This window comes from Passer montanus, unplaced genomic scaffold, assembly GCF_014805655.1.
Source record: "Passer montanus isolate IOZ18808 unplaced genomic scaffold, ASM1480565v1 scaffold35, whole genome shotgun sequence".
Lineage (NCBI taxonomy): Eukaryota > Metazoa > Chordata > Aves > Passeriformes > Passeridae > Passer > Passer montanus.
This window is the reverse complement of record NW_024368263.1, coordinates 6,807,270-6,915,603: the sequence shown is the minus strand read 5'-3', so window position 1 is coordinate 6,915,603 and position 108,334 is coordinate 6,807,270. Positions and strand designations below refer to the sequence as shown.

The following is a 108,334-nucleotide window of genomic DNA, read 5'->3' as shown; positions in this document are numbered from 1 at the left end:
CCCATCCCATCCCATCCCATCCCATCCCATCCCATCCCATCCCATCCCACACAGCCCGGGCAGGGTCCGGGGATGCCAGTCCCACTCCCGCAGGTGACCGGAGCCCTGACGGGACCGGAGCCATTCCCGGGTCACGAAGAGCCGCCCTTGGGGACCCATCGCCCCCCGTGTCCCTCCCGCCCCCGCCGGGCTCTGGGCTCGCTCCCGGCGCCACCGGGGCGTGGCAGCACAGGGACCGGGGACACGGGGCAGGCCGGGGGAGGTGCCCGTGTCCCCTGCCGTGTCCCCTGTACCTGTCCCCTCCCTGTGTCCCCTCTCTGTGTCCCCTCCCTGTCCCCTCCGTGTCCTCTCCGTGTCCCCTGTCCCATCCCTGTCCCCTGTCCCTGTCCCTGTCCTGTCCCTGTCCCTGTCCCCTGTCCCTGTCCCTGTCCTGTCCCTGTCCCTGTCCCCTGTCCCTGTCCCTGTCCTGTCCCTGTCCCTGTCCCCTGTCCCTGTCCCTGTCCTGTCCCTGTCCCTGTCCCCTGTCCCTGTCCCTGTCCTGTCCCTGTCCCTGTCCCCTGTCCCTGTCCCTGTCCTGTCCCTGTCCCTGTCCCCTGTCCCTGTCCCTGTCCTGTCCCTGTCCCTGTCCCCTGTCCCTGTCCCTGTCCTGTCCCTGTCCCTGTCCCCTGTCCCTGTCCCTGTCCTGTCCCTGTCCCTGTCCCCTGTCCCTGTCCCTGTCCTGTCCCTGTCCCTGTCCCCTGTCCCTGTCCCTGTCCTGTCCCTGTCCCTGTCCCCTGTCCCTGTCCCTGTCCTGTCCCTGTCCCTGTCCCCTGTCCCTGTCCCTGTCCTGTCCCTGTCCCTGTCCCCTGTCCCTGTCCCTGTCCTGTCCCTGTCCCTGTCCCCTGTCCCTGTCCCTGTCCTGTCCCTGTCCCTGTCCCCTGTCCCTGTCCCTGTCCTGTCCCTGTCCCTGTCCCCTGTCCCTGTCCCTGTCCTGTCCCTGTCCCTGTCCCCTGTCCCTGTCCCTGTCCTGTCCCTGTCCCTGTCCCCTGTCCCTGTCCCTGTCCTGTCCCTGTCCCTGTCCCCTGTCCCTGTCCCTGTCCTGTCCCTGTCCCTGTCCCCTGTCCCTGTCCCTGTCCTGTCCCTGTCCCTGTCCCCTGTCCCTGTCCCTGTCCTGTCCCTGTCCCTGTCCCCTGTCCCTGTCCCTGTCCTGTCCCTGTCCCTGTCCCCTGTCCCTGTCCCTGTCCTGTCCCTGTCCCTGTCCCCTGTCCCTGTCCCTGTCCTGTCCCTGTCCCTGTCCCCTGTCCCTGTCCCTGTCCTGTCCCTGTCCCTGTCCCCTGTCCCTGTCCCTGTCCTGTCCCTGTCCCTGTCCCCTGTCCCTGTCCCTGTCCTGTCCCTGTCCCTGTCCCCTGTCCCTGTCCCTGTCCTGTCCCTGTCCCTGTCCCCTGTCCCTGTCCCTGTCCTGTCCCTGTCCCTGTCCCCTGTCCCTGTCCCTGTCCTGTCCCTGTCCCTGTCCCCTGTCCCTGTCCCTGTCCTGTCCCTGTCCCTGTCCCCTGTCCCTGTCCCTGTCCTGTCCCTGTCCCTGTCCCCTGTCCCTGTCCCTGTCCTGTCCCTGTCCCTGTCCCCTGTCCCTGTCCCTGTCCTGTCCCTGTCCCTGTCCCCTGTCCCTGTCCCTGTCCTGTCCCTGTCCCTGTCCCCTGTCCCTGTCCCTGTCCTGTCCCTGTCCCTGTCCCCTGTCCCTGTCCCTGTCCTGTCCCTGTCCCTGTCCCCTGTCCCTGTCCCTGTCCTGTCCCTGTCCCTGTCCCCTGTCCCTGTCCCTGTCCTGTCCCTGTCCCTGTCCCCTGTCCCTGTCCCTGTCCTGTCCCTGTCCCTGTCCCCTGTCCCTGTCCCTGTCCTGTCCCTGTCCCTGTCCCCTGTCCCTGTCCCTGTCCTGTCCCTGTCCCTGTCCCCTGTCCCTGTCCCTGTCCTGTCCCTGTCCCTGTCCCCTGTCCCTGTCCCTGTCCTGTCCCTGTCCCTGTCCCCTGTCCCTGTCCCTGTCCTGTCCCTGTCCCTGTCCCCTGTCCCTGTCCCTGTCCTGTCCCTGTCCCTGTCCCCTGTCCCTGTCCCTGTCCTGTCCCTGTCCCTGTCCCCTGTCCCTGTCCCTGTCCTGTCCCTGTCCCTGTCCCCTGTCCCTGTCCCTGTCCTGTCCCTGTCCCTGTCCCCTGTCCCTGTCCCTGTCCTGTCCCTGTCCCTGTCCCCTGTCCCTGTCCCTGTCCTGTCCCTGTCCCTGTCCCCTGTCCCTGTCCCTGTCCTGTCCCTGTCCCTGTCCCCTGTCCCTGTCCCTGTCCTGTCCCTGTCCCTGTCCCCTGTCCCTGTCCCTGTCCTGTCCCTGTCCCTGTCCCCTGTCCCTGTCCCTGTCCTGTCCCTGTCCCTGTCCCCTGTCCCTGTCCCTGTCCTGTCCCTGTCCCTGTCCCCTGTCCCTGTCCCTGTCCTGTCCCTGTCCCTGTCCCCTGTCCCTGTCCCTGTCCTGTCCCTGTCCCTGTCCCCTGTCCCTGTCCCTGTCCTGTCCCTGTCCCTGTCCCCTGTCCCTGTCCCTGTCCTGTCCCTGTCCCTGTCCCCTGTCCCTGTCCCTGTCCTGTCCCTGTCCCTGTCCCCTCCCGCTGCACCCCCGGCTCCGCGGCCCGCGCGCGCCCCCTGCCGGCCCCCCTGGGGGCTGCGGGACCGACACACGGACATGGGGACACGGGGACAGGGACACACGGACAGGGACAGGGGGACACAGGACATGCCCTGTCCCTGTCCCTGTCCCTGTCCCTGTCCCTGTCCCCTCCCGCTGCACCCCCGGCTCCGCGGCCCGCGCGCGCCCCCTGCCGGCCCCCCTGGGGGCTGCGGGACCGACACACGGACATGGGGACACGGGGACAGGGACACACGGACAGGGACAGGGGGACACAGGACATGGACAGGGGGATATGGGGACAGGAGGAACAGGGACGGGGATAGGCAGGGCATGGGGACAGGAGAGACATGGGGACACAGGACAGGGACAGGCGCAGCATGGGGACAACAAGGACAGCGACAGGGACAGGCAGGGCGGGGACAGGGACACACGGCCAGGGACAGGAGGGACAGGACAGGCGGGACGGGGACACAAAGGACAGCGACAGGCGGGGCGTGGGGACAGACGGGACAGGGACAGGCGGGGCGTGGGGACACACGGGACAGGGACAGGGACAGGGACAGGCGCAGCATGGGGACAACAAGGACAGCGACAGGGACAGGCAGGGCGGGGACAGGGACACACGGCCAGGGACAGGAGGGACAGGACAGGCGGGACGGGGACACAAAGGACAGCGACAGGCGGGACGGGGACAGCGACAGGCGGGGCGTGGGGACACACAGGACAGGGACAGGGACAGGCGGGACGGAAACACAGGGGACAGGGACACACGGACAGGGACAGGCGGGGCATGGGGACAAACGGGACAGGAACAGGGACAGGCGGGGCATGGGGACACACGGGATGGGGACTGGCAGGATGGGACATACAGGATAGAGACATGGGAGATGGGGACAGGCGGGACAGGGACACACACGGGCTGGGGACACGCAGGACAGGGACAGGCGGGGCATGGGGACACACGGGATGGGGACTGGCAGGATGGGACATACAGGATAGAGACATGGGAGATGGGGACAGGTGGGACAGGGACACATACGGGATGGGACACGCAGGACAGGGACAGGCTGGATGGGACACACGGGCTGGGGACACGAGGACTGGGAGTGCTGGGCTGGTTTGCTCCAGCGTGAATCGCCAGCAGGATTGCCATGATTAATTCAGAATGTGGGCACAGGAGACATGGAGCGTATTTTATTAATCCAGCTCATTTAAAAGTTTTAAGAGACCTGCAGAAAGCAGCAGCGAGGGAAGGAGAACCTTGAGGTGTTGGTAATGAGAGCATTGCCCTTTCTGGAGGAGATTTTGGGTAGAATTTGCAAAAAAAAGCATTGTGAGTGGCAGTGCACCCTGCCACACTCTGAACCCGAGCTGAAACCCTTCAGGGAGGTACCTGCCTCCGTGCACTTTCCCAAGGAACATTTTTCCTCTCTTTTCCTTGTGACCAGAGGCACTCTGGTTTACTGCTTTGCACAGGTGTCTCAGGAGCAGCGTTTCCTCAACACACCCAACAGCTCTTTGGGATTTTTATTAAATCCAGACAAATAAAAGCTCCCATATTTACACTCGTGTGATGCTTTTTGTGTTTGGAAGCTTGTACAAGCACTGGTGAGGTTTGCTGGGAGACGGGAGGAGTTTAGCCCATGGTTCCTATGGCCATGTACAAATGTTCTCTTTTCCCCCTGATAATTCCATTACTTCCTCCAAGATTTCAAAGAGACATAAACCAGGGAAAAGAGGGATCCTGGAATTCTCAGGAAGCGTTGCTAATGTGGTGATTGAGGCTGAATTTCACACCTCCCCTTAGGCCTGCTGGGCCCGAAGCTGCTGAGCAAGCACAGCTGCTATGTTTAGTGCTCTGGTGTTCCTGGGATCCATCCTGAGCTCAGATCACAGCACAGAACCACCAACGTGGGTCCTGGTCCTCCCTCTGCCCCTCCAGCTCCTCCACAGAGCTCTGCTCTGAAGCCTCAAACTGACACAGGGCTGAAGCAGAGCCATGATCTTGCCGTGTCAGCCAAGCAAAGATCTGTTTCTCCCACTAATGCCTTCAGCCCTGAAGTATTTCTCACAAACATTGCATCAGGAGCTCTCCCCAAACAGCCTGGCACGAAAGGATGGGGTGACATTCATGTCCCATAAACAGAAATCCCATCTGAGCAGAAGATGGACGAAAAAATCAGCCTGTGCTAAAGAAATGAGATCCAAAGAGCCGTGGAAATGGGAAATTAGGTTCAGTTTTTAGTTTCGTTTCAGGTGTTTTAGTTGTTCTTTTGCTTTACAGGAACTGTAAATATGTGGAGTTATGTCCCACACCACTGCCAAGAGCTATTCAAAGGAGGAGGAGTTATTTTAATGCAAATAAATAGCAGGGAGTTATTTAAATGCAAAGATTTAAATTTAGGTTTAAATGCAAAGGTTTGTGAGTGTTACATGTGAGTGCACATGGAGATGGGGCAGGACAAATCCTGCCACAAATGGGCCTTGGAGAATCCATCCCTGAGACTCCCCTCAGCAAGAACCAGGCTGGACCTTTCCAGTCCCTGCACTCCCACACTCACAGCACCCTGCCCTGCCCGGGGCTGGGGCACAAGGAGAGGGGCAGAAAGAGAGGGGCACAAAGTGGGGCATGAAGGAGTGGGGCAGAAAGGAGAGGGGCAAAAAATGGGGTACAAAACGGGGCACAAAGTGGGGCACAAAGGAGTGGGGCATAAAGCTGTGGGGCACAAAGTGGGGCATGAAGGAGTGGGGCAGAAAGGAGAGGGGCAAAAAATGGGGTACAAAATGGGGCATAAAGCTGTGGGGCACAAAGGAGTGGGGCATAAAGCTGTGGGGCACAAAGTGGGGCACAAATGGGGCACAAGGAGAGGGGCAGAAAGAGAGGGGCACAAAGTGGGGCATGAAGGAGTGGGGCAGAAAGGAGAGGGGCAAAAAATGGGGTACAAAATGGGGCATAAAGCTGTGGGGCACAAAGGAGTGGGGCATAAAGCTGCGGGGCACAAAGTGGGGCACAAATGTGTGGGACACAAAGTGGGGCACAAAGGTGTGGAGCACAAAGGAGAGGGGCACAAAGTGGGGCACAAAGCTGTGGGGTGGAGCTGTCCTCACCTCACTGACAGAGCTGGCAGATGCTGACACATCTGGCAGTGACTCTCACCCCACCGACCTGGGACACCTCTCCAGGCTGAGGATTGCTCTCTGCAGGTGCTGTCTCTCCCTGCTGGTGCCTGGAAGCTGCCAGCTCCCAGGAACATCCCCTGCACGTGGGCAGTGATTCCCACCCCAGGCTCCCCCAGCTGCCCTGGCGGGGAGGGAAGGTGCCAGGCTGTGTTTTCCTCCTCTGCCCTCTTCCCTTGGCAGCACCACAGGTGTTTGTCTTGGTAGGGAGAGGAGGAGTGGGGAGCCTGGCTGCAGAGGAAGGCTGCAGGGCTGCCAGGTGCTCTGCTCTTCCATCCCTGCTGCTGTGCAGGGGGAGAACAAGGATTTCCCTTCCAGCCTGTAAGAGAGGAGCTCCCTCTGGCAATTCATTTGGATAATAAATGTCTAAATACTCTCCATATATCAAACCTTCCAGCTCAGCCAGCTGGGGTTACTTTTCTAAAAGGAGAAATCATGGAATGGGCTGGGTTGGAAGGGACCTAAAAGCCCATCCAGTGCCACCCCTGCCATGGCAGGGACACTTCCACTGTCCCAGGCTGCTCCAAGCTTTTCCAGCCTGCTCTAGGACACTTCCAGGGATCCAGAGGCAGCCACAGCTGCTCTGAGCACCCTCAGGGACTCCCCACCCTCCCAGGGAAGGATTTCTTCCTGATATCCAATCTAAACCTGCTCTCTGTCAGTGTGAAGCCATTCCCCCTTGTCCTGTCACTCCAGGCCCTTGCAAATAGCTTTTTTCCATCTTTCTCTCAGGCTCCCTGCAGGGACTGAGGACCACAATTAGTCCTTGCAGTGGTGTCAGTCAGCTGGACGAGGAGACAGCCGCAGAGCTGCTGCTTTTGCACATGCAGAAATGTTCCTTTCCCCAGTGACATCCCCAAGGAACACCAGAGGTGACTCCCCACTGCTCCATTACAGCACAGCGAAATCCAACTTTTCACTGGAAATGAGAGGAGGATTTAGGATTCGCCACATGCTGGCAGGGAAAAAAAGTGTTTAATAATATTTCACCTTGAGTATTGCAGAGGTGAGAGGAGCAGCAGCAGAAGGGTTTCCTGCTGTGGGAGAAGATGCAATGCCATCAACAGGGTGCTGTTCCTTCCCCAGGCACCTTGTGGAGCCCAGCAGAGGATAAAATGAGAAAAAATAATAAAAAATATAAATATCCCCTTTTTCTCAAGTTTTGTAAGTGGGCATGGGAGACAGAGGGAAGGAGAGTGTGCGTGGGTCGTCTGCAAGAACAAAAGAGGAAGTTTTGCCCTTAATTTTAGACAATTTTTCAGCAAATACCAGACGTGATGTAAGAAGGCTGATGCTGCTGGAGCCTTGCTCAACTTGCACCCCTGCAAATCCTGGTGTTAGTAACACTTTGAAAATGCTGATTTCACTGAAGTTCTTTCATTTGCTTCCCTTTTCTTCAGGGAAGAGGCTACAGCAGGAACCAGGCAGCAATTCCCAGCTGCTCCCACCCTTGGAGTCTGGATCAATAACAGAGAATCAGCTCATACAGAAAAAATGCAAAATATTCTGCCTAGGCAACCCAAGAAAGATCTGTATCACTGATAGATGCTGGCTTGTCTTCCAAGAAAAGCTGAAAACAACAACCAGGAACAGACTGGGGGTGCACAGAGGAGCTGAACCTCCCGGGGGTGGTGCTGGCACTGCAGGGACAGCTGGATGCAGGGAGTTATTGTGTTTGTGGGGCTCCCAGACGAAGGGAGGAACGATAAATCTGACTCAGAAGGCTAATTTATTATTTTATACTATATTATATTAAAGAATGCTATATTAAACTATACTAAAGAATACAGAAAGGACACTTACAGAATGCTAAAAAGATAATAATGAAAACTGGTGACTCTCTCCAGAGTCTGACACAGCCTGGCCCTGATTGGCCAAAGAGTAAAAAACAATTCACATGAATCCAATGAAACAATCACCTGTGGGTGAACAACCTCCAAACACATTCCAAAGGAGCAAAACACAGGAGAAGCAAATCAGATAATTTTAGTTTTCCTTTTCTCTGAAGCTTCTCAGCTTCCCAGGAGCAAAATCCTGGGCGAAGGGATTTTTCAGAAAATGTGACTGTGGCAGGGAGGGCTGCAGGGGTGAGTGACTCACAGCTGCTGCCATCCCCCAGACTGCACTGGCTGCAACATGGTCAGCTTGCAAACAGTCACTCAGCCCCTGAGCAGCACAGAGGCTGGCTGGGGCAATGGGGATGTTAAATGAAATGTCCTTCTCCTTTTCCCCACTCCTGCTTCCCCTCTGGATCTGACAGAGGTGGCTTTTTGCTATGTCAGAGAAGCTGGTTGTGTTCCAGGCTGCAGGTGACAGCAGAGAGGACAGGACAGCACCTGCAGCCTGGCCAAGAGCCACCAAAGTTGGCTGGTGCTGGGTAGGACAGAGATTTGGACATCAGCAGGGATCTGGGCTCTGAGATGCTGCCTGTCAATGGGCAGAATCCTGGCGAGGGCATCAGCATCTTTCATACAGGCAAGATCCACTACTGAATACTGGGAGTGGGAAAAACTCTGGATACTGTTGGATGCACAGGATCTCGTGCTTCCTCCTGCTCTGCAGGTCCTAAATTAATAAAAGCCAGTCTGCACTGATCAGCATCATCTTAGTGGGTCACTACTAAGATGTGTTTCCAGCCATCCAGGCAGAGAAACGGGATTTATTCACGGATCTGCTGACAAACATCTTCCTGCCTTCCCTGCAGTGCTTGGGAGCCCTCCCTGCCCCAGGAGCAGCAAACACGACCTGCTGCTCACAGCTTGGGAGTGCTCAGCCTTTAAATATTAACTCTGAGTGGAGCTGCAAGCAGCCCCAAAGCCAGGTTTGTCACATCCAGTGCTCAGCAATTCATCAAACACAGAGCTGGGCAGGGGCTGCTCTCCCCTGCCTCTCTTTGGGGATGTTCAGATTCCTCATCTCGAGTCATCTGCTGCCTGTTTGCTGAGCCCAGGCTGGGCACTGGCTCTGCCATGGAGCACTCCTCAGCCTGAGCAGGGCTGCCTTGGAAATGGCAGGGGCTGCTCTGAGCAGGGCACTGGGCAAGAGCCCAGAGCCCAGGAAAACGCTGCCTGTGGGAGCTGCTCTCCAGCTGGAAGCAATGTCTTGCTCCTCATGTGCATAAAAGAAAGCAGAGAAAGGCAATCCAAGAGCATCTGAAGTTAGGCACAAATAAAATACTGCAAAGCCTCGTGAGACTCAATCCACCTGGGTCACAGAATCACAGAATTCACAGAATCAGAATTCCCAGAGTCACCAGGTTGGAAGAGACCTTCAAGACCATCGAGTCCAACCCAGCCCCAACCCCTCACCCAAACCCTGGCCCCCAGTGCCACATCCAGGCTTTGTTAAACACACCCAGGGATGGTGACTGCACCACCTCCCCGGGCAGCCATTCCAGAACTTTATCCCCCTTGCTGTAAAACACTTTTTCCTGCTATCCAACCTGCATCTCCCATGGTGCAGCTGCAGGCTGTGTGCTCTGGTTGTGTCAGTGCTGCTGCAGACAGAGCCCAGCCCAGCTGAGCACAGGCCCCTTTCAGGAGCTGTGCAGGGTGAGGAGGTCCTTCTTATCAATTTAACCAAGTAATTCCCATTTCACATACACTGAGAACAGTTCAGCTGGTGTCAACACGAGTGGACAGTCTGAAGTACCTCCCTGCCATCACCTGTCCTGTTTTAGAGGGCAAAGCCAGCAGGAGCTGTGCCAGAGCAGATTCCTGCCCCGTTTCCAGCCTGAGCAGATTCCTGCCCCGTTTCCAGCTGGGTTCCCCAGGGGATCTCTCTCCTCAGCACTTTGCCCTCCATGGTCACCTCTGCTCCCGGAAGGAAAGGGACCAAGGCCAGCTCTGAACCCGGCTCCTGCTGCCAGGGGACAGCCGGGGACACTTTGGGCACAGCCCCAGTGCATTTGTCCTCCCTCCTGTCAGTTATTGTGCAATCACCGAGTTCCTTTAACAGGAAGGAAGAGGCTTGAACACCCAACCTACATCCAGCACTGCAACGAGGTGTTCTGGTAAATCAAAAGTGTTGCAAATGTGAAGAAACTTCACTTCCACCTGGAAATAAATCCTGGAATGTGTTTTTTTCTCCATTCTGCTCTTCCCAGCACTTCAGCCCCCAGCACATCAGTGTGGTGAGGTGATCAGAGCCCAGGATGGTCCAACACCACTGACCCATTCCTAAAAAGAAATTATTAGTTATTTATATGTTATTATTTCATAGAATTATCATGGAATCATGGAATAGTTTCAGTCAGAAGGGACCTTAAAGCTCATGCAGTTCCAGCCCCCTGCCACGGGCAGGGACACCTTCCACTAGATAAATTTGCTCAAGGCTTTAGTTCCCAAAAATCTTCACCAGCAGCCTGGTGAAGCTGAGGCAATTACACCTGTGATATTTGGATTATAAAACCCAGCAAATGAGGGTTAAGCTGAGTTCTAGATGGGCTTGGTTTTACTCCTCAGGTGGCATCTCAGGAAACAGGATGCAAAAAAAAGAAAGAAAAAAAAAAGCTTAAAGAAACCCTGGATTTCAAAGTCAGAGGAACATCACAGCGTCCAGCTGGTGTGACTTTGCCAGAGTGAAAAAGGGACAGGCAGGAGCTGGAATGCAGAGCACGTGGAGCTGAGCTCAGTGCCAGGGCATGCAGCAGGTCTGGAGCTGTTTCAGTGAGCAGAGGTGGCTCTGAGAGCCCCCAGGCCCAGCACCCACTGTGAACCCTGCGGAGCTCCAGCCCCACAAACACGACCTGGGCTGAGCATTTCTGGGGATTCAGGGTCCACAGCATGCCAGCCAAACCCAGGGGCTCTTGTGGAAAATGAAGCATCTCAGGTCTGTAAAAACGGATGAGAAATCAATGTTTTGCTGCAAAATCCTGCTTGGTACTGCAGCCAGTGAGCCTCTTCTCCAGGAGGCAGAGGCTGGCTTAGTCAAAAAGAGCTAAAAAAAAAAAATCAACTCTGCTTATATCAAGATCCATAATTCATAGAGCTTTGTCGCAGAACACACCCGAGTGCCATCAATATTTTAAATATTGAGCACAAAACTGGCTGTCAAGTGCAAGTCAGCAATTTCCTGGTGCCTCCCTGCCGGGGACAAAGTCATCAGGCTGAGCAGGACCTGGAGGAGCCTTCTGAGCAGAGTTTGTTTGACTCTGTTACATATTTTATTTGAAACACAAGATGTGTTTGCAGGAGCAAATCAGCTGGGCTCTGCCAACCAACAAAAGGAGTCAGCTGGCTGCCTGTGCTCGTTAATAAACAGAAAAAATGATTTCATCACACCAACATGAGGCTGTATATGTTTATTCATCAGTAATTTTTTGTACACAAGGCAAATATTAATAGCTGAAAGGCAACACTTTTGGAGAGTATGTACAGAGCAATGTACAAGCAAGTGTAAGAGGTGTGAAACTATGAATTGATGTAACCGTTTTATAAAAAAGAAGTGATGCTTTTTGTTCTAACACCTCCCTTAGAAATAATTTATTGCCAATCTTAAACTAAAGCAAGGAGAGAAAAAAAAAATTTACAATAAAAAGTAGTCCCTGGAAAGTTTATAAAAAGTTAAACATATAAAATTGTAAGCCACAAACATTTATACAAAGCTAATACAAATCTTGGTTTTGTTAAAGATCTATGAGGTTGTTATAAAATATATTTTTACATAAAGGCTTCACATAAGGTAAGCTCTCACTGCTACTGGAAGCGCAGGAAAGCAGTTTTAAATAGTCTGCAATTCAACTTATTTTCAAGTACAACGCAAAGAAATTGCAAAATGGCACTGTATTGCAATGCTGTGTAATTAAAAACTACATTAATGGTACCATCAGAGAGACAAGACCTGTAAAGTGAACTGGTGAACCATTGGCAGGAACTTCCCGAGGGTGTGGAACAGGAGTGGTGCTGGGAAATGAGAATGAACCTTCTGCAAGAGAACTGCCAGGGGTGCTCTGGGTCAGGGATCCACCAGAACCCAGCCCAGGAGAGGAGCACCCACCCAGCCTTCACTGCTGAAAATGCTGAATGTAAAACAAACAGCCTTTGAGATCAACTGGACTTTTTTTTTTTTAAGAGCAGTTATTCTAGAAGAAAGCTGAAGTTTCACACAAACTGATGGCTTATGCTCCCACATACAATATATATAAAAAAGAGTAACATTTTTAAAGCCCTGATCAACAGCCACAGTTTTTAGGTATCAATCATCTCAGCTGAACACTCTGCAGCAGGGAACAGTTGCTAAAACACCAATTTCACCTTCAAGTACAGCTTGTACAGGACAGTGGTTTATCTCCATAGGGTCAGTGATCTTCAGAACACAGCTCACTCCAGCAAAGAGAACTAAGGGATTTTGGGAAACTTGATTTTCTGGGACATTTCACTTTCTATCTGCTTTCCCACCTTCACTAGGAACACATCCCAACCTTGTACCACAGACTGGTTTCCACGAGGAAGCTTCATCTCACCAGCAAACTGCAATTCTGGCTGTTTCAGGACAAAACTCAGCCTGCTCTGAGCATCAACCCTTCAGCTCCTGTACCAGATCTATGTCCTGCTACACACAAATGACCTGCAGGAACAAATCTAACAGGAAATACAACAGCCCAAGGTGTGCTCCACTCAGGGAGGGCATGAAGAGCGAGCCTGAAGATGGGCCAGGGTGTTGATTTGGGGTTTTTGGCTGTAGGGTAACACAGGGACCATGTAAACAGGAGCAGCCGGGTGCAGGCTCACCCCCTCATGCCCTGGGAGTGGGAAACCCGAGGGATTTGACTCAGTTATTTCATTAAAACAATTCATTTCTGCCTGAGATTCATATAGTGCTTTATCTACCAGGGCCCACAAGGGACCCCCTTGCTCTCTTACAGGCCCTGGGGGTCACAGGGAGAGTGATCTGAAAGGATTCAGAACAGGGATTTTCGTGGTGGTTCTGGGGAATTTCCCCCACTTCAGCCAAGGTCAGAAGTGCCCAGAGCCTTGGTGACCCTGGCTACATCCTCACACTGACATCAGTTTCGAGGATCTTCAGTAAATTAACAGGTTCCACTGACAAAAAATTCATCAATACTTTACATAAATTAGTTTAGACAAATCCCTGGTACTCACCCTATCATTCTCTTTAGTCTTTTCTGCAATCATCTGGTCTGACACGCTCCAAAGCACCTACTGCAGACCTCTCCAAATCAACTGTTTGAATCAGATGTAAGTGTCTGTTTTGAAAAGACACTTGTTCAGACAACTGTCAGCAAAGGAAAAACCAACCCAACCCCTCCTCCTGTTGACAACCAAGGGCATGAATTTGTTTTCTGCTTTCCAAGACTGGACTTGGAGGCCACCAGAGGTTTGTGTCTGTTCATGGAGCATTTATAGCCCTAAGGAGAACTTCTGCTCCCATCACAGGTGTGCTGTTCAGTCCTTGAAAGAGCCTTACCTGCCTTTCCTGAGGTCTCTGCTTCATTCTCCTTCCTGAATTGATCACATATAACCTGAACACACCAAATCAGAAATAATCCATGTCCAGTAGAGACAAAATCTACATTAAATATCCCCATCCAAGATTCTATTAACCCTCCTGACATCAGTGCTGCATCCAGACTTCAGGATTATGTTTTGATTCTGCACTGCGACTTCTCCCAAGCTCTTTTCAGAATTCTTTCCTCCCCCAACAGTGCCTGATGGCCAGAATCACAGACTAACTTATGACTATTCACTGGATGATATAAAAAAATAGAGGTCTTTCAAAGCACCTAACTAAATAAAAATACACCATTCCCCTTCTACTGCCAGGAGAACGAGGTACAGAGATGTTAACACAACTTACAATCACAGTAAGCAAAGGCTAAGTTCAGGAGACAGGCAGCTTTCCTATGTCCTGGCAGGGCCACTGCTCCCAGCAGTGACACCACCATGTCACCCCTGGCTCGTGGGATGAGAACAAAAATGCATTCAAGGATTGGCCACCAGCATGATCCACAGGAATTGGCCAATTTCATGGGGCAAAGTGGCAGCTGAACTGCCCACACCACTGCAGCCTGGGGGAAACGTGCTGGGGACACTGATTTCTGTATCACAATCTCACTCTCTTTTTGCAGTGTGCTGTGGGGTACATCAGGATTGCTTTATTTTCACTATTTTTCATTATTATTATTATTATAATTTCTTCTTTTAATCACATGGCAATGCTAACAACTCCCCATAAGAAATGAAACAAAACTGCAAAAGGACTTTGGGTAAAACAGTCACAAGCAGCACTCTGGAAGATGCTGTGCAACATATTTGGCTCAAGTACACTTAGGATTGCTTAGACCCAACTGGAAAGTCTCAGGAAGAACCTCATCAGCTGAAGCACATTCTGCTGGGAATTTTTTTTTAGAAGAAAACATTCATCTGCATGGTGTCAGCTACACAAGGCCTCTGCTGGGAATTCATAAGGCCACTGAAAATGCCAGAGGAGGACAGAACACAGGAGGCACTTAGGTTTGCAAGCCCTTCTCTCCATCAGCAAATGCTCCTGACTCAGAGGAGGCACCTGGGAAGGAGGCAGGGGGTTCAAAGAAACCAGTGCTGAGTTAAAGCGCTTCCAGAACAGGTGACACAGGAACACCTGCTCAGTGAAGATAAAAAACACAAGCTGGGCTTGCTCCCCCTTCCCACAGCAGAACGCCAAGAGGATTGATCAGAGTGCTCTGTGCTTTGCCATGGCTCCAGGACGTGGGGACATCTCTGGAGTGAATCTGTGTACTGTGCCAACCATGAATCCCTCATCACTGGACTCAGCACTTCCTGGGATGTCTGAAACTCCTGGTTTTCCGTATTTTAAAGCATCTCCTATTCCAGCCCAATGCCATGATTTATACTTAGCAGGAAGTACGTTACACCCAGGAAGGTGCTACAAAGAGATGATTCCAGCAAGGGATCTGATGGGATTTCTAACCAAAAACAGACCTGAGAAATCATAAGTCAGCTATGGTGTCACAGTCTTCACAATGAAGTCAGATGTGAGAAGTTTCTCTCTCTCCCCCCCCACATTTAATTACTGCCACAGTCTAATAATTGCAACAATTTCATTGACGTTTTGACTTGGAATTCTGGATTTTCTAGGATAATACACACGTCGGTAAAAGGTCAAATTTACCACTTTACAGGTAACTTAGACATAGGTCTGCTATAAAATGACAACTTGGGTCAACTTGAAGCTACACTGGAAGAGATTAAGCCTGAATTTCTGCAGAAATTGGCAATAATGTGTTCAGCAGCAGCTTTTAGCCACATATCAAGAAGTCTGACAGGATCTGGATTTCTCTACTCCTGCTGTAAACTTCTAGTAAAAAAACAACACACAAGAGTTACTGAAATAAACCAGTCTTTTTGCACATCACTGTAACATCAGCTGCTTGAGGTTGTCGTGCAGGATGGTATCCTTGACATCACGGAAAACTAGCCGGATGTTCTCTGTGTTAATAGCAGTGGTGAAGTGGTGGTACAGGGGCTTCTGCTGCTGGTCCCGGCGTTTCGTGCGAAAACAATCCACCAGGAATTTTTGGACATCTGTTAAGCAGTGGGGATCCCCTTCAAACTCTGGGAAATAGTCTTTGATGCTGACTTTCTGTATTTTTTCCTCGAGCAAGTCCGTCTTGTTTAAGAAGAGGATGATGGAGACGTTGCTGAACACCCGGTTGTTGACTATCGTTTCAAAAATGTTCAGGGACTCCGTGAGGCGATTCGTCTGCCGGTCCTCCATGAGCACTTGGTCAAACTCGCTGGAGGACACGAGGAACAATATTGATGTGACGCTGTCGAAGCACTCGAACCACCGCTTGCGCTCCGACCGCTGCCCGCCCACGTCGACCATCTTGAAAGGGACATTTTTGATTTCAAAGTCGTACTCGTGAATGCCTTTGGTGGGCCTTCGTGCCAGCAGGATATCTTGCTGTGAGGGAAGGTAATCCTAGAAAAATAAGGAGTTTTGTGATTAGGATATGGTGATGGGAATTGGCACAGCTGAGCTGCAGTGAGAGAGCATGGAACAGGACAGGAACAGTGGTTTTCAATGGAAAGACATGGATGTGGATTTCCATGCTAATGTTGGAGCTTTTGGGAAAGAGCTGGAGGCCAAAGCAGGAAACACACCCAATATTAAACCAGAACAGGTACCCCAAAGAACTTAAGCTTTCCCTTTGCCATGTGACAAGGATCCATAACCAACCTCTGAGGTGAACCAGCAATTCCTGATGCCAGCTTCCCTCATTCTGCATCACTTCCTGCTTCCTTCATTCCCTTCCACAACAATGGGTTCTAAACCAGCTTTCTCAAACCAGTAACTGTGGGATGGATATCCCATGCCAGCTGTGGGCTCTCCACTCCTCCCATGCTCTCCTGCAAAGTGCATGACTGCTTTAGAAACAAAGCAGCTGCTCCACTAGGTAACTTTGAAGCAATCAATTATGCCTGCAAACTCAAACCTGAGCAACTTCCTGTGTTTGTGCCTTGCATCCTCGCATCCTGCTGATCAGTGCACACGGGTGAGCTCACACTGCTTGACTTTGCCCAAAATTTACTGTGCAGTGAGAACAGGGGAAGAAACTGAGAGCTGGGGACAGTTCTTTCCAGCCTGGGGGGCACAGACAGCTGTATCCTGAAGTGCTCCAGCCCACCTTTTCCCCAAAATTTAAGAGGAATTCAAGAGACTATTTTTTTTTGGATTGTTATATGAACATCATCGATGGATGCAGATGAATTCTTATTACTCAGCTTTTGACAGCATGAAATTCAGCACTGGGATTGGGGATTTTTTTCATTCCTAGAATTACACTTTGTTCTATGGTCCAAGTCTTCCTGTTATCTGCAAAGTGCATCTCTACCACACAGCTGCCTGTGCTGGACTTTAAAACCTTGTTGTTCACTTGTTATGGAAACTCTTCCTCATATTTTTCCAGCATTTCTCACCCTTTCAGAGAGCACAATTTATTAGGTTTTGGAATTTCAGTCTCTTGTTAAAAAATGAATGATCTATGATCTTCCTTTGACAGCGCCAGTTCCCACACTTGGAGCTTTTACAGACATGTAAGAGCAAGGTTCAGAAAGTCTGATTCAACCAGTCAGCTGGGTGGGGGAACAGGCACACAGCACCATGGCATTTCAGTACTTGTATCCCAAGTTTAAGGCAGCTGAGCAGGCTCAAACCACAAAAATAAAATTTAAAAATCATGAAGTGAGCACAACATTTCAAAAGGATCACTTTGCTTTACCGTGGAAGTTCCAAAGTGAAACTAGAGAGAGAGGGCTTTGTCTGAACTCTGGGTTCCTTTTCCCGAGCTGCCCATGACTAAGGCTCTGATTTTTATCGTGGCACAAATTACAAAGCAGCTCTGAAGCACAGGCTCCCCACCCTGCAGCCTTTGCTGCAGCACTGCACACAGCACCGAAGGCTGGAGGGGAGGAGAATTCCTAAAGCCACATCAAGTTCCCTCCAAACTGACCAAAAGAGGTGCTGTCACCCCCTTGTGTGATTAATGGACAACTTTAAAGGGTGGTAAGACTTTTCCCTATGTTAAATGTATCTTGGGTCTCTTCTACTGAAATTAGAGAGGAGAACAATCAGCAAAAGCAGTGCAGGGACTGTATGAAATGTCACTGGGCACATGTGAAGGGATTTTGAGCAAAGCTGACTGTCAACATGCAGCCAGGAGTGTCACAGGTTCAGCATTCATTCCAGCTTCCAAATGGGAATGTATATTCTTTTGTTTTTCAGGAAGTTGGTCTCAGCTTCTCAGAACAAAAGCAACAAGTCTTAGCAAAGCTCAGGAGTGACTGAAATTATTAAATTATGTAAATAAATAAAAGCAACTAATATAATAGGCAAAGCCACATGCACCTTCAATATTGAAACAAGGGCACAAAACAAACTCTGCTGGGAGTTGGCCTGCAATGTTTATTCAGTAAAGCTTTCAGGAACAAGCTTATCCCCAGAATTCCTGACAAACTCCCTCTCGAGTACTCTTACTCATTGAAAATTCCTTCCACACTTGTAGCCACATAGAGAATCCTTTCCAGTGCTTTCTACTTCTACATTCTGCCATGGAACTGGGTATCTTTAGGGTCCCCTCCATGTTTTACCCTGGATATTGCCTACTCTGATCCAACAGGCAGCACATGAGGGCTCTGGGAGTTCAGTGCTGGTATCCAGGCACCCTGTGCCTGCAGGAGCCCAAACACAACAACTCTCAGGAACTCTCCAAGCATTTTAGCTCTCTTTCTGAAGGACAGTTATGTTTTCTCTCTCATGCCCAGATCACTGGAATACAAGCAGCTTGCCCCTTTCTCAGTGCTGATCCCAGTCTCCATGTGTGAAGACTGCAGCATCAGGTGAGTATTTTCCTTAGATGGCACTGAGTATTATTTTCCAAGTTCTTTCAATGTTTTGCCATTGCCAGTAAGTGTTTTTTCCCCTCAAGCATCCTCACACTGATACTGATTTGGAACATGTGCTTTCTTCCTGATTTTCCTATCTCCTTTCCTCAAATTCACTGCAGTCTGCTTCTTCTAAAGGAGCTCCTTTGGTTATCAGCAGCTCTTTTGGCTATCACATCACTGTTTGCCTAGCTCAAATTACAATTTAAGGCATGACTGAGATCCAATCACAAGATGGAAAGCCAAGTCTCTCTGTGAGGTATTTTGGATACATACAGTCTGCACTGGCAGTTGAAATAGCAACTCCCAGTTGCAAGGAATCCAGGAGATCCCACGCACGTCTGCCTGTCAGATACTCTTATTCTGCTGATCTGATTAAATCTGAACATTAAGTTCTTTTCCCTCAGTGCTGTTATCAGCTCCCTTTTGGCAAGAGGCACGTGAATTGCAGATCTATGTGCTTGTAAGCAATTTAGTTGCAAGTCAGCCCAGTTGCATCAGATAAGAACAAATACTTTTATTTACAATTTGGGGAAACAATCATTAGACAATCTTGCACACAGATAAGAATAAACCAGAAGAATCTATCAAATCTTCCACTAACAAAACTTAGCTGGAGCTTTTTTCCTCATAAATTTGACATTTTTTCAACAGCAGATCCTTATGAGTCCCTCTGATTCTCAACACCATTTGGTCCAACTTGAAGCCAGAAAAGCTGTAATTCACAGCACTGCCATAAAAACATCAGACCTGCATTAAGTGTGTTTATGTATAAAAATATTTTACAAACCCACTGCTGACCAAGTTTCACACTTTAATCAAAGAATGGACCAAAGTTTCTCCACTAAGAACTCTGAAATGGAGCTGTAAAACTCTATCCAATATTGTTGGGGGAAAATCCAAGCCCTCTGACACTGAAAGGCAATGGATTCAAAGACCATGAGAAATCCCCACTGGCAGAATTCAGCTCATTACAGCAAGTGCAGTTCCCCTCCTAAGTACAAGTTTCATATCTCAAGACCAAATCCAAATTTGGAGACCAGGTGCTGGAGTTTTCATACCAGAGGTCTGGGAAGCACAATGCCCACCAGTGCTTTAGTTAGAAAAATGACAGTTCAAAGGAGAAAAACAGTCTGGCTTAAAATTTAATCTGTTAAAAACAAAAATGAAATTATTCATGATGTAACAGGGTTTCACTGAAGTGGTTTGAATTCCTTCATTTGTTACCATCAGCTGGGAATGACCATGGACTGCCTCCCCACAGAGTTCAAGCACCATATTAAAACTCCTGTTTTAAAGGCAATTTTTCCACATGCCATTCCTGCAATCCAAAACTGATGAGCATCAGCAGATACCTTCACTATTCAAGTGCTAATTAACAGTTCTATTAAAAAACTATTCTACAGAAATTTCAGGTTTTTCTCCAGAGAAAACAGACTTTATTCTTTACTGAGTTTGTGTTAAAGTAGATATTCCTGGAAGGTACCACTGATTTGTGACTGATTTAATTCAAGAGTTCCTAACTGGACATGTAACCCCAAACCCAGTCATTTTTAGATGTCACTCAGTCTTGAAAAGCTCCTTTAACAGTCTCCTGCCTGGCCAAGCATTTGTAACTTGTTTTTTGTTCGATTTTGACAGATGGTTTATTTCCAGAAAGTCTCCTGGCCCTTGCATTGCCCTGTGTTTTTGACATGTCAGTGATGAACTGCTGAGATAATGTGACAGTCCGAGTTAACTAAAGATAAAGTTATTGGAGTAGACACTAATTACATTTCATCTATTTAAAACCCAGAGATCACAAAGACTACTTAAAACTCAAGACTGGAAAGAAAAATAAAAAAGGACTTACTTGTTCTCCAAGTTTCTCCAAGTTGTCCAAGAAATACTTTACGGATTCCCCCTAAAAACAAATCAAACAGTTATTTAAATAAGCGACATCCTTGATCCCAATAGTTTACATTCTGAAGTCCAGATAATTTATCAGAAACCTACATTTAAGCATTGTAAGCTTCAATCACTGCCCTTTTTAAAAGCAGCTATCCTAAGAACACAACTGATGATTTATTCTTAGGCCAGTTAATATTTAAGCTTAAAAGCATAAAAGGCACATTTATAATAGTCACATTCTTTCCAAGTTTAGACTTGATAAATAAATCCAAGTGTTATCCACAGGGAGCATCAATGAAGCAGCCACACCTTCATTGTGAAAAGAAACATTCAATTTCTCTGAGGCTTAGCAGAGTGTGCACACACAGGCATTCAGGTGCAGGGATTAATCACCAGAAAAAGTTCATTTCTACTGCAGTGCCACAGGACTCGTGCCCACAGGTACTTCCCTGGAGCACAGTGAGTGATGGGCAGGACAAAGGATGAGAAACCACAGCAAAGTATTTTATTCAAGTTTCCCATCAGACACTAAGCAGAACATCTTACTCTGAGTGATGAGCAGAGCTCCAGTGCATGGTATCATATTTACTATCCAGATTTATCTTCTGGATTCAACTCATCCCTGTCCTGGCAAAGGGTAACTGCAGTTTTTAATCCCTCCAGTAACGTGGAATGAAAGATTTTTTCATGGTAAACCTGAACCACAGTCAATCCTGCAGAACTCCATCAGGGTGCTGGGATTAAGGAGGAATTCTGCCATGGATTTTGTTGCACCTGAGTTCACTTGCAATAGGAATGTACTGATGGAATTCACTGCAGAGGAAAGCATCTTTTTAAGGTTCTCAGCATCCTCACAGAAGCACAAATCATCTTCCTTTAGGAAACTCTTAATTACCAGCTGGAATTCATTTTACAGCAAGTGCAGAAAAGAAACCACCTGTGTTTTCACTCTGCAGGTGGAAGAGCAGGAATTCTGCCTGAGCTTTCTTGATGAGAAAATCAAACAGCATCTGAGACCGGGCTGACTGCACCTAATGCAGACAAGTGAATTAGGACAGGAGCTACACCCTGATAATGACTTCCCCTCGCTCCAATCTGAACTCTGCAAGCTTATCTAGGGAGAATATAAACCTCACTATTCAACTGTGTCATCTAAGCACCTACCCTGAGCAGAGCAGGGTACATAAAGGCCAAAAAGGGGTCTGGCAGACACATCAGCAAGGTACCTTAGCAAGTTTTCCAGGCACTAAAATAAGTTACATAACACAAGCAGATGCCACACCTTTAAGTGTGCAATTTGAACATCAACGTTTAATGAGGCAAAACTGGGGCTCTGGTTGGAACATGCCTCGTGCTCGACACACCTGCAGGGAGAGAGTCCAACACACCTCTACTGCCTTATTTTATCTCCTGTTTGCCTCAGCTGTCCTGCTTTTCTCTGGGGTGACAAACTGCAGCAGAACACCATTTCAGTAGCACACAGCAGCAACTGCTTGTAATGATAGCAGTATTGTATTTTTTCCATCATCTGTTCTAGCCTCAATCCTCTAAGGAAGGTATGCAGGGAAGAGCAGTCCTACTTCAACCCTGATGCATGAATCCATCAAGCTTCCCAAGAAGGAGTAACAGGATCAGAATTGAGGCTTTCCAAGTGCTAAAGCAACTGTCTGTAGCTCAATACTAAGGCAAATTAAAATTTAAGGTCACATTTAATTTCTTTTTCAGGTGCCAACAGGAGCTGGCAACTTTCCCTTCCCCACAGGGCTGGCTACATACCAATCAGGCAGATTTCAGACTCAGTAAGGGCAGGTATTTACTCTGGAATACCTGGGCCTCAGAGGCTGAACTTGTGTGTGTGCATACAAACATGCATTTTAATCTTAGACAGATTTTTATATGACTTACAGCAATACCTGCTCCCTAAAGAAGCATTAACTCCGCAGTTAATGCAGAAATTACTACCTCTCCTTTAAGTCCCAGGCCTTGCAGCTACTGCAATGCACAGAGCAGTTGGAGCAGACAAGCAAACCACAGCCTGGAAAGGTCACAAAACATCCCCACAGGGAGCTTTCCAAAAGAGGGGATTTCCTGAAATCACAAATGCAAAATGCATAGGCCTGCAGTGACAGCAACACTGCACAGCCACCCATCCAGCAGCAAAGTCACTCAGGGAACACTGAGATGCCAGCTCCACTTCTGGGCTGTCACCTACCAGAGTCAATGGCACACAAACATCAAGGTGGCCATGCTGAAACTGAAGAGACTGAACTATGAAATCCATCAGTTACAACATAACACAGCTCATTAAGCAGAGACATTCCAGCTTCCCTCCTCCACACCGTGGGCTCAGCTGCTTGGGTTCTCCCCTCATAAAAATCTGTTCAGACAGCAAGTGCTGCGGACATGACTCAGCTCTGTAACCAAGAACAGAAGCTGTTCATTCACTGTTTTTTACCTGCATACCAATTAAAAACCTAGAGCAGCTTCAAACTCATCATCTCTGCTCCCATCCCACTCCAGCCACCCATCCAAACCACACAGGCACAACCAGGGCCCTGACCAGTGGTAATTTTCTGTCTGCCCTGGACATGTTGCTATCAGCAGGCTGAGCTCTGCTAACTACAGACACTCTTGAACAGCAAACTACCTCACTGAACAGATCTTTATCAGAATGCACTACTGGAGAACCAGAGAGTTTTGACCCATTTAAACAAGCTTCAAAGAGGCAGCATTACAAAGGAGCCAAGCTGCAATCCCTTCCCAAAGCGTGTAGTTTTTTATTTTATCCAATAATGAACAGAAACACATTGAAAAACTCAGCACACAACAACTGAGGAAAGCCTTAATGCCACCTATTTTTAAAAATCAGTTAGAAAAGGACCCCATTCACACCCCTGTACAACAGCCCCAAAACCAGCTTCTGTGTTAGGCTGCTTTTGCTTGGCAGACAGAGAACCAGATCCAGACAGAGAAATCCATGACAGTGTCCATATTTTAAATAGCTGCAGTCAACAGCTATCACCTAAAATTTCCTTTCTGACAAACTGTAAACCCTCTGGTTTACCCAAGATGACTAGAAAAAAGAATCTGGGTTTCCCCCCTCTGTCCCACTAATGCCAGTGTGGCTCACCATGTCCAGCCCCGCCACGAGGCTGCTCAGCAATCAATCTGTGGTGTCACACCACAAAGGAGCCACACTAGGGCAAAATCTACACAGAAATGAGAAACTGAAGGATCTGCCCCCATTAAAACCCCCACAGTTCTCCATTACACTCCTGATCTCTTCACGCCCACGTTCTGTAAGTACATAGGACGGAAATTTAAAGATTAGCTAAAAATACAGTGATGTCCCCAGGACAGGAAGGACCTTGACCTGTTGGAGGCAGTCCAGAGGAGGCCACCAAGTTGATTACAGGGATGGAGCACCTCTCCTATGAGGAAAGGCTGAGAGAATTGGGAATGTTCAGCCTGGAAAAGGAAGACTCTGGGGTCACCTGACTGTGGCCTTCAGTACCCGAAGGAAACACACAGGAAAGGTGGAAAAACTATTTTACAAGGAGTGAGAGGACAATGGGGAATGGCTTCACGCTGACAGAAAGAAGGTTTAGATTGGTTATTAGGAAGAAATTCTCTACTTTGAGGATTCTGTGGCACTGGCACAAGTTGCCCAGAGCTGTGGATGCTGCATCCCTTGGAATGTTCAAGGCCAGGCTGGACAGGACTTGGAGCAACCTGGGACAGTGGCAGGTGTCCCTCCACACCATTCCATGGTTCTGTGTGATCCTCTCAAACCAGCCCCAGATGAACCTTCTTTTTCAAATGCAGATGAACCCTCTGAAGTCAATTGTACAGTTGAGCAGTTTGGAAATGCAAATCTCTGAAGGCTGCAGTGACACTGCAGGAAGCAACCGTGCCAGAGCCCAACTCATCCCCTGCCCACCTCCCTCTCCTGCCCTTCAAGTACAGCCAAAGGTGCCAACACAAGGACAAAACCCAGCACAGGCCTGGGCACACATCTCAAATGAACAGAGGTACTGCAATAAGCAAACTTCTTGAGCACACCCCAATACAGCAGAATGAACAACCCATACATCAGCTGCAAAGACCTTCTGGAGTTACAGGAGGGTGCTCTGACTTAAATTTAAACTTCATTAAATTCTGTCAGGGTATTGGATTCTGATTCCCTTCTGAATGCTTGAGAAAGATGCCCTTTTTTGTTCAGATGGAATATATATGTCTCAGCTGTGGCCCTTCAGCCTCCTCCTGATTCAGAAATGCATGTAAACCACAGGAAGTTGACTGTTAAGTAACTTTATTCATAACTGTCAACTATTCCATTTTCAGAAAGGTTTGAGTCAAACCAGCCTGTGTCTCCTGGAGCCCTCTGATCCTCCCTGAGAGAGCCAAGTCACTTCATCATGAGTGTACAAGAACACACTGAAATCTAACTCCTACCAAGGTGACTGACACAACAACAGCTTCCCCTACAACTCTGCATCTAACTACTTGGTAAATGAAATATCTCCAGTTCTATAATTCATTCTTTTTACTAAGACACTTCACTAATTCATTCTTTTTACAAAGCAGAGGTGGTCATTTATTTGTAAGTTAACACCTGCTGGTGTGGTCATCTGCAGTAAACCAGAGCAAGTATCCTTTCTATGCAAAACACAGCACAGAGATCATTGTCTGGTTACTGCCTAAAGCAAAGCAACCACAAAGAGTTTTGGGGAGGGAAGGAAAAAAAAAAACCCTACATGAAATACACACCACATGAACACATCTTTTAAACCCAGGAAGCACCAATTTATTTGGTTTCCATGAAAACAATGTCAGCAATCTAAATGTGATTTGTTGAAACCTTAGCATAGCCAAATGGCTTTTTAGCTCTTCAAGGGGATCAGGGACACTGCATTTTTTCCACTAGCAATTGCTTAAAAAAGAAAAAAGAGATAGAGAAAAAGCATCAAATAAAGATTTAGTCATCACAAGGTTTAAAGAAAGAAACAATTTATCAAACCATCTAGGTTTGGCTGCAAGTTCAGTGGAACATACTGAACTGACAAGGCTTATTAAGTGTCTGAAATAATAAATGTGATACTTTAAAAAAACAGGAGATATAACTTAGTAGCTCTATCTTAGAACTTTAAGAACCATGTAACATTTTCTCTTCCTGACCTTACTTGAATTTCTTGAAAAAGAGAAACAAGTATTTCCTATTTAATTTCATTAAAAACCCATAAAAACACAAGAAACAAAAACAACACCAAAAATAAGCTTTTTTACAAGCCCAGTTTAGAATAAGAACAGGTAATTGCAGTGTTTTTAGGCTGGTGTGTGCATGCCTAAATATGCAAACCAAACCACCCATAACTCTGGAGAATCAGCTTGAAGGAAAATGATGGAGACATAAACAGAGTCTGAAAATTCTGCATTTTACAGCACCCTAGTAATGCTTAGAGCACACACTTCATTATGTACAGGGTGTTATTCTGTTAGGGGCTTAATTCAGGAAAATCCATATCCGAGGGGTTTGGCAAAGGAAAGAATCTCCAGCAACCTTTTTTTCCTTGCCACCCCACCCTAAGCTGATTTAAAAGAAGACTGAGTACAAATCAATAGTGCTGCCACTGAAGCTTTAGCAGATGTCTTCTGAAATGACAGTAATAAACAGAGGGATAATGAATGGAGAAACATTTCAATCAAATCAATCAATGCAGATTCCCAGAGGAAGGGAGATTAGAGGGCAAAACCTCCTCCACCCAAACAGGGAATATCCACTGCACTGCACAAAGGAGGGAGATGATCCAGATGATACATTTATGTCATGAATGCACATCCTAATTACATTAATGAGCTCAAATCCTCAACTGTCTTGATTGTTAGAGCAGCAGGTTTAACCAAGTCTCATGTCGAGACATTCAACTGGTTTGATCTCTTTTGTCTCACACTTGGAGGTAAATGAAACAATCTTGGGCCCTTCACAGCTGTCAGGTTTCTACAATTTCTCTTTTCAGTCGCTCCTCTCAGTGCTTTTTGAAGAGGATTCCTCTTTCAAACATGCCCCAGTCAACAGACTAGGACAAAACTTCCCCACATTCATACCTATAACCTGTTTACTCAAGGAACTAAACTTAAAAAATATACTTTCCCTGTTTTACAGCAGCAATCCAGACCTGATTGGTCTCTCCTACAGTGAAGGGAAACAATGCTAAACTTAAAAAATATACTTTCCCTGTTTTACAGCAGCAATCCAGCAACCTGACTGGTCTCTCCTACAGTGAAGGGAAACAATTTATTTCTGAATTGCCACTCCATACTCCAACACTTGATTTAACACTCACTCTTCAAGCAGTATCAGCAGCATTCTGGAAGTTTACAAGAAGCATACACAAGAACTAATTCTTGTGCTGAAGGGGTTTGGGGAAAAAGCCCAGGTAAGCAGTAGTATATTTACTTACCAAAGTGCAAATTTGGGTCAAAATATTTGAGCGTGCACTAACACAAAACACATTTCCCTGTGAGAGGTTTCCTTTCTCTGTGTTAATCATGGCCAAATCACAGCAGTCCCCAGTTATGCCCACATGAGCATTACTGTGGCCATGTGCAGAGCAGCCAAGTGTTCCATGAGAAACTAATCCCAAACTGTCCAAAAGCACAGGGCAAATGCTGGAAAATGGCACTGCTGCCTGTGGAAGCATGAATGGAGCAGCCTGACAAGGCTGGTACCAGTCACGATCTGCTGGTACATGCAGGGGTCATGATGGTTTCTAAACTGATCTCAGAGTGCAAAAGGGGAAACTGCTTTTGGTGTATGTGTGAATTTGGACTGTCTGGGAAGGAAGGGACAACTTGAAGTAACTAAGCAGAACCTCCCAGGCAGCTTTTGTCTCTTCACCCGCCCAGAGAAGTGAAGAATACACAGCAGCAGACAGTCTCTGACAGGCTGAAGCAGACAGTGTGTGTCAAGACCAGCCATCTCCCATCTCCCAGCTTCTTTCTCTCCAGCTCAACCATCTGAATAGCCATTTAAACCTGATCTGCCCACTTCCAGAGATAACATTCAGCACACTGGGATTAATTCCTGTTTCTCTGCAAGAACGGCGAGTTCAGACACAGCTGCTGATACAGAGCACAAAATAACGCTGCTCCTCATCAATACCCATCACAAATGCGTCACAGCTCAGGCCAGCTCTCAGAGCTCACACCCATTTCCCCCCTCCAGCAGCTCGAGCTGCCTTTGCCTTCTTTCAGAGCCATCAGAACTGCGTCACGCAGGGCAGAAGTGAAACCTGCCTCGTGTTTGGTCCCACACACAGTATCTGTCCTAAAAAAAGGAAAGGTTCAAGTCCTAACTCACAGAAGCCATCTTTTGTAAAACCTTTTGGTGGCAGAGCAGGATTTGTGTTTGCAACAGGTGGTTGGCTTTGGCTGGAGGGTGCTCAACTCCAAAAGCACCAAAAGAGAAGTCACCCCAAGTTTATTTCATGAGTGACATTTCTATCTTGCATAACAGCATTAACAAAGAAAGGTGAAGGGGTTTAAGAAGGGGTTTAACCCAATAATATCCCCTTAATCTATTATCCCCTATTTACCGCGTAATCCAATTAATCCATAATTCTCAAAATGTGGAAAACAAATGGAGGGAGACAGAGCACGCCATCCTGAGGGCCTGCACTGTGACACCCTGGCAGCACCTGCAAGCTGGGGACATCTGCCATACCCTGAGAGTGACAGAAGGATGTCACCAAGCCAGCCTGGAATTAAATACTCCAACAAGGCTCCAGCATCAGCTGCTGCTCCTTCCTGCACCCAGTACAGCAGTGCTCTCCCTTCAGAGTGCCAGACTCACACAACTCACACTCACATTGTCTCCAGGGCATTTACAGTTTCATATATACCATGCCACTCCAATTAAATTAATTAAAACACGATTGAACCCTAAAAAGCAGTTAATCTGCATACCAGTATACCACAGAGCAAACTGTTCCAGTTTTCAATTACTTTCCTAAGAGGGAAGAAATCCATTTCAGTTTTCTCAGTTACGTACCCCTCCCCTCTGCTGGTGGAATTTAATTGCTGAAAAATATGCAAAGTCACTATAGCTTTTAGTAGGAAGCAACATTGCACTAAAGCCTACAAAACTACAATTTCTCCACACCAGGCATTCTGCTATTATATTTCTAATTCTGAAAGACTGCTTGGAAACCAGGATGTGACATATTCTTGAGACAGCTGAGACTCCTTCCAACAATTAAAAACCCTCAGAGTCCACAGCATTAATCCTGGAGTGAAGAAATTCTTCCCTGTGAGGTCCTGGCACAGGCTGTCAGAGAAGCTGTGGCTGGCCCACCCCTGGAATGTCCAAGGCCAGGTTGGACAGAGCTTGGAGCACGCTGGGATAGTGGAAGGTTGGGAGAGATGAGCTTTAAGCCTCCTCCATCCCAAAGCATTTTGTGATTCCATGATTTTCCTTAGGATCACCATGCCTTCAAACAGGAGGCAAACTCAAGTTTGCTGCAGCCCCTTCTGGAGATCAGAGCCAGCTTGAGGAACACATGAACTGGCACAGGGGACAACCACAGACCCAGGGCATCCAACCAAAAGGCTGCTGCTTGCCAGAACCTGAACAGAAATGAATCCATGAAAGCAAAGATCAGGTGTGCTTTGTTTCTTCACAGGTCTTTTTACTCCCTCCTTAAGTATTTACAATCCAAACTCTTCTTCCACAAAGTTTACTTTAGGAAAGGCACCACTACCTTGCAGAAGATTTTCGAATTTCATTGATGAAACCAATCCTCCAAGCCCCAGGACAGAGAGACCCAGAAACCCCATGAAAACATGCACTGCCCACGGAGAAACTGCCACCTCCCAGTTACTATTTACACTCCGGGCAGCATCTCTATAAACCTCAGATGTTTTGCACACAAAACAGACTGGAACCAGACTGTAAACATTTGCTCTTCTTTCAGAGCACTGACCCACTGGCTCCATGACTTCATGTGTTTGCAACTCCAACTGTATTTAATCTAATGCTGGAGCAGTGGTGAGTCTGCAAATCTGCCATCCATCATTTAGAGCTTTACTTGCTTCCAAGTTGTACGAGACCAGCAAAGGCTCCAAAAACATGACAAATATTTGGCATGTGGAAATGCATCAGCACTAAAACTGGCCATACTGAACTTGAAGATGCTTAAAAAGTCCATTATTGCATAAACTCTGCACTAAATCACAACATTTCAAAATCAGAGCCCTGACCTGGATCCCAATGCATTTCTCTAGGATTCAGTTTTAAAGTACATTTGGTTCCTATTTCAGCCTCATGAGAAATCCAGATGACCAAATGCTTTTTAGTTCCTTCCTCTGTCTCAATTAGAAGAATCCATTTCAATTAAGCTCTGATATTCCTGTTTGCAGCCAGCGATGCACTCATAAACCAGCTCTTGTTCCAAGCTGACAAGATCCTGTGATAATTTACTGGGTCTAGTGAAAGATCTACCATATCATTAGCTGAATATTGGTGTTTTAAAAAACTACTGAAAGTTGTGTCTAAAAGAGCTCAAAGTAACAGCAGCAAGAGGTTGAAAACATTTCATGTCACTTGTAGAATTTCATACTATGAATTAACTAAAAGTAGAAAGAAATATAAATCAATTACTAGAGCAACTATATAACTTTGCTACTGATGCCAATTAAGGGTCCCAATACCACCCACTTGTAAAATTTTAGTAATCACCCTGCATTACTTTTTTCCCCCAAAATTTTGTGTGGATATTTTGAAATACAGCTGGTACCAGTGCACTATTTCCACCTCTGGAAATTCTGCATCCTTTTGATTTGGTCACCAGTGGGTGATAAAATATCATCATGTGCCTAAAGAGAGAAGTGCTCCCAGGCTGGCTGCAGAGATCCCAGCATTTTGTTTAAAATGATTTCCCCAGCATCTTTAAACAAAGAAAAAAGAAACAGAAACTTATGTGGTACTACACATTCCTGTACCCTCGAGCCATAAAAAGAATTTGGGGTCTTTTCAGTTCCTTGGTTAAGTTTCTGAAGAGGAGCATGATATTTCACTTATTAACTGAGGAGACTGAAGGAAAAGAAATTTAAGGCAGGAATGACTATGATGGAGAGGTGTGCAACATGGTACAGTGAATTGAGAGCTGTAAAAGGCAGCTCACCCCTCTTACTGTTCAGAAATTTTCTTTTCTAAAGTAGTTGTTGTCAGTTACTGTGATGACAATTCTGGATGTTTTCTGTATTTAAATTCCTCAACTTTTCCAGCTCTATTACCTGATGTTTCTCAATGCAAACATGCAAGTTAAGAAGATACAAGAAGTAATTTAGGACTTTTTTAGCTGCTGATGTATTCTTAAATCTTTTTTTATCGCTATTTAAATTCAACTCATCGGCAACTCTGGAATGAAATGTGTTAGTCTCCAGGATTATTCAGATTTTTATTTGAATTAAACACATTTTATTTACAGTTTGAGGCTGCTAAGTTAACTAATATCATGTTCTATGACTCATTTATTCACCTTTAAGATATAAATAAAGGCTTCATATTTCAGAGTAATACAAGATACCACTTGGTATCAGGCAGGATCCCTCAGCACTGAGTATACAGCTTGTTATTTTGTAAAAGGGCAGGTTCTGCACCCTCTAAACTTCTCAACTGAATTTGAGAATTCAGATCCTTAGCAAAGGAAAGTGCCAGCAGACACAATGCTGGCACAGAGATTATCTTGCTTTCCCACAACTACAGTTATTCTGTTGCTGTTCTTACGTAGTGAGTGAGGTCAGCTGCACTTGGGTTTTCTCACATTCTCTTAAGCAACTTCCTCAGCTACCACAAGCTGCAGTTCCCTACCCCTTTGCTAGTGCTGTGTAAGAGCTGCAGCCTGAACCCAGAAGATATCAAAGCATTCACCATGAACTGAAGTCTGGGACAACAAAGAGCCAAAACAGTCACCCAGTACAACCTGGGTGTAATGTGTGCTTGGTGAGAGCAGACCTCACCAGCCTCTAAGGCTGAAGCCTGGTTACAGCAAACTCAAATTAGGGAGCAGCAGCACAAACCAACAGTGCCTCTGGCATGGCAGCTGGGTCCTGAAGGATCCCATATTTACACATGAAAAGATCCCTCTGCTCCTTGCTTCAGGTGCAGAACACAGGCATGGAAGATGACAGTGCATTTATCCCACCCCAGATTTGCTGACAGCCACGAGCCTGGGACTGTGCAGGGTTTGTGTTCAGGAAGTCATTTCTAAATGGACCCAGCACGGGTGCAGCACTGCTGTTTAAATTCCAAAGGTTGCAAGGAGACAGCTCTGCAGGTACCAACATGCAACACCTTGCAGGTGAGCAGAGCACGGAAATGAGCTTGCAATGAATGTCTGCACCGAGGGCTCAATTTGCACTGCACAGCAGAAGCAGCAAGAGCTCCTCTAACACATTTGCAGAGATTTAAAACAACCTGCTGAGAAGGGGTTCACACGCTCAAGATGTGAATATTCATATTCAGAAGGGCACTTGAATTTTATATTTATTTAACCACGGCTTGGTTACAGAATTCCCTTTTTTTGCAAGAAGTAGGTCACCTTCTAGTCTTCTACAATAAAATGTTTAGGAAACTAAGGCACATGACTATCAACACAACACAGCTTGTTGGAGATGGCATATGTGTAAGAACACATCCCTCTGCTCCCACACTGCATTGTACAAGTCTGCATTCTAAAAGCAGTGGTTCCCCATAAACAGTCACAGAACCCCAGAATGGTTTGGGTTGGAAGGGACCTTAAAGATCCCCTTGTCCCAACCTGCTGCCATGGGCAGGGACCCCTTCCACCAGACCAGGTTACTCAATATCTGCATTGAGTTTGAATGAAGAATTCCATCCTGAGAGATTGCACTGAAACCATGCAGAAAATACAGGCTTGCACAAGCCAAGGGTAGCACACAGGACTCCAAAGGCATTCCTGCTTGCAAGACAACTCATCCTGCTTCAGTCTGGCACAACATGTCTACATAAGACAGCTCCTACTGAAAGACCTCTCTTTCACAGTCCAGAACCACATTTGTGCTTAACAGCAACAAAAAATAAAAATATAAAAAAAAAAGAAATATAGCAACCTTCTGAAAGAAATACAGTAAAGAGGTTCTCCATTAAAACCAGACCAGCACCAGCTGGAAAAAAGACCAGTCCACTCCCAAACACTTCAATAATTTGCTGCTAACAAGAAAAGTTACCAGGCAGAAAAGGAAAAGTGGTGGAAAGGGAAGAAGGCAGTCCCAGAAACAGCACTTCAGCTCTCAGAGGCTGAAACAGAAATCCTAATCCCAATTTGGAAAAGGATAAAAAATGGCACTTCGTGTTAAGTTAGTATAATTCAGCTGAAGATCACTCAGCTTGACTGAAATATTGCAGTCAATCCCCACTACCAAAGCACTGGCACACACTGAAGGGTTTTGGCCACAAACCTGGAGTGAGGACACTCAACTGCTGGACTCTAGAGTTAATCCCCATAGTCTTGTTAATACCAACTCAAAACCAGCATTATCTTGGCATTGGGGCTGGAGAAACAGCAAATCTTCAAAAATCCTGGTCTCTTTTGAGGATTTGAATGGCTCATTTAAAAGTGTAAATTTTAAAGTATTTTTCTTTCCATAGTTATAGTGACAATCTTTGATAAATCCTTTTCACCTTAACACCATGAGATGGCAAGGAGCCTTTTCCAAGGGCTTTAAGGAGTCATGCTCACTGTACACAGGCCATCCTCAAATCTGATGTTTGGCAGAGTACTGATTAGAGAAAGGGAAAAAAACTGTTCATACTTCAACATATATATATAAAGCAACAGCTTTTTGGGTTTCCACACAGAAATTTAAGCAATACTCAGTGTAATTGCAACACCACATTTCAATAAACTCTGAATTACGTGATTAAATGCTCAAATATTCAATGTTTAGAGAAATGCTGGGTGACTGGATCTCATGTCTGTAATGAAGATTCTCCTGTCAGTCTCAGAAACCTCCTCCCAACAGGTTATGCACTCACGTCCCAACAGAAGTAACTCTGTTGGGAGTTCAAGCAGAGGGGGAGCACTGAACACCCCATCCCAGGTCCAAGAGATCAAGAGATCTGAGGGGAAAGCCATGCCTCCTTCCCAAAGCAGGGGCATGGGGAGGTTAAAGAGATGAACACTGGGAGGAAAACACTGCAGAAGCTGCTGAAAGGCCTCTGAAAGCCACTGGCACAATCACAGTGTGGACACTTCCATGAATGACAGGACACTTTTTCCAGGCTCTACACTTGTGACTCCAGAGGGACTTTGTGCACTCACCTCACAGCTGTCCCATAAGATGGGAATCCTCCTTCCAAAAGAGAAAACCTCAACATCTGGCAACTTAGCCTGGCTGCACACACAACTGACCTCTGCAGGATCAGGCTCTATAATCAGGCACATTTCAAGATGTGTTAAAAGAACAATAAACTTTCCTAATATTCTGCAGTGTCCATTTAAGGACTCATCCTTTCAGCAGAGCTTCATTCATGTTCTTGTGTGTACAACAGCCCCACTAATATTCAGACAGAACCTGAAAAGCCCAAGGAGAAGAAGACAAAATGCAATACAATCTCCCAGTAAACTGACCAATACTTGCCAAAAATACTCGTCTGCAAAAGAAAAATGCTACATGGAAACTGCTGCAAAGCTATCAGTGTAACTTCAAGCAGAACACGCCTTTTCCTGTCTTCTATAATCTGATCTAGCATTTGCAGACATGTCACAGAAAAAGCTGTGATCCAGAGGTGAGTGCATATCCTATAATCCTTACTGTGTCATCTGTGCCTGCAGTTCTGTGCAAATATGGACAAAAATGAAGTGTCATCTCACATGAATCTCACATCTCTGCACTTTCTGGCTTTAAAATACCAAACAACATTCACTTCAACTGCAAGTAGGGCAGTAAGTATCTGTCTGAAGATCAACAACTGCTGGTAGCAAAGATCAAAACCCACCCAAAAGTTACCTTCAGCAAGAACAAACCCTGAACACATTCAAAGCTTATCACACATCTGAGTAACTTGCTCTCATCACACTCTTTCATTCTCAGAGAACAATGAGACTCCTGGAGAATACTTCAAAATGCTTCTCTGTCAACAGCTCTCACAGCAAGTCCAAGAAATGGCTGACATGAGAGGGAAGCACAAGGCTACTCTTACTCACAAGAGCCCTGCTCAGTGTTCCACAGCACCAAACGCTGCTCAGCTGGCAGTGCCCTGGAGCAAAGCTCCAGGAGAGCAGCAAATGCTTACAGCCACACACTGACCAGCTCAGCAGCACAAACAGAACAGCCAGGAAATGCCCAGGTAAATCAGCTTGCATGCTGCAGAGTTCACAGAATAGCTGTCACTTCAGATTTTTTTTACCGGAAACCGAGCATTGACGGAAACGTGAAATGTTAATGAGGCATCAGGTGCTGGGCTGATTCAGACTAAACCTCTAACTCACCCGTGTGAGAGGCCAGAGCAGAAACGAGCCTGGTGGGTGGATGCATGGATGGAGGAGAGGAAGCCTGAGGATGACCAGAATCCCCAGTGTAAGTTACAGAACTGCCTCAGCTCCAGAGCCAGGCCAGCCTGCAGCTACCTGTGCTAGCAGAACAAGCACCTGAGTGAGTCTGGTTTGTAATAAAATGTGAGGGATTAGAACATGAACCACCTGGGAAGCACTGAAGTGGCACATACTGCACTAAGCTGTAATTAGCTCTTTCCAGTTCTAAAGCACTACACAAGCATGACCTAATGAATTTTCATAAATGCTGCTGCTAGTGGCCAGAAGGCCCCTATTTTTATACCAAGGAAAATAAATCATATTGGCTATCCCATGGCCACTTGAGTTAACAAAATGAGGAAGGACACTCCAGTGAACTAGACATGGAAATGCTGATTCCTAATTCCATTAAAATACAACCAAGTTCTTTTTTCTTTTTTTTTTTTTTTTGCTGCTATAAAAAGATCACATTGTTTCCTTAAGCTCCCAACATCATCAGTAAAAGATCCTGGAGAAAAACAAAAAAAAGCAAGAGCAGCTTAACAAGCCCTCACAAATGTACATATGTGTTGAAGTTTTAACCATATTCTTGCAGAAACCTCAATTTTAAACCCTCTTTCTCTGTACTTCCTACCTGCCCAAGCTACAAATGGCATCTACACTAAAGCTACAAATGGCTTCCACACTACAAATTCTTGCTGCCTTTCCTCCAGAATTTACATGTAAATTTTGACATTTTTCACTCCTCGCCCATCACTGCTCCATTTTCCATTTGCTCACCTCTACCTCTGTCCCAAAATGTCCTATTCCCATGGCAAACACTTCCCCACTGTTTCTGCCTGTGCTCTCCTAGTATGAGCCCTGTTTCTCAGTCCAGTGAAAAGTTAAACTCACTCAAGAGTCTGAAAAGAAGTTAGAGCAGACACAGCCCAATAAAGCTCCTCTACCACATCAGTCCCAGAGCTTTACACTATTTTTGTGCCACTTCTCCCTCTCTACTCCTACTCATCTAACCATTGCTGCTATCTCTCATCATATTTTTTTACCACGAGCAGCTAAACTGGAAGCAGAACAGTATTTTCCTCTTTTTCCCCATTCTACAGCGTAACAAATTTTATTAGTCTGGAGCCTTCACTTCAAGAGTCAGTACTTGACACGCCTGAACTGTCTGTGTCTCTCCCAACTTCCCCCTGCTCTACCTCCTGACTGGGACACGCCTGTCCCTCCCTCCTTAACCATTTGTGTCCTCCCCTGTCACAGCAGACCTGAACTCTCTGAACACTCTCCTGCAAAGCTGGAGCAGGTACAGCACGAATCCACACTGCTCCAGGAGCTTCCCTCTGGTCTGCTGCCCACATGGAGCTCAGGCAGAAGTTAAGCTGAAGCTTACTGGGGTAAAACTGAGACTTCATGCTTGGCCAGCACAGATCACAGTGCCTGCACTCAACACAATGACATCATTCAGCTGCCTTTTTTTTTTTCTTTCGTGTTTATAACTTGGCATAAATATGTCCAGCTGAGATTTTGAAAGGATTTAGGAAATAAAGTAATATAAGAATAAATAAAGCAGTTACCTTGCTTTCAAAAATTATTAGGGCAGTACTAACTATTAAGACCACCTAAAAATATTCTAAGTTTTAACTAAAGCACAACATGATAAATATATATTTCTGCACATAATTACACAGATTTAGGGATTTACAGAACAAAGCAACAGCTTTCTTTCTGTAAGGTTCAGAAGAACAAATTCTTCACTACCCTCTTCACAACCCACTCAAAGTGAAACTCTGCACATGTTTCAGTTATGGAAAGAACCCACTTCCCAGAGCCTCAAGATGACAGAACAGTAATTGCTCCCTTCCTTTTGCTACACAGCCTCAAGTCACTAAACATGTTTAATCGAAGACAAAACTGTCTTATTGAACAGATTTTAAAGCAGATCCCTCCAGCACAGCAATCACACCAGCAGAAGTCACATCTGCACCAGAATCCTGACTACAGAAGAGCAATTATTTTATGATCACTTGAAGGTGAAACTCAAGGAGCAACAGGTCTCCTTAGGAACTTATTTACAGAGCTCAGCCCAGGGCTGGGCAGGTGATAGGCCACTGCAGCACCTGCCCACTCTGCAATCTGCAGAAGACATTCCATGATCAGGGCAATACATATTTATAGAATATTTACACAACCTCTTTAAGTCAGGCTATGATTACACAACCATTCATAAGAGCTCAACAGGAGACATCATGAGCTATTGTTTGGATTCACACTAACACAAAGGTTATTTTTAAGACATAAAAACACAAAGCCACTTATGTTTGAGAGACCTACAAGAACAGATTTAATCTATTTTAAGGTTCTCAACCCCCACCTCCACAAAACCCTATGCCACTGGCATACACAAATCTAGGAACCAACAATCAAATTTAACTCAAATTTTTCATTTCCTTTTGCAGCATTTGCATGGGAATGGAGCAAAGGGAGTTCAGCTGTCACAGACAGCTTGAGCTGCTGCTCAAGAATCAAGAGGTTTCTTTTTCCTTTTCAACCCCACTACTGAATTGTGTACTCTGCCTCTACCCCACTATAAAACTGTGTATTCCATCTTTAGCTGAGAACTTTAATGTAACAAAAGTCTCATTACATGAGTATTAACACAGACATTCAAAATTAAACAGGAAGTATACAGAGGGAATGTTTGCTAGATTGCTCAAACTGGAATAGAGAAGGGAGTGGTTTTTAAATTCTTCTCATTAACCCATGCATATCTTTTCTTTAAAAAATCACATTACTATTAAGCCTGTGTTTTCTTGACAAACCATTTTTTTTGCTTGGCTTGGTTTTTTACCTTGATGCACCAGTTAATAAAAGGGTGGTAATAATCATATGGTAAAAACACTGCAGGTACCAGCTTTGTTACAAACTTAAAAGCCCTCAATACCTCAGCTTTCCCACATATGAAATGAGGACGATTACGTCAGAATCTTTTATTATTATTAAAAAAAGAGGGGGGGAAGTAGCTAAATGCAGCTGTGTGCAACACCACAGAGTAAGAGCCAACCACTCAGAAACGCGCACGGAAGCGGCCGGGTCGGCGTTTCACAGAGGAGCCGGGCAGGAACAAAATCACAGGCGGGCAGTTACAGACACCGAAGGGCAAATCTTACCAGCTGGAACTCCCTGCGCCTGTCGTAGGCGTGCTGGATGCCACTGTCTGCCCACAGGGCTCGGATGGCTGGCAGGTAGTCCAAAAAAACCCCGGTCTCCACCATGCCCTGCGCCACGGTGACGGCGCGGGTGTCGAACGCCATCACCTTGTCGCCGTTGCTCTGGTTGGCAGGGTCCCCCCACGGGATATGGAGCTTCTCCCTGGCGTCCACGAGGACGCGCACACCTGCAATGACAAGGAAGGGCACTGTGAGCTGAGTTTCTCAGCATCTCCTGTTTCACCAGATCTGCACAGAGGGACAATGCACCTACCCTGCACAAAGCTCAATAGGAACATCCACCCGTAGGGAATTGGGAAGCGTCCAAAAAACTGACCCAAACCACTACATATACAGGTAATATCAAACCCCAGAACATCATTATCCCCACACTGCAAACTCAAGTCCTGAAAAAGTGTTATTTTTAATTACTAACTTTATCCAACCTGTGCTACCAAATTCTTTCACTTGGCTTGAGTAAAAAGTACACTTAAAAGTTTAATTCAAAATACGTTAAACCACCTCATTTCCTTCTTTAAGGCTCTCTAGGTTATGTGTTCTTATCAACTTGGTATCTAGTTATACCAAATGATACAAAGAATCTCTATCAGTGACAGTATTTCTATCATTGCCTTTAATATTTTCAGAGAGACCAAGACGTACTAAAATGACAGCACTTTCTAAAAGTATGTTTCTATAGCTTAAGTGCAGAGGAACTGTATCACCTAAAGGCTTTCCTGAACTTCTGTATCACCTAAAGGCTTTCCTGAACTTCTGTGGCTGTTTTGGTAAATATTCTCTAGAAGAAAAAGTATTTTAAACTTCTTTTTCAAGTCCTTCTGAAGGATATAAACCCACTGTGCTCATATTGATAAGGTAAATGCAGGGAAATGGTTTCTAGTACTAAATTTACTGATGAAAAAATAAAAAGAAAATTCCAGAAAGAATAAGCAACTGTAAAGGCATGGGAAGAGACATAAGGAAATGTGGCAACAAATGACTGTACAGTAACAAACTCATTCAGTGCCAAGGTGTTTTGTCAAGGTTCACTCCCTTTCCATGTTCTTCCTCTCTGTCAAAGGCAGGTATCTGTCAAATCTATCTCTGACTGCAGGAAAACAGCCTCCCAGACAGATGTGCAGTTCCTTTAGAGCACCAAGGAGCTTTAACAATAAACTTTAACCTGGTTGAGATACAAGTGTGTGATTTCTCCTGCCTTCTACTGCTATCAATAGTTTTTCCAGGCTTGATTCATCAGCAGGTTTGTAAAACAACTCTGAGAATTGCTGGATTTTCAGAGGCTGAGTCTGGCAACACTTTGCTGTTTTGAGAAACCTCATTAAGATTTTGTCCAACTATTACACAGTCCAAACTGAAAATCCAAGGAGCAATTTAGATAAGAGAGAAAATGACTGAGGATGACCAATGAAGTCAGGATGACAGCAGTGAAATCAAGCGTCCACTACTCCCCTAAACCATGTGTGGAGGTTTTGGCAAAGCATCTATGAGAGAGGCTCTGCCTGCGGGCTGCAGTTAATTGATGTGTCAGCCGAGTTTCCAACACAACGGCAGCGATTCTTCCACTGCAGCGAAATGCTGAAAGCACAGGGCTGGGCTCCTCCTCACGCACTTCCAGGTGCATCTCCCCCCCATCCATTACCGCTCATTACTGCACTCTCATTACCAGGAAATCACAGAATCACGGCATCAATTAGATTGGAAAAGACCTCTGAGATCATTCAGTCCAACCTATGACCGAACATCGCCTTGTCAACCAGACTTGCCAGAAGTGCCACGTCCAGTCTTAAACCCCTCCAGCGACAGTGACCCCACCACCTCCCCAGGCAGCCCATTCCCGTGTCTGAAGTGAAGAAATTCTTCCTAAAGTCCAGCATAAAGCTTCTCTGGTGCAGCTTAACACTGTCCCCTCATCCTATCTCTGGTTCCCTGGGAGCAGGGCCCGACCCCCACCTGGCTACCACATCCTTTCAGCGTTTGTAGAGAGCGATAAGATCACCCCTGAGCGTCCTGTTCTTCAGGCTGAGCCCCCGTCAGCCGCCCCCTATGCTCCAGCCCCTTCCCCAGCGCTGCCGTCCTTCTCTGGCCTCGCTCCAGCGCAGCACCAAAAGGCAGAGCCCGGCACCTCCCGGGCTCAAACCGCTGCTCCCGGGGCCGGGCGGCGCGGTGACAACCCCGCGGGCCCGGCGGGGCTGCGCGCCGGCCCCGGGGGAGCGCTGAGGCGCCGAGCCTCTCCCCGCCCCGGCCCGGCCGGGCCCGGCGCTGCGGGGCGGCCCCGCCGCCCTCACCCACCCTTGATCACGTTGCTGTAGATGGTGGCGCGGAACTCCTCGCGGGCCGCGCGGTCCCAGTCCTGCCCGTGGATGATCCGCATCTGCTTGAGGAAGGTGGACTTGCCGCTCTCGCCCGCGCCCAGCAACAGGATCTTGACGAGGCGCTTCACGTAGGTCTTCTCGCGGTTGAGGCACTTGTCGATCTCCTTGGACTTGCGCTGCTGCTCGGCCTCGCCGCTGGTGAGGAGGCAGCCGGGGAAGCAGCCGGACAGCGCGGAGCGGGACGGCAGGAAATCCGCCATCTTAGCGAGCGCTGCCAGCGAGGGAAATGGCGGGAGCGGGGAGTCGCTGAGGGCGAGGCCGGAGCCGCCAGCCTCAGCCCGGCCCTGCACGGCACAACCCGGCACGGCACAGCCCTGCACGGCACAGCCCTGCACGGCACAGCCCGGCCCTGCACGGCACAGCCCGGCCCTGCACGGGACAGCCCGGCCCGGCACAACCCTGCACGGCACAACCCTGCCCTGCACAGCACAACCCGGCCCTGCCCGGCCCGGGACAACCCGGCCCTGCACAGCGCACCCCGGCCGTCCCACCCGGTGCCTCACAGCCCTGTCCGAGCGCTCCTTGAGCTCAGGCAGCCACAGCGCTTTTTAACCAGACTGACAATTTGCTTGTAATACTCTGCCTTTTCCTGAAGAAATCCCCCGAATCGCTTTGAGCTTGAGCTTGAAATTGCGATTTTTCAGCACCGTTCCTGGAGGAGATCCAGGCTGTAGCTCCTGGCAGGTGCCGGCTGCTCACCAGGAAACAGTGAAAGAACGTTCAGGCACAGGGTGCTGCTGTGTAATGGAGTTAAAGGTTTATAGATGCACATGATTATAATTTTAACGTGCTTTGTAATGGAAAATAAAATTAAGGTGGTGAGTGACTTCATGGAGTCGTAAAGGTTTGGAAGAGACCTTTAAGACCAAGTCCAACCATCCACCCAGCATCCACAAAGCCACATCACCCAGCTCCAGGTCTGGATGTTTCTCGAACACCTTCAGGGATGGTGACTCCACCACCTTCCTGGGCAGCCCCTTCCGATGCCAGACCACCCTAACAGTAATTTTATTTTTTGTTTCCTAATCTAATCTGAATCCCCCATGTCTCATCTTGAGGTCATCTCCACTGGTCCGCTCCCTGTAGGCAGGCAGAAGAAACTAAATCATAGAAACACAGAATCAGTTAGGTTGGAAAAGATCTCTGAGATCATCCAGCCCAATCTGTGACTAATCACCTTTGTCAACTGCACCAATTGCCATATTCAGTCTTTCCTTAAGTACTTCCAGGGTGTCTCCACCACATTCCTGGGCAGTCCATTCCAATGTCTAATTACCCTTTCTATGAAGAAATTTTCCATAACATCCAACCCCGACCTCCCCTGGAGCAGCTTGAGGTCGTTTCCTCGTGTTCTGACCCTGTTCCCTGGAGCAGAGCCTGACTCCTACCTGGCTGCACCTCCTGTCAGGAGTTACAGAGTGCGAATGTCCCCCCTGAACCTCCTTTTCTCCAGGCTGAGCCTCCAGAGTTCCTTCAGCAGCTCCTGGTGCTCCAGCTCCATTCCCTTCTCCAGACATGCTCCAGCCCTTCAATCTTCTTTGTGAACTGCAGGGCCCAGAACTGGACACAGGAACTGACACAGCCACTCCTGTCCCTGTCCCTGTCCTTGGCTTGCCATGGGTATGTTTAGGAGAGAAGACTGAGAGGAGATCTCATTAATGCATATAAATATCTCCAGTATCTCCAATGCCAAGAGGGTGGTCCCAGGCTCTTCAGTGGTACCCGGTGACAGGATGAGGAGCAATGGCCATAAACTAAAGCTCAAGAAGTTCCACCTCAACATGAGGAAGAACTTTCCCTGGAGGGGGCAGAGCCTTGGAACAGCTGTCCAGGGAGATTGTGGAGTTTTCCTCTCTGGAGACGTCCCAAACACACCTGGACGTGTTCCTGGATGACCCTGCTGAGGCAGGGGGTCGGACTGGATGATTTTGGGAGGTCCCACTCTAACCAGTCTGGGTTCCATGGAAAGGAGCCCCACCTCAGCCGACCCCTGGCTGCGGGGAAGCTGCCGGGCAGGCGGCCCGGGGAGGTCAGCCCTCGCTCAGGGGGCAGGATGGTGCTTGCCAGCTAAGCAGGTTTTGTTCTCGCTGCAGAAAGAGAGTCGTTTTGTTAAAACACTTGGAAAAATCGGCACGTCCTTCCTCTCTGCCCGGCTGAAGAGAGCTTCCCGCTACTGCAGGGCTGCAGCACCGAGCTCAGCAAACACCTGGGTCCCACCTCCCCGGGGCACAATGGGCAAAAGAGAGCGGGACTCTTTATCTGATACTCAGTTAAAAGGAGCAAAGGCTTTTTAAAATTGTCAACCTTCATGTGAGGGGTAGAAAAACTCTTAGACTGAGAGATCTGCAAGGACTGAAAATCCCAAGTAGTGAAAATCCCACACTTTATTCAACCCAGCCCTAAGCACAGCTGTTCTTTTAGTCATTTGTTTAATAAATTAACTACCATCAGTTACACCATCATAGTGCAAAGATTGCATTAAACATTTGTCTCTCCTTACATCTCCTAGTCTTTGATATCTAGTGAGTTTTCCTCTCAGTTTTTTTCTTTTTGTTGCTTTTTCCCCCAGCATTAATCATAACTTAGAAAAAGGAAGAGATAAATGTGAAAACTGTGACGTGAGTTTAGAACAAGGAAATGGAACTTGGCCCCAACTGGAAGGACCTTCAAAATCTGAAATGGGCATCAGTGTTCTCACCTTTGGTTGGTCCCACACAGAGATAAACTGCATGGGAATTATTTCACAGGACCTTACCAGAAAGAAAAAAAAAAAAAAAAAAAAAGGCATTTCTCATAGGAGAACAGGATGTGGTACAAAATTATTGCAAGGAGCACATCCTGGTGCTCTTGGTACAGATGTGGAAGCCAGTCATTCCAGAGCTCTGGTCTCAGTTTTAAAATGAAGTTTTAAGATATGTGACTCAACTCTCATCTCACCTCGCTAGCTGCAGAGGACTCCTGAGCCTCCACAATCAGATCTGTTAGGTGCTGGGGGGTCCTTGACCTCCCCGTTGCTCTCCCGTTCCCTCGGAGCTCTCCCAGGCTCCGTGCCCAGCAGCCTGGCCGTGCTGCCCTGCGGGAGGGGCTGTTCCTGCCCTGCCGAGCACCAGCACCATCCACCCGGCCAGCTGCATCCTCCCACCCCAGCAGCCAGGCTGCACCTCTGAGGCAGGGTGCAGAAGGTCCTTCTCTGCTTGGCTTTTTTCCTTCCTCTTTGCCACTGCTTTCCTTAGCTTTCCTGGAAAGCCCAGGAATGACGGGAAACAAACGCTGCCCGTTTGCTCTTCCCAAGAGGCTGCTAAGGAAATTTCTCATTTTCGGTGCTTGTGCCCCACCAGGCAGGACAATGGACTCTGGAGATATTCCTTTAACCATTGCCTTGCTGGCAGAGCTGAGCTTAGGTCACGCCTCTCTCTATGCCACAGTTCACACAATTTATTTTCTTTTTTGGGCAAAGTGCTTTGAAATCTTCCTGGAAGGAACTGCGTGCTAAAACCGAGCCCCCACTTGCCACCTGCTTCACTTACGTTCCCCCTTCCTTCCCCTCAGGGCGTCCCCAGCTTCCTTACATAGAAAGGTAGCTTACTCACCACATGCCTTTTGTGTTGGATGATTCAACTTTCTGATGTGTGAAGAAGGGGCAACCACGTAGGAAATGTGACCTTTTAAAGACAAGGGGGATTCCCTTGGCAGTGCTTTCCACAGGAGAAACTCTGGAGAATTGAGAGCGGGTTTGTTGAGAGCAATCACAGCTTGTGGGGCTGCAAAGGAGACCAGAGTGATCAAATCCAGCTTTCAGCAGACCTTTCCCCAGCCTGGACACACTGTGTGAGAGGCTGGCAGGGATCTGTGGGCTCTGCAGAGCCCTTGGACACCCAGCATTGCCCTGTGATGGGATGTGATCAGTGTATTTCCACTACAGCATCATTCACCCTCTGCGTGGGGTAGAACACCCATGGAAACTTGCAGCTACATAAATACCACTGCATTCACCCCACAAAACAGGAGGTTAAGGAGACTCCCCAGTTGAGAGAATGTCTTTCTGCATTATCTGGGGGGCAGAAAGGCCGGGGTGAGCGTGGGGAGTCAGAAATCTGGAGGGAGCCTGCGTGGCTGCTGCTGGTGCTCTCCACCACTCTTCCTGCTGTTCAAGTCCCTTGTTTTCTTGACCAACAAATTCTCACATCAGCCAGGCAGGCTGTGTCAAGGACTGGAGAATTCTTTGCTTTCCACAAGTGTGGGTTTCGTGATTAGAGGCCCAGGAGTGTCTGCCCTAGACAAGCCTCTATAATCTGCTTTAAATGCCTCGTGCTTCATGTGGCAGGTCTGCCAAGAGCATTAACTGCTGGGGTGTTCACCTGGGCACAGGTGAAATCTCAGCTGTCTCTGACCTTGTGTTCGGTGCTGTGGGTCACTCACAGATGTTAATGAAGCTGAATTTACCTTGGACATCTTGTGGAACTTAACGCTAAGTAGCTTTTTAACAGAGGAGTATCCACAAGCTTCATCAAAACCTGTCAGAGAAGACTACAAATAGAAAAAATCCACACCTGACCTGTGAGGGGGTGTTTGGGGGATCGGAAGGATTTAAAATTAATGGAATCTTTAGAGCTCAGTGAGGCTGAAGAGCTCACACCTCAGCGTGAGCTTCTCAGAGCTATTTTTCCTGGATCTGCTGCAAGACTATTTTATTTTTGAACTCACTTGAAGACCCAGATTTCAAATGTTTCTCGTGAATAAGACACTTATATTCCTCAGTGGAACTGTTAAAGTCAGCATTTTGGGATGAAATGACCATTTTTATTCCTTTAAGTATGTGGGACATGAGAAGTTGTTGGTAGTTGATCCTTTACTTAGGCCAGTGGTAGCACCACACCTGGAGTATTTCTGAGTTCTTTTAAGTTGCAAATGGTTCAGAGGAATCATTGTAGACTGCAAGAAGTTTTCCTATTTTGCCTATCAAACCAAGAAAATTAGCTACATCTTTTTATGTGCTCCTTACTCTGATATTGTCTCCCAAAGAATTCCGTGCATGTACTCCTGCCAGTATGTGTCTCTCTAAGAGATGGAAGCACTCTGGTTCACTAGCATCATCAAAATGCCTGCTTGCCTTTGCTATCCTTTCTCTTGCCTCCTAACTCCCCTCTGAACTCCCTTTTGCCTGCAGGACCCTCTGTGCCACTGAGTTTGTCACCCTTGGCCATTCAGAGGGACACCAGGATCTGAGCTGGTTTGGCAGAACAAAACAGCACTTCAGACCCTGAATTATGAGACACTGCAAACATGAGGAGCTCCCTTCCTGCTCCTTTTGGCCATCAGCTGATGCCTTGAAGCATGAGGTAGGACAATGTGGGTACAGTGTGGAATGACAGAGGTTGTTCATCATCTGCATGGAGCAGAGTGTCTGATCAGCTGCTGTGACTTACAGGGGAATTCCACATGGGAAGGGCTAAGCAGACACGGGAAAGGCCTTCCAAAGCACTGGCTTGTCTGGGTGCTGTGAAAGAGCAGGGCTAAAGATAAAACATTTCCACAGGGCAGCAAAGCAATTGGGAAAGCAGCCTGTGCCTTCAGGGCATTACTGTTCATGGAAAAAGCTCTGCTCAGAGCTCAGAGCCAGCCTGCTCCCCTCAAGCGTGAGAACCACAGATCCTAAATCCAGAGCAGCCACAAACACCGTGGTGGGGAAGGCACTGCCCTGAGAAACAGCTGCACACGTGTGGGGAGTGTGAGTGCTCCCCGCGTGACATGGCAACATGGATGTGAAGTGTGTGAGGCACACATGCTGGGGTACAAATGTGCCTGTACAATCTGGACATACACACATGCTGGGGGACAAATGTGCCTGTACAATCTGGACATACACACATGCTGGGGTACAAATGTGCCTGTACAATCTGTACCTGTACATACACACATGGCTGTACACACAATCTGTACACACATGCTGGGGTACAAATGTGCCTGTACAATCTGTACCTGTGTGTCCTGGGCACACAGGGAGAATGCCAACAGTGTTGGGTGGGATCAGCTCACGGAGAGAGAGGTGTGAGTGCCTGCTCAGGATGCGTACAGGCGGCACTCTGGGCACACACAGCTGTGAGCACACACAGCTGTGAGCACACACTCCCCTGTAGGTGTTCTCTAGGGTGTGCAGGAAGGTACTCACACAAAGGGCAGTGCCTTTTGGCTGGCAAGAATCCCTGGGGATGCATCATCCTAGCCCTGGCACAGCCAGGTTCTGTGTGAGTGAGGACTCAGGCTCTCCTCCTGCCCAGCTGTGCTGGCAGCTGAGCTGGGGGCAGCAGAGCAAACTCTGCCACTTCCTGGAGGAAGCAGACAAAATCCTCCTGGAGCTCCTGGTTTCCAGTGCTGCCAGTCGGGTACTGTTCCCACTCCATGGCATGAGGCAGTTCTGTGTGAGGAAGAGCTCTAACCACATGGTCTTCCTCTGGTCACTCTTCATCACAATTTCCCTGTGTGAAGAAGCCACCAACTCCCCAAACCGCCCATCTGGCTCCTGCATCCACAGCTGAGCTGAGGCTGGTGGCATTCGAGGGGCACGTGCCCAAAGCACTGCTCAGCCCTCACACACACACGACACTGCCCATCTGGCTCCTGCATCCACAGCTGAGCTGAGGCTGGTGGCATTCGAGGGGCACGTGCCCTCACACACACACGACACAGCACAGCACCTTGGCCTCAGCTTGTTTAACGAGACTTCACAAATCCCAGAATGACCTTATGCCTTTATTTTCTCCATCACTTCAGCACACGCTGCCCCCAGGCCTGACCCCTGAAGCAGCTGGGGTCTGTAGGGCTCTGCAAAGGTCGTGACCTGAAACTCTGGGGGATGGGGCTGTCACTCCTTGGACCCCCACGCCCTGGGGAGCCGTGGCCGAGCAGGATGCTGTGAGCACAGGTCACCCCCTGAAGTGCTGCAAGAGCACCGCATCACCCCTCAGGGGCAATCAGCCTCCATCGCCTTCTGTGCCGCTCCAAACCAGACCTGAGAACCTGGCTGTTCCATTCCATTCCATTCCATTCCATTCCATTCCATTCCATTCCATTCCATTCCATTCCATTCCATTCCATTCCATTCCATTCCATTCCATTCCATTCCATTCCATTCCATTCCATTCCATTCCATTCCATTCCATTCCATTCCATTCCATTCCATTCCATTCCATTCCATTCCATTCCATTCCATTCCATTCCATTCCACCCCAGCCCCTCCGCGCGCTCCCACGAGCGCCCCCAAGCGGCCTCCCCCCGCCTTCATGCAAATGAGCGCGGGGCGGCTGGCGCTGATTGGCTGCGGCGCGCAGCGGTGGCGCCGCCCCCGGCGTGTGGCGGTGTCCGCAGCCAGGTGCGCGGGGCCGGGGCCGCGCTGCTCCGCTCCGCTCCGCCACCATGACCGTCACACGGCTCGACCAGGGCCAGCGCTACCGCCCGCGGATGGCCTTCCTGAAAAAGGTGAGGGCTCAGCAGCTCCGGGGACACCCGCACATTATGGGCGCGCCGGGGCCGGTCCGGGCGGGGCGATGCGGTGCGGTGCCCGGGGCAGTGCTGGCGGTGCGTGGGGTGATGCGCGTTCACAGCACCTTGCTCGGGCACCGCTCCCCGGGACACCTGTGGGCGTGTGGGGTCCGAGGGGAACAGCCCCTCCCCGGAGTGTGGAGCCGTGACCTGTTGCGGAGCGCCCTGGATCCCAGCTGGCTCGGGGGGCAGCGTGTGCTGAAGTGATGGAGAAAACACAACTGTCATGTTATTTATCGTTTGTAGCTTCTCTCAGGTGAATGGTTGCCCTGACACGTTTTCTCCCTCTTCCATTATTTTTTTTTCAAAGTCCCTCGAAGCTGCGTCCGTTCCCAGGTTAAAACCCATTATCTGCAGCGCCAAGCCACTCAGCGTAGCTCTGCTCCAGTCGGTCCAGTGTGTGTTCCCAGTGCTTTCAGCTGATCTCCACATTCTGAGCGTGTGTTATGTATTACAGCCTGCTCTCTGCCTCCTTCCAGTTCTTCAGACATGAGTGTATTGTGGCCAGAAGCTGTAGAAGGAGTGGGATGATGTGTGCCCACGCTTTTGGGTGTAATGTGTAATTTTGTGCAGCATTTGGTGGGCTTTTCCTGTAGCATTCATTCAAGGCATAGCCAGTTGTAGTGTAGCTGGTACTGCTGATTTTAAAAAGCAGAGTGTTAAGCTAGCTTTTCTCCCACCCACCTCTCCCGAGTGTGGCTTATCCTGTTGGATGGAATTAACTGAATTTCCAGTGACAAGTACAGCCAGCAAGTTGCTGTTTGAATTGTAGTTAGCTTTCCTCAGCGCCCTAAACCTAAGGAGGGTTCCAGGAGTAAAGGGAGTGGAATTTGGGGATATTCAGTGCTAAGGTATAAACCTGGCAGTACCTACTACACCAGAGGAAGTAAAGAGGGTATTTTCTTTGGTGCTATGTCTTGCAGGGTAGATTTGGCTGGGGAGCCCTGCCAAGGGAAATACTCCAGGCCAAATTGTGCACTGAGTAATACTCGGTGGAGTTGTGTGCGGGGGTGCAGAGGAGGAGCTGTGCTTTGAGAAAACAACTGCCTGCAGCTGTGCTTCAGCTGCTCCGTGGGAGTGCAGCAGGCTCTGCAGAGCGCTCGAGTTCCTCAGGTGGGAAGATCAGTCAAAACACGGGCAGTGCTGTTACAGAGTGCTCACACTGAGAGCAGCCGGGGGGCCCAGCACTTCCAGTGCTTTGCGAGCCCAGAACCTGTTAGCAGCAGGAAGGGGAGCTCCTGGTGGTCAGTGAAAGCCCTTGGCTCTCATCTCCACTTTGATTCCTGCTCTGTTTTTTCCTCGGAGAAGCCATGGAGGCTTGGCTGTTGCATGGCAGTGTGGTCTGTGTGCAGACAGCCCCATCCTCAGAGCTGCCTGGGCGCACCAGGCACCTTTACTGGTGCCCATGGCAGGAGCTGAGGATGCTCAGCGAGCACCTTACAGGCTTAGAGCCATGAGGAGCTGAAATCCTCGAAAGAAGCTTTGGTAATTGCCTAAGCCTGTGCTCACGCTCTGCCACCAGCTGACACTCGCTGTGCCTGGGCTGCTGCAGCTGCAGGGAGGGATTCCTGCCATGCTGCCAGCCCCGTGTGCATTCACAGCTGCCAGCACGCCCTGTGCTGCCTCTGCAGCAGCAGGATGGTGGCCACAGCAGCAATCCTGCCATGGGACACGGGAGAGCACCGGGGGTTGCTGTAGGGGTGGTGGGCAGTGCCCTGCTCTTGCTATGAGGCTGCTCTGAACAACTTGGGCTGGATGTGCAGCTTGGTCCTTGTGGCTGAGCTATGAGGGGACCAGAGGCCTCCAGAGCCCTGTAACACCTGCTCTTCATGCCAGCACTTAAGATTGTTTTATTCTGTTTTTTCCTCCCCTTCTAAACCATCTTGGCTGGAGGAAGAATGACCCCAAAGTCTGTGGGGATAGCAGGCAAGCCTCTGAGATGGATTTTGGCTGGATGCTGTGAGAGCTGGAGTGAACCCAAGCTCTTGGTGCCTGTGCCTGCTCCAGCAGCCAGATGTGGCTCTGCTGGGCATCAGCTGCCAGAGCTGGGCTGTGCTCTCAGGAGCTCCTGGGCTGGGTATTTTTCCCTGCTGTGCTGCACGAGCTGCACAGTGACTCACACCTTGTGGGTAGGGCTGATGGATGCCTCCATCCCTGCCTCCTCCTCACTCTGGTCCCTGCTGGCTTCTCCCAGGCTGTGCAGCAGCCAGGGAGGGGCTGTTCCAGGGTCTGCAGCATGGCTGGGGGCTTTTCCAGCCTGGCTTTGCTTCTCCAGGCTGAGACTTCCCAGCAGCTGCTGGGCCTCATCTTCCCGGGCATTTCCAGAAGTGTGTGAGCAGCGGAATTGTGTTTTTGCTGGAATCCAGCAGACTCCTGCTCTCTGAGGCCCTGGGTATGGCTGAAACTGAGCCTTAGGCCAAGCTCAGCCTCATCCCACCCTCCCTTTCCTTGTTCCAGGCTGGGACATGCCAGTGCCACATCTTTCTTTGGAAAAAATCCAAAAAATCTTCGGAAGAGCCAGCTACAGCCCTGCCCTCCCCACTCACAGATTTGCTTCCTTTAGCTGAGGCATCACTCAGTGGGAACAAGCCACTTCCCCTCAGCTTTAATTAAGAAAATGCAGGAAGTTTTAGCTGGTTAACAATGGATTTTTTTCATTTCTTCTTTTTTTCTGCTCATACATCAACATGCAAAGCAAGGCTGGTATGGTTAACAATGGATTTTTTTCATTTCTTCTTTTTTCTGCTCATCCATCAACGTGCAAAGCAAGGCTGGTGGTTGTAGACCTAGAAAACAATTGAATGAGCCTTCAGAGGCCAGAGTGGGGATAAGGACTGTGTTGTTACCTTGGAAATCAGAGCAGGTAGGGCTGATCCTTGCCAACAGCAGCAGGCAGTGAGGGGGGCTAGAACCAGGCAGATAGGATGGAGAGAGCAGCAGATGTTTCATTACAGCACCAGGACTGTGCACTCAGCTGGGAATTGGAAATTCCCACTGGGAAAATTGATCTTTCTTGTGTCTGAAGCAAAGATGCCCCTGTCTGGGTTGATGCTGAGAAGGGCTGAGCTCCTCATCGCTGGTTGGGGGCTATGTACAAATCACAAATGGGACAGGACTGCTGAGGAATGTGTCTTGAGATGTTTTATTTTCCAGCATCAGTCTCATTACATGGTTATGACAATGGAAAGATGCCAGCAGCTCATATCCCAGGCAGCAGACTAAGAACTCAATGTTACAACTTACTTGAAAAGTTTTTTGACCAGTTACACAAAGCAAGAGCATATTGACAGTAGTTCCATCTAATTGCTATAAGCACACGTCCTTTTGGTTGAAACAATGCTTGCTTATTTTGAATATAATACTTGTTTGTAAGCTTTAAAACACAATGCACAGAGCTCCATTATTAAGCTTAGAACTTCCTAATATTTCACTAGATAGACTTTTCTGATCATAGGGAGTTATTCTAGCCAAGTCTTAATACACACACTGTTGTTCTATTTATTCTTACTTTTCTACTTCTTACACATTTTTTTTTTTCTGATTTATCTTATGGCTAGAGCTTAGCTCTAATCACAGCTTTGCTGTCTTTGAGGCTTGTCTTTTGTCGCTTTTTAAAAACTTTGATTTTATGGATTCCCACACTCCTCACCTTGGCAGTGTTTTGCTGTTGCATTTCTGAGTCTCAGCACCTGGAGTTTGTTTTTCCTGCATTGTGGATGCCCTGATCCTGGGGGGCTGGTGGAGCTCAGACAAACAGGGATGGGACCTGCACCCAGGGTAACTCAGCCAAGCAATCCATCACTGCCCCATGGTGCAGGAAGGCATCCATCCTCCTCCTCCAGAACCATGGACACCTCACTGGTGCCCATTTGCCTCTCTCTGGGGCTTCCCACAGGCTCCTGAAATCCAGTGATGGTTTTTCTCACTGTATGGGAGTTTGAGTTGTGCTTTGCACTCAGTGAGCTGAGCCCTGTGAGCTGGTGCAGAGAGGGGACAGACAGTTTTCCTGTTCACCTCCAGGCAGAGATTCCAGCTGATCTGGAGGGAAATCTCCATGGGGCTCCTGCCTTGTGGTGTCTGTGTGTGTGAGATGAGCTCTCCCTGGAGCCTGGCTCCTTCAGCAGTCCTGATATTTGCCTCTGTGTGCATCTCCACCCATCAGCCAGCCAGGAAGTGGCTTCTGGCTCTGCGAAATTCAAACCAGACAGCTCTTTCCTGGCTGAAAGTGTGACAAAATGCACTAGAGCCCTTAGCAAAGCAAGGCAGTTTTCCTGCTGTGTGTGAAGCAGCCCTCCTGGCCTCCTCTGGCAGCCTGGTGCTGACAGCAGCTCCTGATCCTGCAATCCACTGTTCCCTTGGGAGGAGAGACTGAGACAGGCTGAGGTTTGATCAGCAAGGTGGATGCTTTGCAGCTCCTTGCTTTTTAATATATTTGTCATTTCTCCAGTGACAGAGGGAGCGTGAGCACCATGAGAGCTGAAGAGTTGCTGGTTAAAGGAAGGGAATGTGCTGTGCTGGGGGCTGTGGGGGTTTCTGAGCCAATTCCTGCTCTCATCTGGTTGAAGATGTGACTCTGGAGAGCAGCTGGAGCTGCCTGTGCTGTGCTGGAACACAGATCCTGGTGGGATCTGCCAGGTGGTCACTGCACGGGCACAGGGGGATGAGCAGGGCTGTGTTTGCCCCAGCATCTCTGTTCTCTGTGAGGGAACCGTGCAGTCACAGAGGGTGACTTTGCTTTGCTTAGAATCCCGGTTTCCTAAAGAGTGCCCTGCCTGCCTCACCTCATCCCACACAGTTGAACTTTCTGAGGTTGAAATTGTGAGTTCTGTTAAAAGACCTAAAAATGTCTTCATATTCCATCTCTTCTGCTCTGGTTTTGCTGTTTTAAAATATTTTATAAGTATTTATACAAATATTTATGTTAAATTTTACCAGGCTTCTCCATTTTAGCATTAATTTGTCAGTGCCTTTAAAAGCAGTTGAAAATCCATTTTTACTGACAAGCCCAGAGTGTATCCTGTCACTACAGCTTAAATCCTCACAGAACTTGGCAAGACTTGGGACCAAAGTCACTGTGGTGCCTGTGAAGACAATGCCCTCCATTCTGGGTGTGTGTCATCAACTCACACTGTTAAATCCTCTGCTCTCAGTTAAAAAGCTACAGCCTCACCCAAAACAAATGTGTGGAGAGACCAAATTGGTCCTGTTGGACCAGTTTTGATTTAATAGCCCTGGAAGCAGAAGACAAAAAGAAGAACATCTTCCCCAAAGCTCTCATGGCACTCAGATAATCAAAAACGAGATGAGGAGTGTGTCCCAGCACAGATCCCAAGTGACAGCAAAGCTTTGTGCTTTGGGAATGGTGCTGGTAGGAAGACAAAGAGGAGGAAAATACCTTTGAAATCTTTATCGTATAAAAAAAGAAACACAGATAATTGGGAATGAGGAATAAAAGTTGTCTGGCCCGGAGTGTGAGACTCATCCTGTGTTAAAAATGAGTCACCAGGATCCCTGAGGAGTCCTGGGTGGGAGGTGATGTGCATGCAGAGAGGAAGATGTGCCTGCCCATCCCTGGAGGGGCTGGGTCCTGGGTGGGGGAGGAATGGTCAGAGAGCCCCTCACACACCTCCTGTGCACCCCTAACAGAAACACAGGTTTTATTCCCTCCCCATTTTTCTAAGTGTCCAGTGAGCCAGAGAAGAACCTTTCTGGGTGTAGTGGGGCGTGGGCAGCAGAGATTGAATTTATTTTTTTCCCTTATCTCTCATGGCGAGTTCCATCCTGTCCCTCCTGTGCTAGCCTGGCTGTGTGTGTGTCCATGGCAGTGTGAGCTGCCATGGGCTGCAGGTGGAGGGCTCAGAGGGGGCTGTGGCCACTGCAAGCTTTGCTGTGGCACAGCAGTGCCCAGCCTCTGGAGTGCTGGCTCCCCTCCTGCCCACTCCTGCCATCCATCCCATCCCTTCCCCTCCCCTGCTTTGCAGATCGAAGCTCTCATGATGGAGATGCAGAGCCCAGACACAGGAATCAAGACACAGACACAGACAGTGATGGTCACCAGCATCCCCCACGCTGTGACAGGTAAGAGCTTCCCTGGGGGCAGGGACTGGGCCCAGTTCAGCACAGAAAATCTGCCTGTGGGCCCTGGGCAGGGCTGCCAGTGCTGGCTGTGTGCTGGAGCTCTGTTCCAGTAAATATCAGCTGTTCATCATTTGAAATGTACCTGCTCCCTTGATGTCTCTCATTCCTGCTCTTTGGGTCAGACAAAGGTGGATCCCCAGGCACTCTCAGCTCTCTCCTGGGGGTTAACTCCAGTGACCTTGCCTTAGCACAGAGGTGAGGACATGCTGCAGACCTCTCATGCTCCCTGTGAGGCTGCATCACAAATAAAGATAAATATTAAAATCCAATTAAAACAAGCAGCCTGGAGGCAGACTGAAAGATGGTACTTCAGAAATGAGCAATTAACAATTAGTCTTCCTTTTAATGTTTACTGCTAGTAATAATTTTTCTTGAGTAGGCAGGAAAAGAACAAAATATTCAACCCACTTCTGTGCCTGTAAATGACAGCTTTGCCTCCCTCAAGAGGCTGGAGGAGCAGCAGACAGGAGTGTGCTGTGTCATGTGCAGTGTTACAGGCAGCTCTTATCACAGCCTCCTTGTGCCTGCTGCTCCTTTCAGCAGGCACTATCAGTACCTCTGTTCCCTGCTCTCCAAGCCTCCACAAAAGCTCTTGTGAGGAATCCTCTGCTATAAATATTCACACATACTCCATACCCAAGTTTCCTCCTCCTGCTTCTTTCTTCAGCACTTGGAAATTCAGAACAAAAACTCCCACTGAAACAAAGTGAGTTTGCTCCAGGCAAGGCAAGAGAATCCCCCCACTGTGTTTGCAGAGCCTGGTAGGCTCAGTGTGTTGTTTGCCCCAGTTAACAAAAAAAAGAGGCTGCAGAGGTCCTGAAGTCCAGGGGAAGAGGCAGTCAGTGGAAGGCTCAGGAGGTCTGGACACTCTGAAGCCTGCTGTCAGCAGCACCTCCCTGCCTGCAGTGCACACCACATCCTGCCTGTTAGGCAGCTGAGCTGGGTGGAGGCTTTGTCTGCACAAAGGAGCTTCCCAGGGCTGTCAGGGAATGGTGATGGCAGCAAAGAGGAGATTCCCTGTGCTGAGGATGACGTCTCACACAGATCGAGTGCAGGGGAAGGAGAACTTCTCTTGATGTCTGCCCAACGTAAAATCCCACTTCCTAAAAGTTCTTGGGTGTTTGATGTCTTGGCACTGACCCTCATTGTGTGCTGTCTGCTTTACTCTGCTTCCTTAATAAGAATTGTTCCAAGTTCCCTCTTGCACAAGTCATAAATTCTAGTCCACCTCTGAGAGGCAAGTGACTTCCACTCCCCCTGTGTGCTGGTCATCCCTCTCTAAAATGATATTTTTGGTGCTGCATGGTACTGATTGGCTTTTGGGTGTTGCAAAAGAGATTGATTCATTTTGATGAGGGTGTGGTGAAGATATTGGAGCAGGGCACACAGGTCCATTGGAGAGAGCCTGGCTATGCCTGTGCAGGAAGCCAACTAGTTAAATTCAGTGAAAGTCAGCAAAATGGCTCACAAATAAACCTCGATGTTAAATGTGCACCTTTGAGGGAAAGTGCTTACAGAGGGAGCTGTCTAGAAATGAGTGATGAGATAATCCTTTAATTTCATCTATTTCAGGAAGCAGGCAGTAGGATAAGAGCTCTGAGCCCCTATTAGAAAGTTAAGTCATCACTGCAATGTCAAGAAAGGTCAGCACCTCAGTCTGCAGTCCTGGGGGAGGTTTGGAGGAAAAGGCCAGTAACTGGTCAGGGAACAAGTGCCTTTTTGCCCTGTGTAAATGGAAGGAGGTTCATGGAATTTGCCCCCCAGAACGTAAAACTAAAACTGCTGCAGGTTTCTGCTGCCTATGGTGGGTACAACTGCTCCCAGTCCAACAAAGGAACTGGGAGAGAGAAAATGTGTGTGAATTTGATAAATGCTGTAACCACTGCAGCTTGAATTTGAGATTTGGACATCCCTTCTGCCCAGTAAAGGACTCTGAGAGGATCAGGCACTGGTCTGCTACAAAACTGAGGCAGGACTGTGTTCTGTGACTCTGGAGCCTTTTGCAGTGAATCTTTCCAGGCAAGGTGGAGCAAAACCTCCCCTTCCCTGGTGAGAAAGCTGTTGCATCCTTAAGCCCTTTCTAAGCCTCTGGTGGGGTTTGGATGCTGCTGAGGCCATGTGAGCTGGTGACACCCCTGTGCCATGCCAAGGTCACTGCCTGCCTCAGGCTGGGTGCCCTGGGGTGCCAGCATGGCCAGCAGTGCATTTCACCTCTGCCTCCTTGCATTTGAAAGCACATTTGCAGAAAAGGGGGCTGTGCCCTCATGGGATCCAGAGCACAGTGAGGGGTGAGGACTGCAGGGATGTCCTTCCCCCTGTGGATTTGGGCACACTCCTGGTTTCAGTGCCTGACCTTTGCTTTGCTTTGCAGGTAATGATATAATGCAGTGGATCCTTCAGCGCTTGCAGATCACTGCAGAAGGTGGGTAAAAATGTGAAAATTGAGCCTTTCTCAGCTTCCAGCCATAAAACCAAGCTCTCAAAGCATCAAAACCTTTTAGCTGAATTCTCCCCTGCATAAGAGCTCACTTTTAATTCCAGTGAAGTGTTTCTGTGCAATGGAAACATCTGCATTCTCCATTTTCAGAGGCACTCCACCTGGGAGACCTGTTTGTCAAATATGGATATATCTACCCTCTTCAGGAGCCAAAGAACCTCACCCTGAAGGCAGATGGCAGCCTCTACAGGTTTCAAGTGAGTTGCAGCTCCTCTAAGCTGTTGAGAGGGAGTTCAGCTCTAGTTTTTATTAAAAACAGGCAGCTGGGGCAGTCCCCAGGAGCTGTGTAGCTGTGCAGGAGGAAGGAGAAGACTCAGAGAAGTCTGCACAGAGAAGACTGAGATTGCAGTTTACAGGGAGACTGTGATAGTTTCTTCAATGAAATGAGTGTACTTGTTCAACCTAAAAATAGCTGTGCTTTCCTCCAAAGAGTGTTCCCTTCCAGGTCTTAAAGTAGCAAATGGAATTGCTGGTTGGACATGGAACGATGAGGGGCCCTGAATAATGAATGTACAAAAAGCACAGTAAGAACAGGACGGTATTGAGGTTCATGGCTGGACTCCTTCCACTGCTGTCAGTGGGAAATCAGGATATTCCTGGTACTTGGAATGAATCCATAACTTCAGGGCCTGTGTGCACTAACAGGAGGCTCCTTTCCTTGCAGACCCCCTATTTCTGGCCAGTGCAGGGCTGGGCTGCTGATGACACAGACTATGGTGAGTGGTGGCACTGCCTGTGCCCAGGGTGTCATGGTGTGGGTTTGTCACACATTCCAGGGGTGCCCAGGGTGTGGGTTTGTCACACAGTCCAGGGGTATGGGTTTGTCCCACAGTCCTGCTCCACACCTGCTCTTCCTATTCTTCTGCTATGTCTCCACTCACAATGACCAGCCCTGGCATTTTTTTTTTCATGTTGTTTTGTGAATAATTCTCAGTAATGGTGAATTGAGGGTGTGACCATCTTGTGGTGGCCTCGATGAGAGAAAGTGCTTAAGCTCTTGTGTTGCACTAAGATCCATCACACAGGAACACATCTGAATTACCTTGCTGGGAGGGTAGACTTTAAACACAAGATCAGATTTCCCTGAGCAGTTAAGTGTGTTCCTGGATCTGAGCCCAAGGCTGTCTTCCTGTAGATTTGGATCAGGCCCTGCATTCAGAGATGGTTCTTTGTAGAAAGCACAGTGACTTCCAATGTCTCCTGATGGCTTTTTTCCATGTAAATCTCTTGTTTCAAACCAAGACATTGCCTTTATGATGCTTTTTGTAGTAGAGCTGATCATGAATCTTGGGCTGATCAGCTGGGTTTTCTGTGCAGTTCACAGACTGATTTGTCCATGCCAGGCTTGTCCTCTGTTGTTTTTATCTGCACTATGCTGTAGATTTTCTGAGGAAATAAAAAAGCCTGGTTTAGATTGGAATGTTTTTATTAGAACTTGAGCAAAAAACCCTGCCCTGTGCTTCAGAAAACTTGGAGGTCAAGCTCTGAGGAGCCTCAGTGCTTGGAAGGTTTGGCCCAGTGTCCCTTGACCCTGGCTGAGTTCCCCAGGGAATGGTGGCACAAGGCACACGCTGCCCGTCCTGCCTGGGCATCAGTGACATCCCAAAAGCACCAAGTCCTTTTCACTGAGCTTTTGTGAGCTTGGAGCTCATGCCTGGGAAGATATTGTAGCAGACAAAGGCTCCTGTCTTTGTAATGTGGGTAAATTTTTAATTATTCTTGGACTTGTTGTATAACTGGCTGCTAATTTGCTTCTACCTCCACAGCAATTTACCTGGCAAAGAAGAACATTAAAAGGAAAGGGATTTTGGAAGAATATGAAAAGGTGAGGAGACCCTGCACTTGTTCCATTACAAGACCCTCATTTGCTACAAGTTAAGCCCTTTGTTGCTAATGAGTGGGGCACAGCAGAAAAAAATCACCTCTTCAATTGCATGAGGTGTTCCTCCAGCAGTATCAAAGGCCAAGATTTTGCAAGTGAAAAAACGACCAGTACAGAAAACTACTGTGAAATCAATTATAATTTTAACAGGGGTAATTGCTCTCCTTGCAATGGTATTTTTGAACTGTTGCAATTCTTGTAATTATGTGCAGAACAATCCAGATTTCTTGGCTCAGTGGCCAGCCTGGCCTCGTTGAACTATGGAGAGTCAAGAAAACCCCAGCATGGGAGTGCCCTGGTCAGAATTTTCACACTAACTGCTTTTTTATTTTTATTCCAGGAACATTACAACATGCTCAATCAAAAAATAAACTACAAGTGGGATTTTGTCATTATGCAGGCCAAGGAGCAGTATAAGTGAGTTGAATTGCAGTCCCTTGTTTGCATCACTGGGGAGGGTGTGAGGAGCAGAGCTTGGCTTAGTGCACAGTTCAATCACACATTAAAAACACCAAAATGGCTTGAAAATGGCTTGGAGTGGAGGTTTAGATTTTGCACTTGATGTGGTTCTGTGAAGAAGCTGGGTTCTGATGCTGCAAGCCCTAATTAAAAACAACTTAATTTAGCTCAGTGTTCTCCATGAGAATTTGTGGATCAGGCCCTGGACTTTGGGCCTGTTGCTGATCTGGGTGAGGAGTTACTGGCACAACTCTCAGCTGAGTGGAGTGAATCAAGAAGCAGTAGATGGTCCCAGCAGGGACTTCTGCAGAAATCTGAAGTGCATCCTTAGGTACCCAGCTAAAATGACTTGATTTTAGAAACTGAAACCTTCAAATTCCCAGGAAACTTGGTGAACATGAGATGGGAATACTCCTCTAGAGCTCCTTCCTGCTTCTGTGGACTCACCTTCCTTTACCTCCTGGCAGGGCAGGCAGTCCTCTGCTGCTCAGCAGCCTCTCTGTTCCCTGGGATGGCAGCCAAGTCCTCGGAGTACAGCTCATCAGATAACTGTCTCATTAAACAGAGACTGTTGTTCTTGTAAATTGAGGTCAGACTTGGGCTAAGAGATGCCAAATGCAGTTTCAAAGTTAGATACCCAGCCTGTGTCTGAAGCAGGAGATTGAACTCGTCTGAGGCTGTTTGATGGTGCTGCTGGGGCAGACTGGTGCAGAGCACCCACCCTGTAACCACAGCAGGGAGGCCACATGCAAACAGCCTGTGGGGAATGTTCCCTTCCCCATGCTAACTCCCAAATTGTGCTCAGGACTTTTCTGGGAAAGAATTAGTTGGTCCAAGCCCAAACCATGTTGGTGCCTCTTCTGGTTAATTGTGGAGGTGATTTGGGTTTTAGTGTCTGGGAACCCTCCTCAGAACCATTTCCAAGCAGTTTCTTTGAGAAATGCCTCTGCTTTGCTGAGAGACAGGGATGAGACACGTGCAGGGTGTGTCTCTGGGTGGCAGTCCTTGGGGACATGGGACAGGGACAAAGGTGAAGCAGCAGGACTGAGGGCAAGTCAGCAGAGAGCTCCCAGAGGGCTGTGTGCCTCATCAGAAGGGGATGTGTCTGCTCCCAGCTCAGCTCAGGAAGATGATGATTTCTCAAAAGCCAGAGTCATGTGTGGCCATGTGAACATGATGTGCAGCCCAGAATAGCCAGGACAGGATGTGGTCAGGGGTGGCATCAGGGCAGCAATGGCACAGTCAGGCTGGGACCCATGGGGCACAGCAGGCTGGAGGTGTGCCCTGCTTCTCATCCCACTGATTTTAGGAGGGCGAAATTCCTGAATTGCCCTGTTCTTGGCTTTGCAGGGCAGGGAAGGAGCGGAAGAAGGAGGACAGGTATGCCCTGGACTGCCAGGAGAGAGCCTACTGGCTTGTGAACAGAACTCCTGTGAGTAGAGGGTGACAGGGTGACTTCAGTGACTCGGTGGTGCCCTCCCTGCCGCCACAAGCTCCCGTGTGGAAAGGGCACAGCCCCTGGGCTGAGTGCCAGGGGAGGGCCAGCCCAGCCCTGCCCTGAGCCCCCAGCACCTTTCCTTGGTTGTTCCCAAAGCTGCAAGGGACAGAGGTGCAGCTGCAGCTCAAAGAGGGGCATTCCCAAATCTGGGAGTTCCCAGGACACTGCTGGCTGGGAGCTGCTGGGGGTCTCCTCCTGCACTGTGTGATGCACAGCCTTTAAACCAAATGAGTTAAAAGCTTTGTTTGTTGTTCACCACAGCCAGGCATGCTGGATGCCCTCGAGTATGGATTAGACCGTGTCACAGACCCCAATGAAAATAAGGTAAACCAGGTGAGACAGGCTTGGTTTTTATTTACACACCTACTCAATTTGTCTGGGAGGACCCAGAAAATGTCCCTGGGGTTGTCATTTTCTGGGCACTGCAGGCTGAGTGTGTCAGCTCAGCTCTAACAGCTGAACAGGCCAGAGGTTGAGGCTCTCTCACCCTGGAGGTGAGGCCCTCAGAATAGGCTTTGGCAGCTTCTTCTGCCTTGACAAGACTTTGTCAGCTTTCTTGCCACACCAGTTAGTGTGAGTGCTTGGCTGCAGGACATGTTTTCTTTGCTGGTGAAGCTGAGCTGAGGAATGCTCTGTCTCCAGGTGCTCCTTGCTGCCTTTGTGTGAGTGCTGAATGAGCTTTGTGGGGTGTAAAGGGTCAGTGCAGAGATCCAGGTTTAAAATCAAATTACAGAATACCTCCCAGAGGTAATTAATGTGTGGTAAGAAGATGAAGAAGTTGGTGTGATGGATAGGAGACACAAAATGTTGCCAAAAATTCATATTGTAGACCATAAAGAAACAGAATCAGTGAATGGAGAGTGTGAGGGCTGTAACTGGGTGAACTGGTCTGAAATCACACAGATCCAGTCAGTGGATGAGGAGCTGGAGCTGCTGTTCCCTTTCCCCGTCAGCCCTCTGAGATGATCCTGTCTTTGTGCCCTTAACAGTGTTCATTTGGAAGCAAAGTCAAAACATCTCCCAGCAATTCAATGCAAATGTTTCTGCCATCACACTCACAGCGTTCCCACAACTTCCCATTCTTGTAGCAGCCTTTAAACATCTCAGCAGCCCAGGCAGGATAATTGCTTTGGCCAGCCGTGTTCTGTTGCTATAGAGACTGAAAAGGAGCAAAGTGTAGGGTTGGGGTGTGTTTTATTTTTTTTTCTTGCTGTAAGTAGCAGCTGCTGAAAAGCCTTTTTCGTTCTTTTTTTTTTTTGTCTTTTTTAAGAGTAAAGAAGTAGTGGCAAGGGAGAGGGATAGAAAGAGGAGTAAGCCAACTTCTCGCCCACAGTTTTACAGCTGACATGGAAGGGATTTTAGGTTTGCAAACGGTCTGAGGAGCTCCATCCATCTGCCAGCTGCCTGGTGGCACAGGGGGAGGGAGCTGAGGGATCTCTGCCCACTTCCACCCTGGCCATGAGAGACAGGGGCAGCTCCAGGGAGGGCAGAAGCCGAAGGACAGCAGCCTTGGGGTGACTTCCCTGTCCTTCTCCTTTAAGCTGCTCTCTGAGCTGTGCCTCTCCTCAGGAGGCTGCTCTGAAGAGGGAAGGTTCTCCTTGCTCCTCCTTTTGCTTTTGAAAGAGTGGTTGAGACTACATGAGACAGCCAGGAGCCCTCATGGGGACCTGTGGACCAGCAGCTTTAGTTTTGTTCTCTGCTCTCACCAACACCTGTGGCTCAGCAGCCTTTGGTGAGCAGAAAGGATGGGCCAAGCTCTGATTTGTGTCCCTGCTCCTGCTCAATCTACCTTCACTTTGTTGGCCAAATTATGGAATTTTTTATCTTGGCAGTTAAAAAGGAAAGAAAAGAATGAATTCCTGATTTCTTTGAAGCTGACATGAGCATGAACATCTCTCCTTCTCTTCTCCTGCTCAGACCCTTTGGTGGGCTGCTCCCTCCCTCACAGATAGAGTCCTCTGGGGATAAACAGGTGCTCAAACTGCTTTGAAGGGAACTTTTATTACTGATCCATGGGCAAACCTCGTGGTTACAATGAGTTAGGGGTTGTGGGTGGCAGGAGGAGTCAGGCAGGAGTAGCCACCCATCGAACAGCTAATTAAGGGATGCTTTAGCCTTTTGTTGTTGGCTCTCAGCTCACACCAAGCCTCTCTGCTTAAGAGTGACCACTGAGTGCCTGCAGGCACCTGCACAGCCTCTGCCTGCTGGAGCCAGAGTCTTTCTGAAAGAGCTTTAGCTCCCCCAAAAATCTCTGTGCTGCATTCAGGGGCTGCTGAGTGAAGTGCCCTGGTTTGTTGTGTGCAGCAAATCAGCCACAGATCAACGAGTCATTGCTGGCCTTTAATTTCATCAATCCCTGCCAGTTTGCCTGATAAAGTTCTGCTGCATCATCACAAGTTTGGAAAGCACAGGGTCAGGGGCAGATAAACAAGGCAGGGGGAAAATGGCCATTTGAACAAAGCTGGGGACATGGGTTTGATTTCCAGCTGCAGGGCTGGATGCACCAGCACAGTGGAGATGAGTTTGGGATGATCTAATGCCAGAGTCAGGATTTGCCTCTGCGGGCTCTCAGCTGGCTGAGTGCAGGGAGCAGGGCTGCCCTGAGCAGGGGTGCTGGGGTGTGCAGGGGCAGCTGGGGTGCACTTTGCAGGGTTGGAGAGGCAGATCTCCCTGCCCAGAGGCAGATCTCCCTGCCCAGAGTCAAATCTCCCTGCCCAGAGCTCTGGAGGGAGGCTGGGCTGGCTCTGCCCTGTGCTCAGTGGCCAATTCCCTGCACAGGATTTCAGGGATCAGCCTCAGCCTGCCAAGCTCTGTGCATGGAGCACTCAGGGCAGAGTGAGGGTGGAACTGCAGTGTCCTGGTCCCAAGCAAGCTCTGCACAACCTTCTTCACTCCCAGCTCCTTCCAGGCATCCACCCAGAGCTGCTTCCAGGTGTTTATGAGCTCTGTAAACAGAGAGGCAAAACCACCATGACCATCATGTCCCCAGCGTGGTCAGGAAGTCTCCCACTGGGCAGAGGAGCACACAGGCAGCTGGGAATGAGCAGATAGCCCAGCTCTTGTAGGAGCTGGTGGCCTGAGGCACGGGGATCAGCTCCAGGCAGGGCTCTGAGCAGCTCCTGGCTGGCTCCCAGCTGGGCTCTGCAGCCCCAGTGCCCAGGGAGCACGGGGCTGGTGGCACGGGCTGTGACCAGGGCACACAGGGTGTCCCAGTGCCACGGGGGTCTCAGGGGTGTCACAGGATGTGGAACAGCTCGTGGCACTCACTTGGGCCAGACTGAGGCCTTTCAGTAATTGCTGTGTTGGTTTGGAGGCCGCAGGGCTGGGAGCTGATCTGCAGTAATTGCCATAAGTCACTCGTTAAGGGCATTGCAAAATTAATCTCATTAGGAGAAACCACTCTTTTGTTCCAGAGATGATTTCCTTCCAAATGAGGCAGAGTGGGTGGGTGGTGCAGGGCACTTTGGCACTGCTGCAGGCAGTGGTGGGGGTAGGGGAGGGTGGGTGGTGGGCACAGCTGGCAGTGCTCAGTGGGACAGGGAGAGTGCTCAGAGCTCTGAACTGGGAGCTGGGGGCACTGTGGGAGAAAGGGAAATGAAATTCTGAGCAGCTCTGGGGTGAAATAGCTGAGATTCCTCCCAGTTACTGTGCATTGAGAACTGGAAGGGGCTGAGCACAGGCAGCACCTGCAGCCTTCCAGGTGTTCAGGATTTGCTGCAGCTTGGATTTGCTGCAGCTCAGTTTGTGCCACTGCTCAGAGATGCTCAGCCCCTTCCTGGGGGAGCTTTGGCAAATCCCCTCCCCACCTGGAGCACCCCAGCAAAGCCCCCCCCTTGTTTTCCCAGGAGCAGCTGCCCTCCACACTGTCCTCCACACAGACTGTGGCAGGAGGGGATTCTTGGTGTGTGGGGCACTTAAAAAAAAATCTTCCCTTGTTTGCTGATTTTTCTTCACCCACATATAATTTTCCTGTTGTGATGGCATTTTAATGGATCCCTTTCTGTCTGTGTATAACATTTAACTCACTGTGTTCTCTTTCTGTTTCCCACAGCTGTTTGTCTCGTGTGTGTGTGGTGTGCTGCCAGCCTCTCAGACCCCTCTAGAAGATAACACCACTTTCCTGCCACGTGAGCTGCCTTCAAGCCACTGTGCCAGCACCCACTTCTCCTTCCCCCCTGAACCAGGCCTGTCTGAGGCCCCAACTAAGAAAAAAAAAGTGGAAGAAAATAGGTTTTTAAAAATTATTTTAACGTGTTGAAATCAGTGCTCTAGCCACAAGTTCCATCAAATGGAACCTTCAGCTGGCACTTGGAAATCTGATGAGGCCTGCTTTGTATCTCACATTCCCCAGGGAGACAGTGAACTCCTGTTGGGCAGGAGGCAGCTGGCCTGGAGCAGAAACACAGGTTTCTAAACAGGACACTTTAGGGCAGTAAATGTAATAAATTTCTCTGTGCAAGCAGGTGATTTTTCCTTTCCACTTCTGCAGTCTGTCTGAAACAGTGACAGTCTAGAAATGAGAGGAAGAAATGGTGTCTGTATGGAAGGTGGCCTGAAATCAGGGATGCAGCTGAGAGCAGAGAAGGCTGAAAAGCTGTTCCTCAGTTCATCATTTATCAGGGTGTCCCCGGAGCTTGTGAATCAGCAGGGGAGGTTGTACAGCCCTGTGAGCAAGGATCCTGCTGTCCTAGAGCTTTTTCTGTCCCTTGATGTGTCAGTCCTTTCCCCCTCTCCCAGGGGGCCAGCACAGCATCACTGCTGGGTTGTGCTGCCCTGTTTGTCCCTGCTCAGATGGTCTGTGCTGCCCACTCAGAGCTGCTCATGGTATTCCCAGCAGGAAAAGCTTCCTCCCCTCACAACACCACTGGGAGAACTTTTTTTTGGTGCCCCAGTGGCCAGGCTGGGTCAGGGCTGGCTCTGTGGTGGTGCTGTAGGGATTGGGCTCTGCTGCTGAAATGGTGAGTGGGCCTCAGAACTGAGTGACAGCAAAAGGAGGGTGTTTTTCTGCCTTGTGGGGAAGAGTTTCTCCCTCCTGAGCAGGACTGGTGATGGTTAAAGTGCAAAAGCAGATCAGTGTCCCCACAAAACAGCCCTGGGGGAACATCTTGCCTTTCCCAAACAGGGGCAGTTTGGGGTGCAGGGTCTCTGGGGAGGTGAGGGGAGAGCAGAGCTGCCTGTGGCATTCAGTACCAGAGTCTTCATCCCTCATCCCTCACAAACTGCACTTCTCCAAGGCACTCTGCAGACCCCACCTGCCACAGGGCTCGTTTGATAGAATAATTTTGGGATGTAGGTCTTGACTGAAACAGGAGCTGAGCAACTGAAACCCTGTCTGAGCCTTTAAAGGTTTGCTGGGAGCATCCCTGGCTTAGCCTGTCTTCTTTTCTCCCTTCTGCAGTTTATTCCACACTAAGTAACTGTGCTTCAAAGGAAGCTGTGTGAATAAACACCCTGCAGTTAATTCCTTGCCTTCGATTGCCTGCTCATTTGTGGATGACATGTAACATGGGCTGAGTTATTCAAATCACAACGTAAACACCCTTTGCACAGCAGATACTGCTTCTGAGGCTTTTAATTGTGGTGTTTATATTTTGCAATGTGTTGGTTCCTGTCTCCTTTAGCTAATATTGAATGATCTAATCTGTGTCTCGTAAATGAATCTATTTTAGCTGCATTAGAATAACCCCTTAATTGAAGGCATACAGGCAGCCTGTGATGGGAGAAGCAATGCTAAACAGTAAATACAGCTAATGGGACAATTTACCGTGTGGGGATGCTCTTAGCTTTGATGACACCCTGATTAGCTCAGCTGCTGTGTTTGATTTTAATTGTAATCAGAATTAATTGGAGAGCGCTGCACAACGGCAGCCCTGCAACGGTGTTTCCATGTCTCAAAAAAAAAAAAAGAAAAAAAAAAGGCAAGTGTAAGCACCCATCCCAATTTAATGATTCTTTTTTTGTATATTTTACAGAAAAATACGATGGAATTCTATAGGAGAGAGGTGAGTGGTGCTTCCCTCACTTCTCAGTGTTCATCCTGTGCGAGTTGCTTACACCAGTGTGGCTCAAAGCCCTCTGTGCAGGGGATGGGCTCTTTGAAAAGCAGAATCCCTGCCTCATGGAGCTTTTATCAATGTAATTTCAGGACATTCCCTCCCACTGCAGCTCTCCCAGTGACGGGAAGGCTCAGGCAAGGACAGACACCAGGGCTGAAATCCAATAGATCAGAATTAGTGGTGGGGAAATCACAGTGGCGCCAGCACAGAGACAGCCAAGAATCAATGATAATTACATGCTAAATCATCCAGAGCATTGGTAGGTGCTGAGGATGGTAGCTATTATTCAATTTCTATATAACATGGGGAGTGCTTTTTAATTACTTGCACATTGCAAAGTGCGTTTCTGATGTTTGCAGTAAGCTCAGTGAAAACATTTTACTGAGACAATTCAGGGATCCTCTGGTTCCTTGGACATCCAGTAATTAGGGAAGAAGCAGTCCCTGCTGTAATTAGCCCCACTACCTGGGAGAGAACCTGTTTGAGGTTTAGATAGGCCTTATCTTCAAGCCTCCATGCTCCTAACCATGGCCATGTCTGATCCCCTCAGATCATGTACTATCAGCAGGCCATCTTGAAGACCAGAGTGAAATCTTCTGTCTCTCTTGGAGGGTAAGTCCTGATTTCCTTCTGTCCACACATTAATTAGTCTTCAGTGCTTATCTCCTAATGAGCTGATGAAGCTGTCTGCTCTGGCAGCTGGTGACTCAGCCAGGGGATCCATGTGGTGGCCCAGTGCTGTCTGGGCTGTCTGGGAGGAGGAGGAGGCTGAGGAAAGATCAGAGTCCCAGGCAGGATGAGGAGGCTCTCTGGGAGCTTTGCTGCAGAGCAGCACCAGAATCCCACTGAAGTCAGGAGATGCTGACACTGCTGTGGTCAGCTGTGATGCCTGGGCACAGCCCTGCAGCCAGGGGAGGACCCAGCAATGTGTCTGTCCTTCAGGAGGAGCAACCAGCAGGACAGACTGACCCTGCTGTGGCTGGCCCCCACCCTGGGCTGGATTCACCCCCACGAGTGTCCCCATGGTGGTGCTCCCCTCTGCTTGTGCAATGCTGGTTATTCTGAACTGCAGAGGGGAGCAGCCTCCCCATGAGCATCCAAACAATTAATTAGCAATTCCCCTTCCCAGTGGGAGTGTTTCCTGATCAGATTCTGGATGAAGTCTCCAGCATTAGGCACTGGTGTGTTTGCCAGAGGCATTCCTACCTGGAACCTCCCATGCTGACCAGGCCCCTCGAGGTGCAGCCCAGAGCACCTGCCTGGTTTGCACTGCCATTGCCACCAGGGATTCCTGTCACATCTGGCATGAACAAGGTGCTCAGGCCAGTTCCCTGGAGAAGACAGTCTTGGATGAGTGGAATGGGTGGAAGAGAGGGTCTTCTGAGAGCCACAACCTGTAGGGCACCAGCAGCTCTGTGTGTTTTGTCACTGACTTCCAGGTCAATTAAAACTCTGCTGCCTCAGTTCTCCAAACTGTGAGCTGGAGCTGGGAACACCTGGCTGCTTTCCAGGAATTCTGTGGTGTTTCACTGTTTGGCAATGGGGCTTTTCTCTCATTAGCTCTGGTGGAATGATGCTTATCACCTAGATCAAAAATCTCAGGAACTTTGGAACTCCATAATGTCAGCTGCAGGGTTGGGTCCAAATCAAATTACTGTTAATGAGGATTTGAGCAGCAACTGGGCAGTGTGCATGCTTCAGAACATTGCAGTGATTTGGGAGAAGCTGCAAAGCCCTTCAGGACCACACAGCAGTGCTACCTGAGCTGACAGGTTTAGATTTGCTTGGTCATGGGCTGGAGTGCCCCATGCAGGTGCTGGATGCCTTGGCATTCCCAGGGGAAGGAAGGATGGGGCAGCTGTGTGCCAGCCCTGTGGTTTGCTCTGTGCAGGGGCATTGTATAACTGCAGGATGTGTGCCAAGGTGCCTGTTAGCAACAGGCTCCTGGACACTGCACTCCCAGCTCTGAGCACATGAAAGCACTTTGGCCTGGAAGGAATTTTAAATGCAGAAACCAGAGGATTTTTTTTTTTTAAGAATGAAAAAGGGAGGCGGCAAGAGCTAAAATTCCAGGACATTAGTGAAATCGGTTGTAATTAAAAGTCTGGCCAAGTTAGAAGGTAGGAGAAGTGTTTGTCTGGTTCCTGATGGGAGAGAGACAGCTCTGCTTTGTGCCAAGCCCTCAGAGCCACTTGCAGAGGAATGAACCCTGTGGTAGGTGGTGGGGGAAAGGAGAAGCTGGGATGAGCCCTCAGCATTCCCTCACTTTCCCAGAGCTCCCTGAGCTCGCCCATGGCCCATGGGAAGGCTGCAGAGAGCCCACCTGGGTGAGCAGAACCCCTTTGTTCCTTTTCCTGACGCTTTCCCCCCATAGCAGTGCAGGACCAGGCCCTGGCCAGCTGAGAACAGAAGGAGACAGAAACTCTCCTTAGAGTCTTGCATCTCTCTTCCTTAAAATGAAAAGGCAGAAGGAGGTGATGGAAGAGAGTCTTGTACCTCCTTGTATTTGAATTGACAAACTCACTGCTTTGAAAGACAACCAGGGGACTTCTGCTGGGAAATGGGAAAGATTAACTGAGCTAATGAATTGATTTTTCTAGGAAGCCACCTTCCAGGTCCCTGTGCTGAGAGTCCTGCACCTCTGAGGAGATCTGTAATCTGTTATTTGGCTATAATGTGGCTGGCTGTAATTCTGCCTTCCAAATTCATATTTTGATTTTGGATTTGTTGCAGGGTTGTGAAGTACTCTGAGCAGTTCCTCTCCAATGATCCCATCCTGTCTGGATGTCTCCCCAGCAACCCTTGGATATCAGATGACCCTGACTTTTGGGATCTCAATGCAAAGCTGTATGTATTTCTGTTGTTTTGCCAACCTGTGGTTTGCAGTGACCTTTACACTGACAGAAATCAGAAAAGGGAACCACTGATTTTCGTTGTGCTATCTGATCTCTGCTCCTGAGCAGAGAAGCGTTCCCTTTCAAACTCATTTTGAAATTGGGAATACTCCATGCTGAACTTTCAGCACTGCCTTCTTCAAGTGGATCCTTCCTTAACATCACAGAAATTCCTGAGCTGGTGATGGGAGTGTGCACTCCTGCTGGGTGGGTCTGATCCCCCCTGGGCTGAGTGAAGCCCACCCTAGCCAGCTCAGGAATGGAACAGGAGCAGCTCAGGGTCCAGCTGCTCCCCTGGCCCTTTGCTCACCCCTCAGGCTGCTTCCTTGGGTTGGAGGCACACACTAGTGGTCCATCCCTTCTCTGAGGGTTTTCCCTTTGGATAGGTTTGCTAATTACACAGTGGCATCTCAGGGCTTGGAGCATCCAACATCTCAGTGGTTCTGAGAGCAGCAATCCTGGACTCATTGTATCCCATTAGACATCCCCAGGGATGCCTGCACTTTATGAGAAGCAAAGCTCCGGGCAGCAACCAGTGCCTCCTGCAGGATGGGACTGAGTCACACCTCAGGGCAGGGCTGGGCTGTCACTGTGGGAGCTGCAGAAATGCCAGTTAAATCCTCATCCCGCTGCGGCCCGGCCCGAGTTGTTTAATTACAACTTACTTAGTGGCTTGACTTCAGGAGCTCATTACACCACTCAAAACAAGAGAATGCTGAGAAGTCCCTTGGCACTGCAGCAAAGGGCATTTTGGTTTTAATTAATCTGCCAATTAGGGAAAGCAGCGGTGCTGTTTGTGCTCTCCCCTCAGGGTGGAGGTGCCCACCAGGATGCGCGTGGAGCGATGGGCCTTCAACTTCAGCGAGCTGATCCGGGACCCCAAAGGCCGCCAGAACTTCCAGATCTTCCTGAAGAAGGAGTTCAGCGGTGGGTACAGGCGGTGTCCCTGTGCCCTGCCACCCCAGCTGAGGTGACAGGGCCCGTGGCTGCTGCAGGCTGTGCAGCCAGGGCAGGCGGGACCATCTAGTGGCACGGCACACGCGGTACAGCCGGGATGGCCTCACGGGGTGTGGGTTGCAGTTTAGGAAGGAATTCTTCCCTGTGAGGGTGGGCAGCACCTGGCACAGAGAAGCTCTGGCTGCCCCCGGATCCCTGGAGGTGTCCAAGGCCAGGTCAGACAGGGCTTGGAGCAGCCTGGGACAGTGGAGGGTGTCCCTGCCCATGGGACTGAGATGGACTTTCAGGTCCCTTCCACCTCAGAGCATTCCATGATTCTCTGACTGCTCCCAGAGAAGCTGGAACTGGCTGAGCTCACAGGTTCTTAGAGGTGTCAGTGGGCAGAGAACAGAGGAAAGCTGTTTTCCTCTTTCAGTCACTGGAGAGTGACTTCCAGTCAGTTGGAGAGACTGGTTTGGGGCCAGCAAAGTGTACCAGACAAATCCAGGAGTTAATAAATGGGATTGTGTTTTCCTCAATCTCACTCTGCCAATTGTGTCCTTGTCATGCAGGAGAAAATCTGGGTTTCTGGGAGGCCTGTGAGGATCTCAAGTATGGAGACCAATCCAAGGTCAAAGAAAAAGCAGAAGAAATCTACAAGTGAGTGTGAAAATTTTCCACTCTTTCACTCTTTGTGCGTGAGTCCCATCAGCTTCCACAGGTTCTCATTCTCCAAATTATTTATTCCTAACATTTTTATGTGGAGGCTGTTATCAGATGTGGCTGTCTTTTGTCCCCACACAGGAAAGGAGATGAAAGTAGAAGTGGTTTTTTTTTATATATATTTTTACTTTTCCTCTCTGTTCTCTATTACATTTCAGTCTTAGGATATAATTTAAATATAAGTGTGGAATAGCAAACTTCTTGAGGCTGCCACAAGCAAAGTGGGGAGAGGCTTTTTGCTTCCAGTGAGCTAAAATTTGGCTTATATTATGTGCAAGAGGAAGTGAGTGCACGTCTCTGATGAAGAGAACATTGCTTGCCCAAGATCAGGACAGCAAATTTGCAGCAGGAAGCTGAAGGGACTTTTCCTTTCATGCATAGACAGGAATCTGTGAATTCTCCAGCTGCTAATGGCACTGTTGATTCCTCCTCCTGGCAGGCTCTTCCTGGCTCCGGGAGCGAGGCGCTGGATTAACATCGATGGCAAAACAATGGGCATCACAGTCAAAGGCCTGGAGCACCCTCATCGTTATGTTCTAGATGCTGCTCAGACCCACATTTACATGCTGATGAAAAAGGTTTGTTATTTGTTGCCAGAGCCTGAGGGGGATTCCAGCCCTCTGGGCCTTCCAGTGCCTTTGTGTGCTATCAGCTGTCCCTTTCAAGGGGCCTTTGTTTGAAAATCCCTCAAATTTGCTGAGTGAAGCAAGTGCTGCTTCAGGCATTTGTATTTTGCTGCTGCTCCTTCTCTCTCAGCCTGTCCCCAAGGTGGTGGGGGTCAGGTGGCTGTGTTTCAGCTCCAGCTTGGGCACTGAAAGCAGCAGAACTGGACTGATTTTCACCCACTGATGAAAAGTTTGGCTCCTGGAATACAAACTCCTCACCTTGCAGTGACTCTGAGACCCTGCTGGCCCAGGCTAAGCTTCATTCAGATCTTTTGATCTGGGTCTTACCTGTGAAGCTTTATTGTGAGATGGAAAATCCTGGGAATTTTACAGCGAGATGAAAGGATATTGGTTTAAATAGCTACATTTGCCTGAAAGATGCAAAGTCCCTTGAGCTGCTGGGGGAGGTTATCCAGTTCCCAGCCTCCCTGGCTCCTGAGCAGCTGTATTTGGTGGTGATTTTAATAAGGGTGTTTGCAGCCCATAACTACCAGTTTCTCTTTTTTCTCCTAGTAGGACTCCTATGGCCGCTATTTAAAGTCTCCAATATACAAGGAAATGCTGGCCAAGGCTGTTGTGCCACAAGAGGGTGTCAAAAAAAGGCAAGTGAAACTGGCTGTAATTGTGGGGTTTGTTTTTCTTGTTGTAGCAAGGGTAGAAAAAGCCCAAGTTGCAGCAAAATTACTATGATTTAGCTGTTCTCTTAATTAAATAAAATTTTGCACTGAGAAGATGCTTTGCTTTGAGACTGATGGTGCTGTTTATTCATGAGCCCTTTGGAAAAGGCTTGTGAACAGGAGTGGAGCTGCTGATTGCTCAGCTGCCTTCTCTGCTGGGTCTGCTGACAAGGGCTGGGACTGTTGAATTAATTCATGGCTCCTTTCCTGGAAGGAGACGGCACTGGTGTCCTGGGCATGGGAAGGCTCCTGCCCGCAAAATATTGGCTGCCAGAGCAGAGACAGACCCAAGGTTTGGGATAATCCACGGGATCTGCTCATGCCTGGACAAAGCTCACCCCTGGTGTCAGGGAAGGTGACAGGCATTTGGGAACAAGCAGCACCTTGTGAGTGACAGCTGGCACAAGGTGGATGGCCTTGGAAATGGCTTTTTCCCAGCAAGATGAAGGTTATGCAGCAAATTCAGGGCATTTGAGCTGCAGCTGCTCCTAAAGCTGAGCATGCAGTGCCAGACTGTGTGGTGTTCCTCTGTTCCACTCATCAACCTAGCAGCAAGAAAGAGGAATTGTGGACTTTCACACTGTTGTTTCATCTAAAGCCTGTTTTAAGTCAGTGGAAAAAGCCCTGCTGCTGCCTGGCCTGGGGTTAGGTCAGTGGTTCCCTGCCACACATCCTGAGGTCACTAGCAGATGCTGTCTGATCCTGGTGGTCCTGCCTTCGTGTTTGTCAGTGCTTGTTCTGGACCCCCCAAACCTCAGCATCCCATTAACCTGGAGCTGCTGCCTCATCCAGAGGTGGGTTAGCACCTGTTCCCACTGCTGGGCATTGCTGAAGCAGGCAGTAGGTGTTTTTTGGGGGCATCACAGACACCAGGAACACCCACACTGATCCCTGCCTTGATCTCCCCGAGGGCACTGGAGAAAACTCCACGGATGGGAGCTGTTTGGCTTCACCCTGAGTGTGAGTTATGTGCAAACACAACAAAGGAGTGATGTGGGTGTGCCCTGGAGTCCCTCAGGAGCAGGACTTTGACACTTTTAGCAGTCCTGTAGCTTGCGTGTGACACTGACTCACCCAGTGCTGTTCAAAGCACTTTGTGCTCCTTTGGCCACCTCTGTGTCCGAGTTTGTCCTCCTGGGTCACTTTGCTTGCCAGGGGCGAGGCTTTGGTGCCCTTCTGCTCAGTAACCCTCTCCTTGCCCTCTCTCTGCCCAGCACGGGTTTGTTCGGACGCCGCCACCTCCGCTCCAGCCCCAGCCCCATCATCCTGAGGCAGCAGGAGGAAGAGGCCAAAGCCAGGGAAGCCGCCAACACCGTGGACATCACGCAGGTCATGAGCAAGCTGGATCGCAGGAACCAGCTCCAGAAGGAAGCACCTCCCAAGTAGGCTCTGAGCCCCGCAGGGAAAAGACAAGGCGAGGCTGGTGTTGAGCTTCGTCTCCCCTTCCTGAAGGTGTCAGTGCTGCTTTAGGTTTCCAGGCCGGCTCTGCTCTCTGCCGGCTTCCCGCACGTTGCCATGGCTTCTGGAGAGCGGATGTCCCTTCCCAGGCAGTGCCGGGCTGCTGCTGTGCCAGGCTGGGTGCAGCACCCCGCACACCTCGGAGGGGAGATGCCTTCTGCCCCCACGCAGCTGCAGAGCCCGGCTGCCTGTCCCTGCTGCTGCAGGAGTGGGGTGGCACAAGGCAGGGTAGAGCTTCAGACCCAGTTCAGACCAGCCTTGGCACTGAGGGGGATGAGCCCGTGGGGAGCAGAGTGAGGTCACCCAGCCCGGAGTGTCCCTGCTGGCCTCCATCCCCTCGGGGGGCTCTGCACCCTCCCAATGGGTGCATCTGGTACCCCCTGAGAGGAGCACACCCCTCTCCAAGAGTCCTGCACCTCCAGCCAGCACCACAGGCAGAGGAGCTGACTGTGGGAGCAGGAGCAGTTCTGAAGGTTTAGCTGACCTTCTGAATTTGAGTGACACTCCCACATCCCCTGGCACGCTGGGGATGATCAGCAGGAAGCTCTGCTCTGCTCTCCCTGTGGCTCCTGTGCTGTGAGCTGAGTGTGCAGGTGCAGAGAGCTGCCCCTTGCCAGAGCCTGCACGAGGCCGAGAGAGATTTTATCCAATCCTTCCCACCTCTTGTCTTGTCTGAGAGAGATTTTATCCAATCCTTCCCACCTCTTGTCTTGTCTTTTTCCTGCTCTTCTATTTTCTATTGTTAAAAATCCAGCAGGAGGTAGCTGCAGTTGTCATTGGCTTGTAGCCCAGAGGCAAGGGAGAACAGGGTAGAGGTGTTAAGAGCAGATTTCAACTTTAAGTAGTGTTTTCTTTTTCATTTACTCTGTCTCTTTTGCTCTGTAGAATAAGGCAAGCTAAATACCACATTAGTGCTAAAGAGCTCAGGTAGGTTCTGGGCCTTGCTGGAAAAGCCCAGCATGCCTGGACCAGGCCAATGGTTACCAGAAGTGTGAAGATTCCTGCAAAGGCCAGTAAAGGGAACTGAAGGGGCAGAAAAGCTTCCTTGTTTGTTAAAATTTTGGGGAAGCAAAGGAGCTGGGTGGAAGCACTGAGGTCTGGGAAGGTGCCTCTCTCCAGTTCACAATGTTCATCCCTTTTTAATACTGGTAGGATTTTACAGAAAATGGGAGATCATAGAACACAGAATGGTTTGGATTGGAAGGGATCATAAGCTCATCTCATTCCACCCCCTGCCATGGGCAGGGACACCTTCCACTGCCCCAGGGTGCTCCGAGCCACATCCAGCCTGGCCTTGGGCACCCCCAGGGATGGGGCAGCTGGAGAGAGCTGGCAGGGAGTGGGAGCCCTGGGGTAGTGGGGTGCATGCAGGCCCCTGGAGCCCTGGGGTCCTTGCAGGGCAACTCCCTGTGAACAGGGGACAGCCACGATGTCACTGTGTCCCCAACAGCTCCAACAGTGACTCTGGCCCTCCCCGTGGCAGGATCAGGGCTGGACACTCTGATCTGGTGTCGCTCCTCCGCTTGTGGCTGAGCCAGGGAGGTTGTCCTGCCCTTCCTTACCCCAGCAGTGATAAACCTCCTCAGGGGAATTTAAACTGAGTCACCCCGGCCTTCCCTGTGATGTCTGTGCTGAGTCTGTTCTCACTCCTGCGGGAAGCACAGGCACATTCTGCACTGCTGGACAGGGGAGCAGGCTCAGGCTGCCTTTTTTAAAACTTAAACCCCAAGGCTTTGTTACATCAGGTACCCGCAGTGTACTTGGACATCAGAGCACTGGCAGACACTCCAGAACCTGGCAGGGCTGGCCCAAAGCCACTGGGCTGTGATGAACTCTACAGCCTCTGCAGAGTTTGTGTAACATGGAGCACTGAGCATGTTGGGATTGCCAGTATGTAGGAACATGTGGAAGATCAAGTCAGGGTATAAATAATAAATAACAAATCTGTGTGTTCCCGTCAGTCCCTCTGATTCTACTTCTATTTTGTCTGCTGCTTTGCTTGTTATGTTCTCTGTATCCATTCCTTTCTCTGATTTTTATCATCTCTGCTTGGCATCGCTGCTCTCCTGCCATGGGTTGTGTTGCATGCTTGGGAGTCACTGTGCTTGTGGAACACCAGTCAGTGCTTGTGGAACACCAGTTACTGCATGTGGAACACCAGTCAGTGCTTGTGGAACACCAGTTACTGCATGTGGAACACCAGTCGGTGCTTGTGGAACACCTGTTACTGCATGTGGAACACCAGTTTTTTGCTTGTAGAACAAGCAGCCATCCTTCACACCCAGGCAGGAGCTGGTTTTGCCCTGCCACAGGCTGATGGAGCTGTCACAGCCCAGCCTTCTGCTGCTCAGTCCTGGAAGAGGCAAGTTGCCTGGTACAAGCTGAACTTCACTTTGTGCCAGCTGAGAAATTGTTTGTTTCCATGTGTTGTTTAATTTTTTTGGCCATGGCTTCCATGCATTCATCTGTCTAATAAAAATAAATGTAGAAAACAGAAAAAGAACCAAGATCCTTCTCTGTCGTGTCTCAGTGTGTTCATCCTTCTCTGTGCCATCTCTGCATGCGTGTGCATGTCCTGTGTGTGCCTCTGCTCTCAGCTCCTCTCCTTGGACACTTGAGCTGCATTTAATTTTGCTGGGACTAAGTCCTTGAGAAATGGGAGGGGACCTGGCATGCAGCATGTGCTGTCCTTGTCCTGTCCAGCCTGTGCTTGGGCTTGTCCTGAGGGCTGACTGAGCAGTGCTGGAGCCTCCCCAGCCCCAGCCAGGGACACTGGGCTTCCAGCATGACATGTCACTGGTACCATGAGCCACCAGGGCTGGGGCAGAGGGTCTATACCCCGGTGGTGCTGTGGGTGTGACATGGTTGTGCTGTTCATAACCAAGATCACATTCCCAGGATGGCAGCTCCTCCGTGCCTGCAGCTAATCGTGGTGAGGAATGACACGGGCTGGTGTCTCCTCCAGCATCCTGGTGGGTGTGGGGCTGCATCTGTCAGCACCCGCGGGGGCTGTGGCAGCAGTGACCCCGCAGGCAAGTTGTGACACCCCAGTGGGAGGGCAGGGAAGGGGACAGAGCTGCAGGACAGGGGGACACCAGCACAGGCATGGGTGGGGTGGCCAGAGCTGCAGGACAGGGGGACACCAACCACGGGTGGCCAGAGCTGCAGGACAGGGGGGCACTGACCAGCACAGGGGTGGCTAGAACTCCAGGACAGGGGGATACTGGCACAGGCATGGCTGGAGCTGCAGGACAGGGGGACACAGGCACAGGCATGGCTGGGGTGGCCCAAGCTGCCTCCCAGCCCAGCCCTTCTCTCCTGGCAGCACCAAAAAAGAAGGATTCTCCTCATGAAGAAGCCTGGGGAGCCCTGGGTGTCACCCCCAGACCTGACCGAGCCTCTCTCCTTTTCCTCCCCACAGCCAGGCCACCTCGCCTCCTGCTCCCCAGGCCCGGCTGGCCCCGGCACCCCGGCATCGCCACCAGCCGCCCCTCAGGCCGTGCCTGCCGTGTCCCCCCGGCCCCCAGCCCTGCCCCAGGGCCCCGCCTGCCCCTCAGCCCTCAGCCGGGCCCTGGGCAGCGTCGGGCAGCCTGGCCGCGCTGGCGGCGCGGTGCCCGGCCGTGCCCCACGGCAAGGTGCAGCCGCTGGGCGGGCGGGAGCGGCGGCTGCGGCCGGACAGCAGGACGGTCAGCAGGTGAGCAGCGCACGGACACACGGACACGCACCTGGAGGGGGCTCAGCTCCAGGGCTGAGCCAGAGGGAGAGGACCCTGAGAACCTGTCTGGCAGTCACCTCTGCCACACTTGCCCCAGACCCCAGGTTCTTCCCTGTCTCCATTCCTGCATTTTCCAATGGGAGCAGGCTGATAGCCTGTGCTGGCAGTGCCCCTGCTATTGTCACACCTCCTGTTCAGGGTGCAAAACCCCAGGTTTTACTTTTAATCCCTGAATTTGGAAAACCTCAGTGTTCTTGAGCACTGACTCAGGTTTGGTTTAGTGATTTCAAGTCAGAGGAGAACAGAAGTGACATGGGAGGGGAAATCTTGAGCGAGAGTCGCTAAGTGTTTGTCGTTCCAGGGCAGAGATGGGGAATTTTTGCCTGGGAAGGCTGCCCCTGCAGGAACCAAACCCTGGCCATGTCCCTCACCAGGAGCAGCATGTCCCTGATCCCGTTTAACCCACCTCTGCTGCTGGCCAGGTGGATGAGTCCACATTATAAATTCCAAAGCACAAACCTGAGGGCTCCTGCTCTGCCTGGCTCCGCGCTCTGGAGCTCTGTCACTCGGTGCTGCAGCTTCAAAGGAGCAGCAGCGCACATTCCCTTCGTCCTCCCTCTCCGTGGGCTCATGTCCGGGAGTTTTGCTTTGGGATTTGGGGCTGGAATGGTGGAAATCTCAAAGCCGAGCTTGCTGGCTGCCTCGGAGCACATCAAAAAGTGCCGTGTGTGTGTGATGAGTTTGTGTTTCCCAACACAGCTTCTTCCAAGTCAGAACGGCCGCGCCTCCGGAGAGCCCAGCCTGCCCCGGGAGCTCCGGGCAGGGAGAGGACAGGCAGCACCGGGCTCGGAAGGACTCTGCAAAGGAGCTGATCTGCCCCTGGGAGACCCCCACGGAGCAGGGGAGAGCGGGGTAACCCTGACATGGACACTCCTGCCAGGCCTGAGACTGCAGTTTGCCATGCGTGGCTCAGCACATGGTGGAGAAGTGTGTTGGAGCCATCCTCCAGCAGCAGGGACACCCAGACCACCACAGCTCAGGATGACAGCCCCTGGTGTGCCCAGCTCTTTGTGATCCAGGAGCTCCAAGCCTTTCTGGACTGGTTTTCTTTCCTGTCTTTGGTGTGTTCAGTTCTGCTCATGACAAACTCGTCGATAGACGAGCCTGGTTTCATGCCTTGGAGCAGATGGAGGACGTGTGGGTGATGTCCTGGGAAACAGTGTCTTATCGGAGTTTCTGCCTTGGCCATGAGGTGTCAGCACACTGAACACAGCACAGCTGGAGCAGGGCTGGCAGGGGGCTGGCAGAGCAGGACTCAGGCTTCAGTGCCAAAACTGGGGCGTGTTTATGTCCCCAGCCTGGGCCCACCTCCTATTAATTACAATTTTTTAAATTTTAAAGTGTTCTGATTAAGAGGCTGGGGAAAATGGAGTGCCCCTCATGAGATGCTGAGTGGCAAAGCATCATTCCTTCATCCAAACCAAACATGATCCCAGAGACATCAGGGAGTGCAGAGCCCTCCTGCATTAGCTCCAGCTTCCCAGTGCATGGGTTTGAAACCATGGCTCGACCTGTGAACACCTGGGGAGATCCAAGCCAAGTCCCTGTTGGTGTTTTGGGCCCCTCCAAGCTGGGACTGATGTGTTGCCACAGGCTGTGCTGATATTGAGTGTTGGATTGTTGCCTTCCTTGTGTCAGTGTTTGAAGGTGGTTGTTTTATTCCCTGGACAAGTTTCCTCAGTGTGTGTGTGCTGTAGGTCCCTGTTCTGTACCTTGGCCATGACCTGTGACTTCTGATGTTGCTGTTTTGTACTTTCTGATTATAAATGGAGTTTTTCCTGTGTGGCTGATGTGGTTCCACATGCTCAGTCCTGCTGTGGGATTTAAATCTGTCCTCACACACACTCAGTGCTCCCTGTTGCCCCCAGGTCTGGGCTGACACTTCCATCACAGAGCAGTTTGGGAAAATCAGAAGGCTGCTTCTGCCTCCAAAGAGTCTTTCCCAGGCTGCTGGCTCTCACTGCCCATGGTGCTCCTCTTGTACAAACACACCTTGGCTCTTGGTGGCTTTGCTCTGTCAGAGGGACCTGGTCCTGCTCTGCTGCCCCTGACAGGGACATCTATTATTGATGAGAGACAAATCTGGAGTCTTCTGCAATTTTTTGTGTGAGTATTGTTACTCAGCCACTCCTGGCAGGATGTGTAATCCAGGAAACACAACAGGAAGACATTGTGATTTGTCAGAGAAAAGAATATTATATTTAATATTATGTACATATGATAAGAGCCATCCTACTGTAAATACTTCTGTAATTGGTTTTGGGCTTCTCTTGGGCACCTCCTTGCCTTTGAATAATCCTCGTGTTCATCTTCCACACCAGACGAAGGAGTTCAGATGCAAATCTGCTGCTCTGCCAGGGCTGGGACACCCAGTGCAGCCAGGTACACACCTATCCCAGAGGCCAGCACTGGCAGTTCCCAACATTTATCCCTTTAGGGCACTGATTTTTATTCCCCAATATCTTCCAAATACCTTTTTCCCCAGTATCCTTCAACCAGAGCCCTTTTCCCTGGGGGCACAGGGCATCTCCAGCCTGTGCCTGGTCCCCCTCCCTTTGCCTTGTCTCCCCTGGTTGGAAATGCAGGTTGGAAATGACAGCTCCAGAGGCCCCTCCTGCCACCGTGCTGTGACATCTGAGGCTGTGTCCCCTGCTGGAGGCCTGGCGTGCCGGAGTTGGGAGCGCTTTCAGCTCTGGCACTTCAAACCCCCTCGCTGTGCAGGAGCCCACTTATCGCTGCCTGGAGTCACCTGGAGGAATTAGCTCGCTGCAGCAACTTAGACATCCAAGGTATTCCTGTAATGTGAGGGATGTGTAAGGTTAATGACTGGAAAAAGTGATCGCTCCCTGTGGGCAGTTTCTCAGAAAACTCCCTGCTGCTTGGCTGCCAGAAGAAAGGAGATTGCAGCAGCAGCAGCAGTGAGGGAGCCTCGTGTCCTCTGCACAGGCTCCTCTCTCCAGCCTCCCATGACTGCACAGACCCTCCCACTCTGTCTCCTCGGTGCTGGAGGAGCTCCCACGCCCCAGGTGCTGCTGGATGAGCTGCAGTGGCCCAGCTTTGGATATCCACAGAATGAAGCTGGAAGGAGATTCTTACCTGAGTGGTTCTCCAAGTGCTCCACTCCCAAGTGTGGAGGTCCCACACCCTCTGTGGGGCGGGCTCCTCCAGCATCCTTCACTCAGGCTGATCCACAGCTGCTGGGGTTTGTTGTTTGGACCAGCCTGGAAAACGAGAGCAGCTTCTGGGGTTCCCCTGCCCCTCCATGAGAGCTCTTCCCAGGCTGCCTCAGCCACCAGCCTCAAGGGGACACTGTTGGGATAGGATGGGAGCGAGTCCCACGCTGGTGATCCTCATCCTTCTCCCGAGAGACGGGGATGTCAGTTTTGGGAGTCACAGCCTGTGCTGGGGAGGAGAGCTGTGTGTGGGAGCATGGCCAGCTCGGAGAACCTGGCTAAAATCTCCAGGTTACAGACCTGTTTTCCAGGCATCTCTCATATCTCCCTTCAAGCCTGACATTTCCCTCTCCTCTCCAGCTGGGCCACATGGCCAAAGTGCTGAAAACACCGAGGGGCTGTTTCTTCCCTGGGCCCTGGGACCGTGCATTGCTCGAGCCTCATTAATTTAAAAATGGAACAAAGAATGCTCAGCATCCAGCAGGATCAGGCCTCGGGAGCAGGAAGTACCAGCTGGCTCGGGAGAGGGCTGGTTCCCATGGGATTCCCAGTGTGGTTTTGGCAGGCGGCGTGGTTGGGATGGTTCCTCAAGCAGGCTCTTCCTGCCTGGAATGCCAGCCCTGGAAGAACAGCTGACTCAGAGCGTGACAGCTCCTCACAGCATCCCCTCCTGAAAGGAGCTGTCAGGGAGGGTTCCTGACACCGCTGCCTCTACATTTTGTGCGGGTGGCTTGAAAGCCGAGCTGTAAGCCGAGCCCACGTCATGGTGCTCTTGGAAACGCCTGCCGTGGGTGGAATTCACCCCTGAGCAGCCTGGCAGCCCCCCCGCTCCCAGAATAGGATGCCAGCACAGCCCGAGTGCTTCTTGCTGCATCCACCCCAACCTCTGAATATCTGAGCTGTGATAAACACACAGTGACAGAATCACCGTGACTTGGCTCTTTGGGGTGCAAAGCCAGGCATGGAATGATCTCCCCCTTGCCACGAGGGATATGTTTTATGCATTTTGCAATGCACCTGGCCCAGAAGCAGAGGTGAGCACCTCACAGGATCTCTTTCAGGCAGAGGTTCCCAGATCTGTTCTGCACTACGCTAAAGAGGAAAAGATAAGCTCTTGCAAGTCAGTTTATTTTTTAAAATTCATGTTGCCATAGCAGCTCAGCACACTGTCTCAAGTCCTCCTTCTTGCAAAACTTTGATCACCATGAAAACAGAATTATGTTGTTCTCCAACACATTCTATACATAAATATGTTGAAGTTCCCATAGTTCATGCCTCAACACCTCTGCAAAGACCTCTTTTATTTCTTGCTCACAAAGAATTTCTCTGGCCAGAGGTCAGTGTTTTAAATCTTGGTTTAGAGGCATCTCCTCAGCACCTCTGTGGTCCTGCTGCTCATGTTCCCAGCCAAGGTTCTGGTTCCAGTGGTTTCTAACACATTCTGGTGCACCACAGCACTGAGCCCAGCCACCAGCTGCTGTCCCCAAGATTGCAGGGATACCTTCCTCCCTTGGCTCTGCTCCAGCCTCTGCCCTGAAGTACCAAAAGAGCACAAATCCCACTGAAACCTCCACTCATTTGTTATCCAAGGGAAGCACTGAGCTATGTTATCCTCTCTCACCTCTGGTCCCATCACGCTGGATTCCCTCTGTCCCAGGGAAGGAGTCTGTCACTCCTCCTGGGATGGGATGAATCAGCTGTGGGAATGGTTTATTTTTGGCTTTAGGGGATGAGCTCCAGGCTGGACAAGAGTTCTGTGTGGGTGGGGTTTGGTGACAGCTCTGGGTGGGATCACCTGACACCAGTGGCTTTAATGAGAGTTTCTGCATCCAGCATCAGAGTGCAGGCAGCTCTGCAGCCCCAGGGGCTGAGGTCTGGCTCTCTGCAAGCTCTGCTTTCAGCCTCAGCAGTCCTGCAATCATCAATGGTTTGGAGTGGAAGGGACCTTAAAGCCCATCTAGTCCCACAGGGACACCTTCCACTATCCCAGGGTGCTCCAACCTGGCCTTGGGCACTTCCAGGGATGAGGCAGCCACAGCTTCTGTGGAAAACCTGTGCCAGGGCCTCCCCACCCTCCCAGGGAGGCACATTTTCCCAATATCCCATCTAACCCTGCCCTCTGGTAGTGGGAAGCCATTCCCCTTTGTCCTGTTACCATTTGCTCTTGTAAATAGTCTCCCTCCACCTTTTTTGTCAGGTGTCCCATTTTTCCATAGCAATACTGGAAAAGACCAAAAAAAAAAAATTAAAAAAAAGGAAATTAGGCTAAATATAGACAAATTTGGAATAAGAGCCTACACAGTCATTGGATTAAACAGCACATTACCCTGAGCCCCCCTTCTGCTGTTGTTGTTCCCATTAATCCACCTCCTCACACAGAGAAGACCCTCCCAGACCAGGACTGGGAAAGGTCAGTGGAATTTTTATTAATACTCACAGCCAGACTTCTCCCAGTCAGCCTTTTTCCCCCCGCAATAACTGAAGGGAAAAGAAAAAAAAAAAAAAAAAGAGAAGAGGAGGAAGAGGAAGAAAAAATTGGGGTAAAAGTTGAAGAACACTTTAATTTATAAGAAAAAGAACTAAATAATTGATGTAGTCATGGTGCCAAAGGTAATTTCTGCTGCTCCCTCTATCTCACAAAGACATTTAGCATTGATTGAGATCAAAGTATCAAAAACCCCTGCTGCTGAGCTGAAAGGCAAAACTTTCGGCTGCCTTTCTCCGCTCTAATAATATCGTCTTTATGTAGTTAATAAACTGCACACTTCAGTCAAACTATATCATTACAGAAGACTTAGGGAGCTAATAATTTAAAAGCAAAGAATTGCCTCTGTTCTTCGCTTTGAACTAAACAACATTCTGTTGAATGAGGGGGACATCAAAGCTTTGTTACTATTACCAATGTGGCTGGAGCACAGGGCCGCACAGAGTGTGTACTTCAGTCATCAAGAGAAAAAAAAAAAGATTAAAGATATTGGCTTATCAACCCACAGGCAGAACCAGGTGTTTTCTTTTCTGCTGTGCAAGCATCAGGTGGTTTGCTTATCAATGAGTTTTCTTGTTAAATAGATGTACATGACTTAGGCTGATCCCGCCGATCCCGTGGCCCTTTTCTTTCCTGAGCCATCTTTGAAAAAGTTGGGCTGTGGGGATGTTTGTTTGCAGGAGGATGCTTTAATTGGGCCTTTTGTCCAGGGCCAGCTCCTGCTCTCTCACTCTCCTGTTGTGCCAGGCCCCTCCCTGCTCCCACTTTCCCCCCTCCCATGTGCCCCTGGCACGAGGGGTATGCTCATCCTCTGGGGGTGCACCAGGGTGGGATTAGGTTGGATATTAACAAAAATTATTCGTGGGAAGGGTTATAAAGCATGGAACAGCCTGGAACCCAAGGTAGATATCTCTATGGAGATCATGGAACAGCCTGGAACCCAAGGTAGATAGTGACCACCCCTGGAGGCAGAGTCACCACAGAGCCGCTGGTGGAGTCACCACCCCTGGAAGTGTTCAAAGACCAGGTGGATGTGACACCTGGGTTAGTGGTGGTCATGGTTGGACTCCATGATCCTGAAGGTCTTCTCCAACCTTAACAATTCCATGTTCACCCCCTGCCTGCCATCTCATCCCCACCACCTCAGCTCCTGCCAGGGCAGAGCTGTGTCCTGGGCACCCAGGAGGAGCTTCTGGCACGGCTGGGGGTGAGGGAGGCACGTCCTGCTCCTTTCCCTCTGCGCGGGGAGGACAGGCAGCTGCTGCTGCTGCCTTCTCCAAGGACAGCTTCTTCCCCTCTCACCCACCAGGCAGTGGCTCGGGGAGCTCTGGCACTGCCAGGAGTGGGTGTCCATGGAGGGTTTGAGTGTGGACATCCCCAGCTCCTTGGTGGGTGTGTGAATCACCTGTGGTCATCCCAGTGATGGTCCCAGATCATTCTTTGCCAGAGGATTTTTTCTCCAAGTATGGCCCTTCCTTATCAACCCCACTGAAACACAGAGCTTTTCCTGGGACATTGGGCAGGGGTAGGATCAGTAAATCCAGTCCAAGGAGCCTTCAGGAGCTCATCCCTTCCCTGCATGGCAGCATCTGCCCGTGAGAGTCTGGTCTGACTCCAGGTTGGAATTTCTCTGGGTTTTGACTGGAAACAGTTGACTGTGGTGCTGTGGTGTGAGCCCTGAGGCCTATCAGCTCAAACCAGGTCAGCCATGAGGTCAGGGGGCCTCTGGTGTTCCAGGCTGGATGGACCCCTGGATGCTCCAGGCAGGCCTGGGAGCTGGCAATGTGGCGTGGGCTCTATTATGGGATACTTGCACTTCTTAAATGCCGCTTTTCATTTGCATCAAAAACTCTCCTTGGTTCTTGGCAGTCTGGGTCTCATGCCCTATTAAAGGCTGGAATTTAAAAAAGCAGAAAATAATGGCTTATTTCAAAGTAACAATTCGAGTGCTTTTTGAAACACTGTCCTTATTCAAAACCACTTAAATTTATACATATTTCTAAGTCGTTATTATCCTCAGAGGCTGAACCAATTTGGGTCTTGATTTCTCCAAGTGTTCTCCTGGATTTCTGTGTCAGAAAGTTGAGCTGCCACGTGAGCAGATCGGACATTAACCACCGGTAACAAATGGTTCCCTGGGAATTATTGCTGAATTGTTCTTTAAAATACTTTGCAAAGCCTTTTACTATGAAAAAAATCGTAGCAAAAGGACTTTGGGAAAGGAATGATCTGATTTTATCCTGTTCAGGTGCAGGAGTGTGTGCCCTGGCATGCTTGTAGACGTGTGCACATGTGTGCATTTGTGGGCTCTGCTCTTTTCTCAGTGGAATTGGCCTTGCCCTGCCTTCAGAGTGGCCTTTTAGACCTGCTGGAGTGCTCTCTTTGCCTTTAATTTTGCCAAGATTAGATTATTGCAATAATGTAATGATGTGACCAGAGCAGAGTTGTCCATGACAGACACCACATGCAGGTTGTGTGTGTTGTTTGAGGACAGAAATAATCCAGTGGGGAGGTGGGAAAAGCTCTTGTACCCTCTCTGGCCCTGTGGCTCACATGCAGGTGTGGAGCCACAGCTCTCAGAACTCAATGAAATATTGTTCTCCTCTGCTGGGGAGGCTTTGAGCTGCCCTGAGCTCATCAGACTGATGCCAGCCTGGACTGTGTCACACCTGAATCAACCCCATTGTTCTTCAGTGGCAACTACCATGCCAAAGGGGACTCTGGTGTCTTCTGCTTGACTTATTTGGGCTTCCACTGATCACAGAATCATCACAGTGAGGAGAGACCTGCAGGATCATCCAGTCCCACCTCACCCAGCACCTCAACCATAACCCCAAGTGCATCCAGATGCCTCTTGAGCACTTCCATGGTGACTCCACCACCTCCCTGGGCAGCTCATCCCAGTGCCTGACCACTGATGGGCTCTGTTGGACACAACACCCAAGGCTGCTGTGAATTCTGTGAATTTGCACCCAGAAATCAGCTCGAGGTGGGTTGTATTGAATGCAACTTTCAGGGCAAAGTGCTTAAAGCAAATCCTAGAGCTCAGTGTCTGCCTGGCTGTCCATCTGTCTGTCTGTCTCTCTCCAGGCAAATTCATCCCTGGAGTGGCTGTTTCTGCAGGATTTCTTCACAACAGCACTGAGAGTGAGGAGAGAGGTTCAGGCTGGACAGAGCTGCAGAGCTGGAGGCTCTGGAGCCAACCTTTGCAAGATGTGGCAGCACAAAGATAATAAAGCGCCTCCGATGGAGTGCAAGGCAGAGGGAAGCTGTCTTTAGCCTTTACCAAAACCACTGTCAGTCCTTTGCCTTTGCACGGCACAGCTCTAGCAAAGCTAATTGGGTTAGTGCCTTGCAGGGGGTTCTCAGTGTCTGCAGGAGGTGGGCTGCTGCAAACACCTTCCCCTTCAAGGCACACAGCGTTGCCTTTTTCACACCACAGCTCTCTCCCTGGCTTCTGTTCTCGAAAAGCAAAAGTCCCAGGCTGTTCTTCAGTATCAGCCATTACAGTGTTTCAGCTCTTTCCTCCCAGCCATTTTCAAATGTTCAACTTAAAAGGAAAATGTTTCATTTTAGGCCAAATCCCCCCTTCCTCTCCCTTTTCCCTCTCTTCTCCTTCGTCCCCCCCCCCCTCCCCTTTTCTCTGGAAGAAGAACAAAGTCATTCAAATCAGGAAGCTGAGGAACTCCATGTATACTTTCCACTGGGACCTCAATCCCTACTGGTTTGGCATGATTTGATTGAAGTGTAATTTAATCCTTCATCATTTGTCATAATGTCATTTATACATAAAAACAACACTGCATCCAAACTTCAGATCAGCACCAAGGAGCTCTCCAGGAGGGATGGGAAGGGGCTGAGGAGCTGTGCTGGTGGAGAGGGGGGTGAGGAGCTGGCAGGCAGTGTCCCCTCTCTGGGCAGGCACCAGCATGGAGCATGGCATGGTTAAGTCAGGTCAGAGGAGAAGGGTTTGGACTCCCAGGGAAATGAAGGGGTGGCTGTGAGCACTTCTGTGTGAAAGGCTTCAGGCTGGCTAGGTGAAATACCTGGGCAGAGGTGAGCAACCTGGGTGTCAGCGTGGCTGGAGTCTGGGCTGTGTTTGCCCTGGAAAGTGTAGTGGGGATGGTGTCACTGCCCTTGCCACCAGCTGTGAGCCTGCACACCTCAAACCTCTGTTTGTGCTGGAGGGGAAAACAGACAGGAGCTCTTCATGGCAGGAAATTTCTTCCCAGCCTTGCTCTGCCACGAAGTGCAGTTGTCTCCATCCCCTCCTCTTCAGAGTGACCTCTGTGTTGTTGCTGCTCACCTCCAGCTGCTGGGGCTGAGGCTGAGCAGGTTTTTGTCACCAAGTCCCCCTCATGGATCCTGTCAGTGAGGAGCAGAAGCACCAGGCTCATCTCAGGGCTGTAGGAAGCTGAGTCTTCTTCCTTTTCAGATGTTTAGCTAAGCACAGCTCTAATACCAACCACCTTCACCCAGGAGAGGACAGGCAGGGATGAGCCTGACTGATCAGGCAGGGAGGCACTTCAGGGGCTGCTGGCTCCTGCTGGTCTCACAGATGGTGACCACAGACCAAGCCCTGCATGGGCTGCCCTGCGGAAGCTCTTCCCACCCCAGTGTTCCCTCAGTGCAAAGGGAGCTCCCGGATGGGCAGGGGGCTGCTGGAGGGGCAGGATCATCCCTGTGTTACTGCTCCTGTTCTCCCCTGCAGCCCTGCAGAATTAAAGCATTTTCTGAAGCTTTGGTGCAATATGGACCAAAAACCAGCCCAGGGTGGCTGAGCGGTGTCAGGAAAGCTCTGCCCTGCAAAGCCCCAGGGGATTTTGTTCCCAGATCCTCCCAGCTTGGGCAGGGTGAGCTCCCCACAGAGACACCCACCTGGCTCTGCCCCTGGGCACGGTGGCTTCTCTTTCCCTCCCAAGCTGCCACCTCCCTGCTCCTTGCCTGAGTATTTTTGGCATGGCCTGGCCTCACAGGGAGACATGTCCTGGAATGCACCATGGCTCATCCTGAGGAGAGCCTCTGCACAACAGGAAGGTTGTGGCTAATCTGCAAAACACATGAGGTGCTTGACTGGGGAGAGATGTTGAACATCTTTACTTCCCCTTCCTATCTGTTCACTGAGCACCCTAAAAGGAAGTAGGAGCAAGGGGAACAGATAAGCCTTATCCCTCAGAAAGAAAACATTCCTGGAGTCAGGGTATATCAGCCAGACACTGACTGCCTTCCTTCAGCCTGAACTGAGCAGGGATCCCAGAGTCCAGAGCCTGGTTATCCCAAAATCCAGAGCCTGGGTATCCCAGGATCCAGAGTCCAGAATCCAGAGCCTTGGTACCCCAGAATCCAGAACCTGGGTACCCCAGAATCCAGAGCCTGGGTATCCCAAAATGCAGAGCCTGGGTATCCCAGGATCCAGAGTCCAGAATCCAGAGCCTTGGTACCCCAGAATCCAGAACCTGGGTACCCCAGAATCCAGAGCCTGGAAATCCCAGAATCCAAAGCCTTGATATCCCAGCAGCCAGAGCCTGGGTATCCCAAAATGCAGAGCCTGGGTACCCCAGAATCCAGAACCTGGAAATCCCAGAATCCAAAGCCTTGATATCCCAGCAGCCAGAGCCTGGGTATCCCAAAATCCCGAGCCTGGGTACCCCAGAATCCAGAGCCTGGCTATTCCAGAATCCAGAGCCTGGCAATCCCAGCAGCCAGGCTATCCCAGCAGCCAGAGCCTTGCTCTCTGCTGGGGTAGGGACAAGAGGCAGAGGGTGGAGGCTGGCAGGGGACAGCACCCAGCACCCTCAGAGCCCTCCCTGTCGTGCCTCCCTCCCCCAGGCACCAAGCTGCCAGCTCAGCTGCAGTCTGGTGTGGTCTAACCTGCTGTAAAACACCCACCAGAGAGGGCTGGGGGAGGGTGAGACCCCCACTCACCCCCACCAGGCTCCTGTTGGGGTCGGGGCTCTGCCCCATCCCTCCCCTCTCCCAGCAGAGCAGGGTGTCTATTCACAGCACTTGTCAAAAATTAAAGCAGAACCTTCTTTCAAATGTTCCATCTGTGCTTGGCTGCCAGAAAAGCGATTCTTCCTCCAAAAAAAATTTGCATTTAAAATTCCAAATATGCACTTTTGCTCAGACCAAAGAATGTGTGTTCCTGCTTTCAAGTCAGACTCCCTGTGACCTCTAGGTTTTAATAATTTCAGCAAAGTGTCATTTGACAATTCAAATACAGGCCGTAAGCACAGGAAAGTAAATGTCCTTTAAGATAAGCACATATTGTATTGAGAGTTGATGATGAGAAGATTTCACCTACAGCTGGGAACTTCAGAGCAATGTGTATGACACTTCTGCATATTAAAAACCTCTTTGGTGAAATATTGGTATTTCCAGATTTCAGCTTTGCCAGCGCTCAAGCATTTCCACTGTTTAATTCATAAGAAGGTGCGATGGCCTGTGTATAGAGGGTTCACTGTTTAGCTTTTGCTTCCCAATTAAAAATAAATCAGCGCTCAAATCCTGCTGGCTGCTGATCCGAGGGGGTGAAGGACCACAGCTGGGATGGCAAAAACCTGTGCTGCCAACCCACTCCTGGCCCAGGGATGTGAGGTGTGAGCTCTGAGCCCTCAGGATCTGCTCGCTGGGGCTGCCCCTCACTCTCTGCTTTCCCCAGATCCCTTGGGTTTTGCTGTGCTGCCCCAGCCCCTCGCACAGAGCGGGCTCTTATCACCCCAACACCCAGATCAGCGTGTCACCAGAATTAATAGGCCTCCCTGTGGTCCCTGGTAATCCATCCCAGGGCTGCACAGCCCTGCCTCTGTTTTGCTGAGCTGCACGGGAGCCTCAGAGCTGCCCCAAACAGAGCCTTTTTCATGAAAACTGCTTCATTCAACACCTTCTAAGGGCTGCGGGCGCAGGGAGGGGGCGAGTTTACACAGATGCTTGTGTCTCAGGCTTGCTAGCAGGTGTCTCCTAACTTTACACAGACCACCCTCACACTAAAGGGACTCCTTTGCTTTGAGCCTGTTTGAGTTACATGGCTTTGGTCTCCAGGTTCCTGTCCTGCAGGCGATTTATGGCTCTGCAGGCTGACAATGCTCCGTGAGGGAGCACAGGGATGGGGCAGGGTGGCTTCCTCAGCACCCTCACATAGCTGGGCTCCCCTGGCCGTGAAATCCTCGGGCTTTCCAGGGAAAGGAAAACAACAGCAACACATCTATGGGGCTCTGGGGTCTTTCATTTGTTTGTTTGTTTGTTTAAAATGGGTCGGGGGTGTGGGGGGAAGAGTTAATGGTATGTTTAGGCAAAGAATTTCCTCTGAATCTGGCCATGTTCTGTTGCTGAGGTCGTATGGCAGCTGAGATTGCACAATTAGAAATGTTTTGAGGCATTCCTTCAGCCTCGAGAGGGGAGGAGGGAAGATGTTTAGGGTTTGCTGTCTGTGGTTTGGGGAACAGACACCTGGAGAGCTCTCCTGTGTAGGGCTGATCGTGGAGAGCACTGCCTCCTTCCCCAGGGGTACTCGTGAGCTCCAGCTGCTGCTCCTCAGGGACAATTTGGGGTTCCTCAGGCTTTGGGAAGCTTGGGTTGGGCTGTTGCAAGGTTTGTGTCCCTTTTTTGCAGTTCTCTGAAATTTCTTTGGTTCTCATTGGGAGTTAGTGGGGAGGAAATGTCACTGGGGTGAAGGGTTTGGGATGGAGGGGACCTTAAAGATCCATGGGCAGGGACACCTCCACTGTCCCAGGGTGTCCCCAGCCCTGTCCAGCCTGGCCTTGGGCACTGCCAGGGATCCAGGGGCAGCCCCAGCTGCTCTGGGTGCCTGTGCCAGGGGCTCCCACCCTCCCAGGGAAGGATTTCTCCCCAGTGTCCCATCTCTAAGTGCAGCCCAGCACCCCAGCAGTGCCTCCCAGCTGCTGCAGGAGCAGGGATGGGTGCTCAGAGATAGAAATGGCATTTCTGGTTCATGTCCTTATCTGGTGCAACGAGGAGTAGCCACAAGATCCATCTCCTTCTCCTGCCTTATCAGCTCCCACTGGAAAGGAAAGGAGGACAGTCTCCTGCTGATCACAGCGAGGTTATTGGCTGGGTTTATTCTTGGCTGCTTGATAAGTCCAGCCCTCATCTCTCTGGTCATTTAATATTTTGCTTGTGACAGGGTTGTAGAGGCACCAGTTGAAGGCAGCTGAAGTGTCAGGCTGGATTGTCCCTCCAAAGGGAGCTGGTGCCACTGGGGAGGGTCCCAGCAATCTCTGAGGATGATTTCCCGTGCCCCCAGCCCCTGCCTCTCCCACACAAAGCTTTGTAGAAGCTGTAAGGGATTCGTTTGGAGAGGCACGATAAAAAATAAATGACTTTGTTGTGCTTTTGGAACAAAATAATGCTTTAATAGCAGAATCCTTTTCAAAGTTAGCAGTTAAGAGTAAGCAGCACTTTAGGCAATCCAGGCATCTGCTGCAGGGACTTTCCCTCATAATTAGTTAATGAGCTTGATGTACTTTTCCCATCTAATTAAGATGTCATCCTTTTAGCCTTGTTAGGAAAGGTAAACTTTTGAGACATGTTAGAGACAGGTGCCCTTGCTGGCCCGTGGCTGGGGGAGGGAGCTGTGTGCCAGTCTGTGTGTGAGAGCTGGGGCAGGATGTGGCCAGAGCTGTGTCCATCTCCAGTGTGGCCATCCTCCTCCTCCCTGTGATGGGGTGAATGTGCTGGGGAGGGCCCCACAGCAGGGCTGGGGCTGGGACAGCCCTCTCCCAGCTCCCTGCAAAGGGCTGACTTGTGAGTCCATCTGCACGAGCAGAGGGGTGCGCACGCGTGAGGAAACACCCCAGAGCCAAAGGGAAGCAGCAGGTCTCACCAAAGCCAGTGGTTTCCCCCAAACTCAAAAGAAAGAGCTGCTTTGAAAGGCCTCTGAGGGCTGGGAGCTGCAGGCCTGCTGGTTGGTCAGGGCTGCAGGCTCAGAGTTTTCTCTGGCAGCAAATGAAAGCAGCCACAGCTCCAGTAGCTGGAAGCTGCCTGTGTGCTGGAGTGCCAAAATACAGGAGAGCTTTGGGATAAAAATCCAAGAGGAGCAGGGTTGGAGTGCCAAAATACAGGAGAGCATTGGGATAAGGATCCAAGAGGAGCAAGGATGGAGTGCCAAAATACAGGAGAGCATTGGGATAAAAATCCAAGAGGGGCAGGGATGGAGTGCCAAAATACAGGAGAGCTTTGGGATAAAAATCCAAGAGGGGCAGGGATAGAGTGCCAAAATACAGGAGAGCTTTGGGATAAAAATCCAAGAGGAGCAGGGATGGAGTGCCAAAATACAGGAGAGCTTTGGGATAAGGATCCAAGAGGAGCAGGGATGGAGTGCCAAAATACAGGAGGGATCATTGGCAGCAGGGATCCAAGCAGGGATGGAGTGCCAAAATGCAGGAGAGCATTTGGGATGAGGATCCAAGAGGAGCAGGGACCTGCTGACTCCTGTGCTGGCTTTGCATGGGCACCTTCACCAGGGCACTGGGACCACAGCCCCCTGGTGTGCCCTGCCAGGGGCAGAAATCCCGTGGGATGGCACAGGACACAACATTCCCAGCCCTCCAGGACCTCCCATTGCTTTTACATCTGCACCCAGCTGTGCCACAAACCATCTGAAAGCCCAGGGCATGGGACTGTGGCTGTCCTGGGGATGTGGGAGCAGCTCCTGCTCTTTCATGGAGCATCTGGAGCACCAGCCCCACGTCAGGATGAAGGAGACCCAGCAGAGCAGAGTGACTCTGCCTTTCACAGCCAGGCACTGCACTGGTGGCCACCCTGGGATGTCTGTCAGCCTCTTTTCCCAGCTGACCCCATTTCCATATGTTCCCCTTTCAGAGCTGGGCTCCAAAGCCTGGATACATTTCCTCCTGGCCTGCCATCGTGCTGATGGGATTTAAATATGAAAAGCATTGCTCTGTGTGCAAGTTAAGTCTTTGGTTGAAAGTGCAGGATGTTAAGAGGTGTGGGATTTTTTTTTAGTCTCTTGTAAGGTCTTTTTCAGTGTTCCTTATGAGATGGTGTTGAAAATCTCTGTAATATAATGATCCCACACGTGAATATGCAATATCTCTCCTCCCTTTATGCAGAGTTTTCCCAGCTAATTTCACAGTTTGCTCCCTTAAATCCTTGCCATCCTCTGCCATGAACTCTGGAGGCTTTGCTGCCACATGGTGCATGTGGCTGCTGCTTGTGTAACTGCCTGGAATTAATGTGGGCAGCCTTCATCTCCTGCAGCCTTTCTGCAAACATCAATGGCCTTAATCCTCGGCCTCCAGGATCTGCTGAGCTCTGTGCCTCTTGCCCTGTGGTCCGTCTTCTCCTTGGCAGCCTTTGAGTAAAAGTTTCATAGAATTACAGGCTGGTTTGGGTTGAGGTGGGCCTTAAAGATCATTTTTTCCCCCCCATGCCATGTGCAGGGACATCTTCCACTAGATCAGGTTGCCCAGAGTCCCATCCAGCCTGGCCTTGAATATTTCCAGGGATGTCTTTGGGAAAATTCTAGTGATGGGAAGTTGGACCTCCCTTCAGTTTCTGAAATGCCAGCTCCCAGAGACTCAGACTGAGGCAGGAGGTGTGCCTTGGAGTGGCAGGACCCTCTCCTGAGCCACAGCCCCCTTGGGCTGCCAAGGCTGGCCCTGCTCCTGCGATTGGGAACCATCCCACACCTTCACTATTGCTCATCCCCGCCCGGGTTTGGAGCACTGGTGCTGCAGACAGCTCCTCTTTACCCCCAGAATCTTCAGAGTAAGAGTAAAAAGATAGAAAAAGGGAGCAATCGTGGGTCCAGCTGCAATTTTACAGCTCACAATTGTCTCTTCCAACCCTTTACTCAGATTTTCCTGCCTGGGTCAGCCCAAGGCTTCATGCACAGCCCAGTTCTGTCAGGGGTGTTCTTTAGTGGGCTGTAAATCCTGCAGGTGACCCTCAGCTGTCCCTTCCCTCAGCACCAGGCACCCTGGTCCCTCTGGGATGGCACTCCTTGGCTCAGGAGCCTTGGCACAGGGCAGGGACCAGAGGGGACACTCGGTCAGGCTGCAGCCTCTGACACACAGACTCTTCCTCTGCCCTGCCCACAAAAGAAAAGATAAAGCAGGGATGAGAAGACAAAGAAAGAAAAGCAAGGCAGGAAAACAGCACGAGGAGAAGGCTATGGCTGTAAAACACATTTTGGCACGAGCTTGCCCCATAAACTGCAGGCACAGCGGGGCGGGCAGGGAGGCAAACTCCCTTCTTGCTCCCCAAACCTCGCTGCTGGCACTGTCACCGCTGCCACCTCGGTGTCCCCGAAGAGGGGCTGCCAGTCATTCGGGGGTGCTTTGAAGCGGGCACAAAGGAACAAGTCATTTGAGACGCTTCCTGCCTGGTGGCCTGTATCAGCTTGTGAATCATCCCGGCGCTCCCGCTTAATCCGCTTGTGGATCTTTGAAGCCTTTTCTGTCTCGCAAACAAATGATCAACTGCAACTTGTTTTTTAATCCATTAAAAGGTTCCAGATATTCCCCCCTGTAAAAAAAAAAACAACAAAAAAACCCAACAAAACCAAAATACCCAGCCTTGGAACCTCAGGGAGGAGCGAGTTTTGTGAGTATTGACTGGGTCTCTGCTGAGCACAGCCAAATATTAGCATCAATTTGTGAGTTGCTTGCAAGGAAGAAATGTCAAAGGTTCAGCTTTTGCTGTGAGCTAATCCTGGCTATTAAAATACCAGGATCTCAAGGAAAGTAGCTACAAGATGGTGTCACAATGTCTTGGATGCAGCATTGTGTATGGCACACTTGATCCAAGGGACCACAGAGGCAGGTCTGGAGTTGGGAGAGAAATCCAGGGACTGTTGTCTTCCTTTTGCAGCTGGATGTACCTGGAAGGACACTGCTCTGCTCCCAGACATTTATATAACTATCCTCCCATTAAGTTCGATGTGAATTAATTGATGCTTTCCATTCCTTCTTTCATGTTTTGCTCTGAACAAAAAAAAAATCCCTAAAATTACAAAATCCAGCTGAAACTTAATTGAAAACAACAAGTTCCATCTGGCCTCACATGAATTATGGCCAAAGTTGCCATTTTAAAAACCAGTTGTTGTTGTTGTTGTTGTTTAATGCTGAACTATAAATCAGCTCAAATGGGGTTCAAATCAACTCAAAATTGGGACCAGGTTTGCTCAAGGGGGTTGAAAACTTAAGCAAAAGGTTTTGGGAACAGCTCAGCTGAGCTCTGGAATTGCAAGGATCCAAAAGAGCCCAGGATTTTGTACTGGGCATTTCCTAACACCTAAAGGGGCTCTGAAAGAGATGGGGAGGGATTTTGGACAAGTGACAGGACAAGGGGAATGGCTTCAGACTGACAGAGAGTGGGTTTGGATGGGATTTTAGGGAGAAATCTTTCCCTGGGAGGGTGGGTAGGCCCTGCACAGGGTGCCCAGAAATGTTCTGGCTGCCCCTGGATCCTTGGAAGTGCCAAGGCCAGGTTGGATGGGGCTTGGAGCAGCCTGGGACAGTGGAAGGTGTCCCTGTCATGGGACTAAAGATCGCTCAAGGTCCCTCCCAGCCCAGCCTGTTCCGTGGTTCTGTGTGTGCCAGAGCACCCGAGGGCTCTGCCCTCCTCTGAGTCACCTGCTCCTTGAATGAACCTTAAATTATGTTGCTCTGAGGATGGTTTTAACCACATACTCCAAAAATCCCTCCCATGGCACTGAGCTCTGGGTGTGTAAGCAAAGCAAATCTGTGTTTCACACCCTTCCCTGTCTCTCCTGGCACTGGGGAGGTGCAGGAGAGCTTCTTCTCCCCACAGCCCCAGTCTTGTCCTGGTCTGTGAGCTGCCGGTGCTTGTGCTGCTGAAATGTGGGCTAAATGGTGGGAATACCATCCCTAGACCCAGAACATGTCTCCACAGCTCTGTCCAGCTGTAAACAGCACAGGAGAGATCCTGTGGGATGGGTTTGGAAGAGGAACTGGGAGTGAGATTGCTCTGGCACGAGGGATGAAAACAGCTCTGGTGAGCAGTGGGGCTGAAAGCTGTGTAAAATCTGTAAGTTGTCTGAGTGTAAGGTGCTGCTGCCCTTGGGAGGCTGACTGGGCTATTTTTTGGTATTTATTTAATCACTGCACATCTTTAAGACACAAATACTCAGCTGATTCTCCTTCCTTTTTGGCTGACTGCACCTTGTGGAGTTGAGCATCCTCCTGTGATGTGTAAATGATGAGTGACTGCTGGTGATCAAAGAGCACTGGCTGGATAGACACAATTCAGCCTCCTGTTGGATACCCAGGTAGCATTTCCTATCAGCCCTCACATCCCAGGCTATCTTTTCCAGAACATGCATTTACTGGATGAATTCTCTCCAGGCAGGCAGTTCAGTGGGAGCCATTCCTTCTTCCAGCCTGCCATGGCAGTGCCTCTGCTTCTGTGAGTAACTGCAGGCACCCCAGGATCCCCTGGGATGTCATTCAGATGTGTAAATTTTGTTCTGAGCAGGAGTGGGGGATGAGGATGGAGCTTCTGGGAAAAGTGTTCATCCTGTGTGGTGGCAGCACCAACAGAGCAAAACCCCAATCTGCTGCCACGTGTGGGGGAGGCACAAATTGTCCATCCCTGTGTGCTGGAGCAGTGCTGGGGAGCTGCCCCAGCCCAGGAGCTGTACAGCCCTGGCTGTCCCTCAGACCAGTGGGGCTGGGACCCTCAAACCCTTCAGTGGGGTTGTCAGAGCCTGAGGAATGCTTTGAGTCCAGGCATTGCCCTCCATGCAGATCCCAGGTGTGAACTGGAGCATTTCTGCTGCAGCTTATTGGGAAACCCACAGCAATTCAGAAAATCCACAGCAATTCACACCAGAGGGGGGAAAATACTGTATTTTATATTCTTTTTCATTTTTAAAAAGACAATTAGAATTACTGCTCTACTTTTGCCAAAGGAAGGCACCAGTCCAGCGTGTGGGAAGTGCTTTAGCCTTGTCCCTCTCTGACATTTCCTTTTGCCTTTGGTCACAAAGAAAAAGCAAATCAGCCTCTGTCCCTGCCACATCCTGGAGGAAGCTGCTCCCTGTGTGCAAACCTGTAGGAAAAGGGAATTAATTCTGGGTGATTTGTATTTGGATCCAAAAGGCTCTTTCTCTTGTGGGGGAATCGATCTGCAGGAGCATCTCCCACTTCCCTTTGCATTTGCTCCTGTTTCTCTGGGAGCTGGAGCTGAGGTGTGGGCACAGCCTCTCCATCACTGGAGGGTGGAGGGGTCCCAAATGTGGTGGGAAAAAGCCAGACTGGAGGAAAGTGGTGCTTTGAAATGGGGCCCTCAACCCACAGAGATGTGTGTCCTTCCCAAAATGACAGTCTGGCGTGTACTCTGGAAAACTGTGATTTCCATATGCCACGGGGATGGAAGGGTTTTCCTCTCCCACCTCCAGGAGTGAGGAATGGGCAGTGAGGCCCTGGCACTGTCATTAAATGTTGTGGTTATGTGGCCAATCGCTCTTTTCCCACTGTTTAACCTTCCAAAGTGATGAAAAAATCCTTCAGACCCCTGAAAGCAGCAGTGGATGTCCAGCACTGGCTCCAAAACCTTACAGGAATCACAGGGACTTTGATCTGCCATCACTCCACCCCCTTCCACTTTCTGTTGTTTAAGATTTACCAAACGTTGCATCTCCTCACATCAAAATTCACCTTTGTTTTGCTACAGATAATCACCCAACGCTGATAATAACAATAAAATTCCTAGGAAATCTCCCTGTGGCAACAAGTAATTGACCCAAGGATTTTCACTACAAGGAATTATGATTTTTTTTTAATAACCACACAGCACTGGAGATGCTCGTCCGTCGGGGGATGCACTGCTATTGTTCTCATCAGTCCTGATGCTTTGCCTTCACCCTTTGAGTTCTCTCAAAGGATTGAGATTATTTGGTTTCTTTGAAGAACAAAGGAGGAGGAATTTTTTTTAGATGACTGGCTATTTTGATCTGCAAGGTCTGCACGCAGTGTGAGGGAACAAACATCACTAAATCATTAAGGGAAAAGGGAAGGGTATGCATAATGGAAAGAGAAACACAAAAGCCACCGAGTCCAGTGGCTCAGGCGAGGCTGGGCGTTGTTTTCAGCCCCACTGCTGATCCTGCCCTGGGTTTCTTGCTTTGCTTCTCTGGGCCTTGCTTCCTCTCATTGATTGTTTGGCACCACAGCACTCCCAGCCTCACTTTGTCAGGTTTAGTCAGAATTCCCAGTGCCTTTGGAGAAATAAAGGACCTTGAGTAGGATGTTTATTTAACCAGCACGTGTCTTGAAAATGGAGATTTAGGTGTCGTGGAGGTGTCCATGAAAATCCTCTTTGGCTGCCTGGACTCCCTGTCTGTGCCTGGACTGAGGATGCCAGCCTTGGGTGCCTCAGAGGGGACCTTGAGGGACACAGCTGGCCAAGCCCAGGTGCCTCTTTTCCCCAGGAGCTGGAAGGATTTGGAGCTTGCCCTCCTGTGCCCCACAGAAAATGGAGATCCCTTGGAGTCTGTATGGCATGGGATGGAACACAAGCATCCCTCCCATTCAAATGTGCCTTTTCCGTTTGGGGAGATAAGAAAATATCACATGTTCTGAGGAAATAGGATTAGCTTGTAATTAAGCAAAAATCCTCCTGTTTAGCATAACAATTTTTTTTCTTAAGTTAAAGAGTGAATATTACCTGCTAATTACGGGGGACACAATATACATAAAGCAATGGCTAATTTGTATATGAGTGTCTGTTTTTGTTCTGTTTGAGAAAAATTAAACTTTAATGCAGTCCTTTACTCAGATGTGTAAGTAGAAGATGTTTTCTGGACTTTCAGCTAAATAAACAGCATCCTGCTGAGCCGAGTCCGTGCTGATCCTGCCAGCTGGAACTCAGCAGGTGATGCTGTAGCTGACTTAAAAATGCTCAGCTTGAGGTGGTCACCTAAAAAGGGAGCCCAGAACACACCTCGAGGCTGTCACAGCCTGTGCAGGTCAGTGCAAGGCTGCTGAGGAGCTCTGAACCACAGAGGAATCCTGAAATCTGGAGGAGTTTTAGTCTGGATCCAAGCTCTGCAGTGTTCCTTGGCCAGGCCCTGGAGCTGTGCTGGCCTTCTCCTGGTTTTGGCAAGGAGCTAAAAGCCTGGTGTAGTTCTGACAAAGTTTGGGCTCGTACAAGTGAGCTTGAGCTGTGTTGTGGCTGAACTTTGCCTTTTCTTGGTGGGCCTTGGGAATTGGTTCACGTGAAGCTGTGCAGGGTGAGTGAACTCACTCCCCTCAGAGTTTGATCCCCCAGTTACCCGCCAGTTTTAGATTTAGTTCTGCATTCTGCAAACACTTCAGCACACGTTTTTCCTCCCACACTTACCATGAGCTCTCACTCACACACAGCCAAACATGTGCTGGTCCTCACAGCATCCAAGGGGCTGCCACAAATATTTCAGGTTCAACTCCCGTTTTCACATCCTTGAACTGGAGCTGCTCTTCTTCCAGAATCTGCCCTAATTAGTCACTTTGATGCTCTAATCCCCTTCCTGCCCTTCGGACACATGGATTTGTGAATGTCTCTAATCTCCAGTGGGGATTTTCCCAGGGATTCCAGGGTCCAGATGTCTCCTGGAGATGAGGGAGTGTTCCTGACACACAAGTAGCTGTGTTGGTCGTGGGGTTAACCAGAACAACTTCTGAAAACACACAAAGGGGAAAACCTCACCTTGGCTGGGGTGCCACTGCCACGTGGGAAATATTCCCAGCTGAGGCTGGCTGTCCTTGAGAGGTGCACAGCCCCGGGGTGCTGCACCCCTGTGCACTGGCTGCTGGCTGGGCAGCAGGGTGGCACCCGAGGGAGGGCACTGCCAGGTGGCACAAGGCCTCTTTTATTCAGGAATATGGATTATTTTCCAAATTCCAGCAGCGCTGTTCATCTCTCACCAGCCCGGCCTGGCACCTGAGCAGGGTGGGTTCAGGTGTGCTCCCCTGCCTGGTGCACAGGGCAGGGTGCTGTCCCTGATTTGGGGGCAGGACAGTCCCTGTCCCTGCTCCTGTGTCACCCTGTGGTGGCTCTGCTGTGCCCTGCCTGGCAGCAGTGCCGCTGCTTCCTGCCCCTAGTAAAGAAATATTAAAGTCTACCTTGCAGAAAAGTGAGGCTTCCTCAATTAATAAACGTGCTCACAGGCTTGCCAGATGAAAGGAATGTAAAACACCTTGATAGCTTCTTTTATGATCATTAATAATAGTATAAGTTACCTGAAAGGCACAGAGCGTGTCCCCAGCGGGTTTTGATCTCCTGTCATGCCTGGCTATGTGGGTTGGGCCAGGCTCTGTCTCTTTGGGGAGTTGTTAGATGAGAAAACAGGCAGCAGAGATTTCTCCACCCCCTGCTCCGCTCTATTCCCAACACTGCTTCGCTCCCAAGGATCAATATCTGAGCTGAGAAATTATATTATTAAGCTGCACATTGTAATCAGACATCAAGTAGAGTCCAGTTCCCCCCTCGGCTCGCATTAGCATGCCCTGGTGGAGTGGTGGTGCTTTTGAAAAGATGAAGAACATCATCCATGCAAAAGATGTGGGGTGCAGGAGCGGGCCAGGCCTTGTGCAGAGCGTGTCTGACGACTCTGTGCCTCACAATTTGCATTACAGAAAAACAATCTTTTATTTATTTAAGTTGGAAATCCCTTTGCATCTGAACTTCAAGTGTGCAGCAAACACACTTTGATCATTTTAATGCAGAAGTCACTGATTTACAATAAATATTGTGTTTTCTTTTCATACTTCTTTTTGTTCTTCGAGGAGATTAGAGCAAAGGAAGGGAAATAATTTTTGACCTCATTAGAATTGCTCGTGGTGGAAGGAAATGTGCAGGATGGGGAAGATGCTGGGCTTCAAATGGTCCCAAGCTAAGGACAGGCATTGCAGCATGTATGGGTCATTAATTCCTGCAGCTGATGAGGGCTGGGACAATGACTCCACTCCAAGTGCCTCTGAATGGGATCTGGGGGGATCTTGTTGTTTTCTGTAAAGGATCAGGAGGAAATGATGGATCCTGAGACCCATCCTGCTGTGGGGTGCATCTGGTAATTCACCTTTGAGGGGTTCCAGCTTTGTGGATCCCTGAAAATCACCTGTTTTCTCTGAGATGGGGACCAGGATTGAGCCCAAAAAGAGCAGTGAAATGTTAAAAAAGCAGCAGCTTTTTGGAGCATCAGGCATGGTTCCAGCCCCAGGTCAGAAAGATTGCAGGCAGCAGGTTTGGTGGTGTCTGTTTGGGCTCAGTGAGCTCAGGTGGGTCAGGCAGCAGCTGATCCCCTGTGAGCTGCTGAAGCTGATTTTTGGGAATGGGTTTGCTGCAGCATCCTGCTGGGTTGTGCTCCTGCCCAAGGGGCTGAGCCCCCCCAGCTCAGCTCCTCGCAGCTTCCCAGGGAAGCTTTCATGTGGATTTGCAGAATTCCTCCCCCTTTTGGGGATCGAAATAGATACAAAGTGGATACTTTTAAAAAAACCCGAACAAAACCCAAAACAAAAACAAACAAAAACCACAACAGAAACAAAATCCCCCAAAACATAAAAAAAGCCACAAAAGAGCCCAAAACCCCAAAACAAAGAAACCACTCCCCCCAAATCCCATCCAGCCCACCTCGAACAAACACAGCTTTCTTCTGGAGCAGTGCAGTGGAAAGGGAAGGGCTCAGGTCCCTTTATTGCCCCTCTGCCCTGACACTGATCCGAGCTGACTCGGCCTTTGTGGCTTTCCCCGTGGCAGGAGCAGCAGGTCCAGCTCCCAGGTGTGAATTCCAGCCCTGCCTCCTTTCAAAAGGGACATTTCTTGCTGGGCAGGCTGGGGCAGAAAACAATTAAACAAAAGGAGTGGTTTGCTTTGGGGTCACTCCTGCCTTTCCCCCTCTGTCCTTTGCTGCTCTTTTTATTTCCTTATTCCACGTGGGTTCCTTTTACTTCATTTAGTGTGGGAGTTTTTTTCTTTCCCTTTTTTTTAAAATTTTTTAATTTTTTTTTTAATTTTTCATCCTGGAGCAAACCTATGAAATCATATTCCTGTTGTAAATTTCTTTCCCTTTTTTTTTTTTTTTAATTTTTTAATTTTTTTTTTTTTCATCCTGGAGCAAACCTATGAAATTATATTCCTGTTGTAAATGTCTAAAGAAAAGGAAACTCAGGTTGCCTGGACTTTACTCAGGAACCATCAAGAGCCGTGGGGTATTGGTTGCACCAGGTAGGTTGGTTACTACAGGCCATAAAGGGTTATTTTGTACTTGGTCAGAAGTCCCCAGATGCTTAAACTGTTGTGTATATTAAATTTGCAGTCCTGAGCATCAGGAACAGATGTGGGGAAGGAGAAGGATGGATTTGCTTTTTACAGAGTAAAGAAACTGAGAGGCATCTCCCAAAATGAGATTTTTTTTCCAGTGTAGGGAGCTCGAAATCCAGGCCACCATGGTCCCTTTCACTCCATGCTAATTTATTGTTATCCAGGCTGCAAGCAGGACAGTTTAGGCCAGAAGTGATCCACTCAATTATCTGCTACTGTGTTACTTCAGCTACAAAGAGACCAGAGACACATCCCCTTATCCCAGCATCTTGGGCAAACAAAGCAGGGGGGGTTCGTGGCAGTGTAAACACATTTAAATTACCCTCTTTGCAAAACCCTGATCACTCATTATGGTCAAATCCAGCTGGATGGAGCCGGAGTGGCACTTGAAGGTTTTTGTCTGCTGGGAAAATGTGTGCTGGAGAGCTGTGAATGACAAACCCAGCGTCCCGAGGATGCTGCAGCTGTCCTGCTCCATCCTGCTCCATCCTGCTTCATCCTGCTCCATCCTGCTCCATCCTGCCCCATCCTTCCCCATCCTCCTCCATCCTGCTCCATCCTGCCCCATCCTGCCCCATCCTGCCCCATCCTGCTCCATCCTGCCCCATCCTCCTCCATCCTGCCCCATCCTGCCCCATCCTGCCCCATCCTGCCCCATCCTGCCCCATCCTGCCCATCCTGCTCCGTTCTGCCTTTCAGGGCCTGCTGCTGAGGTGTGACTCTGCCTGTGCCTCCCAGAGATGGATTTGCACCCCAGCATCGTCAGCGCTGCACTCACAGGGTGCTCCTTCCAGCGGGATGGGATAAAACCCCAGAGATCATTTATGAGCCCATTTTGCACCCAAATGCATCCTCGTCCCTCCTCCATCCTCAGCAGGTGGAGAAGACCAGGAAAGGCATCCTGGGGACACATTCCCACCCTTTTCCCACAGTTTTCCATCCCCAGGAAGGAATTGGCACTGCAGTGCATGTCCAGGGGATCCTGCCCAGGGCACCCCTGAGCCTGCCAGCCAGGCTGGTGGCTGTGACCTGCAGGTGTCCCAGGGCAGGTGGACACCTCTGTGACTGACTCTGGGCAGCTGAAACACCACAGAGACAGTGGGGAAAGTCCATCCCAGCAAAACTGGTGGGAAGGCAGCCACCCCTGGCTGTGCTGGCCGCCCTGCAGCCCCAGGAGTGTGGGGAAGGAGCTGGGCAGGGTTTCCCTGCCGTGACCCCTCCTCATCCTCACCTTGAGTGGATAAGAGAAGCTGGGAAGATGCTGTTAAAAACAGGCTAGAAACTGTTGTAAAATAGTTGATAGATCGTTAAGCATGTACTGTTAGTTTGGTTATTATATCTAAAAGGAGTTAAAAGGGTAGTTATAAGAAATTACCCCTCAGTAAAGTGCAGCACCCCGCAAGCGAAACCAGCCAGCCTGGACAGAACCGTAATGGCCAATCAAGGGCCTAAAACCTTCATGCAGATAAAGGATCCAAAAAGAAACCAATCCAGAGACAAAAAACAGGATAAAAAGGGGCACCTGAGCCAGGGAAGGTGTGCTGCTCCACCTGGAACCTGGGGGACATCGCTGCTGGAGCAGCCCCAGCACAGCTGCAGCATCCTGGACAGGATCGTTCCTGTTCAGGCCTTTCTTTTTTTTTGTAATGAAAGCTGAAATCACTTTAGCACCGGGAGCCTGCTCTCGTTTTCATCAGAGCCACCTCACCCCAAGCTAGGGGCAGAGGGCTCAGCACCCCTGGGAGAAGCCTGGAGACCTGGCTGGGAGTGCCCTGGAGCTGGAGGGAGGGGAGGGCAGGAGGAGCTGGATCCCACCTGGATCCACCTCCCAGGCCCCTCCTTTCCCTGAGATGTTTAAAAAGGAACAGTTTTCACTTAAGCCTCATTTCCTACCCATTTAATGGGATGGGATCCTGCAATTCCCTTCATGCAAGTTTTGCTGGGAAAACTCTGGATGTTGGAGGGGTTACAGTGGGGCTGAATTCCTCCTCTGTGAGTGGGTCTGGGGAGGCTCCTCCAGGATGGCACCAGCACATCCTGAGAAGCCTCCACCAAAGCTCAGACAGCATTTTCCAGTTATTATCTGGTGGCTGACTGAGTTTAGGTTTTCTGCTGACAATAAAACAGTGGGTAAAAGGAAGTGATTAGCAGCTTACAACTGTATCTAGTTCCTCCTGAGCAAAGCTCCCTGCTTTATTTTGGGCCTTGGAAGATGAACTGTACAGTATATTGTTTGAAAAGGCGTCCTCTGTTTTGGAAAATCTCCATATATTTTGTTTCCATGTTATCTGCATGGTTGTAATTAGAAAATTATGTGCCTGCTACATGACCTCCTCATAAAGAACATATTTAAAGTGAGACAATAACATTCAATTCCCTTTCTAAACCATCAAAAAGAAAATGGTTTTCAAGGCATTTCTTCCTCCTTCCCAATTCCCTCCCTCTGGCCACTTGGGTGGTCTCATTTGACAAGTTTTACAATAGAGGACTTTTTTTTTTTTTCATGGACAAACATGTAAGTGCAGGAGGAAATCTGGAACTGGGAAACAAATGCTTCCCCCCTGCCTTCCCCAAGAAAAACTCAGAGTCTGAATCTCAGCAGATCCTGGCAAAGGCTGGGTGAGAGGGAGACCTTGCAAAGGGAAATCCATTTTTTTTTTTTCTGTGTACCTTCATTCCTGCTGCAAAATTCCCAAATCTGTGCCCATGGGAGGGAGAAGGATGTGCATGGCCCCTGAGGAAAGTGGGGGACAACAATTGGACAGAACCCCAGCTTGTCCCTGCTCCAGGGCAAGGTGAAACACATGGGATGGGCACCGTGGGACCACCAGAACCTGCAGGTTTTAGATAAAATTGCATTGCAGGGGAGCAAGCTGGAGCACTGTGTGCCTGAATATTGCTCAGAGGGAATAAGGATAAGGCTTGGAGGTGATACTGGAATTACACTGCTGTGGGGAGCTCATTGGAACTCTGCTAGGAGTGGGAGAAAATGCAATTTTTTGTATGGCAAGGATGCAGAGGGTGAGGTAGATAAAGGCTGTTTTTATCAGTGAAACCCTTGGGTCCCCAGGATGCCCAGGTTCTGTTTGCTGTGCTGGAGCAGGGCACGGCTTCCCCAAGCTCCTGGTCACCTTGGGCTGTCCCCTGCCAGGGAAATGCTGCCTTTGGAAATCTCTCAGCACATCCCTCTGGCTTTGTAGCAGGCTCAGAGCTCAGGGAAGGGGCTGTAGGTGCAGAGAGGGAGCAGGAGCTGCTCTTGGGGCTGTGCTGGGTCGTGCTGTTGGTTCGGAGCTGTGATTCCCTGCTGTGTGTCTGCACCACCAGCACTGCTCCTTTGCCTTTTCAACCTGCAGCTTCCTGATCTGAGTGCCCTGGGTCCCCAGAACTGCACATTTCCCTTTGTGGTCACTGTGCCACACAGGAGAGGAGCCCTGGGACCCCTGGAGAGAAAGGCAGGGGACATGAGAGAGCAGAGCCAGGTGTGACACAGGGTGGGGATGGCAGAGCACCAGGAGAAGGTGCACCAGGAGAACTGAGGAAAACAATTTTGCTTATAGAATAAAATGGAGTAAGTGGAATAACTGCCCAGTACTGAAGGAAATTATCCATTCAGATGTTTGGGGCAGAGCAAAATGAGGATTGCTCTGCCCACTGCTCCGGGAGGGTGCTGCTCCTGTAAGGAGCCACCTGCATTGTGCCTTGGCTATGGCTCCCAGAGTGAGGATTCTTTGCTTCTTTTTAGCCAAGGTGGGGATTAAATGTGCTAGAGGGTGTTTCTTGTTGGGACTCAGATGTTTATCAGTTCTGATCTATGTCACAGTGTCACAAACCCTGAGTTCTACAGCACTTCACTCTAACAAACTAAAAATGGAGCCCCATCTCTCTCTCTGCAAGGCCTTTTAAGGAGAAACTGTCCAATTAAGAAATGACACCTAAATTATTTTTACTTTTGACCCAAAAACCAACCACCCGTGCCCTGCAATGGGGCCTTTTTTATCCAATTACACAAAACCACCAAAGCCCATGGAGAAGAAAGTGAAGAAGAAGGAGCAGCTTCTACCCTAAAACTTCCATCTTGCTTTTTATCTATTACTATATTCTGAAAGCCCAAACTCTTAAGTTTTCCACCCTGTGATATCACACACTTCTGTTCAAACTCCACACCCACAATCCCAGTTCCATCATTCCATTTTGGAATCTTCTCCACAGCCTCAGGTCAGTGCAGTGTTCTCCTGGGGGGCAGTGCCTGGCAGCACACAAAGTCTGAAATTCTCAGTAACCAGGGTTCAAACACCAGGGAATTAACAGAACAAGGGTTGGGAGCTCCCAGCATTTAACTTTGGTGGCCTGTGCAGGATCACAGCCCTGCAGAGAAATGAGCTCACCTGCTCTGATCAGCAGAAGCACGGGCATGATTGCTCCTTCCACTGCCACCCTTTTAAATCACTTTGCCAAGCCAAGAAGCCTTTGGTATAGATGAGAATTTCTATTCATGACCACGGGCATCAGAACTGGGAGGGATTTGCTGCCTCACTTCTCCTTTGAGCCTGCTGAGCCCAGCCAGGCTGGGGTGGCTGTGGGGGACAGCACCTGCCCAGCCCGGGCTGCTCCTCCCGGCTGTGCAAGCAGCAGCCTGCTCACCTGCTCTTGGTTTTAATGATCCCTTTGTTCACAGCTCAGCTCCCGTGTTTGTGCAGCAGGGGCCCCACAAGCAGGAAGCAGAGCAGCTCTCCCAGGAGTTGTGCCTGGGGGATTTTGTGTGCTGTGCAGGGCACAGGTGCACAGCCAGGGCAGGGGACACTGGGCTGGTGACACTCAGGGGCTGCAAGGTTCTGCCACCAGGCACTGGGATGTGTCCCAGGCAGGGCTTGAGCTGGGCTTTCAAACAGGTGAGCAGCAGCTTTACCTAAAAGCCCATAAAATAATCATCATTAAAAAACCATGAAGCTGTAAAATGTATTAGGGAGCCTCCCACTCAAACTGAGGAGAGGGGAGCTGTGCTGAGCTGCACCCTGTGAGAGGCAGAGCTGCTGCTGGGAACTTCTCTTTAAAGCTGGCAGAACTTTTTGTGCATTTTTTTGGATTAAATCAAATTTAATTTAATTTAACCCAAAATTTAAGAGCACCCAGAGATGGGTGACTGCAGCAGAGCGTTCCCCAGTCTGCACAGAATCATGGAATGGTTTGGGGTGGAAGGGATCTTAAAATCATCTGATTCCAGCACTCCTGCCAAGGCAGGGACACCTTCCACTGTCTCAGGCTGCTCCAAGCCCTGTCCAGCCTGGCCTTGGGCACTGCCAGGGATCCAGGGGCAGCCAGAGCTTCTCTGTGCCTCACCACCCTTACAGAGACAATTTTTTCCCTAATATCAAATAATGCAGTTTTTGTCAGGCCTCTTCTGTAGTTAGTCATGTCTTAGGAGCTGGGAGAACACTGGTATAAAAATACTTAAAGAACAATCAGAACATTATAAACCAACTGGAAATTATAAAAAATAAAAAAGTGCCAGGTTCTCTTACAGCTCTGTTACTCCCTGTCTGTCTGTCTGGGCCTGCAGACTTTGACAATGAAGTGACAGCAGTGATATTGTGAATATTTAAAACCTAAGCCATCATCAGCATTTTCATTTATGTTATTGCTTCATGTTGTCTCTGGCATTTTATCTTCACTGCAAATGAGGTTTGAGATCTCCATCTGGTCCTGGTGGACAAAAGCTTTCTTAGACAAAGCAAACAGCTTCAGCAGCAGCTTCAAAGCTGTTGGGGGTCTCATGTGAAGATGGGAAAGCAGCTCTGAACCTGTTGGATTTCATGTCCTATAAACACAAATTGGAACATAATTCTCACGTCACTAAGTCATTCTACTGCATTGGACCACTCAAAGAATAATTTCTTCTTTCTGCAGTTTTTTT

General features: G+C 49.6%; 2 protein-coding genes across 5 annotated transcripts; one reads left to right on the top strand and one right to left on the bottom strand.

Annotated features, from left to right (window-relative positions):
• Positions 1-11,099: 11,099 nt before the first annotated feature.
• On the bottom strand, positions 11,100-40,486 carry GNA13 (G protein subunit alpha 13). The gene is made up of 4 exons (XM_039715964.1): positions 40,181-40,486; positions 37,832-38,058; positions 20,072-20,122; positions 11,100-15,757 (listed from the first exon to the last, which is right to left on the bottom strand). Exons 1-4 carry the CDS (start codon positions 40,461-40,463, stop codon positions 15,185-15,187), a joined length of 1,134 nt encoding a protein of 377 aa, XP_039571898.1. The 5' UTR covers positions 40,464-40,486; the 3' UTR covers positions 11,100-15,184.
• Positions 40,487-47,610: 7,124 nt separating this feature from the next.
• RGS9 (regulator of G protein signaling 9) lies at positions 47,611-77,229 on the top strand. Of its 4 annotated transcripts, XM_039716249.1 has the most exons (18): positions 47,611-47,739; positions 53,784-53,880; positions 56,312-56,362; positions 56,528-56,634; positions 57,102-57,153; positions 58,204-58,262; positions 58,660-58,736; positions 60,129-60,210; positions 60,538-60,609; positions 66,249-66,278; positions 66,883-66,944; positions 69,066-69,179; positions 70,038-70,153; positions 70,735-70,822; positions 71,325-71,463; positions 72,067-72,152; positions 73,442-73,641; positions 77,107-77,229. In XM_039716249.1, exons 1-17 carry the CDS (start codon positions 47,677-47,679, stop codon positions 73,611-73,613), a joined length of 1,467 nt encoding a protein of 488 aa, XP_039572183.1. In that variant the 5' UTR covers positions 47,611-47,676; the 3' UTR covers positions 73,614-73,641; positions 77,107-77,229. The 4 variants fall into 4 exon arrangements, 3 of the variants coding, with proteins under 3 accessions (XP_039572183.1, XP_039572184.1, XP_039572182.1); XR_005628248.1 differs by lacking the exon at positions 77,107-77,229 and having other exon boundaries at positions 72,064-72,152; positions 73,442-73,462; XM_039716250.1 differs by lacking the exon at positions 77,107-77,229 and having other exon boundaries at positions 60,538-60,600; positions 73,442-76,185.
• The last annotated feature ends 31,105 nt before the right edge of the window (positions 77,230-108,334 follow it).

Excerpts from the sequence above, each read along its gene's own strand:
- GNA13 (XM_039715964.1), bottom strand. The coding sequence starts at position 40,463 with ATGGCGGATTTCCTGCCGTCCCGCTCCGCGCTGTCCGGCTGCTTCCCC. Across the intron at positions 20,123-37,831 it reads GGCGCAGGGAGTTCCAGCTG|GGGGAATCCGTAAAGTATTT; the intron begins GTAAGATTTGCC and ends ATTTGTTTTTAG. Across the intron at positions 15,758-20,071 it reads TGGAGAAACTTGGAGAACAA|GATTACCTTCCCTCACAGCA; the intron begins GTAAGTCCTTTT and ends TTATTTTTCTAG.
- RGS9 (XM_039716249.1), top strand. The coding sequence starts at position 47,677 with ATGACCGTCACACGGCTCGACCAGGGCCAGCGCTACCGCCCGCGGATG. Across the intron at positions 60,211-60,537 it reads GGCTTGTGAACAGAACTCCT|CCAGGCATGCTGGATGCCCT; the intron begins GTGAGTAGAGGG and ends TGTTCACCACAG. Across the intron at positions 60,610-66,248 it reads ATGAAAATAAGGTAAACCAG|AAAAATACGATGGAATTCTA; the intron begins GTGAGACAGGCT and ends TATATTTTACAG.